Consider the following 144,179-nt stretch of genomic DNA (forward strand, 5'->3'; position numbering starts at 1 on the left):
GGGTTAATCCTCATTATTCTGACCGGACTACACTCTCACTTTAGAAGATATAATAGGACCGGTAACGCAGAATGATGGCCTCCTGTCGCATCGATGATGTGCTCCTGTTGCAAGCGATATGTGGCTCCTGTCGCAATCTTCTGCTAAAATATGAAAGCATGGATGAGGTAGAAACAATTAGCCTGTTTTGTAAGGGAAAAAGCTCATTCTAAACTGATTGGCAGTCCATTTTTTATTTTAATAAATCACAGACTGTCGGCCATGCTTGATAAATGTAACTTTTACCATAACCTGAAGAAGGAACCCCAAAACATAATTTTTTTCAGAACAGCAGCGGAGAAGTTTTAATGGCTTTATTGATACGATGTTAGTTCTTCTAAACCAGGATTACATTTTCCTTCGTTTTTGCATATTTTCTTCTTGTCTTTTACTCAGAAATAATTATTACATACGAATATAAAATTCTGCAAGCCACAATATGCACACTTTGCTGCTTTGGAAAGTGTCATTTTATTAAAAACCAAAGAGTGTCATTGCATTAAAAACCAGACAGTGGGATCTCTAAATGAAAATTGATTTTTATTAGTTATAACCTGCATTTTGAATGAGGGTTGAATAGTCTGACGTACAACATTACCTAAAGCATCTAAAGAGGAACAACAAGTCCAAGTGTTGGATTAGTTTAGAAAATGTATGTTACTTAAATTTGATTAGCAGAAGAATAATTAATGTCTCAATGCCCACATGTGAATGTAGATTAAACCATTCATTCTTAAAATGAATGTGCTTCTGGCCCCCGAAGCAACAACTTTGTGCCTTTCACAAAAGATGTATCATAGGTGATAACTTCACAGTACCCCCAAAAGACAAGGTAATCTGGAAAATATTCAAACAAGATTTTGTTTACTTTAACTCTAGTTCCAGGGTATAGATGTTCCCACTTTAACACTAACCACTTTAACACTCACTAGTTCTAGTGTATAAATGTTCCCACTTCAACACTTTAACACTAGTTCCAGTGTATAGATGTTCCCACTTTCTTTAAAACTATCATTGTGGATTTCACACTAGTTCATTTGCTGTGTACCTTTCCCTGTCTCCTTTATTACTTTCTCACATAATGGTAATTGGGCTTGTGGGATCACTATTCTGTTGCTCTGAATCTTTTTCACAGGAGGAAACTTTTAAAGTAAGTCATTTATACAAATGTCAGACTTGATTTGTCCATACAAAAGATGTATCATCACTTACATAAATGTGCATAAATTACAATCCATGCAATTTTTTATATTACTTGTTGCTGTACATGTTCTAACAGGACATTTGACAAGGTTTAAATATTGTTCACCCCAACCCATAGTTACCCCAAATTTCATCCATTAATTTAAGCAGTTTTAAAATATTAATTGAATGGTGAGACTCTACAGTGGGGAGAACAAATATTTGATAACCTGCAAAATCATACAATGTGATTTTGCAGGTTTTCCCAATTACAAAGCATGTAGAAGTCTATCATAGGTACTCTTCAACTGTGAGTGATGGAATCTAAAACAAAAATCCAGAAAATCACAATGTTTTATTTTTAAGTAATTCATTTGCATTTTATTGCATTAAATAAGTATTTGATACTTCCGAGAAGCAGAACTTAATATTTGGTACAGAAACCTTTATTTGCAATTACAGAGATCATACGTTTCCTGAACTTTTTGACCAGGTTTGCACACACTACAGCAGGGATTTTGGCCCACTCCTCCATACAGACCTTCTCCAGATCCTTCAGGTTTCGGGGCTGTCGCTGAGCAATACGGACTTTCAGATCCCTCCAAATATTTTCTATTAGGTTCAGGTCTGGAGACTGGCAAGGCCACTCCAGGACCTTGAGATGCTTCTTACAGAGCCACTTCTTAGTTGCCCTGGCTATGTGTTTCGGGTCGTTGTTATGCTGGAAGAGACAGCCACAACTCATCTTCAATGCTCTTACTGAGGGAAGGAGGTTGTTGGCCAAGATCTCGCGATACATGGCCTCATCCATCCTCCCCTCAATACAGTGCAGTCGTCCTGTCCCCTTTGCAGAAAAGCATCCCCAAAGAATGATGTTTCCACCCCCATGCTTCACGGTTGGGATGGTGTTTGTACTCATCCTTCTTCTTCCTCCAAACACGGTTAGTGGAGTTTAGACCAAAAAACTCTATTTTTGTCTCATCAGACCACATGACCTTCTGCCATTCCTCCTCTGGATCATCCAGATGGTCATTGGCTAACTTCAGTCAGGCCTGGACATGTGCTGGCTTGAGCTGGGGGACCTTGGATTTTAATCCATGACGGCGTAGTGTGTTACTAATGGTTTTCTTTGAGACTGTGGTCCCAGCTCTTTTCAGGTCATTGACCAGATCCTGCCGTGTAGTTCTGGGCTGATCCCTCAACTTCCTCATGATCATTGATGCCCCACGAGGTGAGATCTTGCATGGAGCCCCAGACCGAGGGAGATTGACCGTCATCTTGAACTTCTTCCATTTTCTAATAATTGCGCCAACAGTTGCCTTCTCACCAAGCTGCTTGCCTTTTGTCCTGTAGCCCATCCCAGCCTTGTGCAGGTCTACAATTTTATCCCTGATGTCCTTACACAGCACTCTGGTCTTGGCCATTGTGGAGAGGTTGGAGTCTGTTTGATTGAGTGTGTGGACAGGTGTCTTTTATACAGGTATCGAGTTCAAACTGGTGCAGTTAATACAGGTAATGAGTGGAGAACAGGAGGGCTTCTTAAAGAAAAACTAACAGGTCTGTGAGAGCCGTAATTCTTACTGGTTGGTAGGTGATCAAATACTTATGTCATGCAATAAAATGCAAATTAATTATTTAAAAATCATAAAATGTGATTTTCTCTCATAGTTGAAGTGTACCTATGATAAATATTACAGACCTCTACATGCTTTGTAAGTAGGAAAACCTGCAAAATCGGCAGTGTATCAAATACTTGTTCTCCCCACTGTATCTGGTTACATTTATGTTTGTAAGCATGCAGTGATCCCCTCAGTCTATATAATAATCTCTGCTATACAATAGAACTTATTTTTTTTAATTAACTTAAATTATTAATACATTAATAAGCTAAACAAAAATGGCCTACAAAAAGTAGAGGGAAGAGGTATTAAAACAAATATGAGCAATCAAAGCTACTGACCTAGATCAACTGGCCTAGATCAACAGCAACAACTACCACTGTGCACTGTTCGGATTCGGTTTTGACCTCCGCTGGGAGGAGACATTCTGGGAATGAATTGGACCAACACCAGAGACCTAATCATTTTAGGCATTAAGCGAGTAGTACAAGATTTTCTGTACACAAGTTAAAAATAGCCTGTACTTTGGAGCAAACAGTGAGACATTTCTTAAATAAAATAGAATGGATTGCCTCCATAATCTGTCTTAACGTATACTGTGGCTGCCTGGTTTGACTATTTCACATGGGTAACTCAGTATACCCTAGAGAGGTCAGTGGTAAGAATTTTGAGAGAAAGCAAAAGGCTCTTTGAAAGATTTACTAAAAGTGAACACAAAAGGGTATAAATCATTTTGGTTTGTATTCCCCCCCTGAAAAGTAAACATGCAGGACTTCTATCCCGGCACACATACGTTCTTTACTCATCTGGTCTTTAGTAACCGGTGTGACTTAATTTATGTTGTATAACAAGGGCTGTTAATAATAAAGATTTTTTTTTTATGATTTACTAGCATTCAAAACTAGGAAAGCCAGGTCTGCTAGTTAGGGCTGCACAACTGACTCATGGTGCTCTTACACATCTTAATTACACATCCATTTCTAGGGTCATTCCTAAAATCTGGAGAACTGGCCACTGCATAAAGGTGGAGACACTACTTTGACCTTGGTAATTATCTCTAAATTGTTTTTCCTTACTAAAACTCTGTAACCATTGGTAAATACAGTCCACAGTTGCAGTCTTTTGGATTGGACAACAGCATATTAAACAATTCTCATTCAGGTTTTAGACCTGGTCACAGTATTGTTACAGCCAATACATTGGCTGTGAATAATGCGGCGAAGGCCTCGGTTGAGATATTAAACTGTGTCGCTCTATTTATTGAACTGTCAAAGGCTTTTGACACAGCTGACCATTTCATTTTACTGAAGAAAATTGACTTCACTGGGCTTGGCCACGAACACCTGCTTATAGTTTCATAATGACCTCAGCTATTGATCCCACATAATGTATAGTGATGAGCTTCAGTCTTTATTTCTGGCTTTTCACAAAGCACTTTCACAAGGTTTGATTTTTTGTCTATTATTGGTCACAACAATATACATAACAGCAGTCCCATTTACAACCGCATAATGTTCTTATGGATGTTAGGATGCTAATGTGTGTGTATTTTATGTCTTTGTTTTGGTGTGTTACAGGGCCCAACTCTAAAAGAGACCAAGGTCTCAGTTTGAATTCTCTGTATAAGTAGAGGTGAATAAAAACAGGCATATTAGTGCGACACATTATGTTGTATATCTTACCTGGTAAACATTTGTATCTGTTGTGGGTGCTGCTGATTAACGTACACTGACACATGTCGACTGAGTATCTACATTTTGTCTGAACCGCCACGCTGAAGATCCATTGGAATATAAAGTCTGGTGTTTTCCGTACAGGTCAGTCATGGATTTGGCACGCCCACTGTGAGGGGCTGTTGCGATGGACATGGGGCTAGGTGCAAGGAGTGATGGGATGTATGTCATTTATTTTTAAGCATGCACAGTTGGAGGTGGATTTCACTGCCAGTGGGTAAGAATGTGGTTGTGTGAATAAGTGGGTGTGCGTGATCTTTTGGGGTTAGGGTTCTGACTGGGAATTTCAGGCAGAACCTCTCTGACAGAAAGAGAGTGAGAGAGTGAGAGAGAGAGAGAGAGAGTGAGAGAGAGAGATATAATGGGATGAACAACAACAGTACAAACACCACTGCCACCAAAACCCCAACACACATCTTTCTCCACCCAATTATTCCAGGCAGACAGAACATAACTAACTCCAGACTGTGTACTGGGCCAACCAACCATTGTACTGTAGAGCCCAATCTTGCCCCCCCTACCCCCCCCCCCCCCCCCCCCCCCCCCCCCCATTGTTCCCAAACAGAGGAGGACTTCCTGTGATAATGAGAGTGGAGGGGTCCTGACACCTGTCTGACAAGATGCCCGACTCAATATCCAGCTACTTCAGGTCATCTCTTCCCTTCAGCAGGAGAGGGGATGAATGGTCATGGATGCATAATGCAATAATGCAAAAGAAACGCTAGCTGTGCACATACTATACACACACAGCTGCATCACATTCAAATACCACATTCTCCATGCATTCTCTATCCATACCCCATCCAAACCCCATACATTCTCCATTCATTCTCTGTCCATACCCCATCCAAGCCCCATACATTCTCCATGCATTCTCTATCCATACCCCATCCAAGCCCCATACATTCTCCATTCATTCTCTATCCATACCCCATCCAAGCCCCATACATTCTCCATTCATTCTCTATCCATACCCCATCCAAGCCCCATACATTCTCCATTCATTCTCTATCCATACCCCATCCAAGCCCCATACATTCTCCGTTCATTCTCTATCCAAACCCCATATATTCTCCATTCATTCTCCATTCATTCTCTATCCAAACCCCATACATTCCCCATTCATTCTCCATTTATTCTCCATCCACACCCCATTCATTCTCCATCCATTCTGGAATGTTAGCAAAGCCATGGATGGTCTTGCAACATATTCCTGTGTCATTTCGGTAGCCAATAATATCATAATATCATCACTGTGGTTGGTAATGGAACCAATTCCCATCTGGTTCTACATTATTGTGGCAGCGTGGGTTTTGCCGAAGCTAATGTGTTATAGTTCTCTAACTTGGCTGACCACCATAGTTCTGTCAGAGTGTTTCTATTATGTCTGATTAGGCACATGTAACTAATGGTGATTGAAGGTAATCACAACAAGATGGTTGATCACCTTTTCCCACTATGGGACCTATTCAGCAGCATAACAAACACTGCATGCCACATGACTATTTCAGCTGAATCTGTACATAGAACTATAACAAAATGACTGAAACAGATGCTGCATATGTGGGATTGGAACATTCAAACTGGCATTTTCAAGCATGGCGGTCCAACGAACTACACAGCGTGTCATTCACCAGGGTTTGTCATTTTAATAACAACATCTGTCATTTTGCCATTGCTTTTTATTTGCACCTTGTGGTCTCATCTTAGATGTCAGTCAAGCTCTGCAAAAGGGGGAAAAAATGATTAAGTTTAGGTTTAAGGTTAAGAAAACATTTCAAACCTTTAGGAACATTTTGACTGTTACCTCAGGGTCCTATTCTTGAATGTTGAAGTTGCATGTTTGCCCAAACAATGGCTCAGCAAGAATTCCTGCGCACTCTCAGGAAAATGGAAAGAGAGCCTGTGACACAAAATCTGCTTTTGGGCTTTAACAAGGCGAAATTCCATCTGCTGGTCTTTCAAAGAGGGGAAGCTCATTTTCGGCCTACATTATAACCCTCTGATGGTCTTCATTTGTAATGACACTCGGGGTCTTTGGGGTCTTTTGGACCCCAGACAATAACATTAAATTTTACTCTGTTTATTAATGTTTTTACTCAACATTTGTGCAGTTTTTGGAGGATTTATGATATCTTTAAAATTTCTATAAATACATAAATATTTATTGAAATAGGCTTTTTGCAAAAGAAAAACTGCATTTTACATCAAATGTATTTGTCACAGCACTACCAGTCAGCCAGCTAACTTGTCATACCAGGAGAGCTGAAAAAAACTGTTATTTTTCCCAATCTTTTGCACTAAATCAATCTTAGGTGTTGATCTGCCCTGCTGTTTAATTCTAATTTTTTCCTCACAAAGAAGACTACTAAATGGCTTCGCTAAAATCAGGTCGACAATATTAGCACTGTCTGCCATCGTGCGCAGTTTCACCCACGTACGACGCTAGCCTAGCCTACTGCTGTATATGAATGAATGAACTATCTAAAAAAAACAAATAAAACTTTGTAAAACTGAAACAAGGATTATGGTGTAGCCTATAATTGTGTGAAATGTATGACGCAAATCGGCTAGCAATTTCGCCAAACAAATATCAAGAAATATTGCAGCAGTTTGTCTTTCGAATACACTTGAGAAATGCGCGATGGGACTGAGCGCAAAATAGCTTCAGTGACTTCTTGTAGTACAGACCGCTCTCAGTCAAAAGGAGATGCAGTTTGACAGATCGTCAGATCCTCCAATCATCACACGCAGGCCCGGAGTCCGGGCCAGCCCAATCCTCATTCACCCCCAGAGACGCTGAGCGTCCGTGGGCGGGACATAATCGCAGCATTTATCCAATCACCGTCTACTTTTGGCGCACTGAAAAAAACTGTTCTAAGCAGCCCCATTGAAGTCAATGGACGCTCGGCTTCAACAGGAAAATGCACTGTGACGCTGTGGGATTGTATGAGAAGAAAATCGAGTCAGCCGACCGGTAGCTGATTCTGAACTAACTCGTTTTAGAGATGAACGTGTTTCAATGCATTTTTAGTCAATAACATGGTTACACAATAGTACATATTTGACCATAATTTTTTGACATTATAGGGCAGAGGTCTCAAACCGGTTCCACGGAGGACCATGTGTCTGCAGGTTTTGGGGTTTTCCTTTAAATTGGTTCCCAGTTCAGACCTAAACAACCAGGTGGGGGTAGAAACGAACCAATTAGTGACCTAATTAGTCAGTTAAGTACAAGGTGAGAGAGAAAACCTGCAGACACTCGGCCCTCCGTGGGACCAGTTTGAGACCTCTGTTATAGGGGAAGCCGAGCTTCCCTTGCAGTCTTAAAGAAATCCCCACTGCTTAATACCTCCTTCGTATTTACTGGATTGGTTGAATTCAATTGGTTTTCTTACTCACATCAAGAAAAGAATGAGGGAGATCTACTTTCAGGCATTCTCTTTGATAGCTGCTACGTTAGTTTACTCACTGTGACAAGTCATCGACAACATTAAGTGACAGAGCCTAGCAATGTTCCACTGTTGGTGAGTCCACTATTTTCCTATCAAATCAGGGCTGCTGTGAAAACGATCACACTGGTGAAAATACATCGGTAGTAAGGGACAGGGTTACTTCCAAAATTGCACCGCAGATGCAATTGGGAAGTATTGCTCTTTTTATTTTAATCCTGTGACCTGCTGCAGCAGACAGTGAGACGGGCAGTTGCTGAGTGAGTGAATGAGTGAACTGTGTGAAGGAATGGGTGTGCGTGTGTGTGCGTGCGTGCGTGCATGTGTGTGCGTGTGTTGAGACAGACCACTGCAGGGCGAGGCAACAGAGCAGGTGCTGCGGGTAACTGAGTGTGGGGTGAACACTGCCAGCAACATTCATTCTTAGCTAAATGGCCAGCATGCTCATTAGCACAAGTTATGTGTGAAGTCCCAATCCACAAGTCACCCTCGTTAATGAATGGAAACATCCCAAAACGTATCAGGTGGTCAGTCATATTGTTCAGAGTGGACGGCACTCATTTCACTGGGTATGAAATAATTAAATTACCTGTTTTCTCTTTCTCTTTCTGTCTCTTTCTTTGTGTCCATATGTCTGTCTCTTTCTCTCTTCCATCCCTTTCTCTCTGTCTCTCCCTTTTTCACTCTTTCTCTGCCTATCTGTCTGTGTGTGTCTCTCTGTCCGTCCCCGCCCTTCCCTCTGTAATGAGAAGTGTGTGGCCCGTGGGGACCGGCTCTGTTATTAGAGCTAATTGGACGTGCCTCATCAGCAATAGAGAAAAGAAAGGAAACAATTAGTGTGTAAATGGCTCCTGTTTTCTGACGGCAAACACAAAGTCCTTTCCCTCGTCAAGGAGCTGCTCTTGCTGCATAGCCACGCTTGTGCAATCAACAACCCCCTGCTTAATTACGTGAGGTCAATTAAAATCTGTGGAACTGTCCATAAGCGACTTGACGTTATTGGTAATTCAGAGGGAAGACGGAAATAGTGCCACCTCTTTTGCAGTTCTCCACTGAAGGTGTCGTTGCACTGTCCCATATCAGTGCTGCTGTGGACATGATGCTGCCCACACCGTGGACACGAGACCTCCAGTCTCCATTGTCTCTCTGCATCTGTCCTCACTGACACTTTTGTCTCACTAGCTGTAGCTGCACTGTAGACAATAGAGTGGTCTATGAAATAGTCCCCCAGATATTCACTAGACGCTCAGTCATGGCACAGAATGAAACACTTGCAGTGTAGAAAACTAAAAGAATTCAAAGCACCCACACACACAAACATACAAACACAAAGGATTCAATCCCCTAGTCAGTTAGAAATTCCCAAGAAGAGCTATGAGACCCCTGAGGCAGATCAATGCCCTTTCTCTGCTGAAAGATCATCAGTCTGAATGGAGCAGGCAGAGGAAGTGAAACAACCTCACATCTACACGCTTCAGCTAAACCTCTGTTGAGGAGTGTCACAGAGTCACAGGACTAAGACCCAGTCCCTCAGGGTGGAGCTTGACAGATGAAAACATATGTTTTATTATTAACGAGAATGAAACACTATCAGGGGAAATGTATGATCATGCTAGAGAAAAACTCTGGCCTGCGTCTCACGTGGGATTCTGCACTCTACATAGAAGGTTTGGGGAGGCATACATATAGTTAATATACTACTCTTGCTCATATTCTTCTTCTTCCTATACCTGCTTTCACTGTGTACAGAGCACTGCCCCCTCCTGGTGGAGAGATGGTGGTGCTCGAGCTTGGAGACGCTCAGCATTCTGCTTATTACAGTAATATGTACTTATTAACGACTCAATCTCTTTAGTTTCACAAGGAAGTACGAATGACTGGAAACATTTCTAACTACTATATCGCCAAGCAAATGGCTGAAACTCAAGCTTTCCATAGAACGTGTAACAATGTATATAATTAAATAAAGTAGTTCATGGAGATTAGAATAAGCAGTTTATGGGGCACAGAAAAAGCAGTCCGTAGTTACACATCAACATGTCTATGATGGAGAGAGCCAAATGGCCCATCAAAGGCACTTCACGCCGACTAGGAAATTCAAGCAATTCCTCTCTAACAGGTTAGTGCACATCAGCAATCTGGATGCACTTTAGTCAGCAGTACTGTATGCTGTGCCAATCAACATAATCGTCTTATTTCCCAAACCCTAGCCTCCTACCTGCCCACAGAGCACAAGAAAGACACAGGCACAGGCTCGTACACAGGCACAAACACAGGCACGGACACAGGCACAGGGACGGACACAAGCATGGACACAGACACAGGCACAGAAACTAACACAAGCACGGACACAGGCACAGGGACGGACACAGGAACAGGGACGGACACAGGAACAGGGACGGACACAGGAACAGGGACGGACACAGGGACAGGGACGGACACAGGGACAGGGACGGACACAGGGACAGGGACGGACACAAGAACAGGGACAGGGATGGCACAGACACGGGCCAGTCAGACCACTGAGGCTGGAATATTTTAAGGACATGCGAGGCCTTGTAGATAAATCAACAGTTATTTACCTGCATAGCTTCTACACATTATAACACATCAAGGAGCTCCAGCAAAATGCAAAGATTATAGGAATGTGAACGTATAATATTATCATGTGCTCCTCACACGTAACCCTAACCTTAACCCTGAACCTAAAGAAGCCCCATTTATCAGTAAGCACAGGTCAAATGTGCTACTTTCACCAGATTTCCCATGAGTAACTATAGGAGTTCAGGTCCATGTGTACACACACACAAACAAAAATGCATGCGCACACACATGTACACACACATGGATGATTGCGTAAACACACACACACACACAGATGGTTGCGTAAATGGCTGAGGTGTATGTCCACCTAGTACTGCAAAGTAAAAGCCGTCGATCCTCACCGTCTGTGGGCAGCAACCTGTCTGGTTCTTTATAGGTCCTGCTCAAGGTGTTCAAAATGAATGAACGGCTTCTGTTTGCACTGTCCAGCATTAACAAAGCACAGATCAGTTACCAGGTTTAAGAAAGCCATCAGTTGTTCCTGTAAGAAGGCTCTCTGAAGAACACACGGTAGCAGCACAGCGGCCTCTTTTCCCATTGAATAATAACCCCCAGAAATAGTGTCAAGTGGCTTATATTTAACATTTCACTCATTTATCCAAAGATTTCCAGCAACAATGTTCCAGGTCCTAGGGTTTACTAGGCAGATACTGCCCTCTTGTGGACATCCTCTCCCTGTTACTTTTAAGGTGAAACATTGAATGTCTAGATGACCATCTACTGGACAGCACTCCATGTGTTCAAATTCTGATATTCATTTCTACTAATTCAGATCGGTCACACACGAGACCTTTTTAGGAGCTGAACTGACTGGTCAAAGGACACAAAGACATATTGTTTATTAAACGTGTGTACAATCTCCTACAGATGTACCGAGCGCTTTTTGCCAACACAGCCCCAACACATCAAACCACCATAGAGGAACAGATTATATGTCTGCATTTATTTTAATCAGAACACATTTTTTATCATTGTAGCAGTAGTTTTCATACTTCTCCAAAAGATCATGACTTGTGAGATTGTTTTATAAATCATTTCATCAAAGTCGTTTGTAAAAAAAATTAAGAAGTTACTGAACTAAAGCATCTATAATATTACAATATATCGGTAGTAGAATATTAATCATAATCATAATTGTAATTATACTTCTTATATGCCTTTGAACCTTTTTTTGTAATCATATAGCTTTCTCTAACACACACGCTCCCATAACTTCTTTCAACAAGGGTGTGAATCTGAGGACAATTATATTGGTCAAGCCCGACCACATTTGCTTCCAACTTCAAGAAAAACCCAACCCATGATTTTAGACGCTCGGGGGGAGAAAACCAAAAAAAAAAGAAAAAAAAAGAAAGAAAGAGCATGGCCCAAATTCATTCAAACCCGCCACAGCAACGTGCACGCAGTGTCTTTATTTACAACATCTTCCCTGTGCCCACACACTGATTCAAAAAAGCGAAAACATACCTGTATGTGAAGGTCACCTTGGGTAGTTTTATGTTGACACACAGTACCCAAGACAAGCATGTGAATTCATTTAAAACACTGAAAGAAAGAACTGTGGCGGAAACACCTGCAATGTGGGTTTGACTGAATCGAGCCATGGACAGGCAGGACATCAACTCAAAATGCACGATACCTCGGAAGCAAAGACACGTTATACATCGTTCAGCATTCTAGGAAAGATATTTACAACCAAAAAAAAAAGAAAAAAAAAAAAAGGAATGGGCTTCTGCATAGATCCACAGGATATAGAACATAACCATGGTAAACGAGAGATAGAAATAGGAAGAAAAAGCATTTCTACCTGGCAGGCACACAGGAGGAAGTGGGACAGGACAGGAACACAACACTAGAAACCAGATGTCTTCAGATTGGGCCATGCGATCCATTTTCAGGGCCGTAAAAGTATGTAATGGGTCGTTGTGATCTAGATTCACTCAATTGGGCCTAAAACAACATTGCGTAATAGGGAAAAAAAAACTTAGCCAATCACAGCACAGTTGTGTACATGCCTGCATTTACTGTATTAAAAAAAGAAATCTCTATTTTAATTCCTTGGATTTTGTTTTGTCTCTCATGGTTTTGGAGAAAGCTTACATACGGTGATACCTAAGATGAGTCCATGGTGCGTTGTTGTCCATGTGGGAGCACAGAGTAACCCGCACACCGCTGGCGTCAGGACACCTAATGGTCACACGTTTGTCGAAGGGACATTTACTGTACATGTACACAGTTTGAAGTGTTAATGCCAGGAGGTTTTGTAGACTGGTCCGGGTTTAGATCACAACCAAGTCCATAACGTCATTATAGAACTTAAACATCTCACGATTCAATTCTCTTGTTTTGGGTGAGTTTAGCCGATAATCGTCTTGCAGACCTGCAAGATCCGGGTCAGATGTCAGAGTGATATCAGGGGGTTCAAGGGTTATCTTGATGCAGTGGGACAACACTGACAGTGACATGACCTTTTAACCCGACACTGCAGGACAAAGCTAGATAGGATTGTAGCTGCAGACAAGACTTACATTTGGTGATAATATCTTTTTTCTATCAGGACATATTATTTTGAGTTTTTTGAGGGATGGCTTTATTCTGTGTGTGTGTGTGTGTGTTGGGGTGGTGGATGGGTTCTCCTGGGATTTTCTATCATACGGTCCGATTTCTCTGGGGATTCAGCTGGAGGTTGGGCTAGGGTTTACTTCACATTCATTTTGATTAGTAAACCATCCTCTATCATTCTCTGCTGCGTTCACCCTTGCTTTGTGTCACTTAACACTACCTTTACCTTCTTCTCCAGGCCCCTACCCTGCCTCTGAATCTGTCCCTGTCCCTCTCACTCCCCTCACAAGTGGAGATTATGAAGCTGCTCACTAAACCGTTACATTCAAATGTATAGACTGTAGGTTTAAAGTTGATGACGCAGATGAGAGATGAAAAGCAGATGGACATGTAAGGCTGACGCAGGTGCATGCGCGCCGTGGTGACGTGCAGTAGGTGTAGCGTGCTGACGAAGATGAAGAAGTGATTAACGGTGCTAGTAAATTCTTTGTCTCCGGGGAGGATCGGAGCACAGGAGATTTCCGCCACAAGGTCACAGTCATGCTAATGAGGTCTCCAGAGAAGATGGGCTCTGTGCTGAGCCTGACTAATTAGTGAGCCACCAGAAACCCCCTCACACACGTACTCACAGACTCATACGGACATACATACATACATACACACCCGCATGCACACACATCATCATCTAGAGATCCTATAGACCTCTGGTTCTGGTATCTATCTGCTTTGACCCTCTGCTGTCGTCCAGAGGTCCAACATTGGCAAGACTTCCTCGGACATTCTGACTGACATAATCAATCAGACTGTATGTTTGAAATGAACCAAGAGCCCCACCTATAGATGGACTTTGAAATAGCATGTCGAAATGACTATGATGACAGCCTTCGACAGTTAAATGCAATGACAGAACATTATCTTTCAAAGATATCTTTCATTATATTTCAGTTCTTTTTGCATGGTTTTCATAACAACAATGTTTTTTTTTTGTTTTTTTTATGACAGCTAAACTGAATTTCTATGGATGAAGTAATTAATTTGCTGTTTACCAATTAACATGTTTAACCAGTTCAAACCATGCAAATGCACAATTGGTTGGTTTCAGTTCACAGGTAGTCAGCTGGAACAGACTGAGAGATTATAAATGTCAGATGAATATGAGCAAGACAATTAAACATCTGACGCTCCTCACAATGTAGAAAATGTACTGTAATGAATGAGCCATGGAAAAAGAAGTGGAAAACCTAACATTTTACGCATTTTGTTTCTCCACTAAGACTTAGATTTGACTAGTAGACGCTGACAAGCCAGGCCCAGAGATAGACCGCGAACATACATAGTAAGTGGATATAAGAATGGACAATGCAACATTTTGGTAGGCCTACATACTGTCGTCTCTGGACTCACCTGTCCATCCATTCATCCACAAAACAAAAGGACAAGGAAGAATAAAAACAGCCCTTTATGTCCACCCTTTCTTTCAGCTAACATCAACACTAATGACAAGAGTTTTCAACCATTGCCAAGAATCCTGCTAACATTAACGTTGAGCATACACCTCACTACATACTTTGTACACCTTGCTCTGACACCCAGCATGTCTTCTCAAACATATTACATACTGGGTCCTACTCTCACCCGCTTCCTTCCGCAATACATGAAACGCCAAGAAAGCAAATGCTTACCTTTGGAGGTGTGCCCTTAAGCATGCAGTGTCAATTGGGATACCTCAAGCCATACCTCAAGCAAGCCTTTTTGATTGTGTGTGTGTGTGTGTGTTTCTATATAATAACAAGCCCTTTACTTAATGGGAGATGGGTAGCATTTTCAGGAGAATGTTGTGAGAAAGAGGTCCTGCCACCTGACCAGCTGTCTGTGAGGCGGTGCAGCAGTGTTCTCCAACACAAACAGGAGAAAAGGCTACGCAAAGCGAAACAACAGGGTTTTGGATTTCACAAAGTTAGCAGGGCCTCCACATGCAAGTACGACATAGAGTTTACACGTTGTGAGAAGACAAAAACATAAGAAAAAAAAAGGACAGAAGCGGGAGAAGACCTCTGGTGTAATGGACAGAGGGAGTCGTAGGGGCAGGATTCAAATGTAAGGGACGGACAGAAGAAGTGTTGGGGCAGGATTCAAATGTAAGGGACGGACAGAAGGAGTCTTGGGGATATGATTCAAATGTAAGGGATGGACAGGAGTCGTAGGGACATGATTCAGAGAAAGGCTAGTAGGATATTATGTCCTCATCTGGATAATGAGCTTGTCTTCTATTTTGTTAGATGTTTTAATTTTATGACTGGCCAGTTGTGTGATCTGATAGATATAATCCGGCTGGCTGTTCATTTTCCAATGGGCAATTTGTTGATTTGAAACATGAGAACAGAATAGAGATTTTACTGAGATTGCCAATGCAAGAACATAATCCTGCAGCAATGTGCATTATCGTGAACGTTGACAATTATATACTTTTTGTATAGTATTTACTAGGTTTTTCAGTGGACAAATCAAGTCTGACAATTTAAAGGATATCAAGATTTTTAGGGGTATTTTCCTACTTTCGCAATTATGTCTCTGCATGTACTGTAGTTTGACAACAGTTGATGTGCAATACATAATTAGCTTAGCACAATTACTGGTTGTCAACTAGTAAGTATGAGCCAGCTATTCTCAAAAAAAGGGAAATTACTCAGTATATTCAGGCTCAAAAAGATAGGACTAAATAGAAATTATATTTTTCTGATTTTCCAAGTTTTGCATATTTTATTTACAAAGAAAGATAGCTTTCTCACAATGAGAAATGGCTAACGGTTTTACGTCTCTGGTCATTGTATACAAACCCAAACCAAGGTTTGCATGGAGAAAACACATATAACCCTAAGTATTCCATAAATCCTTAAATGAGGAAGTTGATGGAATCTATTTGCTATGATTATCAGGAACCATTTTGTTTTTACAGATTTCTATGATTTCTATTTCTAAGTAATACTTAAAAGACCGATTTGGAGTGCTTAGGTGAATTTCCCATCTTTAGAGAACAGTTGGCTAGTGCCTATTCGTTGACAAAAAGCAGTTATGCAAAGCTAGTGATCTGCCACACCGCAACTTTCTGCACGCAGAGACAACAATTGTATCCATAGGCGTCGTCTAACTATGGGTAAGTTTGCAAATACCCAAAATCTCAAAAACCCAAAGTATCTTTTTAAAGTGGAAATGACAAAGTGTTTTCAGAACATGAAGAACACAAAAAATGTGTTCTGCAACAACAATCTAACGCCATACGTTACCTGTGTCTTCTCCTACATCTAGAGCAGCTTTAGGAATGGGAACCCGAATAAGGACAGACTTCAGAGTGGACACACACACACACACAAGCATGCACACACTCACACTTTGCTTTTTGATACGTTATCTATCCTATATCAATTAGACAATTCCTTCTTGCACAAGAGACCCATAAGAAACAACATAAAGGATGGACATTCCAAAAGGAGAGTGAGTGTTTTCCTATAGTCAGCCAGTGCAACGTAAAGCCAGAAGAGGAACACAGTGTAAAAAAGAAACTCAGTAGTGAGGAGGCCTTTCCTAGTCGACAAAGCCTGTGGCATTGTCCCATGTTCCCGCCACAGTCGGGTTTGTCTCTTTGTTTGTTTGTCTGTCAGCCTGTTTGCCTTGATTGATTTGCATGTCGTCCGTCTCTAGGAAGTCCAGCATCTCCGCGCAGACTCTATTACCCAAAAAGCACAGCGGCCGCAGACATCCCCGCCTGCAGCGTGTGCTAGCGGACGTTTCGGGTCCGCGTGGATTGCCGTAACAACGTAAATCCTCTTGCGATCCCATCACTCCTCGTTGGCAGGGGAGCTCTCCTCCAGAGGGGAGAAGGAGGTGGGGAGACCCAGGCCCAGTACCGTTGCATTCTGGGACGCAGTGAGGGAGGCAACGGTGTGCAGGAGGACAAGGACTAGCAGGCAGAGTTTGAGGCGGCTGTTGCACAGTCTGCACGCGGCCGAGGAACTGAGAGAGGTACGGTGGTGACAGGACGGGTGAGTTCTTTTTAGGGTTCCCCGGGAACGGTTGTTGTCCGCTTCTGGCCGGGAGTCCCACCGGACATCACAGCACTCGGCGTTGGCGTCCACGCCCCCTGGGTAGGCCTCCAACAGCCCTGTAGGGGAGGAACGCATGTTAACCACGGAACATCCAGCAACATACAGTGTTGTTCGATTGGTCAAGCAGTTTTGAAACGTGTGCGTTCGTTAAACAAAGGTAAAGTTTTGGCTGCGATGACAAAACAAGATGTCTAAGCAGACCGCAATGTACCACTTATTTAAGGCATTTTATTGCTACCGTTCATTACTGTAATTAGCCTGTATGAGAGAAATGCGAGGTGCGGAAGCTAATGGGTTTCTAAAGTGGATGATTGTAAAAGAGATCATTTATCATTCCATTTCTCGACATGGCATCCATTCCCGCATTGTAATAAGGCCTTTTGGTTATTTTGGTCCAGGGGGTGCTGTGCTTGGCACAAACATTTGAACTCTGTAGAAGTGGTCATCCATGTTGTCAAGTGAGCACAGGATTACAACACTTGGTTTAATTACCATCTGCAGGTAAAAATTTATATTCACATGCTTGACTTTTCTTTCATGAATATTTGTATGATGGGAATATATATAAATAATCACTTGTTATGTATAGAGGCAAGGGGGAGCTTTACTTAAAGTATATTTATGAGCTACTACTTTAATCCATGTTCCTATCATCTTAATTTGACATTTTTACCTTCTAGTGATTTGGAAGACGCTTGTATGCAGAGCGCCTTCCAGTTAAACTTAATTAGTATTGGTGGTCTGCTTGGGAACGACTGCCACACTGATGTCTCCCAATGTGACAACTGTCTCCATTATAACATCGTAGTGGGAAATTATAGAGATACAAATGTAATTATCTTCATTGCGATGTATTCATCATTGTCTCATGTCAGATATGCAATTCCTCACTCACCGATCCGTCTCCTTTCTCACAAACAGTGACGGAATAGCTCTAACGTAGTGTAATCATTGGTTGAGCACAATATCTTTCTCGAAACAGTGTGAACTATTCGATGCTAGAAACAAGATATCTGTCAATGATGTTGAGGTTGTTTTGATGAAGGAAGGATGAGTCTTTAACAATGTTATATCTAGCAAAGGTGTTTCAATAAAACAGTATTTCTGAATATTACCAGTAGGCACAATGTGCCCCCTATTGACTGAAATAGTAGGATTCACCATCTCCATAAAACCTTAAGGCATAACTACATCTTTTTTTTTTTACACCATTCATTCATAAAAAATGCTTAGATACACTTCAAATAAAGTCTGTGTTTTGTGCAAACTTACTCTGCATTTCGATAATTTTGTAAATGTCTTCATGACAAACTGACTTTTATCAATATCTTTGCCTGTATTAAGCCAATATTAGTTTTTGTATAGTAAATGGATGCAAATGTGTTGGAAAACATCAACTTGCTCTGACGATATTTACACAGTTATTAAAAGGCTGAGCTGGGGGAAGCCTAAACAAAAACACAGAGCTTTTTTGAAGTGAATCAAAAATCCCTTGTGGAATGGATGGTGTAATGTGAAAAGAGCTGCTTTCAAGTTTTGCTGCTATGGTTTTGTGGAAATGATGCATCTGCCATTCCTGTCTGTTGAACTGTCTGTCTATTTCAAATGTTATAGTGTTGCTGACAAAAAATAACACTGACCTCGATTTCTGGTAACATACATATTTTGGGGGCACCCGGACGCAAGCTGGATAGTTAAAAAAAAGCTAGCTAGGTATTTAACTGAGCTAGCTACCACAACTTGGATAAGTCAATTATCAAGTAATTTCTTCTCACAATAGTGATTTAGCAAATTATCAAAAAACATTTTCTTCTCACAATAGTGATTTATAATTATTTTAGAATAGATTAAACTTAATTGTCATTGAACAGTACAACGAAATGCAGTTAGCATCTAACCAGAAGTGCAAAAGGCGCAAGAGAACAGGATATTTACAAATATTAAGTAAAGGGTCCAGCATGTTATAAGTGGAATGTACAGATGTGCAATGATGGCAAATAAGGGAGGGCATATATAAGTATCATATATGTATTAAGTCAATTAATATGTTAGTGGGAATGAATAGTTGTGCGATGAGACAAATGGCAATACTGACTGTGCAATCAAGCAAGTTTGGCATGTACAACTGAAATGCAGGGATAGCAGCAATAAAGTTCCCAAGGTAGACATGTACATGTAACATCAAACAAAAAAAAAAAATGCAAGTACAATGGCAATTCTAGATGTGCAGTGCAGCCAAACCGAAGGTGCAAGGTGGCATGTGCGACTGGAATGCAGGGATAGCAGCAATGAGGTTCCCCGAGGTAAACACGCAGTACAAGGGAGTAGTGCAACAAGGTCCCTAAGAGGCGGTGGGTGGGTGTGGCTAGTGATGGGATGGGTCACAAGAGTTTAGCAGGGTTACATTAGATGGGAAGAAGCTGTTCCTGAGCCTGCTGGCGCGGGAACGAAGAGACCTGCACCGCCCACCTGAGGGCAAACAGTGTGTGGCATGGGTGTGAAGGGTCTCTGATGATGCCGCTTGCCCAGTGCGTTTTCTTAGCAAGATATCTAATAAATGAGTGCAGTTATATCATATCATACAAATGAGGTGCTATGTTTTTACTTTTGGATTGCAGGTGTTTAATATTGTAATTTAAATAGGAGTCCAGGGCCCTCCAAGACAGGCAGGTTGGGGAAGGTTGAGTCATGTCGGGGTGAAGCCTTTAACAGACCCGAGACCAATCGTAAGTGATGACGTTTCAGAAACAATGACGTTATGGCACAGTACAATGTAACAGAGCCCAGTAGAGTTCAGTGAGGGAAATGTTGAACATTTGCATTCAGGTGGTATAGCAGGGCGCCTCGGCAAGTTGGCAGTTGTTTTCACTAAAAGGTTCAACCTCTGACTGACCTAATCCATAACTTCAAACCAGCTACCATAGTGTTTGTACCTAAAAACACCAATGCAGCCAGTCTAAATGACCGCAGTTCAGTCAGGAATCGGATGGGGACATCAGTGACTACAGGAAACAGATCCCTCCCATCAGTGACTACAGGAAACAGATCCCTCCCATCAGTGACTAAAGGAAACAGATCCCTCCCATCAGTGACTACAGGAAACAGATCCCTCCCATCAGTGACTACAGGAAACAGATCCCTCCCATCAGTGACTAAAGGAAACAGATCCCTCCCATCAGTGACTACAGGAAACAGATCCCTCCCATCAGTGACTACAGGAAACAGATCCCTCCCATCAGTGACTAAAGGAAACAGATCCCTCCCATCAGTGACTAAAGGAAACAGATCCCTCCCATCAGTGACTAAAGGAAACAGATCCCTCCCATCAGTGACTACAGGAAACAGATCCCTCCCATCAGTGCTCTAAAGTGGAGCAGGTTGAGAGGCACAAGCACGTCGTCGTTCACCTGACTGAGGAAATGGCATGACCCACCGCGCTGTTCTAAAGACGGCATGATTCACGCTAAGGCGGCGGAAAACATTTGGCCCTCGGGTCCTCAAAAAGGTTGACATGTGCCCTGCTGGCATCGTCTTGGACGCCTGCATCCTCGTTTGGGACCTGCACTGCCACTCGGCGGCCCAACGTTGCCAGGGCACTCACACCAGGTTGTGATGCTTTGGTCAATCAACATTTTTAATTACTCAAAATGCATTCATATGAATAATCATACAGGCTAATTATTCATATATATATTTTTTTTTTGGGGTGGGGGGTTGATTTTCCATAAACCCTATGTGACAACCATCCTTGCTCTACTTTAAACCCCTAATCCCTTGACTTTAATAACCCCCCTTAAACCTGTCAAACATATCCTAATGAGTTGACGTGTCCAGCATTGCTTCTAAGCTTTCAATCCCCTCAAATGAAGGTGTGATATGATGTCATTTGATATTTACAGCCAACAGATGATCTTCTGTGCTCCATTAACAACAACTGTTGCTTTCTCCAAGCTGCCTGTCTATGCATTTGCGTGCCTGAGTTCAGGCTAATGTGAGTAGGTGAACTTGTGAGACGGGGCTAAGTCGTCTCCACTCTGGACTGTTTGACGTTAAAGAGCTTACGCCTGATGAGAGGCTCACATCATTAAGGACTCAATAACGGTTACAGCTCTGATCTGACAGGACACACACACACTGGTGCACAGACATGAGAAACACAGACACACATACACACAAACAGAGGCGCACCGAGAGAGGTTTTAGCGCCAAGGACAGAACTAACTGAAACACAAAAACGAAACGAAGAGGCTTCCGGAGAGAGAAAAAGGTCAAGACATTATTCTCTTTTTCAAAGACAAATCAACATGGATTACTAGAAACGACCTCTAACGGGCCAAAAACAAAATGCCTCATTCTTCATGTTGGTAATGTGGCTTGTGGCTTGCAGCTCAAAATCAGGACCACCAGGTGGTGACAGAGAATAAAAACACTCAGAACATGTTGTGTCCTCATGGACAGCTGGGACTGCATCCACAGGCTTTGTTGTGGAGGCCATCTTTCTGATGTAGACATTTTAAAGGGGAAGTAGCATGCAGAAAACAACAACTTGTGCCCTACAGTATGATGTGTGTACCTGACAACGTGTCAATCTTATCAATATCATCATCATCACCATCGTTATCTCACACTACAACCATTGTATACTGCATTATTAACAATTAGAATTGTAGTGTCGTGAGTTACCTGTAACATATCAGTGCAGTGTTTTTGTCTAACGCGGCCTTCGCTGACTCCGCCCCGCGGCGCCCCTGTGCGTGTGACCAGTGTGCATGGACAGTCCACTAGGTCGTACCTGTGCATATGAAACTGGGGCTCCCTCCGTGGATGAGATCATCGTTGTCAGGCAGGATGAAGGGACATCTCTGCTGCACCTCCAGACAGTACTGGCCGCATGGGATCGTCTTGCTGCAGTGAATCTGGGTGGTCTGGAAGTACTGTGAGCAAAGCCAGGGCTTGTACACCATCTGGTGGGACGGGAAGAGGGAAAGGGCGTATCAACAGCTTAAAGTGGGGTAGCTATTCATGACAAACACAGTGGCACGCGCAAGAACTAACACACGCCTGCTTCCACTTGCACACAAACACACACACACACAGCATCTATAACCTCAACCACAATTGACAAACTTGAATTGATTGGACTTCCTTGTATCTAGCGTGTAATGATTAAAATTGCTGATGGGAGGCCAACTGGGATATACAGTGGGGAGAAAAAGTATTTGATACACTGCTTACTACTTACAAAGCATGTAGAGGTCTGTCATTTTTATCATAGGTACACTTCAATCCAGAAAATCACATTGTATGATTTTTAAATAATTAATTTGTATTTTATTGCATGACATAAGTATTTGATCACCTACCAACCAGTAAGAATTCTCACAGACCTGTTAGTTTTTCTTTAAGAAGCCCTCCTGTTCTCCACTCATTTCCTGTATTAACTGCATTTGTTTGCACTCGTTACCTGTATAAAAGACACCTGTCCACACACTCAAGACTCCAACCTCTCCACAATGGCCAAGACCAGAGAGCTGTGTAAGGACATCAGGGATAAAATTATGGACCTGCACAAGGCTGGGATGGGCTACAGGACAATAGGCAAGAAGCTTGGTGAGAAGGCAACAACAGTTGGCGCAATTATTAGAAAATGGAAGAAGTTCAAGATGATGGTCAATCTCCCTCGGTCTGGGGCTCCATGCAAGATCTCACCTCGTGGGGCATCAATGATCATGAGGAAGGTGAGGGATCAGCCCAGAACTACACGGCAGGACCTGGTCAATGACCTGAAGAGAGCTGGGACCACAGTCTCAAAGAAAACCATTAATAACACACTACGCCGTCATGGATTCAAATCCTGCAGCTCACACAAGGTCCCCCTGCTCAAGCCAGCGCTTGTCACTCACAGTTGAAGAGTACCTATGATAAAAATGACAGACTTCTACATGCTTTGTAAGTGGGAAAACCTGCTAAATCGGCAGTGTATCAAATACTTGTTGTCCCCACTGTATATTCATCCTGTGCTCCTGGTAAAACCTCTGGAGGAGGATCATCCCGGCAGTGGTTGGAAGGTTTTTTATATAGCATTTAAAGACCAGTCATTGGAAAAAGACCTACTGAATAAATACTGTCAGTTCCATTGAACCGACTGCATTTTCTTTCACTGAATCACATACATGATTCCTATTGGCTTGTATGGCATTTCATTAACCTGTTGTACCTAGTCCACTCAGTAGCCAAAAGTATCCAGCTGCAGTATTCTCTCCCGGGGACATCATTTCTCAGACAGTATACCGCCACCTACTGGAAACATCACTCAGTAAATTAAACAGTAACTCCTGAACCGTTCAAACTAGTGGAGCCAAACCAACTTTTATATTCTCAACATGTCCTTTCCTTTGGACATTCCTGAGAGAGAAGGCTTCATCTGGATGCCTTCCACAACACAGGGGCCGTCAGACCAACAACGGGGGGTTTCCTGCTAGCAGCAGGGCTCTTCCTGCTCCCTCATATTTATATCCCTAGAATCCATGAACCCTGAATCTTAATGTCTGGCGTCACAGAGTTACGATAAACTGAGATCCAATAAACTGAGTAATGATTAACTGAGTTACGATAAGGTGAGTTATGATGAACTGAGTTACGATAAGGTGAGTTATGATGAACTGAGTTACGATAAGGTGAGTTAGGATGACAAGAGTTACGATAAGGTGAGTTATGATGAACAGATTTACGATAAGGTGAGTTATGATGAACTGAGTTACGATAAGGTGAGTTATGATGAACTGAGTTACGATAAAGTGAGTTATGATGAACTGAGTTACGATAAGGTGAGTTATGATGAACTGAGTTACGATAAACTAGACACATAGTGAGTATCCTAACCGGTGAGTCACGAGTTCGTTGAGGGGGAGTGCAGGTTACTTGGCGAGTGTATCATAGATCAGATAAGAAATAAAAACTATATATTTATAAGAAATATTTAGGCTTTTTATTTGTCAGGTGTGTGTGTGTGTGTGAGAGACTGACGGGACTCAAGTTAGCTTTACTAGATGTGTGAATCCTCTAATTTTGGTGATGTAAAGAATACCTCAGATGGAGTGTCAGATGACAGTTGGAATGTCACAGTAGTAAATGTTTCCATGTCATTATGTCACATCTCCAGCTACACGTGATTAATGCTCAGCGTGTGCCTGTGTGTGCGCGCGTGTGCGTGTGTGTGCGCAGGGTGGTGGGGGGGTAGTGTGTGTGCAAGCATGTGTGTGTTTGTGTGTGTGTCTTCGCGTGCTTGGGTTGTTCCCCAAAATGGCCCCAAACTGTAACTAGGAGATTTTCCCTGTCCCTATTTAAAAACAACAGCTGTTTTTTGGGGTTTAACCTTTTTTCGGATGAAGTCTGTGACCCTACGCATGGATCACCTGCTATGTCTGACCAGAGGGTGGCGATATAATTGCAGAGACAGGCCTAACAAAGACCTTCTACTCCTTTCAATCAGTAATGTCATATCACAGACTAAGTCGCTTAGCGTGTGCGACCGTGTGTTTGTGTGTGTCCATACATCAGGGTTCATGGGTCTGTATTTATTACGGATTTCGTCCACTTAGCGGTGTGTCATATTCCAAAGTCAAAGTCAAAGCCAAACCGTGTGTTCACCTCAGGGGCTTAGACATAGATAAAGAACAACGACAGATAATCCGCCAAACCAAATCTCTAACACTCCGGTTTCTGTCCAAAAACATAATTCATAATACAGAAGAAAAGGCAGACATTGGATAAGACCTAAAGCGTGTCCAGAGGCCCGTATTAGCGCTGGTAGCTGCAGACGCGGGTTCAGGTTTGCCGTGTGGTTGAGAGCAGTGCAGAAGCCAGTGTCCAGCACTGCAGGGGTGATTCCGTGTAGTTCCCTGCTCCCTGCCCCTCCTTCACCCGCTCCTCCCTTTCTCTCCCTCTTCCCTTTTCACTCCCTCCTACTTCCTCTCCTGCTCTACCTCTCTCCACGTCCTCTCTCGCCGATCCCCTATCACTGCCCCCCCCCTCCCCTTCTGTCTCGCTTGCTCCCTCTCTCGATCCTCGACCCCACTCTCTGTGACTTTCAGAAAAAAAATACACTTTCTGTCTTTTAACCCCCACACCCCCATGCCCTAGTTAGAAGGCCAAACCCTTAGTTTTCTCAGGGACCTCTGGACACGGACCAATCCGTCTTTGCCACTCTGATGATAAATGGCTCAGGCGTCCAGAGTTAAACACGGAGAGAACGGCAGACAGACAGACAGACAGGAAGGGCGAGGTGAAAGGGATAGATGAATAGTGAAATGTTGAACAGTAGAAATCAGCGTAAGCTTTCAGAGGAGGAATGATTCACTTGTTCTGCCTGGTACTCACAGATGTCCTATGGGACTATAGATACATTGACAGGAAAGCAAGCATATAGTTCAATCACCTACCATAACATGCTCAAAGTCGACAGTCTTTCTTGCTGTCCTCCGTATCCTGTATCTTCCCATTTTTTATCTTTCATCTTTCTTGAACCTTTATTCCTTCCCTCTCACTCTCTATTCTTCTCCTTATCCAGTCTCATCTGTGTGTGTGTTGGTGTTTCGTCCTGGTCTCCTTGGTGAAATACAACTTTAGCTAGCTAAGCTGTCTTCCTGGATTGTGTTATTCCATTACGATTAGCCTAATAAGGTTGTAATTGACAGAGGGCCTTTCGGCGCCCGGTGGTATTGGTTTTACCGGGCCCTAGGGTGGCCCTGCCTTGTCAGAGCTTTTTCTTTGATGTTTTATCTGTGCCCCTGCTCCCACCTGCTTCTCTGTGCACCAGGGAGAACAGCTGATTGAGGCTGGACGGGAGGGAGAGAGCAGGTGAACACACCAGAACACTGTCTTACACGCCTGATGGGTCCTCCCCGCCACCATTAACCCTGGCCCACAGCCCACCTCTACGCACCCCAACCTCGCCGTTTACAGTGAAACACAGGCACCTTTATTCTCCCCCTCTGCTTCGGCTTTTTATCATCCGGGGTACAGCAGCATTGGAATAAATCCTCTGCACTCTGCAGTTGTTTTCATGTCCCAAAACAAAACCGGAGCAACACAGGAATTAATGCACCAGAGCAACTTGTATAGGGCGCGGTTATGTCTGGACTAGGTGAATATGGGCTGTTAGTACCGACCTAGCCAAAGATACCGAACCCTAGAGTACTCGGAGAAAAATATTGCGAAAAACATCTGCTACTATTTTTATTATTAGTAGTAGTAATATTGTCATTAGCTGACCTGAGTAACATTCAAAACTGTTTCTTATTGTGTACACGTTTTGTGGTGCGCTAAGTGGACTAACAGTTGAGGAAACAGGACATGTAAAGGTGAAACGGTGGATGGAGGTTACTGTACTGCAGGGGTGGTATGTAAACCCGCCCCTCATTTCCCACTGTGCTCTCTGAGCACTATGAGCAATGCCCCCTGGGAGATCAGGTACAAGCTAGGGGTCGCATAGCGATTTCCAACCACAGTGTTGGCTACAAACACACACAACCACCCACACACACACGCACAGATATCAGCAAACAAACACACACACAGGCAACCAATGAGAAGGGTTCAATCGATTGAAATAATCGAACGTGATTGTGAGCAACCGGCAAGGACCAATGACATTCCTCCGCACTGCAATGACAACCAATTAGTTTAACTGTAGGTACATTAAAAGGGAAAATTCACGAGGTCAACCAGAAGTGAAGTTCTGCATGATGGCGTTCACACAATAAATGAATTGTTTGGGTATTAACTACAAAAATTGGAATTTTATTATGGAGTAGGTGGCCGAGCCTCAAACATACTATTTTAGTCCGTTGTAGCTTGTGTTATTGCTCACAACTCTGCCTCATTGTTCTTCATAATGATGACAATAGACACCAAATGTAGGCGTCTTGGGTAGATTTGCATGTATTCTGGAGTCAGGGGAGACAGGCACAGGCAATTTAAAAAGTTCGAAAAATGCACCAGTTTCATTGTAAATATGAAGTTAACAAAGGTTTTAGATTATGTTTTTTTTTTCTTTTCATTGGCAGTATCCCTTTTTGAACATTGTGATATCTGTAACACCCATAACGCAGTAAAGTATAGCAACGCATCATATCCTAGCATCCTAGCTAAGATTCTCTCTTGCCGAAAAGCATTTCTCAGTAATATTTTTTTTTACAAGTGCTTATCAACAATCTTAGAAAAGTCCAAGAATGTTTATTCATTCTGCCTAATGACAACCCACAATAATATACTAACTTAATCTAGTGTCTGGAAAAGGGCATTGTCTCATTTATATATTTTGTTACAATATTTAAGAAAGAACTATACTACTTGTGTGTTATTTTATTTCTTACAATTACAAACCATGTGTTATGAGAGCTTTGAATAAAGATCATTTAAAGACAAAGTTCATTTTCAGAAAGGTTTTGTTTTCAGCCAAGCCTTTTCTTTTAAAGATAAGTCTTATGTCAAAAACAGAGATTTACAAACGAACAGGCAGACTTTGTTACTACATGCATATTCAATCTCCCAAAAGGGTTTCTGCTTTTCTTGTATGTGTCATCCACAACCCACCTTGTTTAACTGTCTAACATGCTATTATTTAGAAGTCTGCCCAAAGGATACTACAGAGACACACAAATCGGAATTTGTATCTCTAATGTGTTGTCCATTCTTTAAAAAGGTGCAGTGATTTTACATTCACATGTAATGCCCAAAACCCTGGAAAAGCAGGAAAACAACACTTGCATTTCGTTTTGCAGATGCTGATCTTACCACAGTCCCAGGTTTCACTTGCCATTCCCAAATCAGCCACCAAATCAACAGACACAACCGCACGCACGCACACAGCGGGTTTTAGCCAAAGCAGCGATCACATTGCACCGAGCAGCGAGTAATGAGCGAGCTTAACCACTGGAAGGGAAGACAGGCTAGCACGCAGTCTGACAAGACACAAGCCATGTGTACGGTAAATGCAGTAGAACTAATCATTTTAAAGAGAGGACCGGTTCAAAGGGAACGAACGGGCACGTTCAGTTAAAGCGGCTAGCACTGCCAATGTGAACACATTAGGGAAACAAAGGGGGTAGCCTAGCTGCGGGCTGGCAGACAGGCACACCGCAACACAAGCGCAAACAACACTGATTGGAATGGAAGTGAAGCAGAAAGCCATATAATACAACTGCCTTAGTGGCACATATTCAATTACAGTCATGTTACATTTGAATGGGTGTGACAACACAGGAGGGCTATTTATTTTCAAACGTGAACCAAGGATAGAAAGGGAGCGGGAGAGATTCACTGGTTGCTTCAGTCGCGACACAAAACCCTGAAGCATGCCTGCCCCGCAAACCCACACACCCTTACCTCTTTTAATAAGAGCAGCTCATTTGGCAGTGTAAAGCCATGCTAATGTTATTACCGCACAGCAAGGGCCATATTAAACAGAGTGAGGGTTATTAAATACAAGAAACACACACACACACACTCACATACACAGGAACTGCATAAGAACATCAACATCACCTGGATGCTGCTTTTATTATTGCAGTTGTTTCTAACCGTGCAGACTTTAAACAAACTGCTAACATATCACCAACGGGTATGATGCGCCACAAGAGGGGAAAATTCGAATTGGCCAATTGGGTCACCTCATACTTTTCCTTCTCCCGCCTACAAGCAAAAAACTCAAGAGGGAGCCACCTACACGGAGGTCAGCGGTGGACAAGGGGAGGTTAACTGCGCTGCAGGAATGCTTTGAGAACATGAGCTGGAACATGTTCAGAGATTTATCCACCCAGGACTCCACCATCACTGAGGAATATTCATCAGTAGTCACTGGCTTCATTAGGAAATGCGTGGATGATGTTTGGACACATCCAAACAGAAGACTTCGGACGAGCTGAGAAAACCTGGATAATACTGAAGACTTGCACTGTAGCATTTAGGTTCCAACATGACTATGGTGGCGAGCGACGCATACGGGTAAGTACATACAACGTCCTCAAATCCATTTAGGCTGGAGAAAGGAAACACAGACTAAAGCTGTAATCTACACCCAGTGGATGATTTATTATAGAAACCCCTTCTAGAACCAGATGGAACCTCCCTCTGCTTCCAAAGCAGCCTGAATTCTTCGGGGCATGGACTATACAATCTGTTGGAGCTCTTCAGCGTGGTTGTTGGTCTATGCTGACGTGATGACATCCTGAAGTGCAAGCTGCTACACTACATAATGCAAACTCTGGTTCACATTCGGACGTTCAGCCGAACATTCCTTGGGTGCCTTGATACTTGTCTGCCTGCTTTCTCTAGCAAGCCATGTTTTACCTGAATCACTCGGTGTAGGAGCAATACATTCTTGTTAATAAGATCCTGTGCCTAAATCGTGTACATAAATTGACATTGAGAGTAAGTTTAAGAAAATACAGGTGCGACGTGTGTCAGGATCAACATGTCATTATGGATTACAAGGGTAAATCCAGCTGCATGGTGCCTACTGATTCCTTCAACCCAGACGAGTTCAACACATTCTGTGCTATGACCGAGGAAGACACCCAGGGAAGGGTCTTACGGACACTGACAACCTGGAGTTCCCTCATTCTCCTAACATGATGAACATTCTTAAAAGGGTGAATGCTCACAAAGCAACTGGTGATGACGACGGGTCACATTTTCAACTGGCTTATGGAAGTGTTCACCCTGTCCCTTTCCCTGTAGCCGCATCAAGGAGTCTGACACAATCCAGTGCCCAAAAACACCAAGCTTACATGTCCTGATGACAATACCCCAATTGCTCTCATCATGAAAAGGCTTCCAGAGGCTTCTCACAACAAGTCAGATTGCCAGGACCCACTGCAATGTGCTCACTGCCACAACGAATCCATGGAGGATGCCCTTTTTTTTGTCGCTATTCATATGGCTGTTATCAGGGTTGGGTAGGTTAAATGTAATCTGTTACAGTTACAAGTTACCTGTCCACATTTGTAATCAGTAACGTAACTTTTTGTTTACTCAAACTCAGTAACGTAATCCGATTACTTTGAATTGCTTTTAGATTACTTTAATATTAAGAGGCATTAGAAAACCAATAGGAATAGCCTATAATCAATTGAACACATTTTGCGGGATCAATCATTAAAACTGAATTTGCATATACTTGCGTACACTAAATCTGCAGTAGTCTCATGTTGTCAAAACGTTGAAAAAGCCCCAGGCACGCGAATGCACGTATGCAATCGGGAACACCCGCACACAAATACATTGAACCCGCGTGAACGTAACCTGTGTATATTTGGGCCACCAGCGATGGATTTTCAAAACCTAAATGAAAGAAATAAACTGTGATTATACACCTCCACTCTTAGCTTAAATTCAATGCGGTCAGCAGCCAATGATAATCAAGAATCTAGCGATTCTTCGATCACTAATTTGTGGGCAGGATGATCACAGCCAAAAACTGAGGTGCGCAAATGTTATTTTGGTTCAAATAACAATATTTTTAAAACATAACGTGTCATAATTATTACGCGCAACTATTCTTTTTAAATTGAAGTAATCCAAAAATAATCATATATTTTTTCTCTAATCCAATTACAATATTCTGTTGGTAACATAACTGATTAGAGTTACTGTTTTTTTGTAATCCGTTACTCCCCAACTCTGGCTGTTATACGCCTGGAGAAGAGCAGTACCTATGTGATAATGATGTGTTTAGCATTCAATATTGTTCCCTCCACACTCCACAAATGTTTCTGATTGGCAAAAACAGTCCTCAATCCAGACAAACAGGTTCTATATCCGTAGCTTTCCTCCATGTTAAGACAGGCTGTCCATGTTACTGTTGAGGTATGACTGAGAACACATTTTCATTTTCAGTAATGACTTGAACAAATTAGTGTCACTGTGGGATAGAATAACAGATTTCTTGTCAGGTAGGGATTTGATCTAGCAACCTTTCAGTTATAGGCCAGATGCAGTAACCTCTAGAGTACCCTGCCATCTCAAGGCCTGATAATACGCAGCAACAATGAGTCCCACAGGTTGGAGGTAAACGTGTCTGTAGCAGGGAGTCAGCAGTTTTAAGTTCCTCAGTGTACACACACCTGAAGACTTCACATGGTCTATCGAAGCCACAAATGCAGTCAAGAGAGTGCAACAGTGACTCTAATCCTTTGGGGGACGTAAGAGATATGACATGCCACCCTGTGTCCTCTCTAAATACTGTCGCCGCTAATCCGAGACCATTCTGAAACGGCCCCATAATGGCTGCTCAGCACATCTGCAAGGTCCTTCAGCCAGTAGGGTTTATTCTGATTTATTTGCCCCATGGTGACCAGGTTGACCTGCATTCATTTCTTTGGTTTCCTCATGTTGTTACACACCAGCAACAAATTTCAAATGCAAATGCAAAGCCTAGAAACAAGATTATGCCCTGGTTGCTCTATTGTGCATGCACTAATGATGAATACACACAAAATACACTACACAGTATAGTATATAAATATAAAAAATAAATGTGTCACTGCCCAAATACTTTCGAGTTCAGTTTGTGTCCGAAACAATATTTGATGAAAGTCTACTGGACCATCACGCCCAGCCACACAGCAATGGTTATTATTATTATTATTAATGGGAAGTGCAAATTCCTGCTGAAAAAAAGGAGAATCTTGAAAGGATTGCAAATGGCACTGGTCGGCACTGTCCCATGTCGTGCCATGCCAATTGGCCACATTGTGGATTTATAACAAGCGATATGATGCTGGGACATCTTCAAACGCGTACAACACTCACTCTGTGTGACATAGAGTTGTGACACACGGTACACAGGTCAGCCTCCATATAGGGGACAAACTTGTCATTGTGATGGATTTTCCAGTATTGAAAAAAAATAATGTAACAGCTAAATCCCTAGTCCTCTGGGACGGAATGGCTGACCTGAATATAACTTTGCTAACTTTGCTAACAACGCTCTTTTTTTCCAGACCACAATATCAAAAAACCTGGCTACTATGTTGGTAGTAAAATTCATTGGTACTGACCAATCCATTTTCAAGTGGGCGGGGTCTAACACATAAATGCCTACTAGTCAGGCATAGCTATGGTAAAACATCGATTTATGCAAGCACAATCCAGTTGAAATGGTGGCACAACGAAGGCCATGTTTTATGTCTCTTAAGCCGTTTGACCCAGAGTGGGGATAAATAGCAAAAATGCAAAAGTCTATAAGTCTAGCTAAAATAAAACTAAAATGTTTTTGTTTTGTGTAGAGGTTGCAGTGTTTTATTGGAAGTTCATTGGATTATAGCGTATACATTGTTTGGCTAAAATACAGCTTTTAAAGTGCTACATACAAAGTTTCATGGAGATCTGACCAACGGTTCCCAGAGGAGTCGTTTTTTAAAGTAAGGACAATCGTTAAATGTTTTGAAAAATACACTGGCAGCCTCTTACACCCTCTATTCGTTTTTGTGATCTTTTGGAAGACTAATTTGTAGAGAAGGGGCTATTTATTGGGAAATTTCAAATATGCCTTGATTGTGGCATAGGGGGTAGACTGCTGAAACCCAGAAACACTGCTTGAAGCTTTAATAATTGCTATTATTTCTTTCTAGCTATCTTGCAGTCTCTGGCGAGTAAGATTTTAGTGTGGTTCTATGCAGGCAACCAAAACAATATTGAAACATTAATTCTGTCAGTATCACATATAACACCAGCTCAGAAGAAACAGGCATCACTAGTGTGTGAGTCTGGATCTGTTCAACTACAGATTCATCCAGATGCATGTGAGGGTATCAGACACCCTCTAAAATGTCTTAATATGGTCAAACCTGTCAACACTAACAGCAGGCCAGGCCAGCATCCTCAATACAGCTGTAAGACTCGTGCTTGGGATGCCAATGCATTGTGTATGGGTCCAGTCCAACCAAAAGACCCAGCCAGCCAACTAACTGTCAGTCACCCTGCCTCCCCTGGCTCACTGTTCCATAGAGATCAATAGACATGGCCCTTCACACTGACAAGATAAGAGAAAACCACACGGAAAGCCAGTACTAGAGAGTGAGAGAGAGAAACAGAAAAATATGGGGGGGGGGGGGGGTAAAGAAACCGAGAGATATAGAGAGAAAAAAACAGAGGGGGCTTAAGACAACCGCAGATTAAACAGAGAATAGGGTACAGGAATTAAAACTAAACCTACAGTCCGCATGCATTCATACAAACACACATTTTAAGTACTTTTTTTATCAATCGCATTTCTTGGAAATACGTTTCAGATTTTCAAAGTAGCGTTCTCAAGACTCTGGCATTTAATACTAATAGTAAACTATTTGAATACACAAAAAAATAATCAAAAGTATACTGATCCATATGTATGAAAACTACATTAAGCAAAGTAAGAAACTGTAAATCATAACATTCATTACTGGACGTCCAACCATCGAAATGTGCAGAATAATTGGAAATCACTCTACTTCAATGGAAATTTAACCAAACAATTTCACACACAACTAATCCAATATAATTTCTGATTCCAAAATAAAGTGGAAAATAAGATGTGCAGGATTCTGTGGAGGACTAATTCATCGGTATCATCACAGTTCAATTGAATATATTACCTACATAGCCTGCTCATAGACATTCCATCGACAACACCAAACCTGCACAAACCTCTGCAGCGGAAAGTGTTGATCTGGCATTGACCCAAACTTCCTTAAACCCGGTTAGTAAGCCAACTGCATTCTCACAATGCACAATGCAAAGGAGACCAATGTCTGAGATGTTTCTGGATGAAGGTAGTGTCCTGGGTGTAGATGGCAACACCTCCACACGGCGAGGCTGACCGTCAACACACAAGGGCAGTGAGCGCAGCCGCACACACACACACACACACACACGCACACACCCGCACACACATTCACACAGACTCACTTTTCAGGAATTTGTATCCCTGTTGACACATAAGAAATGTTTTGCCCATTCAAAATCCTAATCCTGACGCTAACCCGAATCCTGACCCTAATCCTAAATACTTAAACCAGAAGGTCATGTTTTCCTTGTTTTACTGTACTTATAGGGATTTCCCCCAACACACACACACACACACACACACAGGCAGCCTGTACCGTAGTAAACAAAGTCACGTGATTTAATTCCTTGTCATGCTTACGCTCAAAAAGATAATTAATATGTCAGAGATAATTATCAGAAAGAACTGTCTGTGAGTAAGACTGATTCATCAATATTCAGTGACAGGTGATGTGATGATTTGATGTGTGTGTGCTAGCGTCTCATCCTGTCCTGCATTCCCAGCAGGGCTCAGTGAAAGTTTTGGATTCAGATGATCATCTGCAGAATTTGTCCATTGATTTTTGCAACTATTCCCATTGGCACACATTAGAGGTGTGTTGGACAGCGTACTTGGGGAGAAGGTAGGGCAGAATAATAAGTAGTGGATGGACCGGTAACACACAGCCTACATTTCTGATTCTACTGAAGTTGACAGCACACCGGGCTAAAATACTACACAAAACAAAATAAGAGGAGAATCACTCACTTCCCTCTTCTGGCGTCTCCCTTCCCTTCCCCACCCTCCAATTGTGTCATTTGATATCTCTCTCCATGCCCTTTCTCTCCTCCCCCTCTTCTCTCTATCCATCTCTTTTGTCTCTAATTCTCTCTTTTGGCCCCTCTTTCTCACTCTACTCTGCGCCCCTCTCTGAATGCCTCTCACTATCTCTCTGGTTCCCCCTCTCTCACTCTCTTTCTCATTCCCTCTGCAGTCTCTACTGCAGCAGTTGGATGAGAAATGGCCTGGAAAGGGAAACTGGTGCAAGGTTTCCAGCAGCGACACACACATACGCACATGCACACACGCAAACGTGTTTTACTATACTTGTGGGGACAAAATAGCCTTTCCCATTCTATGTCCTGTTTTGCACTAACTAAAACAAACCCTTACCTTAGGCTTTACATTAACAACAACCGTGAACCCAATCCCTAACCTCAATCTTGAACTTAATCCCTAACCTAACACCAACGTTAAACCTAATCACCAAACCTCAAACCTGAACCTAGTCCCTAATCTAACACCGACCTTAAACCTAACCACTAACCTCAACCTTGAACCTAATCCCTAACCTAATGCTTAGAGGATACGATCTTCAACTATCCCATAACTAAGGTGTTGTTGTTGCGATTAGGCTAGGCCAAAATAGGTAATTGGATACCACAATATTCTGGGGAAAAGTGGGCAGAGATATTATAGCCCTAACCCATGCTGCCTGTGGGTATGGGAGGGGTTACAAAGGCATTTGCAAGTACATCATTCCAGACCACTGGCACTCTACATGGGATAGGTGTTCCCACCAAATTTAGCCCAAAGGACGGTCAAGAAGTCATTCAACCTGCATGGGAGGTCGAGGAGACAGACTCCTGAAAAGAATATCAACCCACAACAGACAAAACCTGCATAAAGACTAAAACTACTGGAACAATGAGCTCCGGAGAGATGATGTTGTTTGGCTGTAATGCCAGATGCTATGTGTGTCAAAAATAAATCACTGCCAACTGTAAAGCATGGAGGCAGTGGCATTAGGGTTTGGGGTTGCTTTGCAGCATCAAGGACTAGCCAACTTGCTGTGTTTGAGTCACCATGAATTCCATATATTACCAGATAGTTTTTTTATGAGAATGCCATCAATCAAAAAGTTGAACCAAATATGGATCTTGTATAAAGATCATTATTCAAAAGGCCCAAGCTTAACATTAATGGAGTGTTACGGAATTGAGTCGAAGCCCAGATCAGAATCCCATTGAAATTTAAAATAGAATTTGATACAGTGGAGGCTAAACTGCAAAGAAGAGTGGGCAAAAATACTCAGAGTCAATGTAAGAGGTAGTTACAAGAAACAGCTACATGGAGATATTCTAGTAAAAAACAGGGCAACTCCAGCTACTGAAGCTAGGTGTGTACTATTTCCACTCTATGATTGCATTTTGGTTGATGTAAATTGCATTTCCATTTCCAGGGGTGTACTTCTTTCACATGACTGTATACAGAGGTATTTCCCCAAAACAATTGAGAGCAAAGTGAAATGGGCCTTTACTAAGTATACACAAACATTTGCTAAATAGCTAGTCCAAGAAATAACAATTTTGGAGGTTTGTTTTGCAATGTCATGGCGTCCAGTTGTATAGTTACAACCTTATGTCAACTCGGAAACCCCAATTTCCCTGGATGAAGCAAAGAATTCCAACTATATTGTAATGGCACACCCATGAAGTGCGTTAGCAGGATGGGCCACTTGGGAGGAAGATGAGAGACTTTTCATATGTTTTATCCTGAAACTCTCTGTCCGCCGACCCAGTGGAGGCTCTTGGAGAGGGGGAGTGATTAGTAATGGAGCCCCTGGTCTGACTGGGCCTCCTGGGTGTAGCTCTATACTCCACTGCCTTTCTCTGCCAGTGGATCACACAAGCCTTAGTGTCTTACAGGCAATAGAGTGGTTTGTGTATGTGTATTAACCTCCAACATCACTTGAAGGACAACTGTGTGCTCATAAAGGCACGCAAACCAAAAACTAGGCACATAAAGACACCAAAAACGTACACATACATACATAAATACACTAAAGAATTAAAATATACACACTTAAACTTGCAGTACACACACTAAAATACACACACAAACACATGAAACAAAGGAAATATGCAGATTCACACACACACTATATGGCCAAAAGTGGGTGAACTCCCCTATTCATTATTGAGTTCAGGCGATTCATCCACACCCATTGCTCAAAGGTCCATAAAATCCAGCACATGGCCATGAAATCTCCACGCCCAAACATTGGCAGTACAATGGGTCATACTGACGAGCCCAGTGACTTTAAACATGGCATTGTCTTAGTCAGTTCAATACATTTCTGCTGTACTAGATCTGCCCTGGTCACCTGTATGTGCTGCCATTGTGAAGGGGAAGTGTCTGGGAGCAACAACTGCCTAGCCACGAAGTGGTAGACCAGGCAAACTCACTGAGAGTGGAAGCGAGTAGCGCATTAAAATGGCCTCACACACCACATTGTTCCAAACGGCCTCTGGAAGCAACATCAGCACAAGAACAGGAGTTTCACAATGGGTTTCCACAAGACGCATGCCCATGCTTTTGGAATGCTATATCCAGCAAGTTCATATAGGTGGGATGGTCGGGTGTCCACATAGTTTTGGACATACAGTGTGTATATATATATTTATATATTTATATATGTACAGCTCCGGAAATTATTTTTCTTTCCTTTCCAAAAAAGTTGAAAGGGAAGGTTTTGAGTGAGGAACAGAAACGTTCAATTTGCAGTGGTCTCTTAATTTGAACCCTTCTGTTCCTCTTTTTTGGAAAGAAAGAAAAAGGTGCAGTGGTCTCTTAATTTTTTCAAGGAGCTGTATATGGCACATAGTAATCAACTGACTAGTCATTTAGCTGCTAAACATCAACTCCTATTGTCCTTCTGATTCCAGTAATTCATCAGATGTTGTCACATTAAACAGTGGAAGGAGCAGCGGCACTGAGCTACTGCTTCTGACAAGACCACTGCAGTCCATACTGCAACAACCACTACACCGATGCAGTGGCACTTTAATGCATGAATCACCAACCCACTCAACTCAACTCCACTGGAATGACACAACAGAATCCCTAGACATGTTAACTGGAACACATTGACATCCATGTTGATCTGACACAAGGATCATTAAATGCAGTGGCACCAAATAAAGTCTGAAAAAAAGCAGGGGATGGGAGGTATTCATCTTCAAAGGATGTCACTGAATTTTATTGCTGGGGGAATTTGGGGATGCAGTGAGGGGAGGAACCCAAAGTACCCTTTCCTCGAAGGAACAGAGGTGTGAGTAAAGCCTCATTCTCTAATTAAAAGCTCAGGAAAAAGCTCCCTGATTCTGCACCACAACAAAGAAAAAGATCCCACCACCCGAAAAAAAATATTGGTGTTTAAAAAATGGAGGAGAATGTAATTTCCCTGCCAGACTAGAACATTCTGAGTATTGGTTTTCCTCTCTATTGGCCAGCTGGGGTAGGTATTATATTTACAGATGACACAATAATGGAGTTGTGTTGGTGAAGACGTTTATTCACTGGTGAGATGGCAGAGACCTGCATATGAAACAGGATAGAGGTCAGAAAGACAAATATATGCACTTGTCTAAATATGCACATGTTCCCACTGCCAATGACGACAGGAATAGAATACAACTCAGAGAGGTCCATAGGGTACAGAGCTAACAAATGGAAACACAGGGATGGCGGTAGACAGGGAGGGAGGGAGAGAGGGAGACATGGAGGGAGGGAGAGAGGGAGGGACAGACAGGAAGATAGGGAGCAAAGGGGAGAGAGAAGGAGGGAGTCAGGGAGGAAGGGGAGGTAGGAGGTACAAATGAAAGGAGAAGAGATTTGAGAAAATCTGACTAATGGGAGAAATCTGGGTGACGTGCAATCCTGAGAAAGTTTTCTACAGAAATAAATCCACGGATAGACCCACAGTACACAAAAACAGCAGCGTTTGGAGTCAAATTGGCCTCTTACCAAAACAAAGAGCTTCCAACTGATGTTTTGGTAAAATGTGTTTTGACGTTTCATTGACTTCTGAAAGGCGTCCACCAGGCATGAAAGACTCTTCCTTAAACCCATCCAAAGTGGATTGGAAGAAGAATCTAAACATGATTAAATCAACGTATCACGGAAATAAATGTTGTGTCCGTCGAAAACTATTTCACAGAGGTGACAGCTCACAATGGGCTTTCATTTCAGCCCTGCACATTTTAATGTCGATATAGAGGGCAGTATAAATAAACTGGCAGTGTAGATTGTCAATGCCAAAAATGGGACACTGTTTCAGATTTAAAACATTTTTGCAGGGAATGAAATGGATAGCTTACTACCCAATAACAGAAACAATACAGATATGTTACCCTTGGATTATTTTACTCCAATGTCCAACTAATGTTATATTTTATTATATATATATATGTTATATGAGGTCCACTACTGGCCAAATACACATGGCACACAACACCAAACATTCAATGAAAACTCTCTAGGTAGATGTCTGGTAAACATCCTTAAGGTAAACAGAACCTCCACTAAACATGCATGCAGGACAGAACTGGAAAGACTTCTTGGAAATCACACAAATTCTCATCAATTTAGCCCAATCTTGAGGAAGGATTGGGCAAGATCATACAAGTACAGATCGTTCGATGCCCAGAGAGTGACCGCTTAAATAGACTGACGTTTCCACAAATTATCTTAATTTTTACTGCTGAGGTAAATATTATGGCATCCATGCACTTTAGTCACAGTGTGGTCGAAGGTTAGAGAACATTTTAATATTAGGACATTGGCAATAGATTTCCCTTTATCTGAGCAGCGCCTGTGTAAAAAATCTGATACATAACACACATAAAATGCAAAATAATTATCCGACAGTTGAAAGAGGACACCATATAAAATTTGAGGACAATCTCTGTAATGACTGTTGATCAAGAGTGACAGGAAGTGAGGGAAAATGTCTAATAACCTGCCCAATTATATAGTACCAGTCAAAAGTTTGGACACACCTGCTCATTCAAAGGTTTTATTTTATTTTATTTTTACTATTTCTGTTTCTTGGCAATTTCTTGCATGGAATAGGCTTCATTTCCAAGAACAAGAACTGACTGATGAGTTAGAAAAGAAATAAAAAATGTTCTGGCCATTTTGAGCCCGTATTGAAATTGAACCCAAAAATGCTTATGCTCAAGATAATGAACAAGCCTAAAGAAGCGGTTTTAGCTATGCTAACATAATTGCGAAAAGGGTTTTCTAATGATCAGTTAGCCTTTTATATTGATAAACGTGGATGAGCAAACACAATGTTCCATTGGAATACTGGAGTGATGTTTGCTGATAATGGGCCTCTGTACACCCATGTAGACATTCCATTGAAAATCAGACGTTTCCAGCCACAATAGTCATTTACAACATTAACAATGTCCACACTGTATTTCTGAATAATATGATGTGATACTAATAGACAAAAAAATCTGCTTTCTTTTCAAAAACAAGGACATTTCTAAGTGACCCCAAACATTTGAATGGTAGTGTATGTGAGTACACTGATCAGACATAACATTATTACCACCCACCTAACATTGTGTAGGTCCCCCTTTTGCCACCAAAACTGCCATGACCCGTTGAGGCATGGACTCCACTAGACCTCTGAAGGTGTGCTGTGGAATCTGTTAACATACAAACCGTTAAGGGTTTCTGTTGGCTAGTCCCACCCTAGTGCTGGAAGTTTCTTTCATATGGGAACACCAAGTGAGTTAAAAGCTAAGAAAAATGAAGACTTCCAACAAAAGTAATCAAAATGTTTAAATTTAAGCATAAAAGTGGTGCTCTAAAAATAAAGCCGAATGATAAGCAGAGGACAGCTAAAATGCCGAAATTAGGCACATTTCTCTCCCAAAGCATTGAATAATGGAAGTTTATTGTCAATGATTTGGCAGATAGAGTATAAGGCTCATTGGATGAAGGTGTTCTATTTTAAGTGGTCGCTGCACCACTTCACTGAAATAGTCAAACTTGTCATATGAGCTTGCAAAAGGTCTACAGTCTAAACATTTTCAACTAAACAAGTTGGACAGAAAAGTTGGACAGAATGTGCCATCAACACATAAGTAGGCTATCTTGTTGTTACAGAAAATACTTTTGTGTTTACTGGTGTATTCACTTTTGTTGCCAGCAGTTTAGACATTAATGGCTGTATGTTGTGTTATTTTGAGGGGACAGCACATTTACACTTTTATACAAGCTTTACATTTACTGCTTAAAATTTGAGGGGTGTATATATATAAATACAGGTTTGTAGTGAACACTATACTTATTGTTGGTGTATCATCTACAGTTGCTATGATAACAACTGTTTTCCTGAGTGTGTTTATTGAGTGTGTGAGCTCTGAGAGTTTACAGAGAGGCAGACAGGCAGATTTCTCAGAAGGAAAGCTGAAAATAGGAAGAAACGGGTATGTGTGACAAGGTGAAAACTGGGACAATGTTCTCTAAGCTCCCTGAGTTCAGAGGTCAGACCACTCACTGATCCTACAGATACAGCAGGAGCAACGGAAAATAACAAACAGCAGTGGGTCGCAAGACGCTGTTTATCGTACAGGTAAGAGATTGGTGTGTGTATGTGTTTAGGTGTGTGTGTGTGTGTGTGTGTGTGAGTTAGTGCGTCATTGTGAGTAGGTGTGTCATTGTGAGTGTGTGTGTGTGTGTGTGTGTGTGTGTGTGTGTGTGTGTGAGTGTACACTGTAGTTGAGTCTGGGTGTTTTCGGGAACAAAAGAGAAGTACAGAAACAAAGTCAGAGACATGAGCAGACCATACACACAGACATATTTTTTATCTACAGGAGCAAATGGGAAGAGCACATACACACACACTCACACACACACACACACACACACATTCTCTCTCTCACACACACACACACAGACACAATTTTTTTTTAGGAATCTCTATCCTTGTGGGGATTCAAAATCATGTTTCCTGTTACAGCCATTTCCTTCTGTACTGCCACTGCCCAACTAAAAACCTTATTTTCCAGAAGGTTCCTGGAAGGTACTGATTTAAGGAGAAGGCTTTTGGGTTATGCAAAGGATCTGTTTTAAAAGAAGACAGGGCCATACAAAAGACCAGAAGACAAAACACAGTAACCTAGATTCACAAAAGAGGTTCTGAAAACGTTTCCTTCCAAATAATGACAAGGTAACTGTTCACCAGAGTGTCCTTCTGAACAGACTGTCCTCAAAGTCTAACCACAATTAGAATACTACGAGAGTGGTTTCATTTGATACGATCACAACATTTTATGGAACACGCTACAATGAGCGATTATATCAGACTCTAACAGGGTCATGAGTGGACAAATGTCCTGGTAATGATATCAAGCGGTAGAATCTCAGTGGGAAGATGATTTCATGATGTTCAGGGAACGCTGATCCCGGTAGGCTTTATCTCCCAGGCCCTGCACTTAGACATCCCTGGAGCATAGAGGTGAGCAATTACAGTACCACTACAGACAGGTCTGTTCCTCCGTGACCTGTTGCTAGAACGGACGGGTCTGTTCCTACCTTTCTTCTCTCAAACCGCTCTCTCCCATAGCACACAAGAATTTAAGGACGCTACTAAATTAGCTATTTGTCCTCTGAGAAAATGTTTTCGCTGTCGTTCTCTCTGCCTCTCCACACTGCCTCCGAGAACCGATGAAGCGTGTTCAGAATGAAACAAGCTTGAGGGCCTTACATCTTGTGTGTGTGACGCAGGTGTATAGGGGTGTGTGTGTTTCAGTTTATGTGTGTCCACAGTGTGCATGAGTGCCCACTGTTTCATGCATGGCTGTGTGTGTGTGTGTCAGCATCTTGTATCTAGACCAACCTCTTTATCCTGTAACCCCCTGCTTCTGCTTCATTTCCCTCACACACTCTGAAATGAGGCACCCAGTATCTGGGGCACCTTAGGGCCGCTGTGTCCCTGTCTGGCTGGCTGGCTGTCTGTCTGGCTGTCTAACCCAGTTCTGTTCTGCTGAGCAGGGTCGGTGCAGATTGAGTAACAGATTCAGAGCTATCCCTCCCCTCCCTCCAGGATTACAACAGCCCTGTTCCCTGTGGGTTTCGATGTCTGCTCCCCGGGGGGTGGAGCCTGTTCTCTATCCAAGGCCAGACCACAGGTCCTCTGAGCCCTGCAGGGCTACTGCTGCACCAACATGACTCATCAACATGACATCTGATGTTGACCCTCCCTCCTCCAATAGTGCTGCATGTCAGCATCACATGCACACACACACACACACACACACACACACACAGGCAATGAACAAAACAATGCTGAAACACACACACGCACACGCACACACCTTGCTGTAGAGGGGGTGAGTTGTCTATGGTTCTAAAATCTTTGCCAGCAGGTTCATTCAGGTTATAGTTTCCTGACAAATATATTATGCTCGTACAATCTAACTACAGGTGATTCCTTACGGGAGGTAATCTTTCAACATTCCTTTCCCTTTATCCTCCTGTTCGCTCTGTGTCCTCTGCAGACACAACACACAGACATATCAAGCCAGGACGCTGGAGATTAGGACATGTTCTAATGGTTTCCCGGTCAATCGTCTGGGCTACAGGTACAGACACATCTCCAATAACACTGACCCAACACATCAAAGTACTGACCCAACACATCTCTAATAACACCATGGACACACAGTTAAAGTACTCACCCAACACATCTCTAATAACACCATGGACACAGAGTTAAAGTACTGACCCAACACATCTCTAATAACACCATGGACACAGAGTTAAAGTACTGACCTGATAGGAAATGGGCAGGAGAAACTTAACACAACACAGATGTGCTGACTAACTCTGAAAGAAGGACCATAGACAGGACGTGTTGCCTGTTACTGATGGGCCCCTCACATCCTGTCCATACATTCTGTCCATTCCTCCTGCTAGGAGTTGCCCATGTGACTGACATAGGCTATATGGATAGGTCCATTGACCATAGGTTGGAATATACCATACAAGGGTCTGTTGTAGGATAAACCTTTCTTATTGGAGGGTATTGGAATGTGTAATGGTTGGTTATGACCACTGGCCACCTCCTATGTATCCTGGCATAAAAGACTGTGTTGCCTCTGTAATTATGGAAGAGATAGAAATGAGAAATGGAAGGACAACATCATAGACTCATGCTGAATAAAGATGGCTCTCCCCTGACTTCTGGTTGCATTTATTTTGTTCATGGATCAAACTTGGACAGAATCTAACGGACCCAACACATCTCTAATAACACCATGGACACAGAGCCACAGTTCTGACCCAACACATCTCTAATAACACCATGGACACAGAGCCACAGTTCTGACCCAACACATCTCTAATAACACCATGTACACAGAGTCAAAGTAATGACTCAACACTAAGTCAAAGTAACAACCCAGTACATCTCTGATAACACGATGGACAACGAGTCAAAGTAATGACCCAACACATCCAAGATGCAGCAGGCTGACTCTCACGGAAGACCATTTTCAAGAAACAGAAACAGAGTGGGAGGAAGAAAGACTTCTCCCCCCTCCTTCTACCCATTCTACATCCTTCCATCTCCCTCCCGTCCATCCAGGACTGCTGTGTGCAGGACTCTAGATAGATTGTGATGTTCTCATTTATGTCCTAATGAACAGGTTAGTATGCAGTGTCTGCTTCACTGAACGACTGGTTCCACATACAACCATGCACACTCACGCACACACACACACACACACAAGGTATGCTGCACCATGACACTTTTAACAGACAAACAGTTGGAAAAACACACACATGTACACACACACACTGAATATTGCAATAATTAAACATGTCATATCATCACGGGTGGTTGATGCTTCAATTTGGAGTTCAGGATGCTTTTAGTAAACAACTGCATGATTTAAATATTTAATGGAGGCCAATTACAGTCTTGTTTATTTATTAATCCGATTCCTGTCCGCCAATGTCAACTACAGCATTGGAGCAGGGACAGAACAGGACTTTGTACCCTCACAACCACGTTTAAGGACATGATCTGAGAACACTGAACAGACAGCACTCAGTGGGGGATGAAGCCGGTCCACTGTCCGGTTCGGGAGCTCCCACATTTGGACCTAGTGGAATGTGTAAGCTTTAGCGTCCGCTAAAGGGATGGGGGGCTTTTTCTATAAGTCCTGGAACCGGTACAACTCCGTACACATGAAATGGAGCATTGAGTATGAACAGTCCTAGATGATAAAGGTTGGTTCTAACAGTAGTGATGTGAATGAACAGCCTTGGATGATAATGATAAAGGATGGATTTAGCAGTAGTGTTGAGTATGAACAGTCCTAGATGATAAAGGCTGGTTTTAACAGTACAGATTGTGTTTGAACAGTCCTAGATCATAAAGGCTGGTTTTAACAGTACAGAATGTGTTTGAACAGTCCTAGATGATAAAGGCTGGTTTTAACAGTATGTAATATGCATGAACAATACAAGACGATACAGGCGGGTTCTAACGGTAGTGGTGAGTATGAACATTCCTAGATGATAAAGGCTGGTTTTAACAGTACAGAATGTGTTTGAACAGTCCTAGATGATAAAGGCTGGTTTTAACAGTACATTATGTGTAAGAACAGTCCTAGATCATAAAGTCTGGTTTTAACAGTACAGAATGTGTTTGAAAAGTCCTAGATGATAAAGTCTGGTTTTAACAGTACAGAATGTGTTTGAACATTCCTAGACGATAAAGGCTGGTTTTAACAGTACATAATGTGTTTGAACAGTCCTAGATGATAAAGGCTGGTTTTAACAGTACAGAATGTGTTTGAACAGTCCTAGATGATAAAGGCTGGTTTTAACAGTACAGAATGTGTTTGAACAGCCCTGGATGATGAACCAATAGCTGGCTTTCCTCTCTGTGTCAGCTTGACTGCAGTGAGATTTCATTGTGATATGTGTGGACATGGAAGTCTGCTCACACCAGACACCACACACTGCACCTCATCCACCTTGGCTCAACCCTGACTGATAATGAGTGAAAACATTTTTGGGAGGATTTCCCAGAATCGGAACGGAACAAGCAGGAAATCTGAAATTCACCATCAAGGATTTTAGAGAAAAACAAAGAATGTGGCATTGAAGAGGATACATGTGAACAGAGAAACAGAGGTGAAGAGAAAAGAGTGAGGTGACAAAGAATGAGAGTAGTGTAGAGGAGAGGTTACTAGAGTCGACATTAGGGGACCTTTTTAGGGTCTGAAACAGGTGCTTTCCAGTGCCCACCTCAACTGCCCCCTGCCACACATTAGTCTTCTTGGTGTGTGTGTATGTGTGTGTGTGTGTATTTGTGTGTGTATGTGTGTGTGGACCCTCGGGTCAGCCTCTCCATAATCCAGAGATTTTCCACTCTGCTGCTTTCATTGTTAGCAGGAGAAAGACAGCGACAGGCACCTGCACTCGCAGCATCTACTTCCCTACAGAACCCTGCATAACACACACTAATACCCTACGGACCAATGTGACAGACCTTTGTTACTCAGCACAGCTTTCTGACTGCCTTTACGTGTGATTCCAAGACACCTTGTTTGTCACATTGCACTAGCTGTGATTATACCAGAAGAAAAGCATATCGACAGTATAGACAGTATGAATATATTATATATATATATATACACACAAACACAACCGATCAAAAGTTTGGGGTCACATAGAAATTAAATTTGTTTTCCATGAAAATAAACATAACATTTGTTTAAATAGGAAATAAAGCAACATGAATAGGAAATATAGTCATTGACAAGGTTAGAAATAATAATTTGTAATTGAAATTAAAATTGTGTCTTTCAATTCTTTTGTCAAAGAATATTTGTTTTTGCTTTTGTCAAATAATCAATTTTTAGCGATTAAAGCTTTGCAGACCTTTGGCATTCTAGTTGTCAGTTTGTTGAGGCAATCTGAAGAGATGTTACCCAATGCTTCCTGAAGCACATCTCACAAGCTGCATTGACTTGATGGGCACTTCTTCATGTACCATACGGTCATGCTGCTCCCACAACAGTTCAATAGGGCTGAGATCCGGTGACTCTGCTGGCCACTCTATTACAGACAGAATACCAGCTGGCTGCTTCTTCCCTAAACATTTTTTTGCATAGTTTGTAGCTTTGGGAATTGGCTCCAGTAAAGTGTCGTCCACAGGGTATGGCACGGTGTTACAAAATGGAGTGATAGCCTTTCTTCTACAAGATCCCTTTTATCCTGTCTAAATCTCCTACTGTACCATCACCAAAGCACCCCCAGACAATCACATTGGCTCCAACATGCTTGAAAGATGGCGTCATGCACTCATCCAGCATCTTAACATTTTGTGTGCATTCTTTTTTCTGAACACCTCAAACTTAGATTTCTGTCTGTGAAAGTTTTTTTCCTATATTCTTCTGCCTCTTCACTTTTGACATTTCAGACTGATGTTTTGTGGGTACTATTTAATGAAGGTGCCAGTTGTGGCATCTGCTTTTCAAACTAGACACTCTAATGTCATTCTCCGCTTGCTCAGTTGTGCACCAGGGCCTCCTACTCCTCTTTCTATTCTGGTTAGTGCCAGTTTGCAGATTTATGTGAAGGGAGTAGTACACAGCGTTGTACGGGTCTTCAGTTTCTTGTCAATTTCTCGCATGTAATAGCCTTCATTTTTTAGAACAGGAATAGACTCACGAGTTTCAGAAGACAGTTCTTTGTTTCTTGCCATTTTGAGACTGTAATATAACCCACAAATGCTGATGCTGCTGATACTCAACTAGTCTAAACAAGGACAGTTGTATTGCTTCTTAAATCTGCACAACAGTCTCAGCTTTCCTAACATAATTGCAAAAGGGGTTTGTAATGATCAATTAGCCTTTTACAAACACAATGTCCCACTGGAACACTGGAGTGATGGTTGCTGATAATGGGTTCCTATGTAGATATTCCATTAGATATCAGCCATTTCCTGCTACAGTAGTAATTTCCAACATTAACAAAGTCCACACTGTATTTCTGATTAATTTGATGTTATTCAAATGGATACAACAATTTGTTTTCCTTCAAAAATAAGGACATTTCTAAGTAACCCCAAACTTCGGAATGGTAGTGCAGACAGTATACACAGTATATGCATTACAGCTCTGGAAAACATTAAGAGACCACTGCATTTAAGAGACCACTCTCTCTTAATTTTAACCTTTCTGTTCCTCACTCAAAAAAAAGTAATTTTTTCCAGAGCTGTTTATACACAGACTACATATATACATTTATATATATATATATATGTGTGTGTGTGTATGTGTGTATAATTCCTTATCTCAGTAAGAATCGTTTCAGTTTGCAGTACATGATTGGGGCTGTGACACACACATGCTTAATTGGGTGGCAACTGCAGGCTATTATCTATGTTAGTTGATGCTAATAGATTGCAGAGAAACAGTATGTTTTCCGTTGATCCATCAGTTCTTCACGTTGGCCTCAAGGTTCTGACAAATCCCACTGAAATTAACCTACTGTGGGTGAAACACTGAACATTTGGCATCTAACCTCAAATCATAAATCTCTCCTCATGCTGGATAGAGCCAGCACTGTATCACTGTTGCCTCCTCCCCCTCCCACTCGCTCTTGCTGTCTTCCCTCCTTCCCTCTCCCTCTCCCTGTCCTCCCTTTCTTCCTTTTCTACCCCACTAACCCTTTTCTACCCCAGTAAACCTTTTCTACCCCCCTAACCCTTTTCTACCCCCCCTAACCCTTTTCTACCCCACTAATCCTTTTTCTACCCCACTAACCTTTTTCTACCCCACTAACCCTTTTCTACCCCACTAACCCTTTTCTACCCCACTAACCTTTTTCTACCCCACTAACCCTTTTCTTCCCCACTAACCCTTTTCTACCCCACTAAACTTTTTCTACCCCACTAACCCTTTTCTACCCCACTAACCCTTTTCTACCCCACTAACCCATTCCATGTCTATTCCATCTTCCCTCCCTCCCTTTTATTCCCGCTCCTCTCTCACTCCATAAAAACTCACAGAAAATATGGCCGTAAGTGTGATGGATTCTTTTGGGCGGAGCGCTGTCTATGTGCTCGGCTACGAGACCCGGGCTCGCTGAGCCATGACAATATATTTTATGAAATTGAAAATTTGGAGCATAAATCTGAAGAGTCACAATTCCCAACGAGTCTGTTCTATCCCATAATGCTAATTAGCTCGTCTCTCTCCATGTGTCACTTCATGGGATTTATGACAGCGAGGCAGACATTCATAACTAACGTTCTCTTTTTTTCTTCCCAGCCCTCTGAACTATAGGCTTCTAGGTTCATACGCCACAGTCGTTTTAAGACTTTAATTTCCACTGGCCCATGTCACGGAGCTTACAGCAAGGTTTCTGGGAACAAAACTAAGGGATCCCCTTAGCTCACTTTCACAAAGTGGATGTATAATTATAAAAAAAAAAAAAAATATGCGACAGCTACTTCAGAGCTTCGGCGTAATGGAGGAGGTATTGTGATAACACGTGTTAGCCGACACACGTGTCCCGTGTGAGGAGAAGTGTTTCGACCTTCTTTAGGTCAGTGTGCGGAAGTCGTAATGACCCCCCCCCCCAGGGAGTTTCCTCTGGAGACGTGCCAAATGACAGCTAATAGAGAGGGTGACGCAGACACGGCCCACTCCCACACCGCGCCGATCTCCCACATCCTGCTGACGCCTTTCAACCCGTCCCCCGGTCCCTCGTTCTCACTGGGAATCTGCCCCTCCAGGCATTTGCATTTAATTCCTCAATTCCCGGCAAAGTACGGACCGTCTCCGTGTTTCCCGTGTCAGCCCTCCCACTGAGGCGTCCCACTAGCAGCTACAAGCAGGGGAGAGATTTTTCCTGGAAGTCACAGCGTGGTCATCTTCCCTTCAGGCTCACACACACACGCACACACACACACACACACACACAGTGTCCACACTGGCTGAGCGGAAGCGCGTGTGGTGTGAGGACCCAGTTCATTGGAGAGAGGGAACAGGATCACGGTCGCACCACAGTTAGCTCGCCGCTCGTCAAGCAATGAAACAATTACGTGGGAAGAAATCGGAGCTGACTGGAGGGAAAGAAACGAGTGGGGGGGGGGGGGGTTAGTTCTCTGGCTGAGCGTGACTGGTTGGTCAGCAAACAGGAAGTCCCAACGGAACGAGCGTGGGTGGGTGGGCTTTCATTCTGTGGATGGATAGCAGCTCCCACTCCCACTCAGCTTATGTCACATCACGTCCATGGAGATGTGATGACATCACAGAGGAAGTGTGTCATATATCTGTCGAGGAACATACTGGCTGAAACCCATGTATCCATGCTGTGTGATATGCCTGGTTTCTATCCCCCCTCTCAACGCTGCTGAACAGAAAGCTTACATCCCGCTTAACGCCTAGTTTAGGATGAATACATTCTCTACCAAATGCCCTGCTGCACCGTGTCAACATCTAAATATATATTGACACATAGCCTTGGATGGTATTGGGCACTGTACAAAAACCAACCAGTACTATCAGGGCCGCTACCTCACAGGTGAGTGAAATAGGCTTTCACTCTTCTGTTTCAGATGTGTGGGAATGTGATGAATAGTTTAAATAAAGACACTGTGTAAATATATAGTGTGTAAAACATGAGTAAGCTACACAATCCAGTGGGTCTTTTGAGAGTTTGTGTGGCTTTCGATAGAGAAGGGACAAAAAGAAAAGTCAGTGGGTGATCAAATGATCTACCAACCGCTGCTATGAACCAACACTTCCAGTATTACATTCTTACAGCTGTCTGGTTGCCTATTCATGTAGCCTATATTCAACTCCCGTACTCAAAAAGATCATCTTTGTTTTCGACCGGACCATAGAACGTCCAGAAAAACAGTTCTTAAATACATATTGAATCAGCTGACAATAGTATGTTGTCTTAATATTACTCAACCGTTGTTTTCAGCCAGACAATTACTGTAGGTCTCTTTTACAAAATGCTGTAAACAAAAACAGAGTAATGGTGTAATCTATCGGTCTTTAGCAAGGTCAAAGAAATCCTTTTATCGTTTTATCTGGGATACAGTGATGTGTATCTAAACTGTCGCGTGGAAGCCAAGGGCTATGACAGACAACATCTAAATTAAGAACAGAGGCAGCTGCAGTTTGATAAATAGTATCGCCATAGTCAAGAAAAGGTAAGAAAGTTGTCTGCACAATCTGCTTCCTGCTACAGTACTTAAAGAGAGACAAATCTGTTTCTGTAAAAGAAGCCCACATCACATCTCACCCTCTTTAAAAACTAATCTGTGTGCTTTATATTATGAATCATTGTAAATGCAAATGCCAGGGCATTGCAGGATCTCATTTGATAGCCATTTATTGAATAAGCAATTTAGAATCTGAATCTTGTGAGGGTTTGAAAACATACATATAATTTTGTCCGTATTTAGTACAAGTTTCCACCTAAAAAATCTAGCTCTTGCCTGGACACAGCTGTATCAGCAGAGGACAAATTGCATAGACAATAGTATAATTTGCATATGAAGTAGATGACATTTACAATTCATAACACACTAGCCAATAGCATTTATATGCAGAGCGAAAAGAGCAGTTCCCAATAACTAACCATGCAGTACACCTTTACCCAGTCATTTAAAAAAGCCTGTGATCTGTTGCTAATGTTAAAACCATAAACAGGCATCATAGCCCAAGGCTAAAACACTTGCAGATCCAAGGCCATATTTGCTTCAAATTCCAGTTATTGCAAAGTTAACACGTATTTTAATTTGGACTTCCTATAGATTATGCTGCATTTTAACACGGAGTAGAAGCGGTCCCTTACAGTAAAACTAAACACATCCACGTCTTCCAGATGACTTTGGAGTTTGCAGCTTCAACCATTTGGTCATGGCGATTGTTGAATGTGACAACACTACTGCGCATATGACTCTGGACGGATTCAGCCATATCTAACGCCCTGTGTGTCCGCGAGAAAATGACACTGGTCAGTGGGTTCCTCTGGCTTTCTACTGTCTAGTTGATTTATATAAAACGTTTCCTTCACAACGGTTCAATATTTATAGACGTAAGAGATTTCTGTCTCTTCCGGGCACTCTACCGTGGAAGAAAGAAAACGACAGACCGTGTCCGGGTATGCATTTACCATACTAGCTGCTATTGGCTGGTTTGCCATGTTCTGCTGAACACGGTCAAAAAATCGGTGCGGCTTGCACAAACACACCGGAACAAGGTGAAACTTGATAACGTGACCACATTCAGGTCAAGCCGACATGAGTGGGACAACTGGTACAGAAAACGTGCATAATCAGCTGGGTGAAATGCGTTGAAAAAATCTACAAAGCATCCCAATTTAATTCTAAGCTGTTGCTAACTTGCTGTGATGATGCTGTGCCTGGGCTGATTTAATTTTCAAAGTCCTATTCTCAGACTGAAAAGAGCAAAGTTGCAGATTCACAAAGGACTGAAGAAACGCGGGCAGACATGGAAGCCCAGATATCAAACCTTAATTAGCTGGGTCATTTCTACGCCCCTTATAGAGCAGATGTAGAAAAGCTGTTTTCCATACTTTTGGAATGTTTCCCGATGACAATGTTAGAGCTAAGATGAGGGTTACTGAGCCTTCTATAAGTGGTGCCGCACACTTAAGCAGACCAGGCTACAATCAGCCCCTGTGGATTTCTGGGAAGAAAAGCATCAAGGACCACTTGCTTTGAATTGCCAGGAAAAAAAAAACGTATACTACTATACTACAATATTATGAATCACTCTGTAACAATCCCCTAGCCAGGGTTAGGCCCCTTCTCACAGATTGACAGCTTAGGCCCTCATTCAAAGAGATAGCAGGCTGATATCAAATGCAGATTAATAGCATCACCAATATATATTTTTTTGTCTGTAACAATGCCAGAATCTGACTTTAATTCTCGAGGCAGAAAGTGGAGTGGAGCTCTAATAAATACTGTACAGCAAAAATAATAAGACTCCTAAAACACAAAGGTAAACCTCAAACCGTCCTAGACTACTAATTTGTTACTCTGCTTTAGCTGAGTTATAAACTCAGCTAAAACCCCTGAGGTACAATGCAATGAACAAACTTTCTTTTCTTTTTAGTTTTTCTTTACTTCTGCATATTATTTGCCATTAAGATTTTTTTAATCTTCAACCAAAACCTACTAATAAATAAGGGGATGTGGGGGGGGGGATAACACAGGATTCAACCCCATTCAACACCCATTCAGCTCAGTAACTGTGGTTAGTGACTGCACCCAAAGTCTTCCTGTGGGAAGTCTCTTACATTCGCTGTGGCCCACTTTTCTACACAGAACTGCTATAACTCATCAACATTTGTTGGTTTTCCATGATTCGGTTGTCTTTAAATAGCCCTTAAAACCTCAGCTAAATTTAGCCGCCACTACTTAAAAAAAAAAACAATGGACGTAATCAGGGCATGTGAGCATGGAACTAATACTGCAAAGGGGGCTGATGGACGTCTGTCAAGATTGCAGTTCTTAAAATAGTGCAACAGAGCTTCCAGAAAACCCCTTGAAATTTTCAAACACAGCACTTCTGCTTATAGATGATACAACAAAACAGTACCACACACAGCCCAGAGCAGAGGTTTAAAATGTGACATAGTCCAGGAAGATTCTTGAATGTCTGTTAAAGCTGCTCTTCAACATTAGCCACATGGACTAAATCCATAGCGTTTCTTTCCAGGGAATACATTCTGATATTACTATGATTATAAACCGCGTGATTTGAATCCTGGATGCTGATTGGTTAAATGTTGTGGTACATAATACTGTATCCCATGGATATGACATCACATACATTTTTCATTAAAAGAATATTCATATGTTTTGATACATTTCTACTCTGTTTGTTTCAAATCCGTCAGTCAGTCAAGGCCGATCCACTGATTAGACGAAACAGAATTATCCACAGCATCCAGTATCATTCTGAATATTATCTTGTTGCTCGCTCAACCAGTAATTGCAGACCAGAATCTGTATGGAACGCACTGGATAGAACACACTCTCTAGAAGGCATCTTTGGAGTCGCTGGGGCGAGATGAAGCACGGCAACCACATTAAATAACCAACCCCCCAAACCCGGATGGTGATGGCCAATTGCAGTGCCCTTCGCCGGACCCATGGGCTAATCCGCTAGCAGCATTCAAACCCTGGTCTCATAATGACACAGCTACTGAGGCAGTGCCACTTTTCACTGTTATAACTGCATTGGTAACCGGTTAATGATAAAAAAGAAGGCGTCTTGGGGGCTTATGTTATATTGCAACATATCAAGTGATCTCGATCCAGAATATACACAACGCATCACGGCAGCTCTTAACCATGTTACAGCTTATTTGCTTTGGACCACACCCCTTTTATGCCATATTGCTTAATTAGGATCATGACTGAAAGCCTCATTAGCCAAATGTACTGTGCAGTCTTGGTTTAACGTCTTCAGGAGCTAAATGGGAGCCTGGGAATTCGTCAGGTCCACTACAGTACATGCCAGGGGAGTGGCCACGTTTTCCCCACTTAGTGGTTCTGCCTGTAAGCCTTTTCATATCCAACTCTTCTCGCCGCCCGTCTCAATATACTTAGGGAGGATGGGCGCCTCATTGCTCTCTTACCCCGAATCACTTATTAATGAAGGAGCTAAGAGGGGCCAGTCTCATGGGTGCTGATCAATGCTGAATCTGTAAGAAGTGTGTGTGTTTTGTGTGTGTTTGTGTGTGTGTGTGTGTGTGTGTGTTAGGGTGTGTGTGGCTCTGTCTCCAGTTATTACGCAGGGTCACAATCTCATGCAGTCAGATCTGAAGACACAGACAATCTATGAACGTCATGCTGCATGCGTGTGTGTGAGCGTGTGTGTGAGCGTGTGTGTGATGTAAAATATGTGTTCTAATGACCAGAGGAGTACTGAGATGATGGGTGGGTCTGACACCCACAATATTCTCAATCGCATGTTTACACAGACAGCATTATGTTCGGATGGGAATATGTTTAATCTCTTTCTAACACAGGGTGTCTGCTTAGTTTAACCCTGGATTAAATCCTCCCGTTCCGTCTGGAGAACCGGTCTGATTCCAAGTTTCCTCCTTTGCGTATCGTCTCCTTCTCCATACCCCTTCCCCTCCTCCATCTTTTAGCAGGAATTTACAATTTTCTCTAGGGAGAGAGTTAAGTAGAGTTAGTTTTCAATTTCTCTTTTTCTCTCTCTCTCTCTCTCTCACTCTCTCTCGCTCCCTTTGCTTTTTGGGGCGAGCCAATGGTTTCCATCCAGTCTATTTTAAGTTTATTTCAAATCAAAATCAGTTTCCAGTTTTTGCTCTTTATATAAAAACATTTTATTATATATTTACAAAATCCAAAGCACAATACTCACTTAAAAGGAGTTCATGAGACATTTATAAGTTATATTCTCAATAATAAATGATTATGCAGCATATCATTAATTAAAAAATCAACAAGAAAATGAACGGACCAATTCCGGATTGCTCCTTTAGTCACAGTCAAATCGCAGATCATGATTTAGAGTCGGAAAAAGAAAAGGCCTTGTCGCTGTCTAATCCTGCTGACACACACGCCCCCCCCCCCCCCCCCCCCCCCCCCACACACACACACACACACTGACACATTTGATACTTTCAGAAGTGTGGATGGTGCCTGTCTCTAGTGGGGTTGATTGTGACTAAAGGACGTGCGTTCTGTAAGCCCTCCACCAGTGAGACACAGCCACATTGCTCTATCACTTTCATCCTCCATTCATCTCCTCGGAGTGGCTCTTCAGTAATGCTCGGAGAGCTGTAGCCTGCTTGTGACTCGCCAAACGCAGAGAAACACACAGACGCGGGCCAGCATCAAACGCAGGCAGCGTCCACACATCACAGATACTGTGTGTGTGTGTGCTGCTGACTGACAGAATGGTGGAATGTTAATTTGCACCAGTCTGTGTGCACGCACGTGTGTGTGTGTGTGTGCGTGCGTGCGTACTTGCACGTCTGTCGTTTTGGAGTTTTCTACGCGTTGCCAAAGTGTTACATCTCAAGAAGCCCTGACATACAGGCAGAAGGGATTAACCCCTCATCTGGGAGACAGTAAACAGCTTGTGTGCATTGAAGACTGACACCCCCGGCACGGAGGAAACAGCGCGACAGAAACGGCACTACAATTGCATTGCGGAAGTGGTCTCCAGTCAGCAAAGATACTGCCTCCGTCCATGATGTCCTTCCCTCCTGGTGTCAACACGTGTGAGTGTGGACGTCCGCGGAACAACACAGTGTGTGATATTACACTTCAGACAGTACAAAGTTTTTCAGTGCACAGGCCTTAGCACTCTGCATGCTACAGATTTGGTTCCGATGTATGTGTTGATGTTTGTTACACACAGCCCTGTATAACAGTGTGTTTGTGTACGTGTGTCTCCATGTGTGTGTGTGTGTGTGTGTGTGCGTGTCTGGTCTTCCAGGGCTCCGGTGTGAGTGAGGATAATAAGTCCAGTGCTCTGTAGGGCAAAACAAGAGCAGAAGAAGAAAGCAGGCGAGGAAGAGAGCGGGAGGCGAAGGAGGGGTCCTCTCTCTCAGAATGCACAATTGAACAAGCGGCAAGACAAGAATGTCAATGTGGCTCCGGAACGTCGCTGGGAATACTTAAACAGCCTGTAGAGCGGGACACAGGGAAGGCCAGGATCAACCTTGAACTGCTGTGTGTGTGTGTGTGTGTGTGTTTGTGTGTATGTGTGTGAGTGTTCAATGCTTGTGTGAGAATGTTTATGTATGGTTTACATTAACACACACAGAGAAGAGAGAGAGAGATCACCTGTTACCACAGTGGCTAGGCATCTTACCCAGCAGGGTCCAGGCAGAGCAGGTTACCAGTGTAGGTTACCAGCTGTTTTAAATGGAGATCTCAGAAGGTCACTGTAAAATCATGACATCTCTTATCTTTCTATGCTACATGGCAAGAGGAGTCAGCCTAAGCATACACATCCCAAACAATGATTGCAATCCAATGCTATTTTACAGGAGTCACTTTAACATGATGACTGTATTCATTATCTGCGCACTTCTACTGTACACGCAAGCATGACAATAAAATGATCCAAGGCAAGCCAATTGATAGCTCACCTGATCCGACAAAAATAGCCAGCGTATGTGCATGCTAACCTTGTGGACTGACATTTTAAGTGTCATGCTTTTTACGAGGGACAACATTAGCAGCCTAGTGCTGTTGATAATACTGTGTCAAGTATTTGGACTTAATACTCTTGTTCGCATACGAACATCATATTCCTGTGTTATTAGTCAAGAGCACAGGCAACACTTACAGTTCTTTCAAAAGAGTTCACTCAGTTGCATGAATCGATTAATATAGTATCTATTAATTAATCGCTTAATAGCTACACATACTGTGCTACAATGTCAAGATAAGCTGAGATTTCTCCAAAATCTCCAAGGTTTTAGGTTTATTCCATATCACTATGTGTAGAAAACCTGGGGGCAAAAACTGCAAAGTAATAATAATCTTGCGAAACAAGAGTCATTTGAAATTTTCTAAAGTTTGGAGTCTATGGGTTGCAATTTGGGTGCTGATAAATAAAAATATCCATGCAGACATTAAAGCAACTGAACCTTCTCAAATAATATTAGAGTACCCCTGATCTACTAAAAATGTTAGGAAATGGATATTGGTAACATTGTTAAAAGGGCAAGACTTAGAAAAGTCTTAAATCAACACTTTTTGGTGTTTCCCAAAATAAATCTGAATTTTCTTTGCATGTCTCCAGCGGACCAGAACAGCCTGCTAAGTTCTGTTAGTGTAAATTATCAAAATAAATCACCCAACCAATGTCTCCTATGAATATCTTACCTGTACCTTCACCCCTCACCCTCACCCCTTCCCTCACCTGTACCCTCTCCCCTACTTTCCCCCTCACCCCTCACCATCAATCCTTCCCTCACCCATACCTTCACCCTTACCCCTTCCCTCACCCATACCCTCACCCATACCTTCACCCCCCCTCACCCCTTCCCTCACCCTACCTTCACCCTTACCCTCACCCCTACCTTCACCCTCACCCCTTCCCTCACCCATACCTTCACCCTTACCCTCACCCCTACTTTCACCCTCACCCATACCCTCACCTGTACCTTCACCCCTCCCCTCACCCCTTCCCTCACCCTACCCTCACCCCTACCCTTTTTTGCCAGGAGCTATAATCTCAATGTGCCAAACTATACTTTCAATGTTGTAACTAGACATGTGAATCTGCAAAAATCATGTTGACCTTGATGTGACACATTGGCCACTTTACAGTACACTGCAGGTACACACACACACCGAAACATGTACACCCGCACACGCACACACACACCAACACACACGCACACTAATACACACACACACGCACACTACCACTAATACACACACACACTTGTGTACTGGCTGAGTGGGGGAGACAGATGGTGACTCATACCCCTCTTTGGAGTGCCAACACTACATTTCCCAGGAGGCCTCTCATAAAGCCTGCTGTCAAAAGCAATGTTCTTCCTGTTTTCCTGTGATTGGACCATAGCCCCGAGGGAAAAGTCATGGGGTCATGGTCTGGGATACGACCCGGAGCGACATATTGTGATTGATCATTGGATAAAGACTAGAGACCAAGTTAACACTGAAAGGATTCAATTATCTGGCCTGGGCTGCCCCAGTGGGAGGAGTTTGTGCTGGCTGAAAAGTGATTACATTTGTTTTGGAACTGGGCGTCAGCAGGACTCCTCAAGGGCGTCAGCAGGACTCCTCGCTCTGACCGATGACAAAGTTGGCTCGGAAACAAAAGTTGCACCGGTCAAGCACATTAATTAATATGCTGTGTTTTCACTTGAACAATAAATTGCTTTTGATAAAGAAAACATGTTGCGTGTTTAGGACCGATGCGCCCTGTGGTCTTGGAAACAACAGCACTTAGATGCATGGCTCAATGTTAGCTTTGAGAGAGACGCTCCTCCCAAAACAGCTTTTCAGTTTGCATCAATGGGGCATAGCCCGATTCACTGCCACTCAGCTTAACTGAACTCCCGCATTCAAACGGGGGTCCTGGAAGTGGAAAGGGCATGGGCTGGTGAGGCTCCGGGAAGGGGTGTTATTTTCAGGTGATGAAGGGGTCCCGATCCATAGAATTGCAATTTGATTACAATAACCAAAATTCAATATATGGGTAAAACAAATTACAATTGACTTTGATTTTAATTCCATTTGCAATGAAGTGAATACAATCCTAATTGTGTTCTAAACTCCCTCCATCCCCCTGTGAGAAAGAGCGAAATGTAAATCAGTCAGAGTGTCTCTTAGAAAGCAGTCTGCCTTGTTTTTGTCCAGAGAGACTGGAAAAGATGGAATGATCTCCATTCAGGCTCAGAGGCACACCAGCTGTCATTCACACAAAAATATAATTAGACTAATTTTCCCAGTCATGTAAGTAAAATAGTACAATCAGTATTTACTGATTCACTGAAGACGTTACAAAGTCTTTACCTACTACCGACACAGAAGCCCTGAAAAACCCATTCAACCCAATTCTGAAGGTCTCCCTGTTCAACAGCTGGATCGTGGATTCTATTTCTGTTTTTACATCATTCCCGATGTTGAGACATTTTTCATGCTATTGGGCTGACAGGCCCAGGGGGAGTGAGAGAGCAGGCAGGGATACGCCGAACCTCACCAGCGCACTGCAGCCTCCGCCCGTAACCGGGGCCAACCTACAGAGGTGATCCCTGAAGAGGACCTGCCGTGTCATGAGGACAAAGAGGATCCCTACTTTCTGTGTATCGTGGTGCTTTGGGCCGGGTCATAGAGCCGTATAGCGAGTCACGCAACCATATAAGACACAGCAGTACATAATGGAGGCACTGCGTGGTGTAATGTGAAACCCATACCAAAGTGGATACCCAAATCCCTCCCTACAGCTCACAGCAACTATCGATGGATCATTCAAATTCAAATGTAAGCGTTTGTTTTAACATGACGATGCATTCCAGGCCCATAACATGGGTCGCAGTGACGAACAGCCAATCAGACGCACAGCTCAGACCGCTGAAGCCATGCGTGACAGGAGAGAGCATGTTATTGTTCCTCAGTCAGGGTTACACAAAAACAGGTTAAAGGATATCTAGGAGTTGCATGGAAACCAACAGGAAATCGGTAATCCATCAATTGGGAGTTGCTGAAAAACTGTTGCATTGTGGGAAAATTGACACATTTCTGAAAACCAAATGACTAACGTTGATTGACACTGAGACAACAGACTGACAATAACAGCCAGCTGCTTTGATCATGTGTCACTGACAAATGAACATAGAGATAAAAATAAACACAAAGGTAAAAATCAACATGATCAATAGCTTATCAGGCACCTGATAACACATATCATCTCCGTAACTTTGACTTCTGAAGCCCCATACACGCCCATTCACATACACGCCCATTCACATACACGCCCATTCACATACACGCCCATTCACATACAAACCCTTTTACATACGCACACAGGAATCACACACACACACACGTTTTACCACACAGTACTTGAGTAGATGTTTTTTGCGATCACAATTGATTTCTATTAAAAAAAGTATATCTTTGCTAACCCCTAACCCCTTAAACCAATGGGAACCTTCGCCTTGAGTCCAGCAACTGGTCGTGATTAGGCATGGGTTAGTATACTAGTGAGAATATCTGGATCGCACAAGCATAGTAGTATATGTCACACACAGATACACACACACACACACAAACACATTTCACTGCATATATATATTCAGTGACATACCAGGTGGTACGTACCAGGTGATAGGTGGTGTAAAAAGTTTGAAAACCTGTATATTAGGGAATTGCTTCGGACAGGCATATGAGATTTGCACACAGGCAATGACTGCAGCCGTTTTGGCAGCGTGTATCATGCTAGCATGTTTCCCGCCGCTGTGGCAGGTGGATTTAAATATCTACTGGCCACTCAGATTCTGTACCAGCCAAAATACCCCCCATAAAACAACAGAATGAGTACGCTGTTTGATGTTTCCAAAATAATAAATGTATTTTGAGTAACGGGTATATTTCTCATCTTACATCTTGGCCCGAGACTAAGACAAAACAACACAGATAATACGCTCATTTTCAACTGCTCCTTTAAAGGCAAGAGGTTACTATGGTAATGGAGACAAGCACACTAGTGTAGGAGGAACAAGTTTCTTCGTTAACCCCCCCCCCCCCAGCTTCAGTCTTATTAGTTATAGGATGACTTCAGTTGCAGCTGCATTTAAAATTCAAAATAACATTAAGAAAAACACATTAAAAAAACAATGTAAATGTTGTCAAAACAGAATATTTGAAGGTAAATAGTACATAGCAATAGGAATCAGTGGTTCAGCATGGCAAATATGCTACAGTAGGCCAGCATTGTAGTTGCCATAACTGCGTGTGGTAGAAATGTTACAACTATTAAACTAAAGTGCAGAAACACTTTGAAAACATCAGTGGTGGATTTTCTTGTGCCATAAATCCCAACTTGCATATACAGTGGATATGAAAAGTCCACACACCCCTGTTAAAATGCCAGGTTCTTGTGATGTAAAAGAATGAGACAAAGATAAATCATGTCAGAACTTCTTCCACCATTAATGTGACCTGTAACGTGAACAATTCAATTGAAAAACAAAATGAAATCTTTGAGGGGGGAAAATAATAATAAAAAATAAGAAACTCACAATTACCTGGTTGCATAAGTGTGCACACCCTTAAACTAATACTTTGTTGAAGCACCTTTTGATTTTATTACAGCACTGAGTCTTTTTGGGTAGGAGTCTATTAGCATGGCACATGGCCCACTCTTCTTTGCAAAAGCGCTCCAAATCTGTCAGATTGCAAGGACATCTCTTGTGCACAGCCCTTTTCAGATCTCCCCACTGATGTTCAATTGGATTCAGGTCTGGCCTCTTGCTGGGCCATTGCAAAACATTAATCTTCTTCTGGTGAAGCCATGCTTTTGTGGATTTGCATGTGTGCTTTGGGTCATTGTCATGCTGAAAGGTGAACTTCTTCTTTCTAACGGACGCCTGAAGGTTTTGTGCCAAAATTGGCTGGTATTTGGAACTGTTCATAATTCCCTCCACCCTGACTAAGGTCCCGGTTCCAGCTGAAGAAAAACAGCCCCAAAGCATAATGCTGCCACCACCATGCTTCAATCTTTAAATGATGGCAGGTGTGTAATGACTTCTATTTAACATGAGTTTGAATGTGATTGGTTAATTCTGAACACAGCCACATCATTTATGTGTTATAAGAGGGTGTGCACACTTATGCAACCAGGTTATTGTAAGGTTTTCATTTTTCATTTTTCCCCCCTCGAAGATTTCAGTTTGTTTTTCGGTTGAATTGTTCACATTATAGGTCACATTAAAAGTGGAAAAAAGTTCTGACATGATTCATCTTTGTCTAATTCTTTTACATCACAAGAACCTGGCATTTTGACAGGGTTGTGTAGACTTTTAATATCCACTGTACTCACGTCACTGTTTTCAGGCCGCAAAAAAGCGAGTAAAACACTTGCACTGTGTAGAACCCTGTGTGACCACTGGCCAGCATGCAAGGTGAAAAACCCTGCAATGCCACGATATACCCACATTTGGTTGGTGATGGGTGTTCATTTTAGGCCCTGTATCCCTTGCAACGCAATGGCCTAGAATATATTAAATGTAATAGTTCAACGACCAAAAATAACACAGCGTGGTACATGACTACAGGACTGTAGTTGGCCACTGGGCTCAGGATTTCACTGGGCTCAGGATTTCACTGGGGTCAGGATTTCACTGGGGTCAGTGAGGAATTCATGAGATAGTGTTACCATGGGCTAACGTGCATCCACAGTTATGTGTTGCACAACATTCAACCTCACTGCTGGAGAATTTCAAACAAAGAGTAACCTAGTTACACCTCCATGTTGCCATGGCTACAACATCACCACTGGAATCTGTGTGGGCTGGAGGTCAGAGTTAGAGGTTACAGGTTAAACACAAGATGGACTCAAGGAGATGTCAGAGGGTGAGTGTCTGTGTGTGTTTGTAGGTGTATGTGTGTGTGTGTCTGTGTATTTGTGCATGTGTAGCTGTCTGTGTGTTAGAACAGATAACAATGCTAACAAAAAGGATTCAACATCTGTCCAGTTAAATACAGAAACACACACATCATACCACACAGCACAGCACACACACACACACATACTAACCAGTTACAAATTAGATTTATGGGAGGATAAATCGTGGCAAGCCAAGCCCAGGGAGCACCCATGGCGTGTGCTTTGATGTCCCTCGGGGACGACTAAATCAGCCAGAGTGGATCAGGAAGTGATCGCCATAGCGACAGGACGAGTAGGAGGGCTCTGATTTACTGTCTCTGCCTTAAGCTGTAAACACATCCCACCAACACAATCGATCACAAGCTACAGCCACACACACGCACACACACATACCACAGAGACCACCTCTCACTCAAACCGTGTGTTCCTACTGTCAATACCCATATAGCATATAAGCACATGAAGAACCTTTCTGACAATTAGTCATGGTCAGGAAAGGGCTGGAGACGATACTCTGGGACCACTACTGGGCCAGTCAACTACACAGTGGAGAAGAGAGGAAACAGGACAGTAGAACAGAGAGGAAACAGGACAGTAGAACAGAGAGGAAACAGGACAGTAGAACAGAGAGGAAACAGGACAGTAGAACAGAGAGGAAACGGGACAGTAGAACAGAGAGGAAACAGGACAGTAGAACAGAGAGGAAACAGGACAGTAGAACAGAGAGGAAACAGGACAGTAGAACAGAGAGGAAACAGGACAGCAGAACAGAGAGGAAACGGGACAGTAGAGCTCCTTTTTTGCTACAAGCCATGAGCTGTAACATGTTACTCCACCCTAAGAATGTGAGGTGGGTTAGAGATAGACAGGGGAGGTGTGTTGGAGAGAGTGAAGTGAGGTGGGTTAGGGAGAACGAGGGGAGGTAGGTCTTGGTAGAGAGAAAGGAGGTGGGTTAGGGAGTATGAGGGGAGGTGGGTCCTGGTTGAGAGAGGGAAGGTGGTGCCTGGTAGAGAGAGATGGAGGTGGAGCCTGGTAGAGACAGGGGAGGTGGGGCATGGTAGAGACAGGGGAGGTGGAGCCTGGTAGAGACAGGGGAGGTGGGGCCTGCAATGTAAAGTGACCCAGTGTGACAACAAGTTATAGAAATAGATATAGATTGAACTACAGAGGAAAAGAGATGCAGAGTTGGAGGTGAGAGCCAACTGGTGCATTGCAGGTAGCAGAGAGGCAAGATGTCAGGTCCCTGCAGTGCTCTACTACAGGGTACCATCAATCCAGAGGCCAGTTACCTGATGTCTCTTCCCCCAGTCTCCACTGAGAGATGGGAGAGAGGTGAGGTACACTATGTGTCTGCCCTGCAGCACAGAGGAAGCTATGGCCCCAGATCAAAGCAGAGAGCACTCCTACCCATACCAAACGCCATCCACTGCAATCAGTCAATCAAATTGTCTTGCTCACGTTATGGAGCAATGCGTCCTGCACCATTTCCTTGGTTGAGAAAGAGTTCAGGTCCTCCCCCCATGAGCAGGCCTTTGAGGACAGATGATGGAAAGATGTGTAATCGATGTCTGGGATGTGTTGATGTTGGTCATAAAATGATTGGAAGATTTATTGTCTACTCCTTTACTGCATTTGATAAGAATGGCTGCATACGCCAATAATTATTGCATTTTCTCTAACATATATTATATGCTCCTGAAATTAAGTGGTACTCCAACATTTACAGACTCAAGGATTTACTGCATACTCCAATAATTATTTAATTTTCTCTAAGATATATTGTATACTATTTAAATTAAGGGGCACTCCAAGATTTACAGACTCCATGATTTAATGCAGACTCCTGAAATTCAGAAATAGTCGAAGATACACATACTCCAGGATTTACTGCATACTCCAATAATCACTGCATACTTCTAAAGTAACTGCATACTTCAGTAATTACTGCATACTCTAAAAAATACTGTATAATTTCGAAATGACTGCACACTCCAAGATGCACAGTACATACTCCAACATGTACTGCATACTCTGTAGATTATTTACTCAAAGAATACAATATATATAATCTCAAATTATTTATAATTACCTCCCATCGAAGAATTCTTGTACCTGTGTAAAAATAAAAGTCATCCACTTGTATATCTTCACCTTTCATATGCCAATATCATAAACCTTCAGTGTAACTTCAGCATTTAGGCAATTTCCAAAAAGTTAAGCAAATGTATGCACACATTTGGGACAACGTTTTGTCAAATGCTCACGGGTTCATTGGCTCATCTAAACGAAACCCGATCAAATTAGGTTAAAGATGCTAACATCTAAGTTTCTACATCATTTGTTACATTGACTGGATGGAGGGCTAAAGATGAAATCCCCCATGAGGAGAGCATGTGGAAGAGGATGCAGCATCACCCCTGGTCACAGGGTCTGGGTCAAGTTGGCTGACACTTGTAGGTGTTGTCTTTCCTTCGTCTGTGTTGTGCTTTGCTCTGCCTGCTATTAGAATGTTGACAGACTCACTGGCTGTTCCATGCTGAGGAGGTACACTGAGCGTGGGTGTTCAACAAATCTGTTTCTCCCCCTTTCTCCCACCCCCACTGTTTCCTTCTCTCCCTCTCTCTCTCCCTCTCTCTCTCTCTCTCTCTATCTCTCTGACATACTTCCTGCCAGTGTTTGTATTATACTTTTCTCTGTCCTTCTCTTTCTCTCTAATTCTTCCCTTTGTCTTTTTTATATTACAGGCAGGAAGACGGGAAAAAAAACACACCTGAATCCTCTGCCTCTTATCTGTGATGCCATATTGTATTGCTTATACTGTCTTTTATTGCTAAAGACAAGATGGTGTTCCTCCAAAGTAAATGATCATTAATCAATAGAGATAATGGGGAAGGGCCTACAGCTGTCTGTCTGTGAGGGCTGTGTCTGTGATGGCTGTCTCTGTGAGGGTCATGCAGGTGAGGGCTGTATCTGTGAGGTTCATGTCTGTGAAGGCAGTACCTGTGAGGGCTCTGTTTTGGAGGGCTCTGTTTTGGAGGGCTGTAACTGCGGCGGCTGTGTCTGAGAGGTCTGCATCTCTGAGGTTCATGTCTGTGAAGGCGGTATCGTGAGGGCTCTGTCGGTGGGATTTTTGTCTGTGAGGGCTGTGTCTGTCAGGGTTGTGTCTGTGAGGGCTGTAACTCTGAGGGCTGTATCTGTGATGGCTGTGTCTGTGCCGGTTGTGTCTGTGAGGGCTGTAGCTGTGTGTGAGAAACACACACACTGAACTGAGTTGAGATATGACTGTATGCTATTTTGGGAGGCTGGTGTGACAGCAGTATTAGTGCTCCTCATTCAAAGGGTAAAACAGATACTGTGGCAGTGAACAGGACTATAAAGAGCTGTTAGAGTTAGCAGTCACACTGATGAAGGTACTGCTGATCAGGTGTTCTGTTGTGTAGCTAGACATCCAACTACAACAACCCAAAGAACCCTGCTGCCTGTCCTGCTCTCAACAGACAATAGACAAAAACAACCTTCCAGTTAGTTATCTAGCAGTCCAGAGGTGACAGGTTAGTTATCTACCAGTCCAGAGGTGACAGGTTAGTTATCTACCAGTCCAGAGGTGACAGGTTAGTTATCTAGCAGTCCAGAGGTGACAGGTTAGTTATCTAGCAGTCCACAGGTGACAGGTTAGTTATCTAGCAGTCCACAGGTGACAGGTTAGTTATCTAGCAGTCCACAGGTGACAAGTTAGTTATCTACCAGTCCAGAGGTGACAGGTTAGTTATCTAGCAGTCCAGAGGTGACAGGTTAGTTATCAATCAGTCCACAGGTGACAGGTTAGTTAGCTACCAGTCTAGAGGTGAAATGTTAGTTAGCTACCAGTCTCCTCACATTGCTGGCCTCTCCTCATATCTCCTTCTGTCTTCTCTCCTGTCCTGTAGGGTCCTCTCTGCTTATCACAAGAAAGACTTCTGCCACAGTTATGGCTACTAAGGTAATAAAAAAAACAACAGCAATCACAAACGCACACACTTACACATGCACACACACACATACAATACAGCAGCGGAAGAGCAGTGTTTATCTTTGAGAGTTTTAATTAAATTCACAATCAGGTCCCAGCTCGCTCTTCCATTGTGTTTATGTCAGGTCCGTTCAGCGGCACAAAACAAGGCCACTGTTCCCCTCTGGGTGTCATTGGCTCAATGAAATCCACCGGCTCTGCTTCTCTGCTTGGTCCCTTAAAAAGGTCTCTGTTCAATCCTCTAGCGAAACTGTATTCCTTACAGTGTAGCAGGAGATATTATATAGCACGCTTTCACTGCTGTCCATTGGTACTGAATGTACGTGTGTGTCCCCCCCCCAAAGACAGTAAAACCTTACAGTTAGTAAGGAAATTAGGAACAAGTATATTTCTGGCTTATGAGTTAGGTTAAGAGTAAGTGTGGGCTAAGCGTTAAGACTAGGGGATTTTTGAAAATAGGGAATTATTTTTCTGGTCCCCACTAGAATAGAAAAACAATGTGTGTGTGGGGGGGTGGGGTAAACAAGGTTAATGTTATCCTCTGGGGGTATTTCTCTCAAAAGAATATAGGGTATTTTTGGCTGAGCAGTTGAGGAAAGGTAAAAAAATACTGGGGTTAGGATTAGAAGAATATAATTGGAGTTAAGGTTACAATTAGGTTTAAGGTTATGGAAAAGAGGATTTGAATGGGAATTAAGTTTGGAGTCCCCACAAGGATAGAACAGCTAAAAATGTGTGTGTGTGCGTGTGTGGGTATGTTTCTGTGTGTCCGTGTGTGTGTGTGTGCGTGTGTGTGTGTGTGGGGGGGGGGGGCTGTATGTGTGTGCTGACTCACCTGGAGAAACTGACTGCAGCAGGTCTATTTCAGAATGAGTTTATTTCCATACAAAACATAAGCACATCTTTTGTCAGCATCCTCATTATGTAGTAATAGTCTGATTGTGTATGGGACACTTTAGGGGCAGATAAGCCATGTAGCAACACTCAAACAGTTTTCAAAGAACCTCCATTCAAAAGCCACATTTACAGACAACTCATCATATGAGTGATCAACCCAGTCAGTATTTTCCGAGTGGGTTAACAGAAAAGCTAAGACACCCAGCTGTATATACATATATATATATATATACATATATACATGCACCTTATGCTTCCTTATGCTTCCCTTTCCAAAAAAGTTGAAAAGTAAAGTTTCGTGTGAGGAACAGAAGCGTTCAGTTTGCAGTGGTCTTTTAATTTTAACCCTTCTGTTACTCACTCAAAACATTCCTTTTCGACTGTTTTGGAAAGGAAAGAGAAAGATGCAGTGGTCTCTTAATTTTTTTCCAGAGCTGTATATATAGTTAGTAAGTTTGTAAGGAAACAGTGTTCCGGTTCCTTTTTTAGGCATTCCTCTAATGTGCGATTTGTCAGTTCCTGCACTTATTTTAGTGTATCCTAAGTCAAGCGATGGACAACATGAACCGAAACGATTTCACGCTCACAAGATACAGCCTTCGGAAAGAATCCAAGACACTTAACGAAGGGTTCCCAATACGGGGGTGCGCCCTGATTTATGTCACATAAATCATGAGGACCTTCCTTGATTTGAGTGTTTTCTTCTCTCTGACGTTCAGAATCTGAGCTACGGCCTTCCTAACTCCAGGGGCCAAACGAAATTGGAACTTTAGCAATAACCTGATCCAGGAGAAAACAAACTCCGGTGAAATGAAATAGAGTGCCGGCTGTCCTGATTGGGGCACAACATCTTTTCTGGAAGACATTGTGAAGGGAGAGCTGCGCAATCACACCCCTGCGATTAAGAAAGGTATGCACAAACAATTTGGCTGACCTATAACCTTTGTTATAATGTGAAAGGTTAGACGCGTCAGCTGGTGCACCGATGATTGCGCCCCCCCCCCCCCCCCCCCCCCCACGGGTGTGGAACCATGGAACGGGTAAAAGAATGTTCCGGATGATCCTACTACATTAAAAGACATGTCTCTCTCTCTCCCTCCCTTACCGACTCTCTAGAAAGTGTTGTTTGCATGAGACATTATTTGTCTCATAGATACATGCCGTCTCTGTCAGACAAAAGGCTTTTACTGTACACTAACAAAGACACGCCTTGTACAAACATGCCCTTGCCTGAAACAATCCGAATTCGGATTCGTAAGAGACATTTAATGACACCGCAATGCTTGTTTACAGTTTACCTTGGCCCGTAGATTTCTCTCAGGTTCGGGTGTCATCTAACATCTAGTTGAAAAAGAACATAACCATTTGAGTACCGCTGCGTTGCTGCAAGCTTGGACAGATTCAGGTACAGGTTGGTCAGGCAGATGTTTGTCTTGGACACACACACGCACACACACAGTGCATGGGCGTCGAGTGTGTAACCACTATGTCGCAGGCCTTCCATGAACAAAGACAAAGCAGTGGTCTGGGAACCGTTCCGTTTCAGCTGCGGTAGGCAGTGTGGCACGTTGGAGTAGGAGGAGTCCCAAAGCCGACCAGGTGGAAAATGTGTTGGTCAGCCGTTAAACCGAGGCAGCTGACCATAATTGCTCCAGGATCGCTGTCAAAAATGGCTGATCTCTGGCTGTGGCCCTGCTTTCTGTCGGTGTCTCAAGACACACGCCTCAGAGTGCGGCGTTGAGGGAGCGGCCCATTCTGTGACGTAAAGCAGCACGCCGACAATCCGCTACGCTCTGTCACCTTCAATTACGGAGACCGTGCACTTGGCTAATACACACACACACACACAGACACGCATATTACCACCACTAGAAGCTTAACAGGGATACCTCTATTGATTACCATTGACACATTTAAAAGCTTAATTACAGAAATATAGAACAACAAATTGGCAACACAAAACCTGCTCCCAACCATCAAAAAAAAGGATTACATCTACACTCACTGGTCACTTTATGAGGCACACTAATCTTTCATCTACAACTACGTTTCCAAAAAACTTTGGGGCTCTGCGTAAAAAGCGAATAAAAACAGAATGCAATGATGTGCAAATAATTTATCCCAGTATTTAATTGAAAATAATATAAAGACAACACATCAAATTTGAATTAGATGCCAGCAACACATTTCTAAAATTGTGACAGGGGCATGTTTACCATTGTGTTGCATCACCTCTTTTTTTAACAACAACCCGGTTGTTTGGGAACAGAAAATACCAATTGCTGTAGTTTTGAAAGTGATGTGTTTTCCCATTCTTGCTTTATAATGGATTTCAGCTGCTCAACAGTTCGAGGTCTCATTTGTTGTATTTTTCGTTTCTTAATCTGCCAAATGTTTTCATGTAATACAACATGCTCTTGTATTACGTGCAGAATGTGTTTTAACATTGTCTTGCTGAAATATGCAAGGCTTGAAAAATATGTTTTCTGGATGGCAGCATATGCCACTCCAAAACCTGTATAAATTGTTCGGCCTTCACAGATGTGCAAGTCACCCATGCCATGTGCACTAACGCACCTCCATACCATCATGGATGCTGGCTTTTGAACTCTTTAGTCCGGAGGACGCGGCACCCATGATTCCCGAAAATAATATTTTTTCAGAACACAGTACAGTTTTCCACTTTGCCTCAGTCCATCTTAAATGAGCTCAGGCCCAGAGAAGGCAGTGGCAGTTCTGGATCTTGTGTACATATGGTTTCTTCTTTGCATTGTAGAGCTGTAACTTGCATTTGTGGATACAGCGACATAATGTGTTCACAGAAAATAGTTTTTGGAAATGTTCCTGCGCCATGCAGTGATGTCCACTACAGAATTGTGTCTGTTTCTAATGCAGTGTCATCTGAGGACCCGAAGATCACGGCCATCCAATATTTGCTTTCGGCCTTGTATCCCTTGTATACAGCGATTTTTCTGGATTCTCAGAATCCTTTAATGATATTATGTACCGTGAATGATAAGATCCCAAACTCTTTGTAATTTTACATTGCTAAGCGTTATTCTTAAATTGTTCCACAATTTGCCCTTGCAGTCTTTCACATAGTGGTGAACCCATCCTGACCCATCCTCTCTGGAATGATCTCGTAATACCTAATCATGTTTCTGACCTGTTACCAATTGGCCTAATTAGATGTGTGATATTCCACCAGGTTTACTTTTTTAGCATTACGCAACTTCCAGTTATTTGTTGCCTCTGTCCCATATTTTTGTGTTTAGTGTTGCCCAGATTCAAGGTGGGCATATACAGCACTGGAAAAAATGAAGAGAGCACTGCACCTTTATCTTTCCTTTCCAAAAAAGTCAAAAAGGAATGTTTTGAGTGAGGAACAGAAGGGTTAAAATTAAGAGACCGCTGCAAATTGAATGCTTCTGTTCCTCATTCAGAACTTTCCTTTTCAACTTTTTTGGAAAGGAAACAAAAAGGTGCAGTGGTCTCTTAAATGTTCCAGGGCTGAATTTTTCAAGAAACAATAAAATGTCTCAGTTTCGTCCTTTGATATGTTGCGTTTGCGCTATTTTCTATTGAATATAGGCTTTCAATGATTTGCACATTATTGCATTCTGATTTTACACAGCGTCACAAAGTTTCTGGAAACGTGGTTGTAGTCGGATCCCCTTTCACCTGAAGGTTCAATGCGCCATACATTAAAAAATGGCCTTCTGCTCACCACTGTTGCAAAGAGTGGGTATTTGACTATTTGTGGCCTTTCTGTCAACTTGATTAAGTCTCTGCCATTCTATTCTTACCTCTCTCAGTAACAAGGTGTTTTTGCCCTCAGAACTGTCACTCACTGGATGCTTTCATTATTTCTTTGCCGTTCTGTCAGCTCTAGACACTGTCATGGGTGAAAATCCGTGACGGCCTGTTTCTAAGTTGCTAGAACCTCCACGCTTGGCTTCAACAGTCTTAATCACTGCACGTCTTCCCCACTCTAATGTTTGGTCAAGCAAAAACAAAACCTCTTGACCACGTCTGTATATTTCATACATTAAGTAGCTGCCACATAATCCTCTGTTTGGCAACTTAAGGAGTTAAGGAGCGAGGGTACGCAACAAAGCGTCCATCGTGTCTAGATTGATGCACACTCCAAATATGCGCTTGCAACAACCCACAAAACAAACACCCACAACACGCTTGGACCGCCGCAGTGACACTCCGAGTGTTTTAACCCGTGAAACAGTCTCTCCACGGGGGTATAATGACTGTGGGGACTGAGGTGACCCTCCGAGTGTTTTAACCCGTGAAACAGTCTCTCCACGGGGGTATAATGACTGTGGGGACTGAGGTGACCCTCCGAGTGTTTTAACCCGTGAAACAGTCTCTCCACGGGGGTATAATGACTGTGGGGACTGAGGTGACCCTCCGAGTGTTTTAACCCGTGAAACAGTCTCTCCACGGGGGTATAATGACTGTGGGGACTGAGGTGACACTCCGAGTGTTTTAACCCGTGAAACAGTCTCTCCACGGGGGTATAATGACTGTGGGGACTGAGGTGACCCTTGGTATTTTCCTATCCCCTTTCCCACTCTGGGGATCCACATGCCTGCCTCTAAAACAACAGGGACAGCTGGCAGTCTCTCTCTCTCTCTCTCTCTCTCTCTCAGTCTCTCTACATCCATGACTTCCTCCTTCCTACCTCTGCCCACTCAGTTGTTCTTCACTCTTGCACAATCCCTTCCATCACAGTACCTCACATTCCCCACCCTCTCGTTTGACTTCCACCTCTCACTCACCTCCCCTCTCTCTCTCTCTCTCTCTCTCTCTCTCTCTCTTTCTCCCTCCCGCCTTCCTTCAGTAACCACATGCATCTCTTAGCGCGCGCGCCTGTGTGTGTGTTTGTGTGTGTGTCTGTGCCTGAGTATCAGCCGATGTAATAAGTGATGAAGGTGGTTGATCCTGTGACGCAGGGCAGCCTAGAGCTAAAGCGTACACTACAGAACACTGCTAGACCCTTAATTAACTAATGAAATATTAACAGCATCCCCCTCCTCTGATTCTCTCCCTCTCCTCCTCCTACAATCCTTCTCCTTTGCCTACACGTCTGTTCCCTTCGTCAACCTCCTCCACTTACAGCTCCTCTTCCTGTTCTCTCAGCCTCTTCTAATTCATGCTGTACATTACTTTTATTTTTTCCCTCCTCCCCACGCTGCGAGGATAAGATTACTTCTCTGCACTCTCCTCTTCTTCCCCTCTTCACCTCATCTTTTTTCTCCCCTTCTTCCTACTCCTCTCCCCCCCCCCCCTTTCCCCCACTTCCTTTGTTCATCCATCTTCCCCTCCCCAGTTTGACATCCGGAGCAGTGAACATTCTGTCCTTATCTGCTCCTTGAACCCATCATCAGCCCCCTAATCTCTGGCTATCACATCATTACTCTTCTCCCTCCTCTCCTCCTCACTCATCTCCTCCTCTCTTCTCTTTCTCCCCATCCTCTTCTCCCCCCCGTCCTCCCTTCTCTTTTTCTATCCACTCCTCCTCCCCTCCATTCTTCTTCTCTGTAAATGTGCCCCTCTTACGATATTAAATTCAAATTCCATATGAAATTGGAAATTCACATTAATCAATGGCTCTCTTAATTCCTGTTATGCCTGTTCATCTCCATCATTGTTGCTGGCTTTCTGCATTTCTCTCTCCCTTTCTCAGAGTCTGGCCTCGCTGTCTTTATCCCTCCTTCTCTCTCTTATCTGTCCCTGTTCTTTTGCACACCAACCCAATAAACTTGTTCTGCCTGCCATGGTTTGTGTCTTCCTGTAAACAGGGATCATTTTCTTTGTTTAGACCCCAGACAACTATTATTTGCCCTGCACATAGGGATGATACTTCTTGTTTCCAGGACCAGAGACACCCGAGGAGAGAGAGCATAAATGTGTGTTTATGTGGGCAGTGACACACACATTTACCAGAGACAAGGCTCCATAACGCCTGGCATTTATCTTTGACTTTTAGAGGCGTCTGAATGGCGAGACCTCCTAACACACAGAAAACACACACCGGCCCATGCACTCACACTAGCATACAAAAAAAATGCAAACACACACACACACAATGTCACAGCGGTCTCCCTTTATAAAAAGGCACTATAATAATTAAATCGAAAACCAGGGAAGCCTCCGCAGTGGAAACCTTGAGCTTGCAGTGCAATATTTAGAGAGACGAAGAAACAACCAGCAGCAATACTAAAAAAGGAGAACATTAACGTCTCCTCCACCTTCAAACAGGACAGACTAATGGAATATGATCCTAGCTCTGAAACCAGGACAGGCTAGCATGCATGTTGTTGATGTTGGCTCTGAAACCAGGACAGGCTAGCATGCATGTTGTTGATGTTGGCTCTGAAACCAGGACAGGCTAGCATGCATGTTGTTGATGTTGGTTCTGAAACCAGGACAGGCTAGCATGCATGTTGTTGATGTTGGTTCTGAAACCAGGACAGGCTAGCATGCATGTTGTTGATGTTGGTTCTGAAACCAGGACAGGCTAGCATGCATGTTGTTGATGTTGGCTCTGAAACCAGGACAGGCTAGCATGCATGTTGTTGATGTTGGTTCTGAAACCAGTACAGGGTAGCATGCATGTTGTTGATGTTGGTTCTGAAACCAGGACAGGCTAGCATGCATGTTGTTGATGTTGGTTCTGAAACCAGGACAGGCTAGCATGCATGTTGTTGATGTTGGCTCTGAAACCAGGACAGGCTAGCATGCATGTTGTTGATGTTGGCTCTGAAACCAGGACAGGCTAGCATGCATGTTGTTGATATTAGTTCTGAAACCAGGACAGACTAGCATGCATGTTGTTGATATTAGTTCTGAAACCAGGACAGACTAGCATACATGTTGTTGATGTTAGTTCTTTACATGCAGTTAAGGCATGCTGCTCTGTTTTGAGACAGATTCAATCTTGATATGTTTGTTTTTTGTTGCCCATTTTACCATACAATAGTTCACATGGGACAAGACCAGAGCCTGAATATTGCTGTCAAAACATTTTTTTAACAGACAAACTTCACCCCATGACAGCTGCTCATCCAATGTTAGTCCTTGGATTTTAGTCTGCATACCCTATATGCTGCTCCTGGTTGTAGCCCGTATTTGAGACCAGTTTTTTGTCACCCGTTCTGACTCTTGATTCTTAAGTCTCTGTGAGACTCTATTCTAGTTTCTTGTACAGCGGCAAGTTGTTGGAAGATTAAAGCCCATGGACGCTTCCCTGAGGGACACCGCACTGTACATCTCAGCTGAAGAACCCTGAGCTTGATTGAAAATAATGTAGTGTCATAACCAAGTGAGTCTCATCAATAACAACAGATCACCAATGGCATCAATGGATGAAAGGTAGAAACAGAGCTCTAACTGCCTACAGTGGCCATCTTATTCGCAACTTCTCTTAGCCAATCACCAGTCACCTGTATTACACGTCACTGTAAGCATCCTTCTCTATGTGCATGCTGACAGTCAGTAATTCACTTGTTCTCTGAATATTATTTTTTTATTGTATTGTAGAAACACAATTCTATCCAACAGTTTACTACGAGCTGACAGCTAACTGATTGGGTGGCAGTTACAGTTAGCAAAGGGTGCGATACAATTTTTAGGGGATTACTTCAGCTCGCTTTCTTTCCAGCGTAGACACATTCTCTTCTAAGCTTCGGTTGAAGATATGGCAAACAGGCTCTGCAGCACAGAAGTTCCCCATCAGGGCTGTTTGTACCTGGTGGTGCTTTTCTATTGGTCTTCAATGAAGTGTTATGTTCTGAAAAGCCTTCATTGATCAACTCGCCTGAGAATCTCCTCCTTGTCCCCATATGGTACGATGGTTCTCGGCCACTCATCAGGCAGGAACACTCAGTTCTTGTATGTGCCTCCACATCCTTACGGCATTAGGGTCCAGTTTTAGGTGGCGTGTCGGTAGTCAACCTCCATTTTATTTATTTTTTGTGAGCACTTTGCCTTAACCTCTCTGTCTTGCCACATTTTCGATTTCATGGACAACAATAATGTTGTTACACCTGGATTCACTCTCCAGATAATCTCCTTTGGAAGAGAGTTTTTCTGGAGTCTGGAGTTGTTTGAAAACCTGCATTCGGACTGATTAACATTCCTTGGGTCCACTGGATCTGATTACAGATATTCTACACATCATCTACACATATCCTTTAGATCTTTATCAAGTGTATCAATCCTTTTTGTATCCATAACGAGATGAAGGACTTAGAATTCCTTTCTTGCTGATCCAAATAATCTTTATTGCACTGAAGTGATTGAGTAGATCGTGCAGTAAACTGGGTGATATATGTATATTTCCCATTGGAATTCCTGTAAGCTGCAGTGGTTTTGCAAATACTGCATGCAGCCCACCTCAGAAAACAAGCCAAGCCAGTAAAATTGCAGACATACACCAGAGTCCCACGCCAGTACGGTAAACAAAGAGAAAGCTGAGAACTTGCTCGCCGTATGGATCCTGGCTGCACATACTGTACGAGTGGGAGAGGACTGACTCGCAGGATAGGCTGTGGATCCAAACAGTAATTAGAGAGAGAAAAAATGAAATACCCTTCTGGATGTCATGGTGGGGTCTATTTCTCAGATTTTCATGGGATATACTGTAAGGCTTCCAAGAATTATGCTAGGCTAACAATATGCTAACTTAAAATTCTCCAAACTGAATGCAGGGTTTGGCAGAGCTAGAAAATCTTAAAATATTGCTCTATTTTTTGCAGTACAGTACAGAACATTACAGTACAGAACATCAGAGTACATCACAGAACAGAACATCAGTGTACATCACAGAACCATATATTGCAGTACAGTTAATGACATGATAGTACATCACTGTACAGTACATCACAGCACAGTACAGTACAAGACTGTACAGCAGAAGACAGTACAGTACAGTTTAACACCTCAGAGTACACGTACAGACACAAAACACACACTTGAGAAGCAGTGAAATACCTCAAAACACACTCCATTAACCGACTTCAGGGAACTTGTTTTTTTTTTCTTTCGCTTTCTCTCACACCCTCTCTATCTGTCACACTCTCTCTCACACTCTCTGTCTCACACACACACACAGAGATGAAGAGGTGTCCTCACGGGCCATGACAATTCAGTCTCCATGCACAGAGGGGAATGAGTTGGGAAAAGAGAGCGAGGGCAGGAAGTGGATAATGGAAGTTAGTGGGTGATGACTAACTCTCTCTGTCACACACACACACGTGCACACACCAGACACACACACACACACACACCCTACTTAAGTGACAGCCACTGGGTCCCTGGGCGCTGCTGTGATATTGGCAGGCCGGCACAGTGCCTGTCAATAAAGCTTCTGCTGCAGGCCACAGGGCCAGGACCCCGTGCTGTTCATCCAGGTGCCTGATCTATATTTGGGTCAGTTTACCCCCTCTACAGAACAGTAGGGGGTGCTGCGTTGGGCATGGTGAGGGGGGATTGGGGGCGGGGACAAGGAAAGGGAGGGTCCGTGGTGGCGAATAAGAGGGGAGAGGGTCTCTGGCAGTGTATACTACCCACAGACAGTATGCTCAGCAACATATAGGATAGTCACAATCCTTACCAACAGCCTATGCCACACATCACACACTGAGATACTGTATGTAAATGGGGACTAAATGTATACTTCCTATTTTACCTTTATTTCATCAGGTTGAGTCTAATTAAGATATTAAATCTACAGTATATTCCAAGAGGGGCTTGGCCAAAATATAAACACATAGAAGTTAAGACATAAAAACGTAGAGAATCAATGTTCTTAGATATGTATCAGGATTAAACATAACTGTCATAACTCAATGTTAATGGACAAACACATTATCACAATAAACACAATATTGGAAAACCAATATTGGATGGCTGTGATCTTCGGGCCCTCAGGCTGCACTGCATTAAAATCAGACACGATTCTGTAATGGAAATCACTGCATGGGCTCAGGAACACTTCCGAAAACCATTGTCTGTGAACAAAGTACATGTCACTGCATCCACAAATGCAAGTTAAAACTCTACCAAGCAAAGAAGAAGCCAAAGAAGAAGCTCGTTTTAAATGGACTGAGACGAAGTGGAAAACTGTCCTGTGGTCTGACGAATAAAAATGTGAAATTATTTTTGGGAATCATGGATGCCGCATCCTCTGGACTTAAGAGGAGGGGGACCACCCAGCTTCTTATGAGCGCACAGTTCAAAAGCCAGCATCCGTGATGCTATGGCGGGACATTAGTGCACAAGGCATGGGTGTCTTGCACATCTGTGAAAGCATCATTAATGCTGAACAATATATATAGATTTTGGAGCAACATATGCTGCCATCCAGATGTTTTTTTTCAGGTAAGGCCTTGCTTATATCAGCAAGACAAGAAATGAAAAAAATAAGGAAACCCTGAGTTGTTGACCAGCTGAAATCCTATATCGTGTAAGAATGGGAAACGTTTAACTTTCAAAGCTACAGCAACTGGCCTTGTGCTAAGAAAGTGTTTTTAAAAGTAAAGGAGATTCAACACAGTAATAAACATGCCCCTGTCCCAAATGTTTTGAAATGTGTTGCTGACATCAAATAAAAAAGGGGTATGTTTTCTTCTAAAAACAAGAACATTTCTCTAGTTCAACATTTGATATGTTTTCTTTGTACTGTTCTCAATTAAATATAGAGATTAAATGATTTGCAAACTCTGTGCTTTACTATCCACACAGTAGGTAGCTAGGGATTTTTCACTCTATTATACAATGGTATAATTAATCAATACATTGGCTCAGTACATTTCTTTAATACACATCACTGCCTTCTGTTTTTATTTGCATTTTATGCAGCGTCCCAGCTTTTTGGAAACAGGGTTGTGGGCTACATGTTTTTTAATGGGGACCAGACAAAAACAGTGTAGGGAACAATTTGGCAGTCTTTAATACTGTCATGCTAAAAGGTATGTACACCCCCAAGAAAACTGTCTTTCATCTACCATATTAAATTATTATTATTTGACATGGTGATAAGCAATCTTCACTTCAACGCTATTGACAAATATTGGTAACCTTGTTTAACAAATTACATTGAAAGGTGAGACATTGAAATAGTTTATAAAAAGTATAAAGAAATGCAGATAGAACTGAGATCTGGACTTTGCCATTACATAACCCTCCATTTCATCTTTATGAGCATGTTGGTTGAAGCTTTGCTTGTGCATGTCTATGTTCGTTTCAGCTCCAGCTTTTTGATGGATGGCCTCACATTCTCCTGAAGCAATCTCTGGTACAGAACGGAAGTCATTCTTGAATCAAGAATGACAGGTTGGCCAGGCCCTGAGGCAGCTAAACAGACCCACAACCTAATGCCACCATGCTTTATAGTTGCTATGAGTTTTTTTCTGTTCAAAAGCAGTGTTTGGTTTTTGACACACAAGGGTAACGGGTGACACGGGTAACGTCATGCCTCCAACAGTTGGCAAGCATGCTAAAACAAGCATGCTAAAACAAGCATGCTAAAACAAGCATGCTGAAACATCTCTTCAGCTATTCTGCAACTTAAAGCACAAATGTTGTGGAGACTTAAAGGGACTGTTAAATGTATTCTCTGTGTGAATTGCAGCAAAATCAATGAAAAAATATAATTCCACCATTACTTCAGATATGGACATTCTAGGATATTACAATGTAAACGCTTGACACACTGCACTTCATATAAGGAATGAAATAGGAACTACTATGATTCTAAATGCTTTGTTGAAAAGTTCAGGCTGGGTGTTTTGTAAAAGCACTTTGTGACAACTGCTGATGCAAAAGGGCTTTATAAGTAAATGTAATTGATCGACTGCAAACATCCTCACACACTTTCGTCTTGACTGCTAGTTTGTGTTCCATTGGAAAAATGAACAAAAGTGAACTGCTTTTGTATTAAGTTCAGAGTATACTTTTGTGAGCGGTTGACTTTTTTTTGCTAACAGGATAGGTGACCCTATAACAATTTTTAATGTTGAATGTAAATCAAGCACCTGACCAAATTACACAAGAGCTTGAAGTCAGTGTAGGGGAACATGGATTGTTTTATTGGTGACATTGGATACTTGCCATTTAATTTACCAAAGTAGCTAGCTAGTATAGCAATGACCAAAGTGACTGAAGTTAGCTATATGTCAACAATGACACCTGCTAGACCCAGCAGTGCTGTTTCCAGTCCACACAGGCATGAGTACGTTTCAAATGTGACATATTTTAGTAAGCACACTGTGTTCTCCTGTATTGGACAGTATGCTCTCTCAGGTGTTACTGGAAGTTCACCCTTCAAAGAAAGGGAAAACAAAAGAACGCATATTTTGAAACTCATTCAGGCTCTCTCTATTTTTCTCTTCCTCTCTTTCTCTCTCTCTCTCACACACACTCTCACACACACACACACACACACACTATCATATGAATGTGAGTGGCATGAGTCCCTTGGTAGAACGCATCAAGGAGAAAAAGGTGGGGAGGCAAAGAGAGAAGTGAAAGGGAGGGAGTCCTCCAGTATAGCCTCCACTTTATGCCACAGGTCCCCATGGACCCTATGCTGGTCACCTGCTGGGCGCCCGATTTATATTTGGGTGCATTTACCCCCTGTCTGAGTCAGGGGAGGGGGCCTTGTGGAGTCTGGGGATGGACGGACGACAGGGTTGGAGAAGAAAGGGGGAGGTGTACCTGCCATTGAACAATCCTCACAAAAGGCCTGCTGAGCCTAAAAAAAGTTGCAAGATAAACTTCCCGCGGACGGACCACTGCACATCTGGGTTATGATAAAACAGGTTCTGAGGGATCTGCCGTCTGGTTGGCTTAAAAGGGGCTCCCTGTTGTCCCCGCTGCATGAATAGACAAATCAGTTACAGATATTATGGGATGTCAGAACTTCAACAGGGCCCCTCTGAGCCCTGACCACAAAAAAAAAATGTGCAGAGGTGTATGCCACCCTTAACCACAAACCTCAGTGGGGGCTATCTTGGTAAGAGCATGCTAGATGGGTTCCTGTTACCACCGGGGCAGTACTGGTTTCGGTGTGCACATGTAAACACCTGAAATAACATTATTTGATCAATGGAAGGAAGCTTGTACTGTAGCAAGCCTGAGTGAGAAGTTGTAACTATGCAAGCCAACAACAGTGTACAGACAGAGGAAAAATCATGTTGCTTTATACAGGGCAGTTGGATATTGGTGGAACATACAGTAAATATGGTACACCTCTACGTGAACTGAACATATGCCGCTCCTATTGCTAAAAAGCAATCATAAGCAAAGCCAACAAACCTAATTGGGTATGTCCTGAAAAAGTCCAGGGAGGAATCATTTCTCCTGATAAGAAGGCAAACACTTTGATGCCAGGAAAGATCATTGCGTCATATTTTCCTGGTTATGGGCCTGTCTAAATAAATATTACCAGAAATAAATAAATGAATGCAAATGCAGCAGTGTTGCTGTTATTCCTGCCACAGCAGTTGAGATGACTGTGTTGATGAGAAAGTATGATGAACTTCACAAACTTCTTGTTTGTAGGCAACTGTGATAGTAGCGGGATGAGAGCCCCGATTATGCACACTGCTTTTTTCCAGATGCACTTTCAGTTACATTCAAGAAAATGTCTGCATTTTTTCTATACATATGTATGGAGATTATACAGACCATGGAGGCTAGTCATGATGAATGCTTCATCATCTCAAACAGCCTCATTACCACGGTAACCAAACAGAGATGGCTAGGATCTATTGTCCTCTGTCACCTGACCTGAACCCGGGGAGTCTGCTGTTTGCTGTTTCACACTGAGAGACTGAGAGCAGCTCAGGCTAATAACCTTATGACTTTACTTTACATGGACACAGAGAAAGAGATTGGAGAAAATGTGTTGGATGAAAGGAAGTCAGAAAGAGAGAGGGGGAGTTGAGGATACTGAGCGCATATCAGCAATGACGCAGAAAAAAAATAAATACTGTGCGATCAGATGTATGATCAGATGAGGTACGAATAGAGGGAAGACAGAGGGAAAGAGAGGAGAAAGGGTGGGAAAGAGAGTGCGAAAGTGCGATAGAATGAGAGAGGGAAAGACATTGGTGAAGAGAGGGGGAAACGAAGGGAAAATAGAGGGGGAGCAAAAAGAATATGGTCACAACAGCGAAATGCAACGGATCACCGAGATTAGGGCTGTGACAGTCATTGAAAAATGTAGGTATGCAAAGTTACATACCCACCAAAAAACGTGGTAATATATTCATGAAGCTGTTGTTTTGTATAGAAAAACAGGAAATAGCCAGCATACTGAAAACACAAATGCATACTGTCTACGCGTCAATACGTGAAAGCGTAAGTCAACACATGTGTGACGCTGCTAGCTGGACCTGGAGGAGACGCTGCTAGCTGGACCTGGAGGAGACGCTGTTGGCGTGGACCTGGAGGAGATGCTGCTAGCTGGACCTGGAGGAGACGCTGCCAGCGTGGGCCTGGAGGAGACGCTGCTAGCGTGGGCCTGGAGGAGACGCTGCTAGCGTGGACCTGGAGGAGACGGTGCTAGGTGGACCTGGAAGAGACGCTGCTAGGTGGACCTGGAAGAGACGCTGCTAGGTGGACCTGGAGGAGACGCTGTTGGCGTGGACCTGGAGGAGATGCTGCTAGCTGGACCTGGAGGAGACGCTGCTGGCGCGGACATGAGTGAGACCCTTGACCCCAGCATTTTACACCTTTTCCCTCGACCCCATACCAAAACAAACTCACCCATGTGTTTATGTGTGTTAGAACTTCAGTATTAACGGATGAAATAGCTGCGTACATCTACTGTGTTCTAAATCATTCATCCGCACGAGGATATGTTTCAAGAATGACTAAGAAAATATTGTGCTTTTTAATAAATGTGGATAAATAACAATAAATATACGCATTAACTCCATGAGATCATATAGTAAATATCAGTTGTTTTGGTAATGGTTATACACATTCTTTTCCCCCTTTTTGGTCTGTGTTACAAACTGTGTTCATCTCCTCTTTCCAAATGTTCTTGATGCTCTCACACAAAGCCAGGTCAGCTAGTACAGGTTAAAAGGTACTGTGGTAAAACTGCAATCTCAGGCAAAGCATGACCTTCAGATTTCAATAAATGTTACCTACTTGAAAAACATAGTTTTTAATAGCCCCAAAAACATAGTTTCTAATTGAACATGATGGATCATGTTATGACTACATTAAAACAATTACATTCTGGGTTAGTAGATATCATAGTGATATGTTAAAAAAATTGTGTTATTGATTTTTTTTATGCAAGTGTTCCCCAGGGAAATAAGGCCATGCCCTCCCCTGCACAAAACTAGTTTCACAATCTCTGCTCTAGTAGCACTAACATGTGAAGGAGTGCGTGGTGTGGAGTAGCAATGGGAATGTCTCATTCAATTCAACTGAGTTCAATTCGTTTTTTGCTTGCTCTCAACTTGGCCTAAATAAATAACATTTTAAAGAGACTGTCCTCTTCTACTTCATTTATTATTCAACTGTAATTGACACATGAGACTTGAGACACAATCTGCTTATCTTGGGTCAAATAGAAAACATTTAATATCATATTTCAATTGGGAGTTTTATTTTTGATAATTAATATTTCATAAACTTATTTTAACTCTGATCAATATTCTGTGGACAAGCCATTATGTTAATATATGAATGGTTATCATTTCCATCTTTGTCTTCCCCTTCATATTTAAAGCACAAATAGTGCAGTTATCTTTATAGCCTACAATTTGAAAGTATATCGTTACATATACAAAATACATATTTTAAGTAATGAATAACTATTTGCTATCGGAGGTGACTTGATTAGCTACTTTTTATTTAGGACTGAGTTTTTACCTGTTCAGAAAGTGTCCTACAGTAGGCCTAACCTGCATGGCTGGACTCAGTGGGCCTAACCTGCATGTCAGGACTCAATGGGCCTAACATGCATGGCTGGACTCAGTAGGCCTAACCTGCATGTCTGGACTCAGTAGGCCTAACCTGTATGGCTGGACTCAGTGGGCCTAACCTGCATGTCAGGACTCAATGGGCCTAACATGCATGGCTGGACTCAGTAGGCCTAACCTGCATGTCTGGACTCAGTAGGCCTAACCTGCATGGCTGGACTCAGTGGGCCTAACCTGCATGTCAGGACTCAATGGGCCTAACATGCATGGCTGGACTCAGTAGGCCAACCTGCATGTCTGGACTCAGTAATAACCAAATAACTAATTAGGAGCCTAGGAATAACAGCTTAATGGTAAGTTTCAAATGATATAAACTGCAGCATATACAGTATAGTTATCAAGTCTGCTCTCCCTGTTATGGTTATAAATTATTTAATTGACCCATCCAATCACATTTACCTGAAATCCCAGTAGCCCTCCCTAACATGCTCCCTTTTTCAGGGGAAAAAATATATTTATATGAGCAATGCGACATCAAATTGAACCATTACATTACACAGAGTGGCTGAGGAATCTTTTCTTGGACGTTTAGGGAGTGCCTGTATTTGAGAGGATCAAAACTGCAATGTATCATGGGTAAATTACTGACTGACTGATCTAATAATAGGTTGTTCCTTACGATGCAAGGTGACTGTTTTAGAACAGTCATTCGGCCTGCAGTCGTTTTGATCCTCTGGAACATTGTCAAATATTTATCTGTTTCGCAAAAGATCTAGAAGCTTCTCCACATATGCTAATAACATTCTGGGTATGCATTTATTCACTATATTCATTTTACTTCCAACCTCCTTCTCCATTAGTTGTTGTCACTGCCTGCCGATAGCCTTTACATTTCTTTCTTTACTTATCGTTTGATCGAGATGATGTAAGCTATATCTTTACCAAATTTTTATGAACAGCATGAAAAATAACATTGTGGCTATTCGCAGGTTATGAGATGGGAGCCGTCTACACACAATGCATCTGTTTAAAACAAGCTGGTTTTAACCAACCATGCAGCTACATCTGTGAATCTTTACACTGTCATATTGTAGCCTGTGTTTTTGCAAAAGACCCCACATCTGACTGTTTCCCTGCCAATTAACATTCAAGTAGGCTATTATACAATTTCGTAGACAGCACATTATTACAATTTGCCAGAGTTCAACCCCCGGGCAGCCACTTCGTAGCCACAGGTAACCAGAGTTTGCCAGTGTGCTCATTCATTGTTGATGGCCCTATGCCTTGGATGGGCATTCATTTTACAAATGAATGTGAAATCTCCCCACCCCCATAAGACCTAGTTTGCCTGTATCCCAAAGGTATTCAGTCGGGTGAATTGCAGTGAGGTCGCTGTGCTTAGATTTTTTTTCTTCTGAAAAGCAAAATGTTCCTTATTATATGTATGGGACTGTGAACGTCTTGTTGAGAAAGATTAACGATAACATCATTAAAATATTTTTATTTTATTTATTTATTTGTAGACTACAATGATGACACAAAATATGTCAAACGTAAGGTCAAAAGCTGATTGTTTGGCCTCTATAGTCTATTTCTGGTGTCAGTCAACATTAGGACAAAATAAGTCTCAATGACTGTCAGGGAACCTACAAATAGGCAAAAAAGAGAAGAAAATAGATGAACATTGCCAATACCTTTGACTTACCAAACACAACAGTATGGAACATGAACATTAAAAGAAAAGCCCTGATGAGCTCAGCAAACACAAATGGCCTGATAAGCCAAGGAAGATTTTTCCAGTGGATGACAAAATAATGCTCAGCACAATGATGAAAAACTAACTAAAACTATCTGACAGATGAGGAACCCCCTTCTGGAGGTAGATGTGGATATGTCAGCAGCTACCATCCTCAGACGAGTTCAGCGACTTGCACAACACCGGCTTTATGCAGAAGCTACACTGCAAGATGCAACCCACTAGTTAGTGTCAAAATAAAGACAGCAAGATAACAGCTCACAAAAAAACAACCATTTTTTTTTTAAAAGAACCTAAAAGAGCCTGGAGTGTTCTGGAACGGTCTTGTGGACAGGAAAAACAAATATGAACAAGTTCAGATTGATCGCTACAGTAAAGTGCGAGGAATGAAAGGAATTGCCCAAAAGCCATACGATAGCATCTCATCTGTTATGGGGGAGAGGATATTAGGGCTTAGATAGTTGTGTGTATGTTTAGCCAACCTTTGCTTGAACAGTCAGAAAACATTCAAAGTATATGTAGGCTTTTGTCTGTGTTGTCTGTAGATGCAACTTCGAAACTGAGATAATATGGTAAAATATATTGGCTCCAATGTTTGAGATACCTGCTTTAAAATTCACTGAGAAAATATGTAATGTGTTTGGCAAAGTTTAGCAAAAATCAGTGCATAGGAAATACAAACATTTGCGCACAGTAGAATGTGGGGCCAAATGTGTAATTCAGGTCTACAACTTCAACACAACAAATGTGGATAGCGTTCCATTAACAAAATGTCGTACAGCTGTGCCTCAAGATCATACCGGCACTTTTTCTACTTGCTAGAAACACTATTGTTTTTTAGGCTAACAAATGCCAACAAATCCTTACGAATTCAATGAATATTTATTTTTATATTTTACTTTTTATGTAATATATAAGCTCAAAAAAGTGTGTATTTACAAAAATCTCTATAGTGCTGAATATCCTCTATAGCTGGTTTGATCAAAATCCGCTGTCCCGGCTATAGTTTCCTCTGACAAAATTAACGCAACAAACCATTGTTCACCATAGTGTAATTATCTCACAGGTCTACGGTTTTATTTTACCAATCAGCTAATAAACCTACTCTAGGCAGCAACTTTAAATGTATATATATTTTCACTGGTAGATTCTGTGGAAAATAATTAACCCTAACACATACACACACACACACACACACACACAAACCAGTACACCAAATAATGCAGTTATGACAGTAGCCTTGAAACCTAGCTGACCTAGCGTCAGTCGGGGGCACAGATGGCTTATTTAACAACACTCTGACATTTGACCCCTCCCCCCCTCCACCTCAGAATCAGGTAGGAAGAAAGAATCCTCTGGTGCGATCAGACCCAGGCTTTCATCTGTGTGTGATTAACAAGGTGCATCAAAGAGCCCGCTTTGACCCAACAAACACACAGACACATCAGGCCCGGACAAATACAGAAATCTGACACAGGGCAACCCACCTGTGCGTACACACACACACATAAACTCGAGCAAACACATTACAGCGTGCTTCACATCCTACATTGATCACAAGACCCAGAGGAACATCAATGACATGTTTTTTCTTACCTCTGCACCTGTCTAGAAGTACACCTGTTATTTCACAGCAGTATTTGAGGCAGAGTGCAAATCTCAACACATAAAAAATCTGATGATATTTTAAATTGTAGTTTTACTTTAGCCTCATTCACATTAGTAGATTTTAAATATTATACATTTTCAAAATAGTTTACTAGTAAATTAGCTGATATAAACCTGCACATTGTTTTTATGCGTTCACATATTTCCACCGATTTCCAAAGAAATTGAATTCCTGAGAGTAATATTCCAAACCTGCTGGCCTTCCTGGATCTCACACACACACACCAGTCTCAAATTGGACTATATTTAGACAGACTTAACTATAAGCCATAAATCCCATACCATACAGGCATCATCAGGCCTGTATAAATATATATATAGGTCTGGAAAAAATTAAGAGACCATTTTTCTTAAATCACCATATCTACATGTATGGCAGCCATTCCATTCCAGTATCTGTTAAATACCAACACAGGCACACCTAATTTTACTTAATGAGGTACTGATTAGGTGATTACCTGAACCAAATCTAATTTAACGAGGAAAAGTCATCACATTCCTCTTGCAATAGGACCAGCTGAATGGCAAAAACAGTGCAAGTAGTACCTCAAAGGTTATTTGAATAAAAACTATTCTGCATGACAAAATAGTTGAAAAGAAAAGTTTTGAGTGAGGAAAAGAAGAGTTCGATTCCCTCTTTACTGGCAGAGGGATACAGTGAGCGTCATGTTGCGTCCATCCTGAAAATTTCAAAGATGGCGGTTCATTTGAACAAGGTCAAGCAAAATATATTGGGGACAACCAAGCTGGCAGAGGGCGAAAACGACTGTGACCAAGATGACCGTCAACTCATTCAAATGTCACTCATCAAGTGACCTACAAAAAGAATGGCAACAGCAGCTGGGGTGAAGTGCACAGCGAGGACGGTTCGAAACAGGCTCCTACGGGCAGGGCTGAAGTTGTGCAAAGCTAGAAAAAAGCCCTTCATCAATGAGAAGCGAAGAAGAGCCAGGCTGAAGTCTGCCAAAGACCATAAGGATTGGACTGTAGAGGAATTGAGTAGGGTAATCTTCTCTGACGACTCAAATTATCAGCTTTGCCCAACACCTGGTCGTCTAATGGTTAGACGGAGACCTGGAGAGGCCTACAAGCCACAGTGTCTCACACACACTGTGAAATTTGGTGGAGGATCGCTGATAATCTGGGGATGCTTCAGCAAGGCTGGAATCAGGCAGATTTGTCTTTGTGAAGGACACATGAATCAAGCCAAGTACAAGGTTATCCTGGAAGAACACCTGCTTCCTTCTGCTCTGACAATGTTCCCCAACTCTGAGAATTGGTTTTTCCAGCAGGACAATGCCAGGTCAATCAAGGTGCAGATCAAGACCCTGTCATGGCCACCCCAATCTCCAGACCTGAACCCCATTGAAAACCTCTGGAATCTGATCAAGAGGAAGATGGGTGGTCACAACCCATCAAACAAAGCCGAGCTAGTTACATTTTTGTGCCAGGAGTGGCATAAAGTCACCCAACAGCAATGTGACAGACTGGTGGAGAGCATGCCAAGGCGCATGAAAGCTGTGATAAAAAAATAATAATTATTATTCCACCAAATATTGATTTCTGAACTCTTCCTAAGTAAGAAAAATTCATATGAATTTGTTTCCTTTGCATTATTTGAGGTCTGAAAACATATGTTTCTGGTTATTTGTGTTCTGTTATTATGTTCTACAAATAAATATTCTTAATGACATTTTTCTCCAACACCTATGAATAGTAAAACCAGAGAAACTAATAATTTTTCAGTGGTCTCTTTCTTAATTTTTTCCAGGGCTGTATATATATATATATATATAAAATCTAATAAAACTGAGGAGATTAAATGCAACTCTCCTCAATGAAGTACAGAAAGATTACACATATGTCATTTTGTGAGTCTGATATTTTCAAAGTCCAGGCGTAGTATTTTGAGTCAGCTCTGATCAAAAAGATGTTGTTACAAAAAGGGATATCATATGGCGTGACACTATATTGTGATATTTAAAAGGGCAATTCTTTGTAGACCCTTGGGGGGAGGATTCCTTCTTCAACCAGGAAGTCCTGAAAACACCTCAGTAAGAGATGGAAGTGTTACTAGGGGATTTTTCTTTTGTCGTTTTTTAAATAAATTAAATATTTTTGGCACTCCCACTTCAGTACCCTTTCCCAGTGTCTTTTAGCTTGATTCTTAAAATTGGCAGCAATTTTTTTGTTGTTGTCATTATTACTTTTAAATCCCCATGTCACAATGGGTATGCTGCTAGGATTCTAGCTCATTGTGCTCAAGTGCATTAAATCTCAGACGGTGTGACACTACATCATATTGTGTGACAGGTTTTACTGTTTGTCACACTATATATGAACTGTATTTTCCCACACAGAGAATCATTATTAAATTGAGCTAACAATTTATTCTTGTGCTTTATAACTAACAGCTAAGCTTAATGTGTGTTTTGTCTTTTTCAACATGTTTTTGTCTATCATCACATGACAACAAGTGAACTAGGCTGAAGCCTAGTTTTATAGCCGTTTTCTTCTTTTACCTGACATCTCACAGTCAAAGTAGCCTATTATTTTACATTAGCGCCCACTGAAGAATTAATGCATATGAAAGCAGAAATTAAATCACTCAAATAAACTAACTTGTTTGTATGGCTGATTTTGATAAAGGATAATGATAAAGGGAGTTTCTTAAAAAAAGGTATACCCCATTTTCATTTTATAAACAATAACTTCCTTTTTATTTCATCATATGACTAATATAACAAACTGGTCAATATATTCAGATTCTTCAGATGAATTCAGATTTAAAATCTTAAAGACCGCTTGTATTTCTGGAAATCTAGGAGTCAGTGTAACACAACTCAAACATTTTCATGCCTAATAATATACACATATATACACGTGTAGTACCCTCACACGTATAATATACACATGGTCATGTAGTTATGATGTGATGGAGACATAACATATAGAGCTAGGAAAGCTGTTCGTGATTAAAATTGGCCCTTACAGAGGGCGAGAAAAAGAGAGATGGAGGGCAAGAGAGAGAGAGAGAGGCAGAGGGGAGGGAGAGGGTTAGAGACAGAAAGAGATGGAGAGAGGGTTCACTCTGTGAGACTCCATTGAAATGCTCAGGTTGAGCTCTCAGAGTGCCCTTGGCTGCACCATAAAGTCCATTTGTCATGTCCTCACTCATTACCTCACACAACCACACACACACACACTCAATTTCGTCAAACACACGCCCCTTTTCCTCAAACACTCTAAGCATGCCACATCCAGTCACCCAATAAGGAAAATACTCTCACACTGTCATTTATTGCCACTGTACCTGAAGTATTTTATCATGTCTGCATAATTCATTAGTCCTTTACGGGCATCGAAAACACACCAGCCGACAGGAAAATGAATGTGCAGTAAACCACATTCACCTGATGCCAGGCACACAAATGGAACCACAGTCCCTGTGTGTCCTTATCACCAGCGCCAGGGGAGTCTCACTGTGTTCAGTGGATGGGGATTCAATAAACACCTTGTACACCTGCAGTCTGGTGCTTTTACCAGGACTTGATACCGTAGCGCTGGCTCTGTGCGGCGGGGTGGACCGCTAATCTGGGTCTGGTGCCTTACATGTCATGTGACATGCAGTAGGCGCACTGTACATACATCCCTCCACAGTGACTGTACATCTGAGTATCCACTGGTTAATTTGCTGCTGATTGATTATCATTTTGAGTGAGCTCGCTGTTTTTGTGTTACCAGGCGACGATACATTAATCCCATACCATTAAGCTTGCCGTGTTTCACTAGCATTAAATCTTCAGTAGAGCTGAGTTAATAAAACACAGTCACCAGAGAAAGACAGACAGAGAGAGGGAGGGAGAGGGAGACACTGAGATTGGAACAGAGAAATGGAGATCGACATTCGATACAAACAAAAAGAAAAGGGACGAGGATGGGAGAGAAGAGGAGAAAAAGAGTGAGACGAAGAAAAGGGAAGGTGAGTGTGCGTTGGGATGTATGGGACTATGTACGGTTTGTGTCAGCTATCCTCACAGTCTTGGTCCCTCCACTATGTGCCCTGGAGGGAGGTGGTGAACTCAAAACGTCAGCACACTGAAATCTGTTCCAGAAGCAGTCAAATATAATGTTCCACAGGTTTTTCTTCACCTGATCCTTGGGGGCTAGTCCTAGCCAACACCTGCACTCCCAAAATCCGCATTTGCCCCACTTGCCCAAATAACAAACCTAAAACTTTAGGCTCTTGATTTCTCATTCGGTTAAAGTTCACCATGAAGCCGATAATTAGTTAAGTGGTTGGGGAGATGTCAATTTGTTATTAGACTTGTGGAATAGTGTCCTCTATTTGATAGGCTACTTTAATCAAGAACACTTGTATTTACTGCCACAGAATAGTTTTGAAATCCCCCATGATCAGCTTGAGTTTGGTAAAAAGAGAAAGTCAAACTCATCTGATCTCACAGAAAAACTAAATATGCCCTGTATATTTCATCAGTAAAATGTTATCACTTTAATAGACGTTTATTTTCTGATCCACCCCAATACAGTAGATGTAATTTGCTAAAAGAACGTATTTGTGGAGATGTTGGACGGTTCAGTTGAACATTGTTTTTAAAAGCAAGCCAGGCAGGACAGAGGTGACAACATTTGTTTGACAAAACAACCACAACTACAATTCCTCCAGGTTGTCATCTTTATTTTCAATCCTTATCTCCAGTCCAAGCCAGAGACTGTACACCCCCAACATTTAACCTCAGCTTAACCCATCCAGCCATGCCGATAGCTTAAGCTTGACACAGCCCCCGAGCCACAATATTGTACAGCAACACAAAATAAAATGTTATATTGCAGCTGTACCTTAGAACTGAACAGAGATTATGTTATGATGCTGCATTGGAAACCTAATTTCACAAAACTATTGAAATAATTTGTGCACAACTCCCAAATATGCAGTTCCTAAATTTCAGTCAGAGCCCCAGAGACTGGTCGTACACTAAGAAGACAGCTGACTCGTTCTCCCTGTTTTTCACTCTTCTGCAGATCTGTGTCACCAAGGACACTAGAGACAAACTGTATGAATCTGTTCTGTACCATCACACTTCTGCAGTCTCTACCTTTCTGATTCTCTGACTTTCTTCCTGTTCCCTTGTTCTTTATTATAGACATCAAATCATGCCTTAGTCCCTCTTTTCCCTCCGTCTACCAGCCTCTCTTTGTTTTTACAAAAATACAAAAACATAGACATGCACCAACTGCTCCAAACTGCAAAGAATTCCCCATGTTCAGCAGTATGCAACTGCTAGCATGTAAGAGAAGCTATATTCCAGTTCCATGTTGAATATTAGGGTAGTGTGCTCTGTGTTAGTATGCTAGGCTATATATAGCCTAGTCTAATGTAAATCAGTAGAAACGTTAATACGTGTGTAATCATGCAAGGCTAGCTATAGCCATGTCCAATGCTAAAAAGTAGAATAATACATTTGTGTGTTAGCATGCTAGGCTAGCTATAGCCCAGTCCAATGTTAAACAGTAGATTAGTTCATCTGTGTGTCAGCAAGCTAGGCTAACTATAGCCCAGTCCAATGTTAAACAGTAGATTATTTCATCTGTGTGTTAGCAAGCTAGGCTAGCTGTTGCCCCGTCCAATGTTAAACAGTAATGTTGCTGAGTTTTTAACCCTGTGTAGCAACATCACGAGATTTCCAGGAGCATCATCTCTGGTATGACTGTTATCATCTTCTACTGACCCACATCCCTTATTTGCCATCTATTTTTTTTTTCTCTTTCTGTCTGTCTCTCTTCTACCCTCTCTGGCTTCTATCCATGGGTCTATCTCTTTCATTCATATACAGGATTAAGGATTGCATTAGGGTTCTGTTTAGCTTCTGCCAAGCATCCTCTTTGGCTGAGTCCACACAAAACATTAAACATGGTATAATGCAGAACATTAATAGATAGTAAAAAATGCAAACCATAATACATGTGTTTAATGCATTTAACTATATAAAATATTGCCCTGTGTGAGCTAGTAGTAAAGCCTCTTAAACTGCGCTTTTTGTGCTAGCAGCAAACAAGTCTAGAAATGTACCTTTCACTGTTTGTGTTAGCACTAACACTGCACCTGTAAACATGCCTTGGTGCACTACAATTGCTGGAAAACTTGACACTGCACCTGTAAAGGTGCCTTGGTGCACTACCATTGCTGGAAAACTTGACACTGCATCTGTAAACGTGCCTTGGTGCACTACAATAGCTGGAAAACTTGGCACTGCACCTGTACCTGTTTTAACAGCAAAAACAGACACAGAAAAGAGCAGCTTAAATAAGCTAATTAGGCTATCTAGACAATAAACATTGTTGACAATATAAAGTACCGTTCAAAACTCAGGGTCACTTAGAAATGCCCTTGTTATTGAAAGAAAAGCTATTTTTTGTCCATTAAAACATAGAATTGATCAGAAATAGAGTGTAGACGTTGTTAATGTTGTAAATGACTATTGTTGCTGGAAAGAGCAGATTTTTTATGTAATGTCTACATAGCTGTATAGAGGCCCATTATCAGTAACCATCACTCCTGTGTTCCAATGGCATGTTGTGTTTGTTAATCCAAGTTTATAATTTTAAACTTTATTTTCTTCTTTAGACTAGTTGAGTATCTGAAGCATCAGCATTTGAGGGTTCTATTACAGGAAATTGCCAAAAGACTAAAGATCTCAAACAACAATATGTACTACTTAACTCTGGGATGCTGGCCTTGACTCTGGGATGCTGGCCTTGACTCTGGAATGCTGGCCTTGACTCCGGGATACTGGCCTTGTCTCCGGGATGCTGGCCTTGACTCTGGGATGCTGGCCTTGACTCCGGGATGCTGGCCTTGACTCCGGGATGCTGGCCTTGACTCCGGGATGCTGGCCTTGACTCCGGGATGCTGGCCTTGACTCTGGGATGCTGGCCTTGACTCCGGGATGCTGGCCTTGACTCCGGGATGCTGGCCTTGACTGTGGGATGCTGGCCTTGACTCCAGGATGCTGGCCTTGACTCTGGGATGCTGGCCTTGACTCCAGGATGATGGCCTTGACTCCAGGATGCTGGCCTTGACTCCGGGATGCTGGCCTTGACTCCGGGATGCTGGCCTTGACTCCAGGATGCTGGCCTTGACTGTGGGATGCTGGCCAAGTTTCTACAGCTCACATGCATTCTTAATAAAGTTTTATACTACACTCATTACAATCAGTTTTCTGCTTTCTTATGCATTTAAAATAGAAGCCAATTGAAGATTGCAACATCTAATATTTATTATTGCTCCTGTCACATGAGCTGAAATCATTGGTTTCAGCTCATGTGACAGCTCCTTACTTTCATCTGAAGTCCCTACTTTCATCATTCACAAGAACTTGTCTCATTGTGAATATTTCTGACCTCTTTTTAATCTGTCACGAAAGAAAACCTCAGTAAATAAGTTTTGGATTAATTATTGTGGAGAAGGAAAATGTCTGGAATTGCCTGCCACTAAACCTAAACTAAGAAGTGTGTTACGTAGTGGTTATAAAATGCTTCTGCAATAACCAGGTGTGGTACTGTGTTAGGTAGTTGTTTTAACCTGCTCTTGTAATAACTAGGTGTGGTAAAGTGCTAGGTGGTTGCTATAACATGCTCTTGTAATAACTAGGTGTGGTACAGGGTTAGGTGGTTGTTATAACATGCTCTTGTAATAACCAGGTGTGGTACAGTGTTAGGTGGTTGTTATAACATGCTCTTGTAATAACCAGGTGTGTTACAGTGTTAGGTGCTTGTTATAACATGCTCTTGTAATAACTAGGTTTGGTACAGGGTTGGAGTTAAAACCTCCAGGAGTGTAGACCTCCAGGAACACAGTTGGAGTTAGAACCTCCAGGAGTGTAGACCTCCAGGAAAATCATTGGAGTTAAAACCTCCAGGAGTGTAGACCTCCAGGAACAGGGCTGGGCAGCCCTGATGTAACATGACCACTTTCAGATCACTTGCACATAACACCAGCTAGACTTTTCCCTGGAACAATTTGGAAGCGATAGTTTAACTGCTTTTACTACATGTTTTTTCTACAAATTCTTAGGAGATGCAATCTCTGTGTTCATGTCAATATGGACCAGACTGATCCATTTGGTGCTGAAAAGCTTTTTTCCTTTCCCAGAAACAGTTCCCCCAGATGCCTTCACTACAGTATGCCCTGTGGCTTTGGGCTAAGCACCCAATGTCCTTAAATCCTAAAAATGTCCCTGCAAAAGAGATTGCCGTTGGTCCGTGTTTAGTGGGAGAAAACCGGTAAGGTTTGAAGAATTGTCAGCGTACACCATTTTTTTTTCAAACCTTTGGTAACATAGGGGCAGTGAGTTAGTAGGGAATGGCAAGAATAAGACCTGGAGGCTAACATGGATTGGAAGGTAAAGGAGGAATAACAATATAGAGTTCCCCATTCATTACACTTAATACAGCAGGGCTCTCTCTCATTCTCGCTCTCCAATCCAGCGCCTGTTTCTTGTTACCATAGTAACTCAACTCTCCCTCCCTCCTTACCTACACCCCCTCTCTCTAAATCACACTATACCTCCATTTCTTTTTCCTCTCTTTGCCTCCTCTCCCTTTCTCTCTCTTTAAATCACACTATACCTCCATCGCTTTTTCTTCTTGCCTGCTCTCCCTCTTTCTCTCGCTCAATCAATCACTCTCTCACTCTTCTCTTCTCGGCCTCCCTCTCCCTCTTGCCCTCAGTCTCTCTCGTTCTCTCGCTCTCTAAAATCAAACAATACCTCCATCTCTTTTTCCTCTCTTTGCCTCCTCTCTCCCTCCCTCACATTCAGCCACATCTCTCCCTCACCCCTTTCCCTCCCATACTCTTTCCTTCTCACTCCTTCCACACCGTCTCTCTCTCCCAATCACATTACACCTCCAACTCTTTTCCTTCTTCCACCCTTTCTATCCCTCCCTCCATCTTTCCCTACCCCTCCCTACCTCTTGCTCCCTCCCCTCCCCTCCCTCCCCCCTTCTCCCTCACTCTCCAATCAATCACACACTCACTTTTCTCTGCATGTCTCTCTTCCTCTAAGCCTCTCACTCTCTTGCTCTCTCAATCACAATATCTCTTTTCCTCTGTTTCTTTCTTCTCTCTCCCTCCATTGCTCTATCTTTCCCTCACTCGCCACATCTCTGCGACGTCCACTATCTCACAGCCACGCACAGTTGTAGAGTGAAAGATCTCTCTCCTACAGCATAATGAATTTGGGGGAAGACAGGGAGGATAATTCATTTCTTCATTAAATCATTCAATATTGTGGAATACGCCTTTGCTTTAATTACACATAATGAAAGGATATGATATATTACATTATCACTCATCGGATTCATTAAATTCAAATCGTATTTATTAAAAGCTCCTTGATAAGACTAGATGCCAAGTATCAAGCCAACAAGTTTTTTTTTGGGGGGGGGGCACCGCTCTGTGATAATGGTTTGATGTGTATTAGTGTGTGGCGCCAATACAGACACGCTGAAGGCAAACAGAGAGCTTATACTTTGTGCCGTGGTACAAGTCTTCAGTTTGACACTGGTGCAGAGCTGCCATGCTAATCAGAGCTGTAATGTCAGAGAGACTCAGAGCAGACAGATTAGAAAGGCGATTACCCTGACAAGGAATCTGCAGCATACACACACACACACACACTACTATCCTTTGCCATCTTTATGGAGACAAAAAATATGATTCCTATTTAACATTCAATTTTCCCAAACCCTAAATCTACCCGTAAACTTAACCATGTACCTAATGTTAGAGAGAGGAAGCGAGAGGCAAAGTGAAATGGAGGGAGGGAAGGAGAGAGAGGAGCCTAACACCTACCCTAGTTCTTTATTCTAAATCCTAAATCTGACCTAAACCAAACCCCTAGGCCTGATTCAAATGAGAGCCTAACTAGAGCTGTAACCTTTACCATAAACCTAACCCCTAATCAGAAAAAGTTTATTAGTTACTAGGTTGAATGTCCATCTTCAGTTTTATTGTCTTTTCAGGGGATTTTTAGTACTCATACATGGCCAGACATTTACACACACACACACACACACGGTTGAAGGCATTACTCCACCAGAGAGTCTCTGCACAGTGTCTCAGATGAACCAGACAGAAACAGGGCGTAGATGAATCACAGGAGGTGAGAGGGTTCGAGAGGGCTGTGACTCTGACAGTGTAGCCACTCCCCTCTGCATGTGATACGGCCTTTATAGACCTCTGTCATTCAATCTCCATCACATCCTCCAACCAGCAGCTTTGTGTGTGTGCTCCTGCCTTCTCTCATTGACTCTTTTGCACCATCCGTGTCTGCTCTCAGGCCACCTTTCATAGCTTCATCTCTGGGTTAAATATCCTCCACCTTACTGACCCCCCTTTGTCCAAGACCTAACCACTCCGCTCCAAATTGGAAATCAATAAGTCGTTTCAACCCTCTTTGTGGAGATACACACTCACACACATGCGCTCACACACACACACACCGTAGTTTAATTAGTAATTGAAACAATTTCTTGCAGTATCTTGGTGGCAGTTGGACTAAATCCAAATATATATGGTGGTTTGAGTACATATTGTGTTTTTTCCATATAGTGGTACAGTTAACTACTGGAACCCCACATGACCTTCATACACAAATAAATAATATAATGTAAGCAATCACAGCCTTTTTTATGTCATCCTGATGCCTGTGTAATTCCCACTAAATTACACATTCTGGTACAGAAACTCTTCCTGTGGAGGGACGCAGATCTACTCGCAACTTATGGACATTTCAGAAGCAGGTTTGATGACATGAAATAACTTTTAAGCTGTTTATTAATTTCAGTGTGAAGTTATTGAGAGAGAGAGAGAGAGAGAGAGAGAGAGAAGACCTAGTGCTTCTGTTTTCTTGGAATACAATTTGGGTATAATCCATCAGTACAATACCCTATTCCAACCTAAAGAGCACCTCTCATTCAGTGTGTTGCCACATTTGATGTTCTCTGGGAGACAAGCTCTGCAGCAAGGGGTTCCAGCTGGAACCTGATGGGGCTGAAGGGAGGGGCAGTATTTGATGGGGTGTTAATCCTTTAAGATAGAGGAGGGAAGGAGAACTGCTAAAAGATCCAGCTGAGGGACCACACAGGAGGATTAACCCAACAGAGAGATAGGAGACAGACACGGGGAGAGAAAAGGAGAAAGAGAGGGCAGGAGGACTGGAAAGAGAGATGGAGAGTGGGAAGCTTTTAGAGTGAGGGAAACAGAGGGGAAGAGTGGTGGAGAGGGGGATCAATTGTAGGGAGAGGAGAAAAAAGAGAGATGTGGGGGGGTTGATGAACAGAGAAATGTGGAGGGGGGTCATTTGTGGGGGTAAACTCTCAGGGTTAATGTTTCTATCTACACAGTAACACACAGTCCGACTGAGACACACACACACACACACACAGTGTCATTATTCTGGACTGGCATCACAGAGGTACTGTACAGACTGTACAGCGTTATGTTTGCCTTGAGGTGTATCAACAGAGATCAGGAAGAGCTAAGGAGACATACAGGACTGTAACAAGTTCTAATAGGTGTGTTCGCCTCCATCCTACTGGTGCTTAGATGCAACGATACTGAGCTCAGTTGCGCCCTAATCCTCAAAGCCTCTACTCTCTGTTAAAGCTGCTGAGCGAGAGAGCAGTGCTGCTGAACAGTCTGGGTGTTTGGGGGTGGGGGGGTTGGGGGGGGCGAGTTCACAGATCAATGGTAGATCAATAAGTAATGAAGGTATCAATGCATCCGCAGGAACTTTGGACCAGGCAACCCAGATGCACCGCTACAAAACGCTAGAATGCTCACTCGCACACTGGACCAAACTACGAGACACAATACAGAAATGGAAAGTTCCACACATTACACTGCACATTACACTGCACATTACACTCCACATTACACTGCACATTACACTGCACATTACACTGCTAGTGGACATACAGTTGAACCAACGTAGGAACATGGTCTCAAAAATGTTGTGACAGAACAACCATCTATAAAATGAGTCGCTGACAAACGGAGGAGCTAAATCCACATTACGTTTTTATTGATTAGAATTCGAAATAATGGTGTGTCCAAGTCTGTACTGTGTTGTGGTCTAAACAAATTGCCTGTATGCTTTCACTGGGCAGCTTCAAAGGTTATGAAAACTATCAGAAATATACAGCACAACCTGAAACTGTGAATTATCACTTAGCAACAGCTATGGATGAGAAAGTGCCGCTCACAGAACATTCAGTGGTGTTGGCCAAACGATCTCTCTATGTGCTGTGTATGACTCTCTCTTTATTCTGTAAATGACTCTATTAATGCTGTATATTACTTCATGTATGCTGTATATGACTCTTTTGTGCTGTTTATGACTCTCTCTTCATGCTGTAAATGACTCTATTAATGCTGTAAATGACTATATGTATGCTATAAATGACTATTTATGCTGTAAATTACTCTATGTTTGTATATGACTAAATGTATGCTGTACATGACTCTATGCTGTATATGACTCTATTAATGCTGTATATTACTTTATGTATGCTGTATATGGCTCTATTTATGCTGTATATGACTCTATGTATGCTGTATATGACTCTATTTATGCTGTATATTACTCTCTATGTATGCTATATATGACTCTCTATGTATGCTGTATATGACTCTATTCATGCTGTATATTACTTTATGTATGCTGAATATGGCTCTATTTATGCTGTATATGTCTCCCTTTGTATGCTGTATATGACTCTCAATGTATGCTGTATATGTCTCCCTATGTATGCTGTATATGACTATATGTATGCTGTATATGACTCTATTCATGCTGTATATGACTCTCTACATATGCTGATTTGACTGTGGGTGGAACATACTGTAATAGATGAAGAGAGAACAGAAGACTGGGGAAAGAATGAGAGAAAGAACAAGAAAAAAAACAGAGTGATACACTGGCACTAGGGAACACATACAGGCAGGGGACTTCCATAGACATCATCCTTAGTGAACATCTTCCATAGACATCATCCTCAGTGGACATCTTCCACAGACATCATCCTTAGTGGACATCTTCCATAGACATCATCCTTAGTGAACATCTTCCATAGACATCATCCTTAGTGAACATCTTCCATAGACATCATCCTTAGTGGACATCTTCCATAGACATCATCTAGTGTACATTCCTCTGTGACCACTGATAACACTTTATCCAGCTGAACTACACAACTTTCTCTCTCTCTTTTTTTCAATATCTTTCTGTCCCCCTCTCCCTCTGTGTCTCTATGTTTCTCTCACTCTCTTCATCTCCCTCCCTCTCTCTATCTCTCTCTTTGGATCCATTTACTACCCTGGCCGAACTGTCACTTTCTGACAGGCATCTACAAACACACACACACACACACACACACACACATACACAAGGTCGGCATGCAAACAAACATGGGCAAGCACACACACACACACACACTGACATAACTCATGAGTGTTTTCATCCTCTAAACAATCAGATTATTCTCTGTGACTGAGGAAGGTGTGGGCGTAAGGATGTGCTTAGCTTCAGCCCACACATGAATTCATCAGCAGTCTAACACACACACACACACATACACAAACACATGGCTTTCGGCTCTCTGTTCCATGGCCCAACATCTGGGGATCCATCACACACTATTATTAATAATGCTAATCATTGTTCACATCATATCGTACAGCCACATAACAGACAGTAACCAAAGCACTGGACCACAAACCTTTTCAGATGGAGATGAAGGTTTTGGATGTGTCAAGTCTTGAACAGAAGAACCCCAAGGTGGATGTCAACAAGGAGCGGGCAGGCAGCATCTACTGGGATGCTCTACTGTTGTGTTCAATAATACAAGGTACTGACCAGAGAGATTCTAATATCCCCTAATGCTTTGCACCACAATTTCACCAGGGACCAGCTTCCAGGTTTCGAGCGCATGACATCTCACATTGTCTTAACTTTGCATTTATAGATGGCACTTCCATCACTCAGTCGTGTCATCGCCATGATTGCTAATTCTGTAAACACTGCAGACATACTGATGACCAGAAACACAACCTGGCTAATGACTTTAAAAAGCAGGAAATTACTGTTTCTTCTTACAGTGCTAAAATAGGCTAATATTTAGTAGAAAACAATATTGTCATTACCAAATGCACTCTGACTGAAAAAGTTAGCTAACAAATTCTGTCAAGAATAGCTATTGATGCTAGCTAAAATTTGGTGGACTCCCCTGAATATTAACAAGCTGCCTTCTTTAGAGATGGTATCATGTTTTCAAGCCTTTGTAATGAACTTTTGCCCAAAGCTTCATCGGCTGTAATTAAGGTTTCATTGAGTAGAACGCTCAGTTGGACATCAGCCCCAAAACTAACAATCAAAACAGTTATGGGAAATCTATAAATTGTTCAACCTAGGCTGTAGCATGGCCAACATTATTTCCTGTTTGACTGAATGGTTTAGCAGCAATAAACCTGGAGATAAATGCCATAGGCTGAAGTAGAAAATGTTTGACCCTGGCTGGCTCTCTTCATACAGGGAGGGAAAACTGTCTTGAAAAAAATACAAATAAAAAATTATAATAAATAAAGCCATTGTTTCTCTTCAGCCATAGGGCTATAACGGAATGGTGAAGATAATACACGCACAGACAGGAATTCTTATACAGATGCTCAAATGAATTGTCTGCAACAACAGAGGAAATATGTCACTGGAGCTGACATAGGCCCTCTTGTCCTAGTTTTTTGCAGTCTGTGGATCTCTGTTTTATCCTCTTTTTTTCTATCTCTCTATCTCCTTTCTCTGTCTCTCTATCACTTATTGCTCCCTATCCTTTCTTCCTGTGTGTCCTATCTCTATCTCTCTTTTTCTTTACCCCCTCCTTATTTAATGTGTGTGTGTGTGTGTGTGTGTGTGTGTGTGTGTGTGTGTGTGTGTGTGTGTGTGTGTGTGTGTGTGTGTGTGTGTATTTGGCCTTTGTCTGTCTTTCTCACAGTGTTCCTATTCCCTCTCTCTGAAGAAGAAAGTGGTGTGAGCAACGAATGACTCAACAATGTGAGAATTTCATCAAACAGCTGTGAGGGAACGACAAATGCGAGAGAGGGGGAGGGCATAGAGGGGTGAACAGAGAAAGAGTGAGGGAGAGAGAAAGAGAGGGTGAAAGGGAGGAAAGGAGAGAGAAAGTGTGTGTGTGTGTGTGTGTGTGTGTGTGTGAAATAGAGATAGACAGAAGTATTAGTGCCTCTATCTGTTAGACTCTGTCAAAGGTTTTGTTAGTACTGTAGGTTAAGCTTGGTTTAATTCCAATACATTTCTCTTTTATACCAAGTAGGACCTTAAAATGATTATGAATAAAATTGCAACAATAGTACGCTTTTCTGTATTTTGTTAATTTAGCCCTAAAGAAAGGTTTTCCATTTCAAGCTCTGCATTGCATTACAGTCGCACTATGCTTTGATTTGAAGGGGCATAAAGCGTTATATTTCTTAATGACTAACCTAAAAAGATTGCTCAACAAAGAGGTAACTAATGAAGGAAATCATTTTTACAAACCAAACAAACCACAGGGGGTTCTGAATGACATTCATCGGCACTGTCCAAAACCAGGACAAATGTGTTTTAGAAGACACCCACCAAGAGTGCCCAATGCATCTGCTCCGGGAATAGAAAAACAACAGCCACACCAGTATATTACACCAGGCTATTAAAATAGTCACACAAAAAAAAAAAACAGGAGAAACAAAGGGAAAAGATACACTAATGTAGCTCAGTTGGCTTAGCATTTTAAGTCGTTCCGGAAAGGAAAACATAAATGATGCAAAGGACACAAATGTCCCTCTCTCAGCTTGTCTCTTCCTTACTGAAGCACCATGTTTGCAGCTCTGAGATATCAGCTGAGCCAGTGCAGGAGAAAAACAATCCTGACTGAAACCATGACCAGGATAGCTGAAACGGATGCCAATCAACTTTCCAAAGACAGTGACACCATTAAGCTATCAAATACAGATTCTATAGTCTACACCCCCTTGATTCAGTCCTGTCAGTGCCAGTTTCCTTCATTTAAATTAAGATATTTTTCCACCTATCTTCCTGCCAAACATAATTGTATTATTCTGAATATATGTATTATTCTGAATATATTCTGAAATATCATGTTTGGGCACTTCTCCACGCGCTTTATAACAAGCAAACTTACATTAGTTCAGGGGTAACCGATCACATTTAAATCACACATTCATAATAATCGACTTCCACCTGAGTTATTAAATTATAGCGATTCACGTGATTTCTGATTCAATTTAAACATTTCTGTATGCTCCTCACTGCTGGAAAGGGATTCGCAAAGCAAACACCACACCATGAAGAAGTTAGATAGAAGCCATAGGAACCATTTTAACCATATTTGAAGCCAAAAAAACACTCAAAACGTTCTGTAGCAATGTGAAAAAAAAACATTTTGTGATCTGACAATTGCCCAAAGGACCGCACAGCTTCATGTTCTTGGGATATTTCTTATTGTCGGAGACTGAGGGACTGAGACTTGTCAGGGTAGGAGGGACAATTGAATTGAGCAACGTGCAAAACAGACATCAAGGAAAACCTGCTTCCCTCAGCAAGAACGCAAAAGACCAGAACAATGCTCACCTTTCAGCATCACGGTGACTTGAGACACACAGACAAGCTACATAAGGGAGGCTAAGGAATTAAAAGGCAAATGTCCTTGAGTTGCCCACCGCAAGAAGACCGCTGTCCATCAACGCTCCTCGAGTAACCTGACCGAGCTGGAAAGGTTTTGTAAATAACTGTAATATATTGCAGGTCCACAAATGCAGTTACTGCCAAAGGTGCCTCCACCAAACAATGACTCATATGCAATTATGTTATTACAGGTTTGGATATTTATCTTCGCCGTAACCGACCTGCTACATATCATGTGTCCCGTGTATCTCAGATCGGTAGATCGTGGCGTTTACAACATCAGGGTTGCGGTCTTTGCTTCACACGTGAGGCACAGTACAACAACAAAAACAAGGACAAAAATGCACTCACTGCTGTAAGTAGTTATGCATAAGAGCATACTTAACACATTCCACTGTTAATATACATATACTTAATACTTGTAGGCTAAATACTTGTACTTTTCTGAACTCCTCTACTTACCTTATTGCACATTTAGTATTGCCATTTGTACTGCATTTGCCTCATTGCACATCTACACATTCCACTGGTTATATACATGCACTTGTAATTACTTGTACATTTTCTGCCCTCCTCTATTTGCACGTCTGGTAAGATGCTATACTGCATTTCGTTGTACTGTACTTGTACTGTTCAATGACAATAAAGTTGAATCTAATCTAAACTGTATATTACTCAAATGTAAATAGCGGACGTTTCTTGCGGAGGAAAATACAATTTAAAACTGCGTCAGGGGAGAAGCATTTTCTTGTTTTACCTGAGGATGAAAAGCAGAGCATGTCAGGAGTGTGACAGATCAGAGATTGTCCATTTCCATTTCATCTCGATAACAGTCCCATTATATATAGAAATGGTTTAAATAAAGGTGTTGTACACATTTTCTGTAAACATAACCTCTGAATTGTATGTTATTATGCCATAAAAATTTTAGCATTTTACTGGAACGCTATAAGTGCTGTTATTATGTAACTCGATATTATCACCAGTTGCATATAAAAATGTTGTAAGTGCTGTTGTCAGCTGAAGTAAGCCAGTGTGGATGTGTTGGTGAACTGCAGGGAATTGAATGTTGGAGTAGAATGCTGGAGACTCATCAAATGTTCTGTTTTACACAATAACATATCACAGCACTGGTAGACATGCACATTTTCTAAAAATATCTTTTTAATAAATAATCAGATGGTCCTATCCAGAATATTGTACAGTTAAGATAGGTGGGACAACAACACAACTAAAGAATATTAAATACATTTTACTCAACTGCACATTTGATTACACATATTATATTTGAAATGAATGGTCCATTTTAGTGTTCTAATTCCATCAATGGTTGGAACAAAATTAAAAATTCAACAAATTAGCTACATACATTTCTGTGAGTTTCAATGTAGTAAAAAATTACCTATAGATACAAATAACAAACAGCTTCTTAACTATGTTATCTGTTAACGTGTCATTAACTTTGACAGCCCTAATACTACGTATTTTGTAACCTAACACTGCATTGCACTAACCAAACAAAGGGTAACCTAAGTTGACAGCCTCGGAGCAGAAACAGCTGATTACTTAGAACTACAGTATAGGATCATGGACAAACTCTATGAATCATAATGGGGAATCTGTCCAAGAAGACCCAGTTATGAGGATATTTTTAGAAAACAGAAGATCCAGCACACCTCAAAAGATTATTGTAATGAACCAGGTATGCAATGGATATATAGTCTTTGTGATGCCTCCATTTTCCTTTGGCTCCAATAGCACTGATCTCCTGCTGTGTGTTAATGTGCTACTCCCCCTTCCTGCCCATCATGGCTGCCAGGCAGGTCAGGGGTCACGATGATGTCACGGGGTAGCTCTGCGCCACTTCTCCTAAAGCTTTCTGGATGCTTCGTCTCTCTAAGTCGTTAATTAGCTAGTAGCCATTACTGAGGAGCTCATCTTATAAATGGACTCCCCTGTGTTAGAGAGGCCCAAAGCACGGCGAGATAGTCCGAAAATGATAGAGATAGCAAGAGAAAGAGACGCTGCGAGCGATACGTACACAGGAAAACAAATAGAGATTTTAGGAATCACAACCTATAATGAAAACGTTTAAGTGTGTGTACCTCTCACTTTCATTCTCTCCAAACAAAATAACTCATACATACAGTATGCGGTAAACACACGGTGAAAACAAGTGTGGTCACACTGACTGAATGTGGAGGATTTACTGAGGCTCCAGTCAAAGATCTGATAGAATTGGATTCATTAAAGAATTCACGCAGCAGGCTATCACGTCATTGGCCGGGGTGCTCTGCTGTTCTGTGGTGAGTGGCTTGGAAAATCGAGCTGCTTCCCGGATGTGAAAAACACACGCATACACCCACAAAAGAATCGCCAGAGAAATGCACAGAGCTCCACACACGTGCATGCGTCGAAGGCCACACACACACACACACACACACACACATGCAGCAGTAGTCAATCATAGCTGTTGGAAAGAAAGCAGGAATAAACTGGAATATTGACAGAATGTCCAGGAGCGAGGTGGGATATTGACAGGTTTCTCCTGGACTACGTCTCTCTGACAGAGTCATGGGGAAAAGAGAGAGAGAGAATTAAAGAGAGAAAGGGGAGGGGAAAGGAGAGAATAATAGAGACAGGGAAAGACAGCGAGTGAGAGAAAGATACATGTTCCACTGGTGGACAGAGAGAGGTACATATTGGGATGTTGACAACACGTTTCCATGGCAGTGGAGACAGAGACAGAGCGCTTGTCTAAGACACATATTTCCTTATCTGTGTGCCTGGAGAGAAATAAACAGAGTCAGCTAATATGGAGGAGAGTTTCCCTGTTCCAGTGGGCCTGTAGCTAAGCTGCTGCCGCTGGAAGAAAACACACAACTGTAATTACATTTCACACACAGCCGCCATCAGAGACCGGGAGACAGACATGGAGGGGAGAAAGGGAGCCTGTATAGATGCCGGCTTTATGTGTGTACTGATTTGATTCAACCGTGGATGAACTGTGTGACATTTAGTGGTTCCCCCTGCATTGTGAAGGCATCGTAATATGAACTTCAGGAAGTGGAATGTTTACTAGCTGAAAAATGTCAGATTCACCTCGACAACAAGTAGTGAACATTACAGACAGACCTCCTTGTGAATAAACCCTGCCTTGCTTCCTGTTTTCTCTTCCAAGATCTGACATTCAAGGGGATCTTGTGGTCACTTTACCATGAAAAAAAGTAGGCACTACAAATAATACTGTCTCATGAATTCTGCAACGGGAGAAAAAGAAAGGCGAAGTCCCAGAGAATGACACAGAGGAAGAGAGTGAGACAGAGGAAGAGAGTGAGACAGAGGAAGAGAGTGAGACAGAGGAAGAGAGCGAGACAGAGGAAGAGAGTGAGACAGAGGAAGAGAGCGAGACAGAGGAAGAGAGTGAGACAGAGGAAGAGAGCGAGACAGAGGAAGAGAGTGAGACAGAGGAAGAGAGCGAGACAGAGGAAGAGAGTGAGACAGAGGAAGAGAATAGTATAAAAGAAAGGGAAGGGGAAACTGCCAGTGAATGAAAGACAAGATGGAAGTGATTTTTGTGAGGAACCGTTCAAGATAATAAAAGGAAAGGAATAGAGAATAAAAGGAGAGAAATAGAGAATAAAAGGAGAGGATAAGAGAATAAAAGGAGAGGAATAGAGAATAAAAGGAGAGGAAGAGAGAATAAAAGGAGAGAAATGCTTTCCCAGCCTGATAGAGGACGGAAAGCATGAAAGAGATGGCAGGCATCAGCAGGGATGAAGGGTTGTGCATGGGGCAGTGGGGCGTGGGGCAGTGGGGCGTGGGGCAGTGGGGTGTGGGGCAGTGGAGCAGTGGAGCGGGGGCAGTGGGGCGTGGGGCAGTGGGGCGTGGGGCAGTGGGGTGTGGGGCAGTGGGGCGTGGGGCAGTGGGGCGTGGGGCAGTGGGGCGTGGGGCAGTTGGGCGTGGGGTGTGGGGCGTGGGGTGTGGGGCAGTGGGGCGTGGGGCAGTGGGGCGTGGGGTGTGGGGCAGTGGGGCGTGGGGCAGTGGGGAGTTACAGTGGGCCCCATGCAGACAGGACAGTAACTGAAGGACCCTAACCCTGATCAGTATATATTAGTCCCTGGGTGGCAGGAAGAGAACATCCCACACCTGCAGATGTCTTGAGAGAGCAACAAATGAGGACAGAGGACAGAAAGAGGAACACAGACAGAGATGGAGAAAGACAGAGAGAAAGAGGGAGGGAGGAGGGGAAGGTTGGGAGGGGAAGGGAGAGCTTGGTAGGGAGGTGAAGGGAGAGGGAGGTGGGGAGGTGAAGGGAGAGGGAGGGAGAGGGAGGTAGGGAGGTGAAGGGAGAGGGAGGTAGGGAGGAGAAGGGAGAGGGAGACAGAGAAAGGGACTGATGATATAGAAACAGATTGTGCTCATTGTTAATATGTGTGCTTTCATGAGAATCTCCTGGTGCCCACCAACCTACCCCCACTCACACACACACACACACACATAAACACGGACACACATGCAAACCTACATACGCGGCCGCCATGCTGCCAGAGCAGGGCAGTGATCAGAGAGGATCAGCATGTTGAAGTAGACTGAACCTCAGAGACACGGGGTCCCAGGAGCAGGAGAATGGCAGTGCAAATTAAATTACAGCGGAAGAGACGGGCAGGTCTGGACCTGTAGGATACTCTGGGCTCTGTGAACATGATGACGGCACACATGCACATACACACACACACACACACACTGACACAGATGCTATGTGATGAACCAGGTTCACGCAGAGATCAAAGGAAGTAAAGATCACACATAGACAGGGTGGGGACAGAGAGAGAAAGCATACCTAGATGGGATGTGGTAAAACAAACACACTCACTTGTGTGAGTGCGTGTGCGTGTGTTTGTCGTGCCACATAGAGTGCCCAGAAGTCCTTTGACACATGAAACCTGCTTTCTGCCTTCTGTGTGTGGGAGAGGATTAGTGGTCAGAGTAACCACCACCACACTTCTGATTGGATTTCTCTCTTCCTGCTTTCTCTCTCTTCCTGCTTGCTCTCTCTCTCTCTCTTCCTCTCTTCCTGCTTTCTCTTTCTCTCTCTCTTCCTCTCTTCCTGCTTGCTCTCTCTTCCTCTCTTCCTGCTTTCTCTCTCTCTCTCTCTCTTCCTCTCTTCCTGCTTTCTCTCTCTTCTTCCTGCTTGCTCGATACATAATTTGCCCCTAACCTCAGCTACTGTACTCGACATCTCTCTCCGTACCATCAGAGCTCTGCCAGGCCAGTGGCCTCTAAAAGACGAAGAACAACGGAAAGGTCATCATTTCCTAATTTCTGCCGGGGGTGGGGCGGGGGGGGCGGTTCTCGCAGTTCACCGGCGTGGTTCTCTGGGCAGGAACACTATGTAATTCAGGCCTAAAGTGCCGTGTTTGTGTCCAAAGGTAACACTAACACAGGATCTCCATCCGCAAATCAGAAGTGTCTGAGAGAGTAAGAGGCTTCACACGCCCCAGCTGGAAACGTATTCCATTAAGACGGAGCTTGGCGGCAGCTAGCCTGGAGCGGGGGGTGCTGGTCAGGTGACTAAAGACAGACGTCATGTAACGGACCCGTGTACAGGACACGGCAGAGTGGGTCATAAAACGCCGACAACCAATAGCGCCGATATGCGGACGCTCACTAAGATTATTAAATGAACGCAAAAGCATTTAAACGCGCAAACACACCGAGGCACGTGCGCGCCGTCTTTCTTCCCGCCCGCCTCCCTAGCCCTGCATCCCCAACCCATCTGGAGCGCCGGCTCCTCTGGCAGTCAAGGTCAGCTCCCCTTCCGCAGCCGTCAGACCGTCCAGGAGGAGGCTCATTCCACACGGACCTCATATCCTGTTGCTGTTCATCCTCGCGTCAGAATGGCCGGTCGGGACGAACACGGTGGGCCGTGGGGGGGTGTGGGGGGGGGGTTGGCGGGGGGATTAATCATAGCCATTATCCCCGCTGTCATCACCATCATCGTTATCATCCCCGATCATCATCGCTATCATGATTATCACCAGATATGCATCCTTAATGAAACATATGGAGTCCTACAACCAACCAGAGACAGACTACGCTGATGAAGTAACATACAGTCAGTACAGTAGGATTGGGTAAACTCACTGTGGTCTATATCTTTAAAACATTCCGCTGTGATGTCAAGATAGATCGTGGGGAAGGCTATCAGGGTGACACAGGAAGTATTTAGGACAGAAAAGGGCATTGTTTTTCTATAACACGGCACTCACAGGTGTCTGAAACCACAACTTCTAAAGAGTGACCGTGATGTTTTCAGTCCACCATCTTGTTTAAATTTTCCTTATTCAGTCAATTATAGCAGAATGAAAGCTACACTGCGGATCTACGTCTCAAATGATCCCACTTACATTTTAATTCCACCTCTACTTATTAACCAGGGGAGACCTGGACGGCACAGCTTCTACAGACCAACAGATGCCTGACATGAATCCGACACTGAACACTGATATAACAGCATCACGTCAGCAACAGCACAAGTCATAAAGACATGGCGCAGCATCATTTGCAGTGCCTCTGCGTTGGAGAAAAAAAAACTTCCAGCAAAACAACCTGTTTCCTTAAATAGGGCAGTGCCAACTAGTGACAATGAATGAAAACAACAAACCTCTACCTTTCCTTTGAACTTCACCTGGGAATTTAAGGTTGGATGGTAGGGAATTCCCAGACCAGGGGGTTAAGTAATGGAAGGACTAATGAATCAGAGCAGCTTGGCTGGAATTACTTTCGGGATTGTTAGCAGGAGACAAGATAGTGATCTGAGCTCACATGTATTTTCACATGGAGCTAAAAAAAACTAACAGAATAGATAAAATGGCAGTTTTCTTAAAATGGCCACATAAATGAGCCTGTAACAATGTTTGAGTTTACTCGTTGCTATGGACATCCACCTGAAAGGACAACAGAGATCATAACCATCGAGTAAGACTTGTACATAACTCAAAAACACTACATTGATCTTTTTAAGAAATGCCACAGGTGAATCTTGGAAAAACATCTACTGAGAGAGTAGAGGGCTGTCTTTTATTTTAAAGGAAGGAGGCTGCTAATGTCAACCACCTGTCAACCAGCTGGCCTGGCATGATTCTGTACTTCCTGGTTCTATATATCTCAGCACCACGGACAGCAAAAACCTCACAAGGACATGGAATTACATACAGAGTTGAACCAGAGCCAACTACAGAGAGAGAGAGAGAAAGAGACAGACAGAGAGGAAATAGGCAGCTAAAGAGAGAGGATGAAAGAGAGAAAGAAATAGGGATAAGAGAAAGATTTGATTTTAAAATGACCTTCACTGGTTTATTTGTTACTTTAAAAGAGCTAAACTTTATTACTGTAAAATACTTTATTATAACAGGCTTTTCTTCCTCATTTACTTTTTATAGAATCCCCTTGACACACCACAACTCTTGAAAAGAACACACGGTTCAACAGAAAGAGAGAGAGGGGGGGGGCAGTGAAAGAAAGAGACAAGAGAGAGACATGATAGAGGAAATAGAGAGGTAGAAGTGGAGAGACAGAGAGAGACAATACTCTGCACAATAAATGAAAGGGGAATCAATTTAATCTTTACTTGTCCCTAACCTAATCTGTGTAACATTGCTTGCTTTACACCACGCTGGATAAAGCACAACCATGACAACCATGCACATAACATTTTAGGCTACAGTTCAAGTTTGTGTGTGTGTGTGTGTGTGTGTGTGTGTGCTTGCCCTCAATGTGGTTTAATATTAGTGAAAACCGTCAGTCAAGCTGGGCAGAACTCAGACCACAGCACGTACTGACCCAATCCACAACCTAGTCTCTTGAAAATAACAGTGAGTTGGTGTGTGCTGACCATCCAAAGAAGCGGTGCACTGCTCTGTGCAACAGAGAGACAGGTCAGCAGAAGAACAACAAAAAAGGAACAATGGAAAAGCCTTCCGGTGGATTAGGTGCAGAAATCACTGGCGCGCTATTAACATGATTGAAATGCTATCACCTCTGTGCTGCTTTCCTCTCTATCCTTCCCCGTTCCTCTGCCTCCAACACGGTAATGGATGATCACGCCACACTACAGAGGCCTGGCTGGGCTGTTTCAAAACATTAGAGAGGATACAGGCCAACATCCCATAACAAACACACTAAAAGAAAGGGAGAGAAATAATAGGTGCGAAGAAGAGAGCGAGAGATTTAGCAGATCTGGAGAGCACTGGTTTCTGTCTCTCACTGGTCTGTTCTCAAGAGGCATGAATTGGTATCCAGTTGAAAGATCCCGTCGGTTTTGACACCACTTGTGATGCAACGATTCCATCTGAGGAAAGAACCTAATCGGGGTTTGACAACCAATTTTTTGTGGGTTAGGCCTGCTATGCACAGCCGTTGAAACAACACAGTAAAGGCTACTAACAGCACATTCAAAGTCTCACTTTCTGTGGGTTTCAGGCTATGCGACAACACAAGCATAGAAATAATCCACCAGTGCGCGTCTACGCTCGCTCGTGCTCGCACATAGATGCACACGCGCGCATACATTATAGTCAAGTGTTGTGACGCGTCTCACAAACTCTTTGAAAGACAAGCCTTCTAAAGAAATGCATTCCACGTCGTGATAGATATTGGTAACCATGACGACTGAATATCCACCCTAGCCCTTGCATAAGTATGTTGACACAAAAAAGTAACCGAATAGGCCTAATGTTAGGCTATATATTTGCAACCCATTAACGTCCTACCTTGCATTCTTCCATACATGTCCTGACCGAGTATTCATCCTTCTCGTATTTCTCAACCAGCAGCTCAAATTCCCGGTAGTTGTCCTGAGCTTGCCGGTCAAAGCGCTGGTAAGCCCGTACACACTCTCTGCATCCCAGCGTGTCGCTCTCAGCCACGTCCAGGCTACAGCTTATATTGCCCGGACTCGTAAACCCGTTAAACAAATCCAAAAGAGAGTAAGAATTACAAAAAGAAAGGTACAAATCGCTCGGATTCACGTCCGCCGACTGCGTCCCCTCCTCTCCGCCCCCGGAGAGGCCCAGGCACACGGGCTCTGCGTCCGTGAAAGTGAAGCAGTCTTTTGACAGGCTGTCGGGGTGACAGGTGTCCAGTCGCCACAGAGGTTTGGTAGAATTCCCTATAAAAATAGCATCTGGCTCTCTGGCGAGGCGGCTGTGGGGGAAATGGAGGTCAGATGAGGGGATGTGATGTTGATAAGTGGAGTTTGAGTACCCGGCCATGTCCGTAAAGGCGAGCCGCTTGTCCAGCCGCTTGTCTCGGGTCCGCGTCAGTTTGGCCTCGGCGCAGAACCACAAGTGATCAGAGAGCAGGACAGTGATGAAGAGAAGAGAGGCCAGCGACAGGCGCCATCTCTGGGCCCTCTCCGACTCGGTAAATGGCTTCTCGTTCTCTCGGGGTGCAAACCAGATTTTTAAGCCGTCATCTTGCTGCCGACACATCCAAGCACCCCTGGTCATATTTTAGGAAAAGCGCAGCTCTGGCCGACTCCACCGCGGGGGCTCCTCTGCCACTATACTCATTGACTTGGGGAGATGGTCTCCGGTTATTTCTCCTCGGTAAGGGTTGGCTGCCGTGCCGCGGCCGGTCCTGGGCGCTCCTCTTTCGCGCCCGACACCGTCGGTGTGTTATTCCGATCCAATTAGCGCGCCTGCACAGATTAAGCCTCGCGCTGCCGCATCCCCGTTCTCCATGGCTCTCCGGGGGGAAACCGCGTTCTCTGTAACCGCATGCCTCGCGCCTCGCTCCCTCTGTATTGCTCTCCCGGGTTGTGCTCGCGCGCAGAGAGACCAGCTGTTGCGAGATTCTTGGTGCTGCTGCCGTTACTGCTGCCGTTTCCCCTATTCAGTTATGAGAAAGCAAAAGCCGTTTGATTGCAGGCTACCCCAGGTGATTTTTTCCGGTCCGTAGGCTATCCGGGCAGAATACCTTGGATCATTACACCCGATGTCCACAGTCATCTTGGATCTGGGTTAAGTTGCCGCCATGTTCGTCTTGAAAGACTTTTTGGGGGTAGCAGAGTCCGTTTGCGTCATCTCCATCGCTGCGATAGCTCCATCGTTGCGCAGTGGCGGAGCAGCTTACTACCTATTACACACACACTAACACACACACACACACACACACACACACACACACACACACACACACACACACACACACACACACACACACTAACACACACACACACAGCCTACCCTAAAACACATGAACACACTCATACAATGACACACTAAAACACACACACATGCACAGTGTTATGCCGTTGAGGTGGTTATGGCACCAGCCCAACTAACTGGACCACAGGACACAGGGTTTAAATATCTTTTACCTGTCACCTACTGGGTCGGAATGAATATTGCCTATAGTCATCATTGCATGCAATTCAGATATTGGGGAAAAATACAGGTCAGAGAAAGTCAATGTCAGAGTATTTCCCATCGAGTGAAATAACATTTAGCAACAGTATGCATTCTGCTCAATAAATCAACGGACACATCATTTGACAAATGATTTGATTATAGCCTACTCATTAGGCTATACCTTCAGTTATAATTACTAACGAATCACAGGGAAAAAAACTCAAATAGAATAAAGAGAAATCATGCGAAAGCATGTGAATACTCGGGGGTTAGGGAGTGCGTTCTCTTCCGCACTGATTGGGCATTCAGTGAGTATATTTGTCCGCTGGGGGAAACCTGGGCTTTGGTAACACGGGAGCAGATAAGAAACCACGGTTCAATGATTTGCACAGAAAACAGGTGAACGTCAGAACTGTGCAATCGATGCATGGCTGCACGTTGGTTGGCGTGCATGGAAACGTGAGGTTTGTTTAGGCAATTCGAAAGACCAAGCGATATGGGAACTAAGTGTACATGTGCGAATGTGTGTGCGTGTGTGCGTGGATATGAGTGTGTGTGTGTGTGTGAGAGAGTGACAGAGAGAGAGAGAGAGGGAGATAAAGAAAGAGAGGGAGAGAGACTGAAAGAGATAGACAAAGAAAGACAGAATGAGAGATAGGGAGAAGCGGTAAGTTGGAGCGATCTTGAATGTAAATAACGATATTTTTCCCCATAGGTGCCAAATCATTGTCAGCTCCATTGTCTTGGAGTGCTACCATAATGATAAGAGCGTGTTGTTTAATGTTAATTGGCCGCATATTGGAACAAGAAAATAGATTATTATCTCAATTAATTTGTCACATCTATTGTGAAAAAAAGAACCTTAATCATGTGAACTGCACAACCCATCCCTTTACTCAGACAGACGGGGGAAACGAATGTATATTTCTATGATGGTATATTGTTTTGGTGGAGCCATCGCCAGGACTGGAGGACAGCCTTTATTTCTTATAAGAATTAACTAATCCCGGCATCTAACATACACAAAGAAACACACACACACACACACACACACACACACACACACACACACACGGCGGTCAGGCGAGGCAAATGCACCGATAGTGTGTTTCAGTACCACGGAGAGCTCCCAGATACAAAATACTTCACATGATTTGACTTGATTGATTGCGTTGTTATAGCGTAATTAATCTGCCAGCATGCCCTGCCCACACGGTTTTAAAATGCAGTTCTCTCCACGTTCTGCACACTTACGCTGGCAAAAGTTACGTTGCAATTTGGAACCAGTTACAGTTATTCAGAGGGAAGTCATGGCGGAACGATATTAGGTTCTTTGAAGAAATGAGCCATACACAAACTCTTAGGACGTGTTTCACTAACACATATTTTCAATGGATTTCTTCACTGACATAGATTTTTTTTTTGTCGTAGACTGCAGTAGTTTCTCATCCCGTGAAACCGGTCGTAAGTGTTCTAAGACCTCAAATTAATTTTCTGTAGGGTTTTTCGGCATTATTTACATGTTTCACATAATTAATTTCGAGAGTTACAAATACTATCCACTTTCTTTTACATTTTGCAAGTGATGCATCCATTCATTTAATTAATGTGCCTTTCATCAGTTCCAAAACTGCCGCAACCATAAACATCAAATTAAAATCCTTTAAGACAATACATTATATTGCAGTCTGAAACTCAGTTTGCGTCAGACAAACATGTGACATTAAGCCGTCTTAATATTTGATGTGTAACTGGAATTGGAATTCTGCCAGCGGGGATATCCAACATTTGGATCTTTGTTCATCCGCAACCTGCATTCAGAGTGACTGCCAGGTTTCATTCATAATGGCTGCTGGGGAGGGAAGACTCAGGCAAAAGGCAATGTTGTGGGTGCAAAAACGTAGACACTGAAACAAACAGCTCTAAAATAAAAATGATGAGCTAAGTTGATGGGTTTTTCCAAATTTTTAACATCCCAGTGACCGTTTTTGTAAGATATTGCATTGTTCTTTGGCAAGACATATGTTTTTGAAAGGTATGAATGTATCATAGTAAACCAAACATGTAATTTTCCAGCATTATCTGTTGCTGGGTCATTTTCTGAATTTCATGTTTTAGTATTTGTGTTTTGAAAGGAAAATACATAGAATTAGTTGAATAATTTTATGCTACACAATGTAAAATAATACTGTTTTAAATATAAAAATGTTATACTGTTAGTAATTGGAACCATTTAGAATTCAAACCAGAAAAGAACTCTGCCGAGACATATGGGTTTTCAATCTCCACAAAACATTATTGTGAATCCATTAAGCAAAAGGCAGTACCAGGGTAAAGAAGCACAAGGACAGACACCGATCCTTAGTTGTACACCCTTAGAAGCAAATTTACCCCATTCATGATTGTTTTGTCAGTACTTGTAAATGTTATTTGTCTTCAGGGGAGACAGTGAGTTGCTGGGAAAAGCTTTTCTATGTTTGAGAGATTTAGAGATTCAATATAGATGCATAATTAATTTGTTATCCAGGTCAAATTTAGGCTTTTTTATTAGAGACTTTGTTATAGCCACTCTTAGTGAGTTGGGTACACATTCTGAGTATAGAGAGCCATGTATAATGTTTCACAGGGGAGGGCCATGCACAGGAAGTAGAATTATCTTCAGACATTTTGTTGGAATCGTGAAAAAGGCCATGGTATTTTTGCTGAATGTGTTGAGGGATTCAGGTTTGAAAAAACGAATATTCACCCGAGGTCCTGACAGTTCTGTGCAGTCCCAGGACAACTGATTTCAGAAAAAATATGCATATTTAAGGATTAGTCTGTCCTTTGTTTGTAGCCAAGGTTTATGAATACCTTGCTGCCAAAGAAGCCTTTTTTGTGGGATTTGCCTCTCTGGTTAGCTTTGCAACTGTGTCAAACACATTTTTGAAATGTTTTCGTTCTTTTCAATCAGGTTGGAAAAGTAAGCTGATCAAGCGGCAGTGAACGCTTTCCGACATGCACGGTATGGTTTTTCCAGGCTAGCATAAATAATTCCGATTTGGTGGGACGCTATTTAAATTCTAATTGTCTGTGAGCTTGCATTAGGCCTCGAAAATGTTCTGTATACCTGGGATCTAGTTTTTTTTCGTAACACATTTGTAATGTTTTAATGGTGTGACCACATACAGCCATAGATTCCCAGAGAATTATGAAGCTTAGTCCTGGTCTAAAAATCAAACCACAAGGACTTTATTTTTGTCCTAGATCAGACTCATGGGTGTACCGAAGACCCTGGCATCTCCTGCACAGTGAGGATGCCAACCAAGGGTTATGAGGCCACACCTTGGCTAAGGTAAATGAAACGTCACACGAGTGGACCAGCACACTTCATTTGTCCATCCTATGTCAACTCCTTTGTCCATCCTATGTCAACTCGTCCGTCCCTCCTATGTCAACTCGTCTTTACATCCTATGTCAAATTATCTGTCCATTCTATGTCAACCCCATCTGTCCAACTTAAAAAAAAAATGTAGATTAGCTTTAAATATGTATTGAGTTCAATGTTAGTCAATGATTTTATTGGTTTTTGGGTGCAAATCTAGGTGATTTGTTTGATGATATCTGTGAAATAACGGCTTAACAATACACACCATTCAATCATTTGAGTAGGATATGGAGTTGGCTACACAAATTCTAAACCTAAGCCTTACCCAAAACTAAGAGACCTTCATCGAAATGGTTCTCAACAACCAAATCATTCACCTGAACGCTGCCTAGCTGTGAGAGATGAACAGTACATAATTTGTTGATTTCCATGCAGGCTCACCAGTTGTGCACCCTCCTTGTGAATAATAACTTTCAACTATGGAAATCAATTTGCCTAAAATCCTTGTCCTGCCCCTAGCAACAAATAATCAACCTCTGCTTCACCTCAACTGTCATTGCAATGGAATGATTTGCCTTCAGGCCATAATGGCCATCGAAACACGCATTGCACTGTGGAGCTTACTCCTGTCAAATGCATCGAGGCACTATCAGGATCACTCATTAACCTGTGACATCTACGTCTTACAGTCTGTGCCAAAATATCATGTAAGCTATTATATTCAAGGAAAATATGGAAATCAATTCAGAGAAATACAAGCAAATGCAGACCCCCATAAATTATACAAGTTATACTCTCATCTCCAGGGATCTGTCTTCAGGTATTTTTGCTGGACAAAAAAAAAGGGTAAAGCAGGTGTTCTCAGTCTCACTGTTCAGGAAATTACTCACCTTTGTTTTGTGGGGCACATAATAACACCCCCTTGAACCACTCGGTTTGAATTTCAAACAGTAAGATCTCTATGGCAAGATGCAAAATGTGTATAATATAAATATAGGTAGTTATTATTGATTCCAAATAATAAATACTTTAGCCTTTACCAGGAATTGCATGGCAAGCACTTGGAAATAATTAACAATGGCAATGAAAAAGTATCATAAATAAATGTAACTCATACCAGACAGGTCACATAGAGATTTCAATCTCCTTTACAAGTGAGTCATGGCAAAGACAGCAACAGTTGCATTACAACGGAAGACAAATCACAACAATAAAAAACAAACTAAGACATGAATGACAATTTAGATAGTTTGCCATGTCTTGAAATAGTGGGAAAAATGGTGCCCTTCAATGTGAATCAAACGGTTGTTCTGCAGTGTCCCAAAGGGTAGAAATGTCAAAAGCACTTTTACATTTCAGATTGTGTATCTTATTTGTTTAACAACTAATTACTATTTACAGAGAAAATACAAATTCAGTCAGTGTCAACGATTGAATCAAATTATACAAATATTTTTGAGGCCTTTGTTATGTATATTTGAATAAAATGTTCAGTTAAAAGCATGCCTGGCATTTACTTGTGGAAGAACGTGCTGTCCAGGAACACTGACATTGCATGTAAATAGCAAATAATATATACAAATAATAAATGTAGTCATGATATACATACCTTTTCCAAAAACCTACTTAACAAAATATTTCCTTGTGGGGGGGGTTGATGCTTGCGAGTAGGTACATGTGAACTTTCCACGTTCCTTCATAATGTTTGGCAAACTACTCATACATCAGTGGCAAGCTACATGTTCAGCGAAGGTGTTGTGGCATCAAACCGGTGGCTGTGATCTCTGTCAGAGTCTTGGCTAATGCTCTCCTAACAGCCAGAGTCACACCGTGCGTGGGTGAATGTGTTTTGTAGGAATCAACAAGTCCCGCGGGGGGTGGGGGAGGGGGGGGGGGGGGGGGGGGATAAACCCGATGCTGACCCCGGTGGCAGACATATGGACCGGCCCGTCACCTCTCCGTACCCGTGGTCCGTTTGTGCCGCTGGCAACACCTGCCAGGTGGCCGGTCAACAACATATGTGTGTCTGGCGTGCGTGACGGGTGTGTCCTTCGCTGGCAACCCTGGGACAAGGCCTCAGACGAGATGGAGGGAGGCGGAGACAAGGGCGGAGGGCACATACGTGCGTGTGTGCGTGCGTGTGCGTACCTTCTCTCTGCCTGTGTGGTGGCCGAGGCTTCCAACCCCAGTAACAGTGTGTCCCTGGCAGACATGACTGATTCATACTGAGGAAAATGTATTCCATTAAAATAGGTTGGAGAGTAAGACATAGAAGTGTGTGTGTGTGTGTGTTTTGTATGTTTTGTATGAGTGTATGACCACCTGTCTAATATTGTGTAGGTCCCCCTTTTGCCGCCAAAACAGCCCTGACATGTTGAGGCATGGACTCCACTAGACCTCTGAAGTTGTGCTGTGGTATCTGGCACCAAGACTTTAGTAGCAGATCCTTTAAGTCCTGTAAGTTGCGAGGTGGGGCCTCCATGGATTGGACCTGTTTGTCCAGCACATCCCACAGATGCTCGATTGGAATGAGATCTGAGGAATTTGGAGTCAACACCTTGAACTCTTTGTTGTGTTCCTCAAACAATTCCTGAACCATTTTTGCTTTGTGGCAGGGCACATTATCCTGCTGAAAGAGGCCAATGCCATCAGGGAATAATGTTGCCATGAAAGGGTGTACATGGTTTGCAACAATGCTCAGGTAGGTGGTACGTGTCACAGGAACATCCACATGAATGGCAGAACCCACGGTTTCCCAGCAGAACATTGCCCAAAGCATCATACTGCCTTTGCCGGCTTGCCTCCTTTCCATAGTGCATCCCCTGGTGCCATTCGTTCCCCTTGGATGCAATGCACAAGAAAATGTAATTCATTAGACCAGGCTAACTTCTTCCATTGTTCTGTGATTGAGTTCTGATGCTCACATGTCCATTTTAGGCACTTTCGGCAGTGGACAGGGGTCAGCATGGACACCCTGACTGGTCTGTGGCTACGCAGCCCCAGTGCGATGCACTGTGTTCTGACACCTTTCTATCAGTACCAGCATGAACTTTTTCAGCAATGTGAGCTACAGTATCTCGTCTGTTAGATCGGACCACACGGGCCAGCCTTCGCTCCCCACAAGCATCAATGACCCTGTCGCCTTTAACTTTCTTGGACCACTTTTGATAGGTACTGACCACTCCAGACCGGGAATGCTCCACAAGGGCTGTAGTTTTGTAGATGCTCTGACCCAGTCGTCTAACCATCATAATTTTGCCCTTGTCAAAGTCGCCCAGATCCTTAATGCTTGCCCATTTTCCTGCTTCTAACAAATCTATTTTGAGGACAGAATGTTCACTTGCTGCCTAATATATTCCACCCACTGACAGGTGCCATGATAACGAGATTATCAGAGTAATTCACTTCACCTGTCAGTGGTCATAAAGTCACATGAAGTATACGTACAGGCCATAATCACACTTCGTAGTCCTGACGGCCTTGCATCCAGATTCACACTTGCTATGTCCATATGAATCATACAGTTCACGTTCTGACTTTGGCCCCTCACCTGTTCATACACACAGGTGACAAGCCATCATGATGCAGCAGCAACAATTATGTCTCACAGTCAGTCATACTAAACGTTCCCATTTGGAGGTGAGTTGTTCCATGAAATGCGAGCCTTTTGCATTGCTTTGAGAAAAAACTAACCAAAAACCCCCCAGTAAAAGCCTTTTAAGAGCACTGATATGGACCACATTGAGAAATTACCAGAACTCTGTGCATGAATAAAACAACATTTGTCAGTCAGTTTGATTTTCAACATCATTAATGTAGACCAGTTGGTCGGTTGCTTTGCAAGGGTAATTTCTAAAGATCATTATTTGAACGTGATTAGTCATGCTTTTACATCTGTCCCTCATTTTAAGTCCTAGTTTATTTTACCCTTGAAAATAAAGAACATTTCCATCAAGTAAAACAATCCCAGTTCTTTACCAAATTTATGAAAATATTTAGATTTTCTGAACAGCAAGGTCTTTTTTTGTTGTCTGTTATCGTTGCTTTGTCATCTTAACTGAGGTTGTGATGCTCAACATTTCAATGTTTTAGCTCAATTATTGTCTCATGTTAAGAAGCACACATCACTCCAGATGTGTAGATGTTTGTCCATGTGGCGGAAAACGTCTAAAAACAACTTGAAAACGTCCCCTAGTGGCAATGGTGAGCAATATTATGGTTAAATGATCAGGCAGTTTGCCCAGCAGATGCTAGATGATGAGTGGTTTTATGGGCTTTGACTGGGCGGAGACAAAAAGGGGTGGAGCCAAGAGCACAGAAGGGGCAGGGCCAATACATTGGGTAGGGATGTAGGGTTTGAGCGTTAAGTGACGTTTGTGAGGGCCTGTCCCCATGCTGCACCACAGGCAGGCCCTGAGGTCATGGTTTGAACGCTGCAAGTCAAAGCTTGTGTCGTGGTTTCAGCGGTTTGTTGAGTCCTACCAACAGCGAATAGAAGTTGCCCAGAGTTTGGATTGCTGTCTGTGCTGCTTCCCGTGTGAGGTGATATCCCACAAATGTTGGAGAGCATAAACCTGTAGGAGAAAATGGATGTTTGCGGAGAACAACAGGGTGTTGTCTGGGGTCACCCCACGGTCCTTTCGACTCTTGTGGGGGGTCATAGTCGGGTTGTCAAACCTGATGGAGAGGTCTGGGAGCAGACAGCCCTGCTCCTGGCGGAAGAGCAATGTTATTTCTCTCTGTGTGTACTTGGCAGCGTGGGTGAAGGATGCCTTGTTACTGAACAAAATAGTAGCTCAGTCCTTAAATTCGAATGTGTTCTCATATTATGATTTAACGTGTTCTCAAATATAAACTGTAGTACTGTAGAAGTTGACATAAGTCTGACCTATTAAGGGTGTTGCTGTTTCAGGGGCAGATATGGGTAGGCTATGATTTAAGAGCATACATTATTTAATTATTTGTTTGTTCTGTGAAGGAGTAGGTCAAAGAAGGCTTGTTGGGTGTTATTAAAGCTAGGTTGCAGGGTTTCAATGACAGGATAGTGTTGTTAGCATAACGCTGGATCAGGAAGTCACCTGTTATTTACACACTCAAACCAACATATCCTACCAGAGATGTAAACAGCAGGCCCTCAGATTTGATGCACAGTAGAGGTTTAGAGAAACTTTGTGTTTTCAGGGAAACAGAACTGCCAGATATCCCTGGCAGATATGTCATTGAGCACATTCAACAGTGCAGTGGGGCATCCAAGGTTTAAAGTCCACCGAAGAGTGAACAGTGTGGGCCTCAATATGGTGGGCAATCAAAACCTTTAGACAGGCTTGATGAGATTGAGATAAGACTATAACAGGTAGTGAGATAGTATCTCAATCGTGTGATAATCAGTCACATTAACAAACATAACAGGGAGATACGGGGAACGGATACAGTCACATTAACAAACATAACAGGGAGATACGGGGAACGGATACAGTCACATTAACAAACATAACAGGGAGATACGGGGAACGGATACAGTCACATTAACAAACATAACAGGGAGATACGGGGAACGGATGCAGTCACATTAACAAACATAACAGGGAGATACGGGGAACGGATACAGTCACATTAACAAACATAACAGGGAGATACGGGGAACGGATACAGTCACATTAACAAACATAACAGGGAGATACGGGGAACGGATACAGTCACAGCGTCAGGGGTCCACAAGGGCAATAATTAATAAATGAACAATCCAAAATCCCTTTGCCCTGAAATATCAATTGAAGTGGTATTTTGTTTTATACACTTTTTGAGTTGTCTAATATCTTATCTTAAAAGGCATGCTTTGTTGTTTCAGCTGTTGTTTTATACATCAGACGACAGATCAGGGTTCCTTGATATTTGTGCATCAAATGTATTTTACCAGCTGACTTGAGTTAACACTGAACAGCTGTCAAACATTTTGATCTTGAATGAAACTGATAGGTTTTATGATTTATATTAGTAATTTTGCGCCATGCCTGTTTTTTGATTGGTGGCAGACAAAATAATTCACTCCTTTCTTTTTTGATGAATTGCCTTTTCCAATGTTGAAGTAAAGGGTGTTCTAAGTTGATTAGACCTTTGAGTAGTGTCTGCGTTTCCATGGACACTGGGGTCTCAACTGGGAACCACAATGGTTGTGCGTTTACATCCCCAAAACTATGAGAAACCTCTGTGTTACCGTCACCCAAGATCTCTCTATTGATGAACATTCAAAATAAAAATATGCTTTTTTCCATCTTCAGAACTTTGCAAAAATGATGCAGGGCAGCAATTCCTTGCTTTTGTTTTTTCAAGATTTGACTGCTGCAATGCCCTTTACTCCAGTTCCCCTGATGTGAGTATAAATAAACCTCAACTAGTGTTAAACGGCTGCCAGAATCCTAACTTGAACAAAACAATTTGCTCACATTACTGCAAAATTAGCCACTTTACACTGGCAGCCTAAGGCTAAGGCAGATTTTTTTACTCTTATACTATTATACTAATATATAGGTTTTTCACTTATCCTTCAAAGCATTGCATGTACTTGCTCCTGAACTCTCTGAATTGGTCCTGCTATACATACTGTAGTGGAAAACAATTCAAAGGCCAACTCCATTCTTTTGAGACATTGCTTAGAGATCAGGAATTATCAAAAGATGTCTTTGTTTGTGATCATCAAGAGAACACTCTTCACAGTCAGGACATGAAGTTCCTGTTTGTCAGAGTAGCTCTGCCAGATGCAAGTTACAAACAAGTTTATATGCCTCAATCACGTGTGTAGCTTAATCTGCCCTGCAACAGATGCAATTAAAGTTTCTGATAAACCATAGGCCACCCTATAACCTCCTACAACCTTCCAGGAAACAGACATTTTGCACAGAAACCAAGAACATACATCTTAGTTCTAGGAACTGTGTCCAACAGCTCTATTCGTGTCTTCCATTTCCTGTCATTCACCAGCGACATGCTGTTTTTTGGTCCTATAGCTTTGCAAACTCAGCTCAAAAAGTATTTGGCACGCACACTTTTCAAGCATGGAATATGTTTATGCATTACATACAGAGCATGCGATATGCATTCTTGATTTTACCATTAGAATACCTATACATACTTTAAAATCACAAGACGCGGGCCTCCTTTCTGTACATGGCTTTCTCCCACAGAGCTCCACTATCATGGAATGACTTGCCATTTTAAAAGGGAAACGCAGACTCAGTCTCAACCTTTAAGTGTTTACTAAAGACTTATCTCCCCAGTAAGGCCTGTGATTAGGTTTAGTCTGGCCCCGGGGTGTGTAGGTGAACGGCAAGGCACTGGATTTACAAGCCACCCTTGCTGTCTTTGCCAGGTGGGCTCTCATCTCCACTCGGATGGCTTCTCTCCAATGCCTTTCGAGGGCGGAGTCACTGGCTTAGTGTTGTTTCCCCTCACTGTGCTCATGAAATGGGAGTGAACTCTGCGGACTGTACTTGCTACTCTTTCAGTGTGGTTGTGGTTGGTTGGTGTCCCTTTTGGTCTGATACTTGGCAGAGTGGGTGGAGTTAATTCCTGCTTGGTGAGCCGTGGGTTGCTTTCAGATAGGTGTCCCTGTAGTCCCCATTTTAGCTCCTAGTTTTACGCTGCCATATTATTGTGCCAGGGGGACTAGGGTCTTAATTACTCGGGTTTAATAACCTATTTAATTACCTCATTCATTCAGAAGGAACCTCCAAAGGTAGGCCAAAAAGGGAAAAAGTAATTATGCAGTACAAATGATGCAAACCACAAAAATATATTGCTGTGTGTTTTAGAACTGTGTAACATATGATGAACATATAGCTGGTCACACACAATTTCATTTAAAAGCCATATTAACGCTGGTACAGACCTCTTGGCTTTACTAGGTAAGGACTGTGCCCTGTTTGAAGTACTCCATCATTTTGCTGTTCAGTGGTTGGATATGACCCGGAGTCATTTCCATTCTTCACGTATTTCAATACTCCACATACACAGATTGATTGACATTCATCCCCAAAAGTTTACACTGGAAATACAATGTGGATAGCATTCACTGTTGACAACATTTTGATAAAACCAACCTATCATTTCAAAGTTCAGCTTAACTGAGTTAATAATACTCAGGTTTTTCTATGCACTGGTCACTAATGACGATTGGTTCTGGAGCCAGTGGTTGATGCTTCTGGAGCCAGTGGTTGATGCCGACTGTTCATGATTGGTCCTTTTAGTCTCGGTGCCATTCAGATCCAGGAAGTTCACACCTGAGGTCACACCTGTCTATTGCAGATCGAATCTGTTCATTGGAATTAAATGTGTCATGAATAACAGTGTCATGGAGGTATTGGTTGTACTGCATGCCGCCTTGGAGCTGGTGAATCTCCAGATATCTGTAGAGTGGAAATAGGACAGGAGAGTCGAGGGACTACTGCAGTGATTGAGTGGAGATGTTTTTAGTTTTTATTTTGCGATACATAGAATGTCACCGATGACAATATATAAAATAAAAAATCCACAGAATGAGCTCTTATTTAATTGTTTCTGACCCAAAGGTTACAGTGTTGTGGATTGTTTCAAAGGAGTAACTCACCGTGACTAGAAAGCAGAAGTAGCCCAACTTTATCCCGACCTCTTGTCCACAATATTGTAATTAGACAGTTACATAGATATGTGACCATATTGTCCCTTTACCACCTGTGCCCTGTTATAGATGAATTGTGTTCTGGCAAAAGTCTTCTTTTTCAGAGTCAGAGGTTCCAGGCGAGACAAGAAGGAACTGATCCAATACCATGGAGCTGTCTCAGCCAATGATGGGATACCCCCAAGTAAACCGTCTCCATGACATAGTCTTCGACTGTTTGAGCGGGCGGAAGACAGTCTGTGGGTGAACATGTCATCTCCAGTTCTAGCAGACTTGTGTGGTAGAAATGTTGTTATTCCATAGAACAATTAAATCATATTGCTTATTACTGTGTTAAAGACCTCGCCAGGCCTACTGCCTATTAAAACATGAGGCCAAAGAGGGAATAACACCGACGTTTAAAGATATGTACTTTGTCTTGTGTCTGAGCGTCTTGTTATCTGTGTCTGTACACAGTATCTTTTCTTTCTGTTTTTAAAGTAATTGAGCCTAAAGCGTATGTGTTAACATGTATACCCAGGGCCCAGCTGTAAAAGAGACCTTGGTCTCAGTCTGTGTTCCTTGTCGAAATAAAAGATTAATAAAAATGTATGAAAGTGTAATCAAGTAATTGAGTAATTGTCTGTGTGTGGTGTTTCTGCTCTGCTCACTTGTACAGGATGTGCCTACAGCAGATAGCAAGTATAGCTTTGGCTAAGTTCTCGTGAAAAAATATGACACGCGGCATATACGCATGTGAAGCAGATCCTGGCGTATATTCACCACACAGTCGACGTCCGACTACCATAACCACAAAGATCAACACAAGATATATATGATAGTGGCCAAGTACCCTCCCCCGCCCCCTGTCCCCCCCCATCCCCCACCTGGCCCTGTCCCCCCGTCCCCCACCTGGCCCAAGGCTCAGAGTATCCATCAACCTGCCCTTCTACAGGCCGATGAGACAAGGGCCGAGGGGCCAAGAGGTGGGGGGACGGGGGGGACCTACAGGGCGGAGAGGGAGAGCGGGTGGTGTGTGATGACATCACTCCCCTGGTTAAGTGATGGGCCTTTGCCAAATTGCGTTGTTCCACGGCCGTCACAGCTCTACACCGTGTGATTTTATAGGCTCCTTGGGTTAGGGCTTCATTACTTAGATGGTTCCTCTGTCAGTGTCTGACTCTCCCTGTCTCTCTCTCCCTCTCCCCTCGCGCTCTCTCCATCACTCTGTCACCGTCTCTCTTCCTCTCTCTCTCACTACCTCTCCCTCTCTCTATCTTCCCCCCTCTCTCAGTCTCCCTGTCTCTCCCCCACTCTGCCTTCCTTTCCCCTCGTCTCTATTTAACCCTCGCGCCCTCTCTCACCACCTCTTTCTGTCTTCATATTCAGTTCAAATAAAAACACTTAAATGAAGGTTGCTTTGTTTAGGTTACTTACACTGTCATAGTGTGAATGAAATAAATAAAAACGTTAGTCTGACTGATCGTAATACAGGCAATGATCAGGATAATATGAAGCCATTTTCATAATTGAAAACATTTGCTACACAAACAAATAATTAATAAGAGCAGAACCCCAATATAACACTACGATACTAGGAAGCTAGAATTGAAATGACTGAAAATTAATGAAAAACCAAACAAATGGCATCATTGGCCGTCCCTTGGCTGACAAATATATCAGTTTTGTCCTTCTGTAATATTTTCCAACGCATTGCAGTGACAGATCATTTTGGGGGAAGCTTCTCTCAGGTCTTGCTGTTGTCACAGTGTAATAGGACATGAAGCTCAGTCACCACCTCTTCCTCGGAGCAGTGAGCACAGCCTGTCCTCTCTGTGACAACCAGTCTCCAAGGCAAGTTGGGCACTGTTTAGTGTCTGTTTAAAACCAAATGCTATTGGAGTTTACTTTTAAGATTTGCAATTCTGCCTGTAATTTCCTCTCTCCATCCTCTTTAATTCTCAGCACAGCTGTTTGTCTCCCTGTCAGCTATTCTGTTTTTTTTTTGTCTTTCTCTCACTACTGTCTCTCTACCACTCCCCCGCCCACTCTCCCTCTCTCTGTCCCTCTTCCACTCTCCCAGTTGTCAGGATTGGTCAGTGAGAGCCGACGCCCTCCAGCCTCCTCCCATCATTGACTGTGTCTGACAGGAAGTGAAGTAGGACTTACAGGATGACTCCTTATTAGCAGAGTATTTTACACTCCCACAACGGCTGCCAGATCTCCCTCTGCCTATCCTATATTTCATTTCTTCTTTCCTCCCTTTTTTGCCCTCTACGCTGTTGTTTGCAACAAAGCATTTTGTCTCGAATGCTAGTGAAATGAAAGAGCTGGGATTGTATTGCACATTGTAATATGATTTATCTGATTCTGCCATTCAGGGCAGATGTATGGCCCATACATGGACATGGAATTCTGATCAGCTCTGTTTCATTACAGACGTCTCTGATGTTAGACAGAGATTTGCCACTGCGGATGCATGTGAATGCTCATCTATTGTAAGCTCATCATAAATGCAGAAACTTCACTTTAGAACTGTGTGTGCCTGAGTTTCTGCACTGTACCTTGTGTGTGTGTGTGTGTGTGTGTGTGTGTCATGCTGTCAGGATTGTGTGGGCTTTATTTATATATTTATTTGCTGCATAATTGCTCATTCACATAATTGATGTAACAGGGAGGCTGGCCTTTCAAAATGTACTGTATTATGACAGAATACACAACACAGAACATAATACACACACAACCACACATATATATATATATATATATAAATATATATAAATACATATATAGGCATAGTTGACATACCGTAAAACTATTTACGATGGGTGGTCAGCAAATGAGAAATGGCACATGTGCAGCAGTTATATAAATATGTTTACAGCTGATGTACACATCCACATTTACTGTATACAGTTCCAGTAAAAGCGTCTATCTAGATGAAGCACAGTGAAGCTGTTAGTAACAGTCAACAGTTTGGAGGCGTTAGTCTCTGTGAGTCGAGAGCTTGGAGTCGTTAGTCTCTGTGGGACAGATGGCAGGTTGCTGAGGGTCAAAGAACAAAGACAGAAACTGTTCAGGCTGTGGGATGTTTGGGTCATGATTAACTTGTACTGCCTGGCTACCGGAGGAACGTTTCTGAAACAGTCTGTGACTGTAGGGGCGGGGTCAAAAATGATCCTGAAGCCAGGTTTCCTCAGGCGGAGGTTCTACGTGCATGTAGAACCTCACTGGAGGGCAGGTGCCGGAGAATGACCCTGTATCCTGAGCGTACAAGGCATTTCAGTGTCACTGGTTGAAACACAGTCAGCTGCAAAACACTGATGGAGGAGATACGGACAGACTACGGTCAATGTAGAAGCCAGGTCCAGGATAAACTAGGAGATTTTTCTTTTCATTTTTTTCACTGCTGTGAGCAGTTCATCTGTTAGTGTGTCTTCTTGGTGATTTCTGTGACATTTTCTTCCCATCTGAGGTTGTGGGAGATGGTGGAGCCATCAGTGTTTGATCCTGTCCGTATCTTTAGATCCGTGAACAAAATCATTAAACCGGAAGTCAGAGGATGACTTTTGTTATTAGCATGAGCCCAAGATGTTGACTTTCCATAGTTCTTACATGTTCCCCAAATGACTTTGTCTTTAACAGCATATTTATATTAGACCAAACATTCAGCAAGTCCCCTCCACTATCTGCCTGTCTTCAAATCACATACGAAGGTTCTACAGCCAAACCTTATGTCGCCTGGCATTGTGTCCCCTGTATAGTTCTTGGCTCCACACACACTGATCGGGTTGTCTGGTGCCCCTCAATAATTGATACCAGATGTTTGCTATACAGTACCTCACATAGCACAAGACAGCAAAGTACCATTCTTCTATGCTGTTCTTTAACGAGAGTATGGAACTAAAATATACCTGTATTATCAGGAAAAGACATGCTTTCTCACAATGGTATGTTCCAACTTATGGTCTGTGGGTCTATTCATAGAGTCTATGACAGTCACATGGACAACTCCTACCAGGAGGTATGGACAGGATGTGTGGGTAGGGTTTGTGGGGCCCATCAGTACCGGGCCCAGCAACACATCCTATCTATTGTCCTATGCTCAGTGTTAGTTAGCGCTAATGTGTTGTGTTAAGTTTTTCATGGCCATAATCTCTCACCAGGAATGCGAATTATTTAAACAAACTAACAGCTGAGTCATGAATCTCAATTCTCAGATGAGAAGATTATGGAAGAATCATCCTCATCCCTCTCCTCCAGCTGGATGTTTCTCACCGATCGATTGCCTGCAAAATTCACATTCCAAGGATTCTGAGAATGCATCTCATCGTTAACTTTCTGTTGAGCTGAAGGCTTCCCAAATACACCTGAGAATACTATATCGGATTTGTTCGTATTCACATTGAAGGATTCTTATGATGGATTAATGTTTGTTTCTTCTTGTTCCCTTCTGAATCTTCCAACTAATATTTTACCAGATTGTTATATTATACTGCAACTAATATTCCACAGACAGTGCTGTATCTGCAATGGGATTTATTCCATGTCATGTTTTCCTAAATATTGATTTCAGTCCTCTCAACCGTAGAATGAAAGGAATTTGAATAATTGGAGTGTTGAGGGTATGTGTATCTTATTATGTGGTTGACGTGTTTACAGATTCATGAATTTCTTGGCCCCATTGAACTCTTGGCTCATTGTCATATACTGTACAGAACCGGGAGATTTAGAAAACAGGTCTGTTCTGAAGTAGGCCTACTCCATCTCACATCCAGAATACACAATACGACAGTGTGTGCACAAGCATAGGGAATAAAAAATAAAAGAATGAACGCTCGCTGGATGTGTAAAGCCATGCAAAAATATATGAAGCAAAACAAATACTGTACATGCCCATCTCTCCCTTAATCTCTCTGCATCTCTCCTTCTCACTCACTACATCTGTATCACTTGCTCTCAGCCAGGGTCTTGCCTTGGTATTTCATCATGACTCCCGGAATGCGGGCATCCTCCTCCCTGTCCCTCTGTCTCAGCAGGTCTCCTGCTGAGACGCTGACTGCTAGTGGGCAGAGGGGGTGAGCAGGTAGCCTGGGAAATCACTGCTCACCATTCTGTTTCCCATCCAGTTGACGATTCAGCGCGCAGCTCTCAGCTGCTTTTGAAGCACGGCCTGCTCAGTAGATGTACGGGTTCTACGGTCATCTCTCTTTGTTTTTAGTGAGTCTCTTCTGCGAAAATAATGGCACAACAGTGCTGTTGGAGCTGTCCTGTGAAATATATATGTTTGTATTTTTTGCAGAATGGTGTGTTTGGATGGGGTGTTGAGGACGGCGTGTTAAGGAGGCTGTGGCGACGATGATCTGTTCCGTAACAGTATTACAGTACGATCCTGATGAGGGGAAGAGAGGAAGATGATAACAGCTCTAGTCAAAACACTCATTTCAAAGTTGGCTCCAGGCCATGTTATGAAAGGAAGGCAAATACGCAATCAAAGCAAGGTATGTAATCAGCTCAGTGATCTTTGATTAGAGGAGTTAAAAGAGAGCTTCCTGTGTTCACCTAAACTGAAAACGGTCTATTGATCAACACCAAGACTACAGACATAAAGGCAGCTTACTGTGCTGTCCTAACAACATCTCACCTACGTCCTCCCCCACACCGTACCCTCAACTTCGCGACTCCTTCCCCACAAATGTTCCTCAGGATACCCAGGCGAGACGTTCTGGTGACTGGATCCCATCCCCCTTCTGGCTCCAGCCTTAATCTGGGGTCCAGATGGAGTGAGTAGGGCCTGCTGGTGGGAGCGTTAGCCCTAGTGTAAACAACAGAAGGCTAGAGCTCCAGGGGCACAGGCTGAGACTGAGCCTCCACACCCAGCCGGGAGAGCTGGAGCCCAGCCCGTCTCTCCAACGCTGCCCCCCTCCAACCCTCACCTGCAGTCTGGACAGGTTACCTGGAAAAAACGGGAGTACATCCATAATACACGACCACTGAAGCAAGGATTAGGAAAAGGTGAGTATGAAGGGGAATACGAATTCTACTTATAATGGGTAAACAACTTTCTGTCATCTGTTATTTTTTTGGTAGGGGTGGGGGGGGGGGCGTTGGCAAGGCAACTGAACATGCTAGACTTTTTTGAGCCGTCTACAGTGCCCGTCCATTTTCTACTGCGCAGTCACGCCAGTTGAGTTGCTTCCAAAGCCATTTGATGATGGACAGAACTCAAGTATAAGAACCTCTACACATTTGCCTCTGGCCTCCCTCACAGGGTCAAAGTTCAGACTCTGAGATCTCAGTCCAAGGTACTAGGCAACCCAGTCCAAATATAGGCATGTAGGCTGCTCACAAGTTCTTAAACATTGAGGAAACACATTATTCCGTAAATGTGGGCTAATAAATATTACATTTGCCAAGATGCACGAGCAAAGGTGACATGTTTTGTGTCTTTTGATGGTGACACAGCCTACTTTTTCCTGATAATATAGGTGTATTTAACATGCAGCCATGAACTTCCTATGTGGGAAAAATGAAGAAAATCTGTTATTGTCATTTATTCAAAGATGGCCGTACCCATAAATTTGACTGTCTCATTCAAATTCTCCAAAATTCAATTGAACGTAGGCCCAGTCAAAGCCAAAACAAGGTGGAAGTTGGCTGCTTGGATCTGGATCTCGAAACAACCCACAAAACATAATTTAGGCTACTGATTGGCTGCTCAAGATGTGACAGGTCTGTGCATCTGCCTGTCAAGGCTTCCTGTTGTGCCAGGGAATCTAGTCTGTATAGAAATTAATTATTGACTTATTTGGTCCGCTTACTTAGCAAGCGTTCACAAAACTTTACACATTCTGGCAATTTTGTATTTACTTGATAATTAAATATGGAAGTCAATTAACTCTCTTTCGCTTGGGTAGAATGTTTAACATTCTGTATATAAAACCATTAAACTGGTCCAATGCCAGAATATATAATCGGTACAACCTCAAAGTGCTTGGTAATGATTGTTTTGTTATCCAGTGATTAGCCTACCACCCATAGTTACATGTGGTCTACAATATTTAACTGCTATTTGTAAAGTGTTAAATTGCAAATTAAAATGCCATTGACACAGCAGTAGTCTAGGCTTTACTTAACTGTTGAACTTCTAGGCTTTTGGGGCCAGCTGCACCGTTCAGCAACTATATCTGAGGGATATGCAAAGATGATGCCCCCCATTTTCATGCCTTTGGTGTTCTTTAAACTTTTATAGCCGTTTTATTGCTACTGTCTTTTAGATTCTACCAGGCAGTGATTCTTTTCTAAAAGGTAGTTTTCTGTCGATGTGAGTTTGTCGGCATTGAACAACAACAGCACATATCATTCAATGAATGAGCCATTTAAATGAAGTGTGTGGTAAGGGAGTGTGGTTAAAGATGAGTCGGCCTGTTCCAAATTCCCTATCTTCTCCCTCGCTAATCTGCTCATTCAGAGAAAAACCCATTCTGCCTGCTTCTGCAATCAAAGAACACCCCATGGCATGGTCTGTCAAGAACTGGGAGCCCAGTCAAACACGCATGTAGTCAGGCTCTGCTCGGCTAGCCGCCACAGAGCCTACAATGCTAGGATTCACCTCTCATCCAGTCCCAGTGGCGGAGTGGAAGACTCTGCAACCAGAATACACACACACAGCTATTTGGGCTGGAGAGAGGCCAGCTCTGCTCCAATCTGATGCTCTTTCTTTCCCTGTCGAAGTTCCAGCTTCAGAACACTACAGAAGACCCCCCAACACACATGCACTCTCAGCCAGGGAGCCAGCAGGGGACTGGCAGAGCTCCACCAATGGTTCCTCTTTTTCTCTTCCTCTCTCCTGTCTTTCTCTCCAGTTCGTCTCTTTCTCTCTCGTCTGCTATTTCCCAGTGCTGCTGGCAATGCCAACTGAACTGAGTAGTAAAGGATGTGAGCTGTCTTAACAAATTCCCTCAGAGTGGAAGTCATCTCTGTAAACATGGTTACTGTAGCTTTCGACAGGAACCATTTTCCCCTCCCGGCGACACTTTGGCCAACTAAACCCATGTCAGTCCTCTCCCCGGCGGTTTCCGATCCCTGGCCCTGACACCTGGAGACAGCAGCAGGCCGGTCAGACTGCACCAGCATTTGGCGTGGCCAGGCATTTGGTGTGTGCTCACAGCCTGGGCCGATGCCGCTAACGTATGCAAAGTGTGTGCGTGTAGGGTGGGCTGTGTGTGTGTGTGTGTGTGTGTGTGGGGGGGGGGTTCCCTGCATGCGTGTGTCTGTACTCACATGCAGAGCGTGTTCAGTGTACGAGCTGCGGTGGGATTGGTTTCAGGCGGTGCAGGCGGGCCCCTGCGTCAGTGATGTCATCAGACGGGGACGGGCTGGGTAGGTGACCTCAGATGACTTTGCAGACACTCTGCAGTCAGGGGGAGAGTCATGTGCACCCCTCCTTTTCCGAGGAGGCCCGGCTGCCTGCTCCACTTCTCCTCTGATCTCAACCACCTGATACAGCTGAGGCTCCCTCTTCTCCCCCCACTCCTCTCCGCTCCCCTCTCCTTCCGTCTTTCCTCTACCCTCTCCTTCCGCGGTAAGACTGTCATCGGGATCTCTCGGCTCATCTTCAGGTAAGCAGCATGAAAACGTGATGTCACCACGTCTCCCCTGACAGACACTGTCGGCTTCCAAACGCCAGAATGACCTTGTGCGTTAGACCGATATGGATCCGAAGTGGTGGCCCACGGAACGCCAAAGGAGTCATCAGTCATCAGCTTAAGACGGCGTTCGTCATGTGAGACCAGTTATCAACAGGACAACCACACCCCTTTTTACATGGCCAATGGCAAACCTTATGTCAGGTGATGTCATGTACGTGGGAACGGACCTTCGATATATTTGGAAAAATACATTATAAGTAAATCTAGAGGTACTGACTGATGGTATATAGCAGATCGTTATTGTATTAAAATATAAAATATGCTGTGAGATTATTTGCTCTTGCGTCCATAACGCCACCTGACGTTATCGTCTGCCCAATGGACACTCAAAGAAGCTTCATAATCGTCCTGTTTGTTGCAACGTTTCTGACGCCTGGTTCAACATGAGGACGCCATCTTAAGTTGACGACTGTGACCTTTTTGGTGTTCCGTACAGGTCTGCTCACTGGAGACGTCAGTGCTGCTTATGCTGCTGCTGTTCAATGGGGCTTTGATGAGGTCAGTCTACCCATGACCCCACTGTCCCCTTAATAAACACGTCTCTCTCTCTTTCGGACACCTGGCGCTCCTTCCTCTGTCCATCACAGGGTAAATAATTACCAGCGGACCAGGTAAAGTTTGTCGTGTGCTTGTCTCATCTTGGTCCATGAAGAACGGGCCAGGCATTCTCATTAATGTAACTCAGTGACAAAAAAATTTGTCGGGTAGCAAAAAAGACAAAAGGGCCCTTGTACGGCAGCCTGCTCCGGAACGTCATCAGCGCAGCGCTCTCTGATTAGATGTCACCGATAAACGCTTTCACCGCACTGGTTGGGGGACTAGAATGAATCCCCCTATATGGGGTCCCTTGGGCTTTGCCACACTCCGGCGCGTTTTAGTACAGCGAGTAGCGACGTTTAGAGCACGGGGATAGGAAATGATGTGCCGAGATGGCGGTCACCGTTAAATCAAGCAGCCAGTGGGGATCATCTGACTTCACCAGTAGGCAGCGTGTGGCTGATAGATGGGGTCATGGTGGGGTCATGGGCACGTGTACTGACTGAGGGACCGTGTAATCAGCCAGGGTCCTTCAGAAGATCCGGGTATAAATCTGCCACATCAGTTACAGTCCTATATGGCTGAGTATGTGGGACAGCTCGTATTCCCACACATGAACAAACACACACTCGTGCACACACACACACACACACACGCACACAAACATGTGCATGTATGTGGGCCTTTGGCTTTCAGACACTGAAATACTGGACAGTACACACATCTCTCACTCTGAGGTGCCGCCCGAACAGAGGCAATCCTGTCGCATACGTTGTCCGTCGCCGCGCATTAGTGAGCAAGTGACTTAGCATTTCATGAGCAGAGTGGGACAAACATTCCCAAACACACACACACGCACACGCACACGCACACAAAAATATACTCCTTCACATAAAGGTTCATCATCAGCGTCCTCCTATGCGCTGAGTCCTCCCTCAATGGTGACATTTACAGATGTCTCCCTGGCACACAGCAGCCAGTGGAAAATACCTTTTCATTAAGCTCTGACTGTGCCGGCCTCAGGGGCCTGCGTGTGTGCGTGTGTGCGTGTATGTGCGTGTGTGTGTGTGTGTGTGTGTGTGTACTTGTTTGTGTGTGTGTTTGAAAGAGTAGAGAGGGAGCGACAGACAGAGGGAGTGATATACACCTCAGATGTATAGGTTTTAACTCGTCTTTAAATCACAGGGCTCCCTGAGCAGTGGCCATTCCACTGACTTACTGCCAGTTCATGGTGGCTGCAGGGACAGTGAAGTATGGGAGGGCCAGACAGAAGCTTGCTGATCTGTTCCCCATAGCTCTACACCCCCCGCCCCCACCCGTTACCCAGAATCCCTTTCTCCGCTCATTATTTCTGCCTGTCCTGCCTTACTCTTTTTATCTCTTGTCTTTTGTCCTCTCGCAAAGAAACACACAGTAGGCAGCATCTGCCTACCAGTATGGTAACTTTCCGTTGGTCCGCTGTCTGCAGCTCAAAAGAAAGGGGATTGTTAGTTTCATGACTCAGGCTGTTGGACTATGATAAGTGAGGGGCGGAGTTCATTTTTGAGAGAGCAGTGAGTGCGCTTCTTTAAAACAAAAAAAGGATCGCCATTGCAGATGTGGAGAATGCAGACAAAACCGTGGTTTATGACAAGACTGATTATTAAGAATACGAACACTGTGCATTTTCATCCGCTTTGGGAGAGACATTTTGATCTTAACTACAGCAGATGTTCGAAGGCTATATTATAAAAAAAAAACTCTTGATTTTCCTCTATGATGACCGCTGTGTCGGGACAAGCTTGTCATAAAAGCAGCTGTGAGAAAAGACACTCAGCTTTCCCCCCTCTGCTCTTCCAACCATTTAGTCACGTGAGTCATCGCGCGTGAGGGCATCGTATCCACCTGATGACCTCATTTAGATTATTAGGTGTCTGAGTTTTCTGAGGGAATCGCTACAGCACGTTGAGACCACGGAGATCCCTGGTCACGATGCCTCCCCCCTCCCCCAGAGTAATGGCCAATTTAAGTCACCAATGGGGGCCTCATAGCCAGCCATTAATTTGCAGCTCAGTCAAGGGTAAGGCAGGTCACCTTGGTAACTAAGAAAAAGCAGCTCAGATTGGTGGTTGTCAACTCCCAGCCTGAGGACCCTTGGTACTGCTGCTTTTCCATTCCACCTGGTTGTTGATTGCATTCACCTGGTGTCTCTAAGGTAAATCAGTCCCTGATTAGAGGCCTTGAATGAAAACTAGCAGCACTCCATGGTTCCAAGGTCAGAGCTGACCCAGACCACTATGCCACCTGGGAGGAAGGCTTTTGGACCCATTATTGGGACAAATCAGAATTGTGCAAAGGACATACATTTTAAGCCTGCTTGCAGATTATGAAAATGAGGTTGAGACAGGGGCATTTTTACCACTGTGACTCTTTTACAACGGAGCCATGCTGTTGTAATACGTGCAGTATGGGGTTTGGCATTGTCTTGCTGAAATAAACATGGCCTTCCCTGAAAAAGACGTCTGGATGGCAGCATATGTTGCTCCAAAACATTAACAGTGCCTTCACAGATGTGCAAGTCATCCATACCATGTGCACTAGTGCACCCCCATACCATCACAGATGCTGGCTTTTAAATTGGGAGCTGATAACAATTCAAATTTGGATTTGTCAGAAAACCACTTTGCCTCAGTCCATCTTAAATGAACTCAGGCCTATTGAGGGTGGCGGCAATTCTGGATCTGGTTTATATATGGTTTCGTCTTTGCATGGTGGAGTTGTAAATTGCATTGGAGGATGCAGCGAAGTACTGTGTTCACAGATAATGGTTTTCAGAAGCCCATGCAGTGATGTCCACTACAGAATCATGCCTGTTTTTAATGCAGTTCCGCCTGAGGGCCTGAAGATCATGGCCATCCAATATTGGTTTTTGGCCTTGTCCTTCACGTACAGAGATTTCTCTGGATTCTCAGAATCTTTAAATGATATTATGTACCACAGATGATGAGATCCCCAAACACTTTGCAAGTTTTCATTGAGAAACGTCATTCATAAATAGTTTCACTATTTGCCTGCGCAGTCTTTTACTTAGTCTTTTACTTCTGAAAGACTCATCCTCTCTGGGATGCTCTTTTTATAACAAATCATGTTACTGAATTGTTACCAATTAACCTAATTAGTTTTAAGATGTTCCACCAGGTTTTCTTAGTATTACATAACATTTCAATTTTATTGGCCATATATTTTTCAAGAAACAATAAAATGTCTCAGTTGCAACATTTGATATGTTTTGTACTATTTTCTATTGAATATAGTGTTTACATGATTTGCACATCATTGCATTCTGTTTTTCTTTTCATTTTAAACAGCATTCAAACATTTTGGGAAACGGGGCTGTCTATAAAATATATATATAGCATAAAGTGTACACAGTATATATAACTAAACATATATTTACATTGAAATAACCTAGTAAGTACAATGCAGTGGGTGGCGAATGGGTTAGCACCTGGCATATACAGTAGTCTGGCAATGTAACATAAAGTGTGTTGTCTGATGTAAGGGGATATACTTAGGTCAGATTTAAATTGGATGGAGATTGTACAGGGGTGGAGGGTAATTAAAAATGACTAGCAGCAGCTTTGTGTAGACTGCTAACTTCAAGACAACTTGGAAAAGACTAGCAAGCTGAAATGCTCCAGGATCACACTTTTTGCCATGGCAACACTTCTGTGAGATAGAGAAGCTGAGGAATGAGTGAGAAATCTTTTTAATTGACTTCTATCAGATGCCTTCTTACATTTGTTTTATTATTATTATCAACACTTTGCCTTTTAGTACATCCTTGCAAGATGTAAATATTGTTCAATGTCACATCAGAGTCTGTAAATTGACTGAGCAAAGCGGAATAGCTCTCATTTGGACAGCTGGTATTGAGCACTAATTTGTAGATAATTCTTAACACACAGAAGTAGTACAGGAAATGAAAAAACGTTGGGTGATCATTTGTACTCACTTGCTTCGTTGATTTACAGACTCAGATGTGACAGACATTGTACAATATCTCATTGCAGCAACTACTTGCAAGAAATGTAACTGATTTGCCACAATTTCCACAACTTGTTACTGTCACTCAATGTACCCAACATAGCAAAGGCCTTAATGCATTCTGAGCAATTTCCACTCAATAACTGAACATCCATGTAGATGCACTGTAAGTGAGTGAAACACCAACTTCATTTGTCATCACTATCTGAATTGACTTTTACATGGGGAATTTGTTCATCAGGGATTTGAGAGAATTCCCGGGAGTGAATTCTGTGAGAGAAATTGATTTTCTAATTTTTACTCAGATGATCACACATCAAACCATGTTTTTTTCAATCTGCTGGGTATTTCTCTGTACATGTTGGTCATTTGGTTAGTTAATCAATTCAAACTTAAATATTGTAAATTTCTTGCAGATTTCTTATTATAATGCATCTCATTACACCTCATTAATAAAAGGAATGGTAGTTAGAATGTTTCTGATGAGAAATACAACAAGAAACATCAGGAATTATACATATTAAGAATTTAAAGTAAATCAATTGTAAAACAATAGTTGTGAAAATGTTTATAAAATATACATTAAACACTGCATGTATATGCAAAATAATAAAAGAAATAAAGCAGGTAAATACACGTAAGACAAAAAAAAAAGAAACAGGTAAGTAATAGCTTTGTGTAATTGACTGTGTAGCGAATGGGCCATATTGAGTGTTTGTTTAGTTTATTACTTTTTTCACCAGGTCAGTTGGTTGGCTGATTGAATATCCTATTGATTTCATTGGAAGACTAAAAGATCAATCAACTTGCCGTGTTGTGTTTGGCAGCTGTTCAATTGGTTGGCTAGTGTCTCTGACGATTTCTTTGATTGGTTGGGTGACTAAATATGTGTTTGACAGAGTAGCCCTCCACAAGCCTAACAACCGTGATACGGTATTACTATATAAACCGCCATAGTACCATGCCATTACACAGCTGAACCGATTGTTCATGTGGAAAATTTGCCAAGCTGAGTCGGTGTAATTTTTCAGTGGAAACTGTTAGCGGGGCAATGTAAATAAGCGGATGCCCAATCATCCAGCATTATGGACCGTGCCCTGGTGACACAGGGATAAATGGCTCCCCTCCTCCCCCATAGCACCAAATGAAGCACCAGTCTAAATGATTTAATGGTTATGATCAGATAAAGAGCACAGACCACTGTTCTGAGTCACACGCACACACACACAAGCGTGCGCACACACACACACACAGCAACAGAGAAAAATGTACTGCTGCTCTTTGGATGGACCTCAACCATTAACAGAAAATGCCATGGTCACTGTGTGTGTGTGTGTGTGTATGGGTGTGGGTGTGTGTGTGTCAGTATGATCTGAGCTCTGTGTTTTTCCTCTGTAATTTCTGAAAAAAGCCTTGGGAGTGGAACTGCACAGAACACATGCTGCACAGCAATTATACTATGGTCAATTATTTTATTCAGATAAATGGCTTGTGTCTCATCACCATGAAAGGAGTGGGGAAATTCAATAACGCCTCCAGGGAACATTCACGAAACACTGAATGTGAGGTGAACACATTCTAACACACACACAAGCACACACATTTGTTCTACTAAACAGTACTCGTGAGGGGTTTTTTGGGACTAAAATGTATTTCCATTAAACATTATGGTCCCCAATGTCAAACTAATCTAAACCCTAACCTTATAACCCCCAAACACTAATATTAAGCCTAAATCTAAACCTCACCTTCATAGAGAATTCCAATAGTTAGGACATCAATCTCTATTTTTGAAATATACGCCTGGACCTACAGTAGAAATGTTCTAGACATCAATAGACACTTTTATGAAATATCCTTTGGTTGGACGTAGCTCCAAAAACAACTGTATTTGAGAAAATGAAAATAAATTCTGAGGGTGCATGTCTGTAAATGTTGTAGATCTTTTTCTTTTTTTTATTCCATTCCCAGAATTATAACATTCCTCCTCAACCTCATGATGGTAATGTTGGCATAAACCTTCAATAGAAAGGTAAATAAGAAGCATGTTTTGATAAAAAAATGGTAGCTACCTAGCTAGCTAGCCTGAATGTTTAAAGAAAGCCCAAGCCTCTGCCCAGGTTAATATTGTCTTGAGTTATATGAAATGGATTACAACGTTGCAGATTACATCATGCTGTATGAAATGGATTGTAACGTTCCAGATTACATCATGTTGTATGAAATGGATTACAACGTTGCTAGATTACAATACATCATGATATGGAGCTTCGCAGCAAAATGTATATACAGCTCCGGAACAAATTAAGAGACCACTGCACTTTTTTCTCTCCTTTCCAAAAAGGTCGAAAAGGAAGTTTTTGAGTAAGGAACAGAAAGGCATATGTTATGCTTCTGTTCCTCACTCAAAACATTCCTTTTCAACTTTTTTGGAAAGGAAAGAAAAAGGCATAGTAGTCTCTTAATCTTTTCCGGAGCTGTATATAGGCTATGAGTGTATTTCTTTTTCTTTAACCCTGACTCTCCAGAACGATGTGCAGCAGGATAAGGTAATAGTTCCCCAAAGCCTGTTGATATTAAAAAAGTGTCTTTACTCTTCTATAACATGGTATTTACATGAAAAACTACAAACTAGGGTCCTAAATACTGAAAATGCATTTTAGCCCCTAAAGTTAACCAAAGACACCTACTGTAACTCAAACCAAATTTTACCCCTAAACTTAATACCCTAACCATAACACCAAATGAGGATGAAGGGCAGCAACATTTCCTTACTTTACCAATGTTGCCATGGGTTTGCCAAGGACTTCTTAAGGTTCTTAATGTCATCCCGGTACACCCACATCAGCAGAAACACACAGGGAAACACACATATTTTACACAACAACACAAACTGTGTATAATGTCAGACAGCAGTTGGCGTGTCACAGATTGTGGGGTATCCCCCCACCCACGCGTGCAGACACAAAGAAGGGCACACCAACACACACACAAAAATGCAGTGATGAGTAATTATACATATTTTCTCCACAGGATGTCTCGGTAACCTTTACCGGACTCTAGGCCTGTCCATTACTGGTGGAGACCAGTGTCTGTGTGAAACAAAGCAGAAAAAAAACAAACAAACAAACAAACTACTCAAACCATTACTTATTATTGGTCTGAGTGACCTTCACAAAAGGACTCAATATCGTGACTGATCTGCCCTTCAGCTGGCAGCGTAATACAACTTAAAAATGAAATGTTAGTGAAAATCAAACAGTGGAGGTACAGATAAGATCTGCAAGGAACCCCTTTTGGGAACAAATTCATCCCCAAAATGTATTTAAATAGCTTGAGTCATTCTTAAATGTAATTCTTTGAATAACCTTTTGAAAAGGTTCTTAAAAGAATGTATATAGTCTCCCAGAACTTCAAATTTGAAGAAAATTTACTGGTTCCACCTAATATGTTTATAAGAGTGTATGTACTGTTTAGGACTATTCCATCCACACAGTATTATGCCCTAGATAATGCATAAGTATACTTCTTTAAGGGTCAGATGACACATCTTCTCCACAGCAAGAACTTTTGTATACCGACTTGTCTTCCATTTTGGAATGTGGCCAGAGCAAGAACCCCAGCCCAATTCCAAATTGGCCCCTGAGCCCTAAACCCAAGGCCTTTTTGGAGATCAGAGTGGATTTGATTAGCATGAGTAATATAGTGAATCTTACACATGGACTTTCCAAAGGAAAATTGGACCTATTACCAATCAGTTAATCAAATTTATTTATAAAGCCTTTTTACATCACAAGTTGTCACAAAGTGCTTTTACAAAACAACTAGCCTGAAACCCCAGGGAGCAGGCAACAACAGTGTTGAAGCACAGTGACTAGGAAAAACTCCCTATAGAGGCCGATATTTAGGAAGAAACCTAGAGAGGAACAAGGTTTGGAGGGGTGATCAGTCCTCTTCTGGCTGTGCCGGCTGAACATTTTAAGAGGACAAGTTGTAATAATTAATAAATGCATGTGGATTGTGTCCAGGTCAGAAGCATGTCCAGAGGGACAAGGACAAGTATAATCAGTCTTTTGAGTCTGGTTCTATGGAGGTGTGGGCCGAGACGTCCTCCTAGCAGGAGACAAGGACAATTTAGAAAGCTCATTCCTTAGATTTACAAGAATCTGCAAGGAAGAAGAACTGACCCTACTCCCCCAGCACAAAAATGTAACAGCGTAAAACCTTGGGGCTGAGACAGGGGGGTCCAGCGACACTGTGGCCCTATCCAGAGGAGGCCCCCGGAATGGGCCCAACAGGCAGGAAGTC

General features: G+C 42.7%; 1 protein-coding gene across 1 annotated transcript; it reads right to left on the minus strand.

Annotated features, from left to right (window-relative positions):
* Positions 1-12,103: 12,103 nt before the first annotated feature.
* On the minus strand, positions 12,104-114,278 carry LOC105016515 (transmembrane protein FAM155A). The gene is made up of 3 exons (XM_010880411.4): positions 112,958-114,278; positions 22,087-22,258; positions 12,104-17,350 (listed from the first exon to the last, which is right to left on the minus strand). The coding sequence occupies exons 1-3, from the start codon at positions 113,693-113,695 to the stop codon at positions 17,028-17,030; spliced, it is 1,233 nt and encodes a 410-aa protein (XP_010878713.1). The 5' UTR covers positions 113,696-114,278; the 3' UTR covers positions 12,104-17,027.
* Positions 114,279-144,179: the final 29,901 nt, after the last annotated feature.

Source organism: Esox lucius, chromosome 16, assembly GCF_011004845.1.
Source record: "Esox lucius isolate fEsoLuc1 chromosome 16, fEsoLuc1.pri, whole genome shotgun sequence".
Taxonomy (NCBI): domain Eukaryota; kingdom Metazoa; phylum Chordata; class Actinopteri; order Esociformes; family Esocidae; genus Esox; species Esox lucius.

Coding starts and splice junctions, on each gene's coding strand:
- LOC105016515 (XM_010880411.4), bottom strand. CDS start 113,695: ATGACCAGGGGTGCTTGGATGTGTCGGCAGCAAGATGACGGCTTAAAA. Junction 22,259..112,957: donor CATGTATGGAAGAATGCAAG/GTAGGACGTTAA, acceptor CCGTCCCACCAG/ATGGTGTACAAGCCCTGGCT. Junction 17,351..22,086: donor CCCCAGTTTCATATGCACAG/GTACGACCTAGT, acceptor CCTCCCCTACAG/GGCTGTTGGAGGCCTACCCA.